This window comes from Podarcis pityusensis, assembly GCF_964106645.2.
Source record: "Podarcis pityusensis genome assembly, chromosome: 14".
Classification (NCBI taxonomy): domain Eukaryota; kingdom Metazoa; phylum Chordata; class Lepidosauria; order Squamata; family Lacertidae; genus Podarcis; species Podarcis pityusensis.
Window position 1 is genome coordinate 29,756,606 of NC_138039.1, and position 144,179 is coordinate 29,900,784.

The following is a 144,179-nucleotide window of genomic DNA, read 5'->3' on the forward strand; positions in this document are numbered from 1 at the left end:
TCTCTGGTGGGAGCAAATTCGTTTTCCATGCACTGTGTGAAGGACTTTCCTTTGTCTATCCTGAATTCTCCAAGGTTCATTGGATATACCCAAATTCTAGTATTATTAAAAAACAACCCATCTTGCCACATGGATTTAGGGCTACTGCATCTTGATGGGTTGGGTTTGATGTGCAAAGATCTGTAAGTGCACAGATACCTATTTCTATGCAAAGGGTGGTGCTGGATGACCTCTGGTGTGTCCTTTCTGCTGATATATCATGTTATGAGTGTATTTATGAGTGCGGAGGGGGGAATGTTGTACGTGACTGGCATCTTTATTTCAGCTCATTACCTTCTCACTGGTTCTGGCCTGATCATTTTGCAAAATGTTTATATGCTGGAAATGGCTTCTGCAGTGGTAAAGTGCAGCTGCAGAATGGGATCCTGGCCCCATTTGAAATTAATGGGAGCTTTGCAAACAAGAATTCAAGGTGACCATGGACTTTAATGACTATGTACACCTACAATCTAGGACTGTAGGGGCAGGTAACCCATCACGCTTCCAGGCAAACATAGTTTATAATGAGGCTCTTACAGAATTCCAGTTGGTAATGCTAAGAAATGTATAGATAAAGCAAGCTTCCCCAATTGTGGGCTGGCTTGATAGGATTGGTTTTCCAAAACAACTGGAAGGCACCAGGATGGGGAAAGTTAGTTTAAGACGGTGCTTTTTTCTGGGGGTACGCATATCCCTAAACATTTTGTGAAACTAAGTTTGGCTTCATTGAGGGGAAATATTTCAATATAAGTAGGAAAATGAGTGGGACGCGGTTGGCACTGTTGATTAAACCACAGAGCCTAGGGCTTGCCGATCAGAAGGTTGGTGGTTCTAATCCCTGTGACAGGGTGAGCTCCCGTTGCTCTGTCCTAGCTCCTGCCAACCTAGGAGTTTGAAAGCACGTCAAAGTGCAAGTAGATAAATAGGTACCACTCCGGTGGGAAGGTAAACGGCATTTCTGTGCGCTGTTCTGGTTCACCAGAAGCAGCTTAGTCATGCTGGCCACATGACCTGTACGCCGGCTCCCTCGGCCAATAAAGTGAGACAAGCGCTGCAACCCCAGAGTCAGTCACGACTGGACCTAATGGTCAGGGGTCCCTTTACCTAGGAAAATGAGAGTACCCCTAAACATTTTTTTTTAAGGAAAAAAGGCACTGGTTTAAGGTGTTATTTTTTCCATGAATGGCAGCATTTTTTCAGGTGACCAGGTATGGAGGGCTTGCCAAGATTCTGGTCACCCACAATCCAGATGTCAGCTCTACTGATCCTTGGACAAATTGTTGCTAACTAGTTTACACATCAAGGCTTACTGCTTGATTTCTTTGTACGTAATAAACGTCGATTGTGCGAGTGAATGGGCTCCATTGAAATACCTGGGGAAAGTTCAGAAAAGGGTGACCCAAATGATCAAGGGGGTGGAGCAATTCCCCTATGAAGAAGGATTGCAGAGTTTGGGATCTTTCAGTTTAGAGAAAAGGCAAGCAAGAGGTGGCATGATAGACATTTAAAACTTTATACATGGCATGGAGAAAGTGGATAGAGAATTTCTCATGAAGCGTTTTCCCATGAAATTTTCCCATGAAGCAGAATGTTGGAAGATTCAGGACAGATAAAAGGAAGGACTTCTTCATGCCACCAGCTTGGCTGGCTTGAAAAGAGGATTCGACCAATTAATGGGACGTGGGTGGCACTGTGGGTTAAACCACAGAGCCTAGGGCTTGTCAATCAGAAGGTTGGCGGTTTGAATCCTCGCGGTGGGGTGAGCTCCCATTGCTTGGTCCCTGCTCCTGCCAACCTAGCAGTTCGAAAGCATGTCAAAGTGCAAGTAGATAAATAGGTACCACTCCGGCAGGAAGGTAAACGGCATTTCCGTGCGCTGCTCTGGTTCGCCAGAAGTGGCTTAGTCATGCTGGCCACATGACATGGAAGCTGTACACCGGCTCCCTCAGCCAATAAAGCGAGATGAGCGCCGCAACCCCAGAGTCGGCCATGACTGGACCTAATGGTCAGGGGTCCCTTTATTTTTACCTTTAGCCATGATGTCTGTGTTCCTCCTTCCTTGTAGGAGACAGCAGTGCTTCTGAATACAAGTTGCTGGAAGCTACAGGAGGGGAGAGTGCTCTTGTGCTCAGGTTCCACAAGCGTTTGGTTGGCCGCTGTGAGAATGCGATACTAGGCTAGATGAGTCAATGGTCTGATCCAGAATAGGCTGTTCTTATGTTCTTGTGCTGAATTATGTTTTTTTACTGTTCTTTGGTGGTATTTTTTTACGCCACTTGGGGAGTGTGTACAGAGAGTGGTTTAGAAATACTTTGAAATAAATGTAGTTAAATAATAATGCACATGCTGGCCACAAATTCAGTGGCATTGTGAATGAGCCCTATGCATAGCTACCAACGAACAGATGTAGGGCTTTTGCATTTAGGAAAAAAGTTTTGGACAGTAAGAGCTGTTCAACTGTGGAACAGGTTATGGACTCTCCTTTTTTCTTCTTTTTTTCCAGTTTTGTTTTTTTTTTTTTTTTTTAAAGCAATTTATTAAATTTTACAATAAAAATAAACATGATAAACAATGTAACATTGATCTTAACATATTTTCACATTTTCTTTGGACTTCCTCACATCTCCCGCTCCCATTTTCATCGTTGAAACATTTTGTCAGCAATTTATCATCTTATTTAAATTCTTATATCCCTTCTATATTTCATAATCATATAATTCTCAAAAGGAGCTAAATTTCACAGTCTTACTTATTTTCTTAAAAACTTCTAAATTTAGTGGTGCTCAGTTATTTTGATCTAGCATCTTATTTAGCATTCACTCAAGTTACAATACTTTTGTAAATAGTTCTTAAATTTCTTCCAGTCCTCCTCAATCCTCTCTTCTCCCAGGTCACAGATTCTGCCGGTCATTTCAGCCAGTTCCATGTAGTCTATCAGTTGTATCTGCCATTCTTCCAGTGTGGGTAGATCTTGAGTTTTCCAATGTTTTGCGAGAAGTATCCTTGCTGCTGTTGTTGCATACATAAAAAATGTCTGGTCCTTCTTTGCCACCCCTTGGCCGACAATACCCAAAAGGAAAGCCTCTGGTTTCTTAGTGAAGGTATATTTAAATACCTTTTTCAGTTCATTATAAATCATTTCCCAGAACGCCTTCACTTTAGGGCAAGTCCACCAGAGGTGGAAGAACGTTCCCTCACACTCTTTGCATTTCCAACACTTATTATCAGACAGGTGGTAAATTTTAGCAAGTTTGACTGGGGTCATATACCATCTATAAATCATTTTCATTACATTTTCTTTCAGGGCATTACATGCAGTAAATTTCAATCCATTACTCCACAACCTCTCCCAGTCCTCAAACATGATATTATGCCCAATGTCCTGTGCCCACCTTATCATAGCCGATTTAACCGTTTCGTCTTGTGTATTCCATTTCAACAGCAAGTTATACATCCTTGAAAGTACCTTAATCTTTGGTTCTAACAATTCTGTTTCTAGTTTCGATTTCTCCACCTGGAACCCTAGTTTCTTATCATTTTTAAAAACTTCTTTAATCTGAGCGTAATGTAACCAATCTCGCACTTTGTCTTTCATTTTCTCCAGACTCTGCAATTTCCATTTGTCTCCATCCTTTTCTAACTTTTTTTCCAGTTTTGATGTTTTATTGTTTGTTTTCCATATATATACAACATGTAATCATATTCATTTCCATCAAGCCAATAAAGATATCAATGCTCACAAAAGATACATACAATTTCGACTATGTGTTTTCTACTCAAATAATAATAATAATAATAATAATAATAATAATAATAATAATAAAATTATTTATATCCCACCCTCCCCAGCCGAAGCCGGGCTCAGGGCGGCTAACAACAATAAAACAGTACAAAAGTACAGCATAAACAACACTCTAAAATCATTCATTATAAAATCTATGACTTCCCATCCTCTCCATATTTGGTGGGATGGCCATTTGTCCTGGATGCTTTTGCTGAGATTCCTGCATTGCAGGGGGTTGGACTAGATGACCCTCGGGGTCCCTTCCAACTCCACAATGCTACAATTCTATGATTTGGTGCCTGTGGTTCTCCCCCTTTTCCCTTTTACTCTCAGGAAAATCCTGTGAGGTAGTCCAAACAGCACAGCTATTGGATTTCCTGGCAGCTCATGTCCTAAAAATATATCTTTTAAAATAACTTTAGTGAATAAATAATTCCAAAATGTTTAGATCTTTGCACATGCCTGTGTGGTGTGAAGGTATGTTTGCTCCAGGGGTGATGCACCCTTCATTGGAATGAATTCCCAGGTTAAGCTTGACAGGAGCTTGCACTCTAAAAGCACCATCTGGAGGACTAGAGAGTTAGAACAAAACATCCTGTAGAGATGGCTGGCTAATTACAGATTCTCCTTGAAAATTTATCTCCTTGTCAGTTGGGGACAGGCCACGGAGAAGCCCGAGGAAATTGGAACCGGATGATCTGCAGGAGGCTGGGATGGAAAGCTTATGGTATGAATAAGCAAATGTGCCCAGAAATTAGTTAGTCCATTTTGGACAAGTGGCAATTGGTTAGCCTGAGGTCTCTTGGGTGGTACCAAGGCATGGTAGTCTGCAGAGCAAGCCAGGGGCCATCAGTGGTCCATCACTGCCTAGAAGTGGTGAGCAGAACTTTTATCCTGGGGGTGTTGATGCAGAGCCCTACTAAGTCACATGGTGGCAAATTATCAGCACAGCTAGACATTTATCATTGTCATTCACCCTGCCTCAAAAGTGGGCCAGGCCTGGTTTGGACCCTTCCTCTCATTTTCCAGGAACAGCAGAGTCTCATCCTGACCTCTGCTGTCCAGCCCAGCACTCGCTTCACTTCCTTCTCTGCATCTGGTTCCCAAAATGGTCCTCGTTTTCCATCCTCAGTGGGGTGGTGGAGGCCTCGCGGCCTTGCCCAAACCCACAGCCTCACCCGAGCCATTTTGCTGCATGAGGGCAAAGCAGAAGATGGCATCTCACCCACCCTGTTCCATGTGCAGAAGCTGACTGGACTGCCAGAAGAGTCAGGGGAGAGAGGTCCATGAAGTACAGGGCAGGCAGCAATGGTCACCTACTTGGATGGCTTCAGAAGCGGATTGGACAAGTTCATGGAAGTGAGGGCTACCAATGACTACTAGCCAGCATGGCTATACTCTGCCTCCATGGTCAGAGTCAGCAATGTTTCTGAATGCCAGCTGCTGGAAATCACTAAAGGGGAGAGGGCTCTTGAGTTCGGGTCCTGCTTGCAGGTTTCGCATGGGCATCTGGTTGGCCACTGTGAGAACAGGATGCTGGGCTAGATGGGCCTGATCTGGGTGGGCTCTTCTTAGGTTTGCATATCTGGAGCTGCATCCTCCCTCTGCCTAATGGCAGAGCTGGCCCTGCTCCACCCTCCTGGAAGACTCCAGTGCTACTCAGGGGCCAAAGAGGAAGCTCCTTCCCAGAGTGGCAAAACCTTGCCACACAGGAAGCTGCCTAATACTGACTCAGACACATTGTTCCATCTAGCTCAGTATCATCTACACTGACTGGCAGCAGCTCTCCCAAGTTTCAGGCAGGGGGTCTCTCCCAGCCCTACCTGGAGATACTGGGGGTTAAACCAGCGAGCTTCTGCATGCCAAGCAGATGTTTTACGATTGAGCTAGGGCCCTTGGCTAAGCTGCCTCATACCATGGCCCACCTAGTTCAGTGTTGCTTACACTGACTGGCAGCAGCTCTCCAGCGTTTCAGACAGGGGTCTCTCTCAGCCCCTCCTGGAGATGCTGAGAGTTGAACCTGGGACCTTCTACATGCAAGGCAGATCCTCCTCCTCCAGAAACAGCGCAGAACCAGTATTTCCCGGGGGTGGGGGGAGAGAAAATACAGCGACGACCTGCCCCGCTTCCTCTTCGGGGCGCGCCATTCTCCCCTCTTGGCTCCAGCCCAGCAAAGGCGCAGGCGGGTTGGGCCAAGCAAGCAGCAGCAGCAGCAGCAGCAGCAGCAGCCGCGCTCTGGAGCCGGCGCTGGAGCGGCGGCCGAGAGAGGGAGCGAGAGGGAAGGAAGGAAAGCAGGAGGGAGGGAGCCGAGCAGAGCGGGCGGAGGAAGGAAGGAAGGAGGGAGCGGGCCGGCCATGGCAGCGGTGCGAGCAGCAGCGGCGGCGGCGGCGGCAGGAGGAGCCCGCCGCAGGAGGCGAGGCGGGCGCGGGCAGCCGTCGTTGCGCGCCTGATTGGCCCCCGGAGCCGCCGCCGCCGCTGCTCCCGGGCGGCCGGTTGGGACGCGGAGAGGGCCAAGGAGGAGGATGCAGGGCAAGAAGCCCCGCGGCTCCTCGGGAGAAGGAGGAAGCGGCGGCGGCGGGAGCAACAGCAGCGGGGACGGCGGGGAGCTGCAAGGGGACGAGTCGCAGCGCGCCAAGAAGAGGAAAAAGAAGAGCTCCCCGTGCGTCTCCAACATCCAGATCTTCCTGGTCTCCGAGTGCGCGCTCATGTTGGCGCAGGGCACGGTGGGCGCCTACCTGGTGAGCCAGCGGGGCCGGGGAGCGGGGGGAGCCGGAGAGGGGGTGCGGAAAGTGCGGAGGGGGAAAGTGGGTGCCACCTTCTTTTGGAGAGGAAGAGAGAGGAATCGGGCATGCGGGTGGCATCTTTAGCCCCTCTCCGCTGTAGCGTCAGCCAAGGCTGCGGACGGTATTGAGGGTCTGGGGGCGAGAGGGATAGGGACCCTCGCTCTATCTCTCTCATTCCGACTCCCCCCTCCCGCACCTCTCACTCCGGGTCCCGTGCCAGGTTCGGCAGGATGGAAGGTGATGCGAGGAGGGGCGTGTTTGGTGCAGGTGGCTTGATGGACAGCCAGCAGCCTCGGTTCCCTCCTGGTGCCCAGGCAAGCTGTCCGCGGCGGCTTCCTCCGGGCATCCTGAGCTTCGGTTGGGATGAGCGAGAGAGGGGGGAAGCGTGGCCTCCCCGGCCCGCAGTTAATGGGGGATTCATTCACACACACACACACACACACACACACACACACCCCTGCATTGGGAGCGCCTTCAGTAACTGGCCCTGGCCGCGGTAGTTCCTCCGGAGTAATTCAGTGTGGGGTAGAAAGAATCCCATATTTGCATAGGTGGTATGCAGTATTCTCTTCCTAGAGATGCTGTGGCTGAGGGGTCCATAGGGAATATACATTCCTAATGCTAATAATTGCAATCATCAACTTGAATTAAGCAGAGGCCATTGTGGGTCAACCCCTCCGTGACCTGATTAACTCTACCCCCTCTGGTCTGACACACAGAAGCTGAACCAACAGAGGCAGTGACATCTGTGTATCTAGCTGGCATAGTGATTGACAGCCAGGAAGCCCCTGGTTCAAATGTCGCCTTGGCTAGGAATGCACTCTGCTGCTTTATGATGGCTGTGGCCTCCCCCTTGCCAATTTATAAAGGAGGCAGTTATTGTTCTAGCCTGCCTTACAAGGCTGGCATAAAGGTATCCCAGTTAAGGTACATTCGGACATTTAGCCACAGTTGGGTATGAGTAAACCCTTCTCCCCCAACTACATGCATGCTGCGAAATGAGGCCTAAGAGCACAAAAAACTGCATTAGCTTAAGCCACTTTACCCTTTTCTCCTCTTAATTGTACATTCTAAGTGTGGGTTACCAGCTGACCAGAATGGGGGAAAGATCCTTAACTGTGCCTTGTAATCTGCAGTGATCAGCAGCTTGAAGTTCTCAAGACCATGGAAACGAGCATTTTCACACCAGAGTGCTGTTTAAAGGCACAAGGACTGGGCAAATAAAGAGAATAAAAACTGGCAACCCTAATTGTAAGCTTTGTGGGGCAGGGGATTGGCTTTTTCCTGATCATCCTGTTGACTGATGTAATTGTAGTTGTGAATAATAATAACAATAATTTAATGTACAGCTATATACTGTAGGCTATCATGTGAACATAATTGTCTCCATCCTGCACCTTTTGCTGGCAAAGGGAAAAGGTTATCAGGAGTTGCTAGCAGCAATGGCTATATGCTAAGGACCCTGCTGCATCAGGCCAGAGGCCTTTCTAGTCTAGCATCATGTTCTCATAGCGGCCAACCAGATTCCCAGAAGGGCAGCCCACAAGCAGGACCAAAGCACAGCAGTGCTTTCTCCCCATTTGTGATTCCCAACAACTGGCAATCAGAGGCACACTGCCTCCTACAGTGGAGGCAGAAAATGCGTCAGGGGTGAACCTTGTGAATATGCTGTCCTATGCAAGGCTAACATATGATGCCCTCCCCACAGTCCTCAAGGTGCTGGTTTAAGCCTGGTAAACGAGTGCTGGACTTTGGGAAGGAGGTGTAGGGCTCTGGCAGAGTTCTAGAGCCACACACCTCCTTCCCAAAGTCCGCTAAGTGCTTGCCCAGCTTTGGGAAGGAGGGAGGAGAACTCTAGGACCCTGGCCAGAGCCCTCATGCTTCCTTCCCGAAGCCAGGCAAGTGCTCACTGGGCTTTGAGAAAGCGCCCACCTTGGCTGAGCACTCAGTGCGAGCAAATCGGTGGCACTGTCCTAAAACCACCTCTGGACTGCTGCAGACCCTCGAACATTTCTCTGATGAAAATAGGGACATCCTATTTAATAACAACAGCAACATTTGCACCCCAGCCACTCTGGGTAGCTTCTGACATATATAAAAACTTCCCTATGCATAGTAGCTGTCAGATGTCTTCTAAAGGTTGTATAGTTAACTTATCTCCTTGGCTCAGGGGGTTGCATAACTCCACACCTTCCAACATTTCTCTGATGACAATATGGACATCCTAAGGAAAAGCAGGACATTCCTGGATCAACTCAGAAACCGGGATGGCTTCTGTAAATCTGGGACTGTCCCTGGAAAATAGGGACACTGAGGGGGGGCGTCTGCTGCTGTTGCATTCAGGTCGTGCTAGGGGGCTTCCCATTGGGCCATTTGGTTGCCACTGTGAGAACAGGATGCTGGGCTAGATGGGCCTTTGGCCTGACCCAGCTAGATTCTTCTTACGTTCTTCTCTGATGAGCCAGTGCAGTTCTATTTAGGGCCTGCGTTCAGCCATGAGCTTCTCACCTGAGTCCTTGCCCTGAAGCTGAAAGGGAAACAGGGAGAAGCAAAAGAGGAGAAAGGTTTCTGCAGTCACCTGGCTTGCAAATCTCCAGTGCAGACCACCTTGCAAGCAGGGGGTGGCTATTAGCAAGCTTGGTTTTCTCGTTAAGTGACTCAGCATTTGCTCTGGGGTTGCCAGATGTCTTTCCCTTTGTATGATGGAGTGAGAACAAACACACTTTTTGGGTGGCGGGGGGGGGGTGGGAGATAAAAGGTTGCATTTGGAATCTGAGAGTGCAAGGCAAATGGGTTTGATCGGGGGAGCAGCTGTCCTGCCCTGAGATCAGATGTCAGGGTACCTGAGCCAAGGAAAGCAAATCGGATGAGGGAAGAATGGGATACCGTCTCTCTGTTCCTCCTCTCACTCTGTTTCACCTTGCTGGATCTGAGTGACAGTGTGTCATTCACAAGCACGGGGTGCGTCTCATGTCTGGGTTGTCCTGTGTTTGATACAGGCAAAGGCCACGAGACTGCACATTTGCCGTTGGCTGGTTCTGCCCAATGGGTTTTGTGTGTGTGGGTGTCATTAGGGAGAGGCAGCAAATTCCCTCGGTCGGCTCTTGTGAACAGATGGAAACCGAGCAGCGAAAAGAGTTTGATGTGTGTGCTGTGAAATGCAGGCCTGCGCTGGGTGTTTCAATGTGGCCTTGCATGGAGGCAATATTTCATCTGGAGGTGCCGATAGCTGCAGAGGAATGAAATCCAGGTGCAAGCACATTGAGAGAAGTGCGCCATTGTGAGCTGGCTTGACCATTCTGCTCAAAATGCTGTGGGTTGTAAAATTGCCGGTAAATAGGAAATGGTTCTGGTCCAACTGAGGAACTGTGCTCCGAGCCTTCCCACTCTGCAGTTCTTTCGCTCCCTTAATTGGACTTTTTACGCACCCCCTAATTCAGATCGCTATTTTGGCAGCTGATGTTGAAATCCAAGTTGTTCCATTGCTTTAGAATAGTGTGAGTGGGCTTGCTGTTTCCTTGTTATAAAGTGTGTGTGTGTGTGCATGAGAGAGAGAGAGAGAGAGAGAGAGAGAGAGAGAGAGAGACTGTTCTCTAATTGAAATTGAGAATATCAATGGCAGGAGTTGTACCTCTTCTTTGATCTTGCCATCAATGCCGTGGATTGAACCTATGAGTCCCTTTTTTTTTTTTTTAAATAATGTTTATTAAAATTTTCAAAAATACAGAAAGTAAAAAGTTAAAATACATTCAGAACCTTATTTTCATATATCCACTTTCTGGGACTCCCCCCTTCCCCCACCCCTATCATATTCCTGTTTCATGTTGTTGGCTCCACAAGCTCTCAGTTCTGATTAAAAACTTAATTTGTTTAGACCATTGTTCGAACTTAAAATTTCTACACTCCTCATCAATACCCTTAATAAAAAAAACCAAAAATTTCTTTCCCAGGGCCCACCCCATTTTTATTCCACAATTTCCCTTTTTTTTTTTTTAATAATAAAGACACCCCACATAATAGAAATATCAGAAATAAGAAATAAAAGGTATAATAGATGAAACAAAACCAGTTCAAAAAAAAAGAAATTGACAAGCCTTTGGATTTTAGTTCTCCCCCTCTGTCCCCGGTTTAATTTCCCCCTGACCACCAAACCATGTTATCCGCCTGGAATTCTTACAATCCATAAATCGCCTATTTCCCCCAACTCCTTGCTGGCTTTTTTTTTTTTTTGTTTTTGTTTTTTTCCTTTCATAATTATTTTTTAAAACACTTAGCTTCAGATCTTTAATAAAGCTCCCCCCATTGTTCTTTCCAAATTGTAGTCCAGTTTCCTCTTGTTCCGCTGCTGAAACGTTCTAATTCAGAAGCTTAGTAAGTCTGCAGGGATTATTGTTATTCAGGAACAAAAACTTGCGTTCAGTCCCTTCCTTTCTTCAATAGAAAATTCTATTGTCTCCTTTAGCTGTACACCCTGTAGACAAAATATTATTTCCGTTTTGCAGCTTTCCCAGAAGATAACCAGTTCTGTAAAATTCCAATGGTACTTTTCCACTTACGACCATCTTTGTAATGTCCCGAAACTCCTCTAGGGGGATTGTTGTAACTTTGTTTTCTCTAGTCCAAAAGTCCGATTGTTATCCATGTTTTCGCCATTTTGTATCCAAGTTTTAAAAAGTTGTAGCAAGTTGTAACAAATTTAGCCAGCAAAGTTCTCATAATAAAATCCTCTCTGCTTTCCGACTTTGACAGCTACTTTGACAGCTGTCAAAATCTCCGACTCTTTTCACCAGGCTCTCTCTTCAATCACCCCGGTTCCCAGGGGGGGGGGGGGTTACGTTTCTTCTCCCTCAATTCGTCCTCCAGCACAGTTCTTATAGTTTCCCATCGTGGAATTCTTAATTTTTATCAGCAATACAAATCTTTTTGGACCTTGGTTTCCCCGTCCTTGTCTTGGAAGGTTTACAATAGGGGGGGGGACTGACTTCCTTTTTGGATCCCCCCCCGCTCGTGTCCAAATCGAAAAGAAATTCTTTTTTTCCTCCTTTTAAACCCAGTTTCCAAATTACTCACGGGTTGTTGTTAAAAAGTCCGAATTTTCAATGGAAGAAGTCAGCGCTCTCCGCCGGATGGCATGCGGCTGCGCTCGGCAGGGATAGCAGAGGACTCAAAGCACCACGCTTCTCCCCGGCACCCGATCCGTAGCCTTTAAAAAGGCTCCTTCACGAGTCGGGAGAGCGCTGACGGTGCCAGCCGAGTCTCCATGTCCACGGCCCTCGTGGCCGTGGTTTTTAAGGGTCCCCGCATCGCCGGTGCGGTAGGACCCAGCCCCTGCCGAGCAGGCTCCCTCCGGAGCTCGGAGGGAGTCCGCCATTCGGCGATGGCGCCAACCCGGAAGTCTCTGAACCTATGAGTCCCTGACCCACCCCCAGTCCAGAGCTTCAGAGAAGCTGTGTTGTCGCTTAACATTCAGCTGTTAACATTCACCTTTACCTTGAGAGATTGGAATGCTCTGTGAGCATTCTGTGATATCACAGCAGCACAGACAAGCAACAGCAAAGCCTCGGAGCCTGAGCCTCAGAGCTTGCTTGGAAGGCCTACTTGGACACTGCATGATATAATCCTTCATTTAAAGCATTTGTATTCCATCATGCCCCACATTGACTGAAAGATTCCTACATTGCAGGGGGTTGGACTCGATGACCCTCGTCAGCCTTTCCAGCTCTACAATTCTACGATTCTATGATCCACGCCTAAGGCAGTTTGTTCCAAAAGCATTAAAATCTACCCACCCTCCTTGCCTAGGACAGTATGTGGAGGCTGGTTGTCGAATTACCACTTATGCAGAGTCTCTTTTACTCCAGATGGGCTGTGCAGGAAAGTAAAATAGGCAAATGGGGTGTCTGGTTTTGCACCTTGCTTTTCAAATATCTGCAGATGCCTCCCACTGCTTCACTTTGATTTTGCTGTGGGAGAGCTGGAGCTCAGGGCCAAAGCATTGGCTTTGCCTGCAGAAGGTCAAATACTTCTGCACACAGAAGGCCACAAGCTTCTCTCCAGCATCATTTATTTAAGGACCATAACACGGTCCCAGGTTCAATTCTCTGCATCTCTAGATTGGGCTGGGAATGCCCCCTGCCTGAAACCACTGCTGCCAGTCAGTGTAGGCAGGACTGATTGTGGTTTGACTCAGTATATGACTGTTTCCTGTGCTCTTGTCTCTTATTTCAGCGATCCAATTTCAGGTATCAGGACAGGAGACGACCCCCCGCCCCGCCCCACCTTAAGCCTGCACACTGCAACACAGTGTGGATGCCCTGGAGAGCAATCTGCCCCACATCTGCTCTGCCTTCCCCCCAGAACATTGAGCAAAACAAGACAGGCAATGTGCCTTCGGTGCTTTGCTAGTTTCCCCACCCATGAATACAGCAGCCAATGAAAGTTGTAGGAGGGTGGAGAAATGCACAGTAAAAGGACATTGTGCCTTTTGTTTTATTCACTGTTGCAGGGGAGGGAGGAGGTGAAGTCTGGAGCTGCTGGCTTTGGTGGGGCTCAGCTATGTTCTGGCACTCTGGCCAAAGGATCTTGGAGAAGTGCTATCAGCCGTGGTGGGGACTGCTGGGTTCACCTTTTACAAGGCACCTTCAGGTACTTAGATGTACCCCTGGCATGCAAAGTGTGGCACAGAACAGGTTCAGGATTGGAGGATGATATGGGGTGGCATTCAGTGCCAGTCCTCCTCCTCAGAGTAGATCCATTGACATTAATGGACATTATTAAGTCTACATTCAGACATTGAGGATTTTCACATTTGTTTTTTTACTGGTTATAATGCTGACTCTTCCTTGCTGTGTTATGAAGTGGTGACTTCTTGATTGACAACTCCTAGATTGATTTGACAGCCAATCCCTCTTCTCAGGAACTCTAGGGAATTGTAGCTCCGTGGGAAGAACACGTGGGAAGAACACAGTTCTCAACGCCCTTAACAAACTACAGAATTCTTTAGTGGGAGCCATGATAGTAGCTTTCCTATCTAAACACGCTGAAGTTAATGATGTAATTAATTACATTGGTGGATAGTGGTGACAAATAATGTAGGTTTTAGCAGAACTCAGACTGTGGCAGAATGGAAACAGTGCTGATTGCAATGAAGGCCCCAGATGAACTAACATTTTAAAGCAGTGTCATACCACTTTAACAGTCATGGCTTGTCCCAAAGAATCCTGGGAACTGTAGTTTGTTTAGAGTGCTGAGAATTTTTAAAGGAGATCGTTATTCTCTTCCCAGAGCTACAATTCCTAGCGTACTGTAGCTCTGTGAGGGGGCTCCCCACTGTAGCTCTGTGAGGGGAATTGGGGTCTCCTAAGAACTCTCAGCATCTTAAACAAACTACAGTTCCCAGGATTCTTTGGGGGAGACCGACTGGGAAATTTGGTAGGATAAAGCTTTACATGGATAGTGCAGATGGGTGGGCCTAAGACAGGCATAGGCAAACTTGGCCCTCCAGATGTTTTAGGACTACAACTCCCATCACCCCTAGCTAACAGGACTAGTGGTCAGGGATGATGGGAGTTGTAGTCCCAAAACATCTGGAGGGCCAAGTTTGCCTATGCCTAGTTTAAAGCATCCTTTTTTCCAGCTGTTTTTGTGGACCCCTTGAAAACTGTGAGGGGGGCTTGTCAGACCTAAACATTCCTCCCCTCCCCCCAGCTGTGTCAAAACCACCACCATATTATGAAAGCCACGAACCCAGAATTAGGCAACTGACAAAAAGCAGCTGAAACTGGAAGGTTTCTAGAGAAAAATGAGTAGGCTGAACCAGTGCCATATTGTCATTATTACAACTGATTTATTAATCTCCTTCTAAACTTCTGTTTCAGTGTGATTTGCACGTAAGATAATTAAAAGCAGATAAAACCACAAAAGCCACAAGTAGAAGACTAAAATCCTAAAAGTGGACCTTCATGGAAAAGACCCATTTATCTGCTGGAAAAGCCTTTCAGAACAAAAATGTCTTCAACCGTTTCGAGAAACTGCAGTAGTGGGCACCTGTCAAATCTCAACAGGACTGCTTTTCCACAGAACAGAGTCAGCCACACTAAAAGCCCTGCTCTTCTGTGTTATTGTGGAGAGGGCTTCTGAGATCTTTCAAATTTGCAGGACTCTCCCACAGACGGCGGCAGGTGGTGGATAAGGGATAAGGCGGTTTCTCAAGTTACCTGGTCCTGAGATGTATGGGTACTTCATATGTTAGTACCAATACCAACAGTATTATGAAAATTGTTGGTCCAAGACCAGACAACTTCAATAGCCATTATCAGAAGAAGGGGAAAGATTCCAGTGAGGCCCAAGTACACATATTTTCAATTGTTCTACAGCCTTTCTTTAGACCACCTGAATGGAGCTCATAGGCCACCAGTGGTCAATAGACCACACTTCTGTTACTAGGTCAGGGTTTATAGACCTTTTTAATCAGCCCAGAAACCAAATTGAGGTTGTTGTTGTTGTTTTTGGTTGATCCAGGAGGAGAGACTAACTCTAAACTCCTCGTGTTTTATTATTCTTGGATATCCATATAATACATGGCACGTTCATCCTAACACTAGCAAAGCAGCATTGTATGACAAATGGTATACTGTGGTACCTTGGGTTACATACGCTTCAGGTTCTTCAACTGCTCTGGGAATAGTAGCTCTGCGAGGGAAATAGGGGGACCAGCTAAGTAGAATGATGATGATGATGATGATGCTCATCTGTGACAAAACAGGGGGGGGGGGGAATCTGTCAAGGATTCTTAAACTGTGATTCCTCCATTGCAGCAGGTTGGACCAGATGATCCATAGAGGGCCTTCCATCTCTACAATTCTATGATTCTATATCTCTCAGCACCCTTAACAAACTATAGTTTCCTGATTTTGGGCAAGATGGTGGTGGCAGCCATGACCGTTAAATTGGTATCACGGTGCTTAAAATGTATTCTGCAGATGCCACCTCTATGAGATCTTACCTGTCGCAGACCAAAAGGTATCTAATTATGAAACTGGATGACGTAAGGCATAGGTGATGTAATTTCCAGGGATCATTTTGAATGGGTTTACAAAAAGCATAGTGAAAAATGTAATCCCACTTACTGGGAAAGAAAGCCATGATAAAATACACTGCACTGAATGGATGGTATTTGATGCCTACCAGGTTAAAAATAATTTATAATCTTCAGCATGATATATGTGAGGAACCCAGGAATGGATGTAACAAATACATTCTAGAACTGCACCCAACTAAGGCCTTTTTGACAAGAGATTATAAATATAAGTGGCATGGTTGGGTGTAATGTAGTTTTAAATCCAAAAGAAATGCTCCATTGTTGTTTCCAAAGAATTGTTAATAAGGGGGAATTAGAGCTTGCTATGGCATTATTAATAGCTGTGGGTAATTTGAAAATCTCCCAATGGGCCAAATACAATGCAACGGTATACCAAAAATCCAAAATAAAGGTGTAAAATAAAGGCTGGCAATAAATATATTGAGAGGTGCAGTTACTTTATAAACTTCTGGAACTCAAAAAGTTTCATGTTAGTATTCAACCATAGGTTTTGTTTCCTTTAGAACCATACATTTAAGTCAATTTGAGATGATTTGAAGGGTTTTTTCTTTTCTTTTCTTTGCCATAGGCTGATATTAATTGCTGGTTTGCAGATGTTTCCTTTGTTATTTAGAATAATATTTAATAATGTGGAAATAAAGGGAAATATTGAATCATTGCCATCCATGTATCTAATGGGGATATTTTCCTTCTTTGAAACAGCTTCAATAAACAGGTGCTATGTGCTTTAATTGGGTTTTTGGCTTATTGTTGATTATAATTATTTTTGAATGTTTTAAATCATTTTTTATTGTTTTTACTGATAATTTCATTGTTTATCTCCCCCTTTGTAAGCTGCTTAGGGTTTGTTTGTTTGTTTACAATCAAGCAGCATATAAATTTTGTGAAATAAAATAAATAAATACAGGGGGTGGATTTAACCCCAAATACCCCTATCATGGTGCATATTAGAGCACTGACGTGGTGTTCAACTAAGTTTTACTGAGAGCAGCAAAACCTACTGGAACAATAAGAAACCAAGAAGAAATGAATTTCATTAAGGAATGGGGAAAATTTGTGGAATATCTGGGAAAAAAATGTATACATTTAAGTTCATTAGCAGGATTAATGTAACAGGATTAGCAAGTAGCAAGTAGTAGCTTAGTCATGCCGGGCACATGACCTGTACGCCGGCTCCCTTGGCCAATAAAGCGAGATGAGTGCCGCAACCCCAGAGTCGTCCGCGACTGGACCTAATGGTCAGGGGTCCCTTTACCTTTAAGGGTAATGCTAAAGAAAAATCAGGGAGTAACTAATAAATGGAATAATGTAGGAAATGCAGTATTAAAAATTAACATCATAAGAAAACCACAAAAGGGGTGGAGGGAAGTCAAAACATATATGTTTATCAGGAAGCTATTGGATTTGTATGTCTGTAAAACAAAAAATTCCAAAGTTGAAAAATAAAATTTATATATAAAAAAGAGCAGACAGGTCCATTCAGGTTCATTCATTTCAGTGGATCTACTCTAAGTAAAATTTAGCTTACACCCCCTTGGTTTTTAACTGTTGGGTCCTCAGGACCCACTGCCAGAATGAGGCCTGATTCAAGAGCAGCACCATCACCATACAAACATATGGCAAAAAAAGTAAAATGTGCCCCCCAAAGCATGCTAAAGGCAGATCCCACGTGTGAAAATGTAGATAGCGCTACTATGAAATTAAGAGACCTAAGCTAGCCATTCCCATTGATTTCAATTTCAGTTATTCACCTGAGTAAAGCACAGGTGAATGAATGGCTTTCAGGGCATGTCCATTCCTGGATGTAACCAAAAATAACCAGACAAGACAAGGGCATGGGAAGCATCTGAGAGACGGCTGTAGGAGTAGTTTGGTAACAGTGGAGGGAGAGGCGGGATGTGGCTGCAAAGGTTTCCTGGATGAAGGCATTATCACAGACCCTCCAGGTGTTCCTGTTTTCCAGGGACAGTCCCAGATTTACTGAAGCTGTCCCTGTTTCTGATTTGATTCTGGAATATCCCGCTTTTCCTTAGGACGTCCCTAATTTCATCGGCGAAACGTTGGTGGGTATGGAGTTATGCGAACCCTGAGTCAAGGAGATAAGTAACTATACAACTTTTAGAAGACATCCAAAGACAATCCTGTACAGTGGTACCTCGGGTTATGTACTTAATTCATTCCGGAGGTCCGTTCTTAACCTGAAACTGTTCTTAACCTGAAGCACCACTTTAGCTAATGGGGCCTCCCGCTGCCGCCGCGCAATTTCTGTTCTCATCCTGAAACAAAGTTCTTGACCCGAGGTAATATTTCTGGGTTAGCGGAGTCTGTAACCTGAAGCGTATGTAACCTGAAGCGTATGTAACCCGAGGTACTACTGTACAGGGAAGGTTTTTTAAAAATGTTTTATATGCTGCCCAGAGTGGCTGGGGCAACCCAGTCAGATGGGTTGGGTATAAATAATAAAATCATTGTTGTTGTCATTGTTGTTGAATAGGATGTCCCTATTTTCATCGGAGAAATGTTGGAGGGTAAATTCAATTATGAATCACTTCTCATGATGCGTATCAAACTGATTTACAATATAATGACACGTATGCATGCATGTGTGTATGTGTGTGTGTGTAGAATTAGAAAAACAACAGCTATAAATGTTGAAACACTTCAAACAACAACACATACATAAAGTCAGGTCAGAACCAGGACACACATCAACAGGGATAAATATTTTAGAAGGCTTGTTGAAAGGGGAATATGTTTAGCAGGTACCAGAAAGCCTGCAAAGAAGGCATCTGTCTGATATGCAGTGGGAGGGAGTTCCAAAGGGCAAGTGCCGCCACGCTAAATGCAGCTTGCCAAAGGGATGTCCTTTCTTTATGCTGTGTTGGAACATATGAGAGCATTCAGTCCATGGTGAGCAGCCAGTTGCACGTCGTAACAGGCTGGTCGGGTGATGCAAATGCAGAGTGCTTTAAGAGCTAGCCAGACTTTATCATGCCACTGCTGCTACTTGACACCACCCTCTTCCCTTCTGCAAAACCTATTATTAGGATTATACTGAGCCAGCCAAAACAAGCCCTAGGTGGGGCTCGGGACAACCAGCAAGTATACCTAAGGAATTTATCAGTGAGACCAACTTTGCTGACTCCTTTGTGGGATTTCTTTCAAGCTCATGTTTATGCTACCCACAATGCTGTTACAGAAGAAAAGCACTAAGATGTTTAAAGCCGTACGTTTCTCTTTTATCCCAAAGGCCAGCTTCAGTTTTGTGCTGCTTAAGTAGCATTTTTTTAAAATTGTTTGCCGTTTATAAATCACTTTTAGAAATGTTTTACAATCCAGTTTCAACCCTCCTTGAAACGGGTCAGTTGCAATTTATCACATAACCCACAGAAACATTTTTAGGTTGCCAGGAAGCCAACGGTTACGCCCTTCCCCATTTTTCATTTCTGCAGATTTAGCTTAAATATTTTTTAAATGGATGTCCTGTGGCTGATCATCTGTTGCTGGAGCCTTCTGCCCGAGCCACTGAATGAGTTGCTGGGATGTTATGGAATAGTTGCAGGCATTCTGACTGCTTGCTGGAGAAAGTGTCAGCGCTGGATTGCGTCAGTGGTTCTAAAATTATAGTCTGGGGAACCTTGACATTGCTTTTGTAGCTCATCAGGATCCTAGGAGTGGGCTGGTTTTTCAGAAAGGCACCAGCCACCATACCTTGCAGTAGGTCTGCCCTATGTGCAAAATGTCCTTTTGTGCAACTAAGAATGTACCCCAGTATCCTATGCAATGTGCAAAGGATTTCATGGGAGGGGATACATAGAAAGCTGTCTTATTTTAGGTCTATTGATTTGCCTGTCTGGTTCAGTAGTGTCTCCTCTGACTGCGAGTGACTTCCATTGGAAGCCTTCTCTGTGATTTTGCCCAATCCTCTATGAAAGCCATTCAATCTGGTGGCCATCACTAAGTCCCATTAGAGTGAGTTCCATGCAACTGTTGCATGAAGAGGTCCTTTCTTTTGTCTGTCCTGGATATCTCAACATTCAGCTGGATATCCACGAGTTCTAGTCTTCTGAGAGAGGGAGAAAAACCTTTTTCTATACCCAATTTCTCCCACATCATACCCTTCAGCATTTCTCTGATGAAAATAAGGACATCCTAAGCAAAGGCAGGACATTCTGGGCAGCGGTGTAGCTAGCCGCTTGGGTGCCTGGGGCTGCACGCGTGCACTGCAGCCAGGGGCAGAGCGAGCCACCCATGGGGGCGGGGCAAGCCAAGGCAGGGCGCATTGCATGGAGCCTCTCTGCAGCCTCCCCCTCAGCTGTAGGGCGGCTGAGGCGGTGGGCAGACACAAGCCGCAAGCTGCTCGAAAAAGCAGTGCAGAGCTTGCAGGCAGTCCGCCTGCTACCTCCCCTTCAGGAGAGACGCTTAGGCATGCTGCAGGCCCTGCAGTGGATTAGGCAGATTCATGGCAGAGAGGGCTGTCAAAGGCTACGTTCCCAAGGGCAATTCAAAGTGTTGGTGTTGACCTTTAAAGCCCTAAACGGCCTTGGCCCAGTATACCTGAAGGAGCATCTCCACCCCCATCATTCAGCCTGGACACTGAGGGCCAGCGCTGAGGGCCTTCTGGCAGTTCCCTCACTGCAAGAAGTAAGGTTACAGGGAACCAGGCAGAGGGCCTTCTCGGTAGTGGCACCCGCCTTGTGGAACGCCCTACCATCAGATGACAAGGAGATAAACAACTACCTGACATTTAGAAGACATCTGAAGGCAGGCCTGTTCAGGGAAGTTTTTAATGTGTGACATTTTAATGTATTTTTAATCTTTGTTGGAAGCCGCCCAGGGTGGCTAGGAAACCCAGCCAGATGGGCGGGGTACAAATAAATTATTATTATTATTATTATTACTACTACTACTACTAGCCGTAAAGGCTGTGCTCTGCCTGCAAAGTTGGAGGCAGCAATGCTTCTGGTTCCTGAAAATCGCACGAGGGGAGGGTGCTCCTGCAGTGGTGTAGAAAGGGGCGTTCGGTGGGTACGGGAGTTATTTTTTCAAAAGCACACATCTTTGCCATTTAGTCACTCCCCTCAGTGATGACACCGGGGGCGGCCTGCACCCACAGCACCCCCCTTCCTACGCCACTGATTCTGGGATCAAATCAGAAACCAAGACAGCTCCTGTAAAGCCGGGACTGTCCCTGGAAAACAGGGACACTTGGAGAGTCTGCATGCATAGTTTAATAAACTTTGATCATGTCCCCTCTTACTTGCCTTTTCTCTAAACCAGAGTCCCAAACGCTGCCGCCTTTCTTCATAGCTGGGTGGCTCAACTCCTTGATCCGTCAGGTTGTCCTTTTCTTCCAGAGTTGTCTACACTGGCTGGCAGCTGCTCTCTGAATATTCCAAGTGGAGCCTTTTCCCGCTTGCCTGGAGATACCAGGGACCAAACCTGACTGCTTTGGCATTCGCAGCACGTTTCCTTAGCAGATATAACTATTAATTTATTCATTAGGATAACTTATAGCCAGCCTTTCCAGAAAACACAATAGTGCTCAGCGTGGATAACAGCTCCAACGCCCCCCTCCAAAAAACAAAAAAAAAAAAAACAAAACCCCAGTAGAACAACAATTAAAGCAATTAAAAAGCAAAAAAAGCAAAGCAGAAGCAAGACAGACGATTAAATCATCAGAGCTGGCTCAAAATATAAATAAAAATGCAAGCATGTGGGAAAATGGGCCGTTTGGAAACAGTTGTGTGTAGAATAATTCTGCCTTGCCTTGCAAGCTTTGGAAGAGGAGAGGTGTCCGGCTGGGAGAGAAGGGACATTCCTCTTCTCACCAGTCTATTTGCCATCCTTGGGACCCCCTGAGATACTCACCAAAACCACCTGTAGCCTGGAACTGGATGGGTGCAGCACAGCTGATTGAGGTCTGAAAGGGACACAGCAGCAAGAAGCCTGAGAAAGCTCCACACACACACTCCTGGGCACAAGCCTAGCGGGAGAGACTAAGGGGATGTCAATTTGTTTCAGAAACTCTTCTAGTCATGAGATTTTAGGGGTGATCTGTGAGATTGTTTGGCCCCAGGGAGAGAGCCAGGGGGGAATTGTGGCTGAGAGCCAGGAGGCTGAGCGACATTGAGTGGGAAAGCATGTCAGAGGAAGGAATTTATATCAATATTCGTTAGCAATTCGTATTACGGTATTACTAATTCCCGTAATAACTAATGTGTGCTGTATGCAGGTTAAATTTCTTTCTAGATTATTTATTTGTTTCATGATATGTATATACTGCTTGATTATTATGTTTTTTTTAAAAAAACCACACACTCTCAAAGTGGTTTACAAAAAGAAAACAATGAAACTATCAGATTTGTGTGTGTATGTGTGTGTGTGTATTCTCTTTTTCATCTTTTCTCTCATTTCTCTCTCTTAATTATTTTTTATTAGATATTTTCTTGTGTCACAAAACAAACAATTAAACAAGTAAAAGCACATATAGCCTCTCCTTTTTCTATTCATAGAGTAGTTTTCGCAGCTCGCTTATGTTCGGTGTGAGTAACTATTGTCATAGACATCATGCAGTTGGGGGGGGGGTAAGAGAGGGGAGGGAGGCAGAGAGACGAGGGGGGCAATGTTCTTTCCTTCTATTGCATAGTGTTTGTGTAGGATTTTGTGTTGGCATCACGTAGGTAGGTCCTTTATTTATATATAAATTTTTATTGGCAATTTGTGGCACCTGCCACAGTGCTGGTAATATATAAACAGCCTTTATTTAATTTATTCAGAGCATGTGTCCACTTCCCTGTGCTTCCCCCCTCCCCCCCCCACACCCTCCAAAATAAAATATCCCTGGTAATGTTTTCCAGAACATTCGCCAAGATGGCACAGCAAAGGGGGTGCTTCTGCAGCCTCACAAGGGCTCTCAGCTGCCATTTGACACGTATGAAGGGCTTTGGCTGTGCCGCCTGCACCTGCCTGTGTCCACATCTTCCACTTTGCATAGCTTTTATGCAAATGCAAACCCACGCTGCTTGCTCAGAGGCGGCTGAATGCACCCTGCTATTTTCACGTTCTCGTAATGCTCTGTTTATGTTCTTGTTTGGATCCTGTCTAATTATCCCATAAGCACTTCGAAAATAGAAATTAGGGTGGACTGAAATGGCACCGGCAAAGGCCCCACTCAGCTTGGGAGTTTCACCCTGTCGGGTTTAGTCCAAGTTCAATTCCCTTCATGGTGGTCAGCTTCCCAGCAGACTTGTCAATATAGCGGTACCTCAGGTTACATACGCTTCAGGTTACAGACTCCGCTAACCCAGAAATAGTACCTCGGGTTAAGAACTTTGCTTCAGGATAAGAACAGAAATCGTGCTCCGGTGGCGCAGCAGCAGCAGGAGGCCCTATTAGCTAAAGTGGTGCTTCAGGTTAAGAACAGACCTCCGGAACGAATTAAGTACTTAACCCGAGGTAGCACTGTACTGGCTTTCCCTGGTCACCTCTGGCGAGGAAGAAGGCCCTCCAGGTGATCAGGCCAGGAGGCCCGATAAAGCTTGGTTCATTTAGGCTTCGGCTGACTAAGACTGCACTGCTAACCCTTCTTACCTAGAAGCAACCCCCACAGAATTCTATTGGGTTTACTTCTGAGTAGGCATTGCACTGTAAATCAGTATATTGAGGGCAGGTAGGCGAGATACTTGGTGGGTTTGTAACTCTTCTGGCATTTATATATTTATGTAATTTATTATTTCTTTTAGGCAATTATATATAATAGAATATAAAATTTCTATTCTATTCTATATTGCTTCTTAGGTTATACCATGGGTAGGCAAACTAAGGCCCGGGGGCCAGATCTGGCCCAATCGCCTTCTAAATCCGGCACGTGGACTGTCCAGGAATCAGCATGTTTTTACATGAGTAGAATGTGTGCTTTTATTTAAAATGCATCTCTGGGTTATTTGTGGGGCATAGGAGTTCGTTCATATTTTTTTTCCAAAATATAGTCCGGCCCCCCACAAGGTCTAAGGGACAGTGGACCAGCCCCCTGCTGAAAGAGTTTGCTGACCCCTGGATTACACAGCCAAACCCAGCGCTGTTTTTAAAATATATGGAAACCATACAGGATCAATATGATTTAGGCTGTTTTCCTTTTGTGTACTGCTTTGAAAGTAGGGCCTTAAGCAGCATTATGGAAATTATAAGTTACATAAAGAAATGAGATGAATACAGGAAGAATAGTTGAGCTGAATGTCTTAAAAAGTCTGGGTGACTCATCAGAATCCTCCTTCACCCTGTGCTGAAAAGGCAATGGGGACAGCACCAGTTGAACTTCTCTGGGGCGAGTTACAGAGGTGGGGGTGCCAAAGCAGAAAAGGCCCCGTCCTGAATTTCCTCTCACTTGAGATGGTGCTAGGACCTGCAAAAAGGCATTAGAAAAAGGAGAGGGACAAGTGTTATTGCTTCTAGGCACATCTGGTGTCTTTTTAATATTAAAATAAAGGTCACGAGCTGTGGGGACATAGGCTGCTTTCTGGTCTCTCTGGACACCTTCTAACTGATGTTAGGAAAGCATATATAGAAAACAGCAAATCCATATCTAGGTGCATGGACTTCCATCCTCAACCTTCTCCCTGCAACTACGGGATGAGAAAACTGGTCTACCTTCCAAGGCTGCTGTAGGATTTCTTGGGCACATGTTGAGCGCTTCAACTGCAGGTGCTAAGTGTTCTTATTATGAGGCCTGTCAGACGGTTAGTGGCATTTCAGTTGGTTAGTCCCCTTTTAACCAGTAATCAATTTATCCTTCAATTTAATTATTATTATTTTAAACTGGTCAATTTGCAAATAGCCAAATCCTCAATGATGTTGGTGTTGTGAGAGGTTTGGTGGAGCAGAACAAGCCAAAAAGCTTGGTTTTGAAAAGGAGATGAAACTATGCCCTGCAATTGGATTTCTCTTCTCTGCTTGCCCCCTACCCCACATTTCAATCTTATAAAGCCCCCATCCTTCTTGTTGCATACCTTTTTCCTTCTGTCTAACAGAGAATGTTTGTGCTTAATAATAATAATAATAATAATAATAGTAATAATAATATTTCCCACCCTGAAGCTGATATTGTGGCTTATCTTGAAACAGAATTATTCTTTTTTGCAGCAAGAAGCAAAGCTTTCAGGTCTGACAGCTTCCAGGGTTGCTTTTTTCATTTTTTTTGCAGAGCAAAGAGCCTGATTTAATTTTCTCTCCTCGGTCTTTAGCCTTCGAGAGTGCCAGAGAGCTCCAGTTCAGGCTGACCTAGTTGCAAGGACCCAACATCTGCCAGAGTCAGGGGGTGCTTCAGATAAAAGACTGTCCATCTGGGGGATGTGTTGCTGAAGAAAGCAGTTCCATGCCTGCTTTGGGCTGGCTGTTTAAACCAAGGCCTTTGGAGAAGTTGATTATTGCTCACCAGTCCTGGCTCTGAATGTGGCTGGCTGGGTGAACATAGGAAATTGCATGAATTAGACCCTTGCCACACTTCACTCAGTATTGCTCCCACTGACTGTCAGCAGCTGTCCAGAGTTTAAGACAGGGATTCTTTCTTAGCCCTACCTAGAGATGCTGAGGACTGGACCTGGGGCCACTTATGGTAAAGAGACCACGTGGTGGGAAGGAGACTGGGAAAGAGAAGAGCTGTGGTGTCAAGGAAAAGCATACTAACTGGGAAAGTGAGGGGGAGCTGGGCCAGTTTGGGCTGAAAAACAAGGCCATCTCTATCCTCAGATTTGCAATCTAGAAGACACAGCATAAAAGGAAGAAGGGAGGAAGAGAAGAGCAAGCTCATTCCTCAGTTCAAGTTAGTGTTCTTATAACAGCTAGCTGGGATGGAAAAGGCTTAGGTAGCCTGATGAAATCCTCAGAGACAGTTGAAGGAGCAGAAAGGTAAGATCCTGATGGCACAGCACTGCTTCCCTTCTCTCTCTCTCTTTCTCTCTTGCATCCTGATGGAATGGTTGCAGCTAGGTGACAGCTGAAGGAAAGCCAAAGGCAGCAAAGCCAATGAAACAGCCTTGCTTGCCTTCTCTCCAGCTGCAGCCTGATGAAATTGCATCTATTTGTCGATTATATCCAGCTTCACCCCCTCCCATATTTTGTGTGTGTGTGTGTGTGTGTGTGTGTGTGTTGTCATGCCTGTTTCTCTCAGGCTTGGTTCACACACTGTGTGCCCATCGCACGGGATCCATGTCAGGTGTCAGTTGGGCAGATCAAGGCTCTGTTCTGTACTAAGAAAACCCAGAAAGAAAGAAAGAAAGAAAGAAAGAAAGAAAGAAAGAAAGAAAAAGCACTTTTACACTTTCTGCCTTCCATACATTTAATTTGTGAGATTTCAGCTTGCCAGCCTTTAGCTGCATAAGGTTTAAATCTCACAAATTGAATGTGTGTAAGATCCGATTGTACTGCATTTCCATCTCTGACATTCAGGCTTTCTCCTCTCAATACAAGCTGCAACATCTTAAAACACTGAGGAGAAATGCTGATGGGGAAGCTGTGCTAGTCAGTTACAGCAAACACACAATCCCTTGTGGTAACAGATTTACTGTGGTAAAAGCTTTTGTGGACCAAAGCCGACTATATCATATGCTCGGGGTGTTATTCTCTGTTGGCAGATACTGGGTTTGCTTGCTTGGCTTGGGATTTGATGTAGGTGATCCTCCTGGCTCTCCAGAAAGAACTAAACATGTGTAAAGAATCCTAGGCAGATCTGGCAAGAATCCATCAAGTGGCTGCATTTTAATTTTTTTTAAGATTGCAAGAAGTGTATGCCTCTCTGTCCTGTATTAGACTAGTTTCATCTTAGATCCTGCACCGAATTCAAAAGATCCAGTGGAGTTAAAGTATTTCTAGTTCGAATATTAGAACTTGAGGACATCTGGTGTTGCTGAATGTTGGATAAAGGAAAGCCTGCCTTCATTCTGTGCATAGTTAAACTATGGAACTCGCTTCTGCAGGAGTCAGTGATGACCGCCAACCTGTAAAGGTAAAGGGACCCCTGACCATTAGGTCCAGTTGTGACTGACTCTGGGGTTGCGGCACTCATCTCACTTTATTGGCCGAGGGAGCCGGCATACAGCTTCCAGGTCATGTGGCCAGCATGACTAAGCCACTTCTGGCGAACCAGAGCAGCGCACGGAAACACCATTTACCTTCACGCTGGAGCAGTACCTATTTATCTATTTGCACTCTGACGTGCTTTCAAACTGCTAGGTGGGCAGGAGCAGGGACCGAGCAACGGGAGCTCACCCCGTCACGGGGATTCGAACCACCGACCTTCTGATCAGCAAGTCCTAGGCTCTGTGCTTTAACCCACAGCGCCACCCGCATCCCATGACCGCCAACCTAGATGGCTTTAAAAGAGGATTAGCCATATTCACAGAGTTGAGGGCTATTGATGGCTGCTAGGCATGAGGGTTGTATTGTGCCTCCACATTTGGAGGCATTATACATCTGAATACCAGTTGCTGGAAACCGCAGGAAGGGAGCAGGCTGTTTTGCGTGGGTCCTGTTTTTTGGCTTCCCATTGGGGTGGCTGGTTGGCCAGTGAGAGAACCGGAGGCTGGATAAGATGGGCCTTGTGCCTTGCCCCAGAGTGCCCTTCTTACATTGGTTGGTCTATTAAAACCATCTATGTTCCTTCCTTAGGCTTTTAAAAACTATGTCAGGTGGGTTAATGAATTCCAATTCATCTGCTTCTCAATAAGATGCAGCTTTTGTTCTTACCACCTACATCTCTGTGTGCCTGTGAGATGTGTGGGAGAGAGATTACTTGTGGTGTTTTTAACAGCTTGGCAGGTAAGTGTGTGTGTCAGAGAGAGAGAGAGAGAGAGAGAGAGAGAGAGAGAGAGAGAGAGAGAACTTATATAATGCTTGTAAGTACAAAATTTGGTTCCCAGGAGTTTTAAATCCCAGCACTCTAGGGAGCAAAGGCTCATCTTCAGGAAATATGGAGCAAGTGAGAATGAACTTTTGTTACATCTGGCAATTAAAATGTGTCAGAAGCACTCCGGATGCAAATTGGTGTTGTTTGTTAGCTCCAAAATGGAACCTTAATTTGCCGGGGGATTTATTTTACAAATTATTCGGAACAGAGGAGACTAATCAGGCATCCTGGGGCAGCAGCAGCAGCCTCCTTTCCACGTTGCTTCCTCGTTGCAGCTGAGCGCCTCCTTCCTTGCCCGCATTGTTTATATTTGTTTTTATTAAGGGCATTGTTAACCTGCCCTTCATTAATGGATCCCCAGGCTGGGTTACACCATCATTTTAAAACAATTTAAAATGACAATTGAGACAGTAATCTAGACAAAACAAGGGGCACGCCTGATATAAACTGAAAACAGAAGAGCAAACTCCAGCACAGGAATTGCAGCCACTGCAGGCGAAGTTCCCTGCAGAACTTCTCGGGTGCTCAGATTGGCAGAGGGGCCTCTCAGAAGTTCAGAGGTAGTGACGGCCCAGAAGAAGGCGTTCTCTGTGGCAGGCCTAAGTTGTGGGATTCCTTCCCAACAGGAGTGGGCTTGGTACCTTCAGCATATACCTCAAGGATATATCTCCCTATATGAACTGACCCATACTCTGTGACCATCATCTGAGGTCCTTCTTTGGGTGCCTCCCCCACGAGAGGTCTGCAGGGTGGCCACATGGGAACAGGCCTTTTTAGTGGTGGCTCCCCATTTGTGGAATGGTTTCCCCAGAGAGGCTCACCTGACACCTTTATCACATATATTTAGGTGTCAGGCAAAAACATTTCTCTTCAACCAGGCATTTGGCTGATTAACATTCTATGGCCTTTTAAATGTGTCGGGGGGGGGGGTGTTGTTTTGCTTTTACTTTATTATGTAATTTGTGTTTTCATTTTGTATTTTTACGTTGTGAACCACCCTGTGATCTTCAGATGAAGGGCAGTACACAAATTTAATTAATAATAATGATGATGATACAGCTTTTGCCTTATGCTGAAGACATACCTCTTTACCCTGGCCCTGGACATTCGAGAAAGAAAGAGATTTTAGAACCTGCTCTGTTTTGTATTTTGGTTTAAACTGTTTCAAATGCTGTATTTCATATTGCTGCGACCCACTCCTGGGGAAGGGTGGGTCATAAATCTAATGATAAATCTCTCATTAATTAATAATAAATTACTAATCACCCAGGTTTTAAATGCCACCGAAATATCAGCCTTATCTGTGCCAGGCATGCTTCCAGGAGCAAGTCATTTCATAGTTGCGGTGCCACCACTGAAAAGGCCGTGTCCTGTGTCCCCATCCAACAAATTGATTGGACCTTTGTGAGACGCCCTCGATCAGCCTTTGCCAACCATGTGGCAAACCCTCCTCATTTAATCCCCACAACAATCCTGTGAGGTAAGTTAAGTTAAGAAGGCAATAACTGGCCTAAGCTCATTTAATGAGCTTTGTGGGCAAGTGAGGATTTGAACCCCTCTCTCCCAGGTCCTAGTCCAACACTCTAACCACTGTACCACACTGGCTCTCTGCAAATCTGTCAACTAAGAGTCTGGAGTCTGAGTCTTTCATGGCTTCCCACTTTTCCTGTCTCTTACTTGGTAAATCCCATTTTTGTGTGACAGGCGGATATTTTGGGTGGATGTTGAGGTCAGCAGCTTTTCACCCATCAGGCTGTTTCTGTGGGGATGATGATGAGCACAGTTATCTTTTGACATCGGAAGTCAGTGTTTGTGACAGTAGCAGGGAATATATCACAGTTTCCTTTAACTGGACTGGGGAGGGTGGCGGTGGAGGGGAGATGGGGTCTTCTCACAGAATCAGTGCTCAAAGCTTGTTAAAATGAGAACAAATTTTGGGGGGGTAGGATCCTGAAGCAGATCTCCTAAATACATAATCGCTTTGCAAAACGATAAATGAAAATAGTTCCCTGCTGTATGTTTTTTCAAAAATAGTTGTGATGATGTTTGGATTCAGAGGTGCCTTCTTTTCCTTTTCTGTAAGGAGTTGCATTACAAAACAAACAGTATTTCTGACGTTAGACCCCTGGGAAATGTTTGTTTTTCTAATTATTCTCAACCCCTTTGCACTGCTTTCTGAACTGTATTGCTGCACATCTGTCCTTGCTTGCATCTCTAGAAATGCTGCCAGCAAAAACTTGGCCTGTTGTGCATGGATCTGAGGGCCATTGAACCTCAGGGCTTTTTCACACTTCTATTTACCCCTCTGCTTTCCCCCAAAGAAAACCTGTGATTTGGTGCTGAATCAGGACGAATGGCCATCAGGTTTTCCATGGATTGCGATCTGTTCCAATTTAGCCCCAAAGAGCAGGTTTCCCGGGGGAAAGCAGAGGGGTAAGGGCAAAACCGCTTGAACTCCTGCCTGCAAAGTGTGGGACAAGTGGGAAACTGCTCAGCCCCTTGCTTTCTAGGCACGGAACAAGCAGACATGTGGATGAACCCTCACAGTGGATGCTCCTTGTACCTTCATCCCTCCCCTTGCCTGACTTGCAAGCTATCCCTCCTTCACTCACTCGCAGAAGAAACCGCAAGGCTCTTTGTGTATGAAGTGTTATTCCTGGTGTCCTCTACTTGCCAAGAAGTGCCTCCAAGGAGATATGGAGCAAAGACAAATTCAGGAGTAGGTTGTGTCATGTAAGACAATCCCAGGTGTGCCAAAGTACTAGGAAGGCATTTTGCAGCGATGCTTTCAAGTATGGCTTTTCTGTATTCTTAAATGTCTCACAGAAGGAAGACATTCAAGGCTGTCTCTATCTCTATCTATCTATCATCTATCTATCTATCTATCTATCTATCTATCTATCTATCTATCATCTATCTATCTATCTATCTATCTATCTATCTACCTCTCTCTGTGTGTTGGAGAATAGCGTTGCAAAAATCAGATGAGTGCAAATTCTGGAAGATAACTGTGTTTCCATTCAATGCATTTTTACAGGAATTAGGTGCACCCACATTAGAAATGTGAGCCAGACAAACGTCGTCTTGTTCCCCTCGTTCCATGCACAGCAAGAGTTCTTGCTCACATGTTTCTTATTCTGCACTGCCTGCTGTTTTAAATGGAAACTGTAGTGGCAGAAACACTACTATTACACTAGTGAAAAATGGCTAAGCATTACACCGAACCTCATCATTTTCCAGTGAGGGGTGTATTAGGACTGTATAAGGAAACCACAAACAGGTCAGAATTGGCAGATCCCTTTTTGTCAAGTTCATCTGAAGGAAGGTTTTAATTGCTGCCAAACTACTGGAGGTGAGAAGTCAGGGAAGTGGCCATGGCCCACTGGGAGAATATCTGCTTTCTATGCAGGAGGTCCCAGTTTACATCCATAGCATCTCCAATTAGGAGATAACCCTGCAAAATCCTGGGGAGCTATTGCCAGTCAGTGTAGACAATACTGAACCAGACAGACCAATATTCTGACTTGGTCTAAGGTAGTTCCATATGATGCTATGAGAGCTTTACAACTAACATCCCTGAAATCTTCTAAGGACCTTGAGGAGTCCTAATACCCTTTACCCTGCTTTGCATACAAGAGGTTCCAGATTAAATCCCTGGCTCTTTCAAGGTGACTTACCCTCCAGGAACTTGATGTACACTGGTGGCATGCGGTGAAATTTTTCATAGGGGAACAGATGTGCCGCAAAGAAGGTCCAAAACACAACATTGTGGGAGCAGGCACATTTCACCAAGTTGCGCTGGCCTTGGCACAGTCTTGCAGCCTGACTGCACATGCGCAGATGCATTCTCTAAGCAGGGAAATGTTTTTTTAACTGAGTCCCTCTCCATACTTTCTAACTAAAGTACAGTGGTACCTCGGGTTAAGGACTTAATTCGTTCTGGAGGTCTGTTCTTAACCTGAAGCACCACTTTAGCTAATGGAGCCTCCTGCTGCCACCGCGCTGCTGGAGCACGATTTCTGTTCTCATCCTGAAGCAAAGTTCTTAACCAGACGTACTCTTTCTGGGTTAGTGGAGTCTGTAAGCTGAAGTGTATGTAACCTGAAGCATATGTAACCTGAGGTACCACTGTATAGACACACGGTATGGTCTTTCTGGTCACTTCACACTTCACTTGAATGCTTGAAACTGCACGCTTTTAGTTGCTACAGGGGAAAAAACAAACAAACCTGTGCTGTGTTGCCTTCAGAACAAAAGGAGACACGTTAAACGCAAAGCACCAAACACCACGTGTAGTTATTTTGTCCAACAGACTATTCCTGTTCCTCTGCTCCAGCCGCTCCCGCTGATGACTCATCTGTCGTAAGTGGAAGCCAAAGCAGGGCTGTACAAAATGCATTTGCACGCAGGAAATGAACCAAGGGAACATCTCTCGAACAGAGTATTTATCACGTCAGAGTGATAAATATCATGATATAAACATGAATGTATACGAATGAGTTGGACACACTTTAATACTCTAATTTACCAAGAAGAAGAAGAAGAAGAGTTTGGATTAGATATCCCGCTTTATCACTACCCTAAGGAGTCTCAAAGCGGCTAACATTCTCCTTTCCCTTCCTCTCCCACAACAAACACTCTGTGAGGTGAGTGGGGCTGAGAGGCTTCAGAGAAGTGTGACTAGCCCAAGGTCACCCAGCAGCTGCATGTGGAGGAGTGGGGAAGCAAACCCGGTTCACCAGATTACGAGTCCACCACTCTTAACCACTACACCACGCTGGCTCTCCAGGAACATTTAGGGGACTAGCCTAATTCCCCCAAGTCCACTGACTGCATGCTGCAAGACTGAGCTAGATGGACCAAGAATCTCACGGTTTCCCCTGTTCCTATGTCTCGCCCGTGGCTCAGTGGTGGCACACCTTCTTGGCACACAGAAGGCCTCAGGTTATACCCTCAGCACCTTCAGTTAAAAGAAATAAGGAGCTGGTGCTTATAAAGTCCTCTCTTTCCATGTGACCTGGAGACCCACAGCTGTTCAGAGAAGACAGTGCTGAGCAAGATGTAGAAGTCATTTATATATACACCTCATTGTTTTAATTTTTTTTATATATGTAAAAGCTTTAGCTCTTTATACATGCAAATGTTGTAGAGGCACCCTAGGCTCCTTTGGGAGGGAGGGATATAAACTTGAATAAACAAACATCTGCTATTTGGGGTGTATTATTTTCATTGGATTGTAAATCACTCTGGGGCGGCTAGTGGGAAGCGATTCATAAAGAAATATAGAGGTGCTTATTTTAGTTACTTTGAGGCAAGAGTAGCCAGGGTGGCACCCAGGTGATGTTCTGGACTGCTGTTCCTGTTGGACCAAACTAATGTGGCCAATTGTCAGGGATGATGGGAATTGTACATGACAACATCTGTATGTCACTACATTGGCTTTGTCTGGCTTCAGGAATACAAGAAATTGCTTTGCCCCCTTTAATTTTTCCATACTAAGTAATACAGACGAGTCCAGTAATACTTATTCTCTCTTCTGCCCAGTGATCTTTTAATGTCCTCTCAGCATTCTGATGTTCACTGAGGGCATATCTAAGAGGACAGAGGCTGCCAGAATCTCTTAGAATCCAGCTACAGAGAACATCATCTGCTTTTTGAGGAGGTTCTGATCGCCTCCAGTCCTAACTATTTTTTGCCTTTCTCCTAAGGCTGTCCTTTTTTGTTTTTAAGGTCTATACTATTTGGGGGGGTGTGTGTGTTATAAGTCTTTGGTGTGGATGTTTTTAAAGGCTTGCTGCAGAATATACATTTCTCTCCAGAACAGTTTCTGCATTTGCTCCTTTCAGGAGGAACAATTTTCTGTGTGCCTATTAATCTAATAAAGCTGCTGAAAGAGCTTATCCCCTGTCAGCAAGAGGAGAAAGTTCTGCAACAGAATATGGTGGGTCAGGTGTTAAGTAAGCTGACCCTGAAACTGCATTCCCGCAGCCGTTTACTCCATTTCCCTTGTGTTTCCTTGTCAGTTTCTGCATTGTACTTGAGCTTCCACATGCCATAAAAGCCACTTCCAGAAAACTAATGGAATGTTGTGCATTTTTTGTGCTCATTTCCATTTTATTTGATTCCAGAAATAAAAACCTGTTTGCAGCCCCCTTATGCTGGAAAATCACAGAAGTGACAAAATTCAAAGCACTATAACAACATACAGTTCTTTTCTGCCATTTTCATGGGGAAATCGCAGGGGAACGGAACATGCATGTGTGGAAAGTGTGAGGGAGCTACTATTATTATTGTTGTTGATGTTATATTATTATTATTATTAATAATAATGATGATCATAATAATAATAATAGTAATAATAGTAATAGTAATTATGGGTGGTTTCCAACACATATAAAAACATAATAAAATATCAGACATTAAAAGCTTCCCGATTCAGCATTTCCTTCAGATATTTCCTAAAGTTGTATAGTTATTTATCTCCTTGACATCTGATGGGAGGGAGTTCCACAGGGTGGGCATCAGTACCAAGAAGGCCCTCTGCCTGGTTCCCTGCAACCTCACTTCTCGCAGTGAGGAAACCACCAGAAGGTCCTTGGAGTGTCCAGGCTGAATGCTGGGGGTGGAGATGCTCCTTCAGGTATACAGGGCCAAGGCCATTTAGGGCTTTAAAGGTCAACACCAACACATTGTCCAACAATGTTTGTTGTTGTGTCACACTGGTGTGAATGAAAATGCGAAAGGAACGTTAGAAAACAGGACACAAGCACGCTAAATCTCATTGTCTTTCCTCACAGGTGAGTGTGTTGACCACCTTGGAGCGAAGATTCAACCTGCAGAGTGCCGACGTGGGTGTGATCGCCAGCAGCTTTGAGATTGGGAACTTGGCTCTCATCCTCTTTGTCAGCTATTTTGGTGCCCGGGGCCACCGGCCTCGCTTGATAGGATGCGGAGGGATCGTCATGGCTCTCGGGGCTCTCCTCTCAGCGCTGCCCGAATTCCTGACCCATCAGTACGAATACGAATCCGGGGAGATTCGGTGGGGCGCTGAAGGGAGGGATGTTTGCGTGGTCAATGGCTCTGCCAGCGATGAGGGACCAGACCCGGAGCTTATCTGCAGGAACAGAACCGCCACCAACATGATGTATTTGCTTCTCATTGGAGCTCAAGTCCTCCTAGGGATTGGGGCCACCCCTGTACAGCCTTTAGGAGTTTCCTACATCGACGACCACGTGAGAAGGAAAGACTCTTCCCTTTATATAGGTAAGTGGTGGAGCTTTCCAGAGTATCGTTTCTGGCTGTTTCTTGTCCTCTGTACTAACTTTGTTCTGGGTAGATTTGGAATTGTGCCTTCTTGCTTCTGAATTCTTGTTCGTTGGGTGGGAATTCTCATCATCATTATATTACTACAGTGGTACCTTGGGTTAAGTACTTAATTCGTTCCGGAGGTCTGTTCTTAACCTGAAACTGTTCTTAATCTGAAGCACCACTTTAGCTAATGGGGCCTCCCGCTGCTGCTGTGCCGCCGGAGCACAATTTCTATTCTCATACTGAAGCAAAGTTCTTAACCTGAGGTAATATTTCTGGGTTAGCGGAGTCTGTAACCTGAAGCGTATGTAACCGTATGTAACCCGAGGTACCACTGTATTTGATGGACATCCAATGAAACTTAATGTTGGAGGACTGAGGATCAATAAAAGAATGAACCTCTTCACACGGCGCATAAAATATGGAACTCGGTTCCACAGAAGGCAATGAAGGCCACCAACTTGGATGGCTTTAAGAGATGGTTGAACAGATTTGTGGAGGAGAAGGCTATCTACAGGGACTAGCCATGATGGCCATGCTCTGCCTCCATGTTCAGAGGCAGTAATGCTTCTGGGTTCCAGTTGCTGGAGGCTACAGGAGGAGGAGGTGCTCTTGTTCATGGGCCCATCTTACAAGTTTCCCACAGGTAACTGGGTGGGCCACCATGAGAATGGGGTTCTGGGCCAGAGGGCCCTGATGCAACAGGGCTATTCTTACGTTCTTAAGAATAAACTTCTACAGCACCTTCCTCTTTCCTGATGACTAGTCTAGGTCTCCATTTTCTTTCTTTTTTATAAATTTATTTATTTGGTTTTTCAGATTAAAAATTTACAGTCATGTATCCAACATACAACATAGAAACAAGATTCCAAAGAATCTCCTGGACTCCCCTTTGTGGGTCCTATTGTTAATCATTTCCTCCTGCATCTTTTATAATAATCCACATCTTTTACCTCTCAATTGTATCCAAAATTCACCATTAAACTACAAGTGATATATTCCAATCCTACTAACGATTTTAACTATGTTTACAATGGTTTTTAAGATAAATTATAAATTTTCCCCATTCCTTATTAAAATTTTGGTCTTCCTGATTTCTGATTCTTCCAGTCATTTTAGCCATTTCAGCATAATCCATCAACTTGATCTGCCATTCTTCTCCGGTAGGGACTTTATCTTCTTTCCATCTCTGGGCCAATAACATCTGCGCAACCGTGGTCGCATACATAGTCTTTTCTTAAGTCTCTTTTTTCATTCACCTTCCCCAGGAAATAGTTGTCATTCCTACAGCAGAAACGTGTGTGCCTCTTGGCTCGTTGCTCCGAAAATTAGTTATTTTGGAACACAATGGCAAAATATTTATGATGGGGAAATAATGGCATCTTGAAACCAGATGGATTTTGTGGATATCCATGGGGAGATTAGGGCTGTGCAATGGGTGCTGAGCCATGGAGCTGCTGTCTCAAAGCCCAGAAAACAAGGTGCTGGACTTTGAGAAGGAGGCATGAGGCTCTGTCAGGGTCCTAGAGTCCTCCCTCTCGTTCCTAAAGTCTAGTTAGTACTTTCCCAGCTTTGGGAAGGAGGCGGGAGGGCTCTAGGACCCAGACAGGGCTCTCGTATCGCTTTCCCAAAGCTGGGTACCTCCTTACCTGCCTTTGGAAGGGCATTGAGAGGGTGGTGGGGCAAATTTTGGCCTTGCACAGGGTACCCTAGTATCCAACCCCACCACTGGTGGGTGGATAGGGAAGTTAAGGGTGTGGCAGAGAAAAACGATTATGAATAGCGCCTCTTGCCTCGTCTATTTGATTTTTTTTTGTAATTAGAATGGCAGAAAAGAGATAACCATTCTATTTATTCATGGTTGTTGGCATTAGAGAAAGCTGATGATCTGTTAATAATCCTTTTGGGCTGACAAGTGTAATGAGAGAGTGGTTAATTAGGAAGATATTCTCCTAATGTTTTCTGCAAGTGAAATCTCTAAAGCACCCTTAACTTTTTTATGGATCATTTTTTTTATTGACTTCAAAGTTACCAATTATGGCTTTCTTATCTAGGCAGTAAGGTTCCCTCCTCCCACTTTTCATTGCCTTAAGTCAGTTGCTGGAATATTCAGGTTTAGTTTCTGCCTAGTGGGAAGTAATAGTTTTCTATATACCCTTGGGATCACAAGCCAAGACTTGTAAGTTGTTCTTGTGTAAAATAACAGAGAAAGACACCAACACTTTTCACAGACGCTTGTACCGATGTCATTCAAAAGATTCAGGAGCACCAACCGGACATCATAAGAGGTCAACAATGATTTACAAGGAGCTAAGACAGGGAAGGTTGCTTTGCCTGGCATCTTTCATCAAACTGAAGAATAGGTGGCTGCCTACCTTTAGCGATGAGAAAATCCACCAGTTTCAGTTTCCCTGTTCCTCATGTTTCCAATCTTAACTTTTAGACCCTATTTTCACATCAGTTTGTGATTTCTTTTCAAAAGTCCTCATAAAAAATTGCATTTTAGCATAATTTTCTGTAAATACACACATTTACTGCAGTAGCCACATATTTTGCAAAGTGATCTCCCCTACTATAGCATTTTTTCTATGTTATTTTCAATATATGCATTTCTTTGGACACTTTATGCATTTTGTGCATTTTGTGTACACATTGCTTGAGAACTGCATTGCAGAATTTGGAGGATTACAAAAGATGGCCATGCTTTGGTTACCGTATGGTTTCAGAAAGTGCAAATTAGGTCGGTTTCATTCTCAGTGCAAACTGAGTCTGATTTCTCCCTTATCCCTACTTACAGTACATCCCATTGCTGCCCCAAAGCCACCAATAATGGACAGCAGAAGGGATAAGCCACCTTCACTAAAGGCTGAGCTGGAAAACAGGTGTATGAAACCCTGAACTGCAGTCATGGATGCATACCTGTTAGAAGACCCCTGTGGGAAGGTGGTCAGGGCTGGGGGTCATAGGGTAGAGTGGGCATCTTGAAGGCTGGGCTGCCCTTCTCAGACACTTTATAATAATAATAAATAATAAAATTTTATTTATACCCCGCCTTCCCCGGCCAGAGCCGGGCTCAGGGTGGCTAACACCAATAAAATTACAATAAAACATAATGGGGGGGGACAAACAAACAAACAAACAACCAGTTTATTAAAATATGGGTTAAAATGCAATTTAAAATGCAGCCTCATTTTAATAGTAGCCCATAAATCAAAACTATAAGGGGAGGGAAACATAAGGGTCAGACTGAGTCCAAACCAAAGGCCAGGTGGAACAGTACTGAAAAGGCCCTGGCCCTAGTTGAGAGCAATCTAACCACCTTGTGGCTTGGGACCTCATTGTTATTTGTGGACCTCATTGTTATTTGTGGACCTTAAGGTCCTCCGTGGGGTCTACCTTTGGAAAACAAAGAAGAGAAACCCTTTATGATAGTTTGACATGTTTAGCCTTAAACTTTTCCATCAATGGTGGCTGGGGGCCCATTTGGGATTTGTGGGGCAGAAAGCAAGGGAGCCCAGCAGAGGCTGGAACCAGAGTCAGTGGCAGGCACAGACAGCCAACTTATTCATTCATTCATTCTACTCAGTTAAATCTAGATGCCACCTTTCCCCCAAAAGGAGCCTAGGGTAGCAAACACTCCTGTGATGGAAACAACAACATACAATTAAAAGCAAATGTTATCCCCCTGGAGCATTGTGGATCCAGGAAAAGGGCTCCCACTGTCATTTTCATTTGTGGGAAATGCTTCCTTTCTCACCACTGGCCAAAGTGAACTGGGGTAGTGGAGAAGTTTTTTCTTGGGCTCTGTCTTCCTCCCTCAAAGGCCTCACATAAACCCAGCCTAGCTCCTCATTGTTCAGCCAGCATACACAGCCGTGCCCTTTTCTCTCTTGATCTCCATTGTGACTGCCTGCCAGGAAGGGAAGACTCTGTCAACTAGTCCTTTTTGGTAGCTATGATACCTCTTGTTCCAAAACAAAATGATGACTTGGCAACCCTTGGATTGTTCCCCTATTTCTGCCTTTTAACTTTCTGCACTGCAATCTCACCTTAGGTGAAATATCAGAGACAGAATGCCTCTACTGGCTGGCCTTTGTGGTCCCTCTTATTTGTTTTAAACATTTGACAAAAATTATATACCACTTGATTGTTTACACACACACAGAAAGACCCCAGCACCCTCAAAGCTGTTTACAAGAAGACTAAAACAATGAAATTATCGAGGAGTGAGGGGAACTGTTAAAAACAAGTATTTAAAGGATTCAAAGCATAATTAAGATCAGCAATAAGCTAAAACCAGATTAAGACACATGTCAGTATCCTGCAGTTCTGAATAGGCTTGCCTGAAGAAAAAAGTGGAACAGGCTACTTCAGAAGGTGGTGGATTTCATTGGAGGGTTTTAAACAGAGACTAGATGACCAGGGATTCTTGAGCTGTGATACCTGCATTGCAGGGGGTTGGACTAGATGACCCATGGGTCCCATTCCAACTCTGCAATTCTCTGGTGCTTATCTGATGGGTAAGGAAAAGGAGGTTCCAGCACAGAAAAGTTCTACAACTCCAAAGGTCTAGTTCCTACATTGTGTGGAACAGACTTCCTGATGAGACGGTGTCTTCAGGAGGCCCTCTCCTACAGAGTAACAGGGATGTGTGCAGTGTATAAGGGTGTGATTATCTTTTTGGTCAGAGCTCAGGAACGGCCTGACAGACCGTTTCTCACATTCCATGCCCATTTGCCCACACCCCACACCTGTTGCCATATGTGATGTCAGGTGTGGGTCAAGTAGGAACACGGCAGGGTCAGAAAACAAGACTGAGCTCCCTGTGCATCACCTTTATCACTTCCATCCTATATAATTCCAGGAGTCTGACTAAGGTCTCCATGGGGAACTCGCTGGCACATTGACACCTGCAGGGAACAGGACCTTCGTATCACCTTGTTCCTTCTGTCTGTCTTTCTTTTTTTGGTTTCTTCTTTCCAATGTGTATTTTGTTCCAGGGCTTTCCTGTTTTGCATTGGATGAGTCAAGGGGGTGGGGCAACGTATCTTTGCCTCCTAAACGGCGTTCAGGGCTCCAGCCATCCATTCTATGGTCCATTCTCTCCATTGAATTTTGGCATCTGGGACACAGAACATAGATGGAGGCCATGTTTGCTGAATGGAGAGCTTTATTTCAGAATGCTTTCCTTGCTCACAGTTAAGTACAGACTGGAGCTCCTTCTTCCAGAATTCCCAGAGCATTCTAGAATCCTGGTCTGGGTCAAGGGATGGATCTGCTCAGATATTACAGCCCTCCAAGCAGGATATACCAGTCTCCCCCCCCCCCGCTGTTTTCTCCCCTGCCCCAATTGTCACAACGTTCCAAGGCTATGGTGCATGCTCAGTCCTCATTGGACTGTGGAGTTTTTTGGGGGGGCAGGGGTATTTGGTTACCACATTAAAAAAAATTACTTCTGAAAACTTTGGGTTCCCTTGGGCATGCAGATACCTCCCGCTTGTTACTCCTTGGCCCCATTTTTGTGGCAGTCCTGTCAGCACTCGCCACCTGAGTTTGCTATTAGAAGGATTGATGCCAGGCCCTGTAGAAAGCTCTGTAGTACGTGCTGTAAAGGTTGTGAGACAGCCACAAGAGAGTGTTGCTGTAGCAACTGTTTATAGGAATAGCAGGAAGGAAGGGTGGGGGAGTGCTTTGGAGTCAAACCAAATCCAAATTCCCCCCGCCCTCTCCGAGCTCAGAAGAGGATGTTCAAACTGCCAGCACATTCAGCTTTTCGCAGGCGCCATCCTTTCCGGCTGGTGATGGGCACTGCATCTTCCTTAGCACCAAACGAAAACAAAAGGCTTGAAAACAGAGATTTGACTGCTTGTTTCAAACCGGTATGTGATTCCTCAGCTCTCTGCAGCTGCCAGGTTCCTGGCACTTCTCGTGGATCATTTTGTCTCTTTTCAAGAGCACAAGAAGAGTATGCTGGGTCAGGCCAATAGACCATCTAGTCCAGCATGCTGTTCCCACAGGAGCCAACCAGATGCCCCAAGCAGGACAAAGCACAAGAGCCCTCTCCCCTCCTGGTATTTGGAAGCACTGCTGCCTCCAGCTGTGGAGGCAGAGCACAGCCATTGTGGCTAGTAGCATAGCCCTCAATGCAGGTTGTCAAAGCCCTGTGTTTATTTATTTATTTGTTGTTGTTGTTTAGTCGTTGTGTCCGACTCTTCGTGAGCCCATGGACCAGAGCACACCAGGCACTTCTGTCTTCCACTGCCTCCCGCAGCTCGGTCAAACTCATGCTGGTAGCTTCGAGAACACTGTCCAGCCATCTCGTCCTCTGTCGTCCCCTTCTCCTTGTGCCCTCCATCTTTCCCAACATCAGGGTCTTTTCCAGGGTGTCTTCTCTTCTCATCAGGTGGCCAAAGTATTGGAGCCTCAGCTTCACGATCTGTCCTTCCAGTGAGCACTCAGGGCTTATTTTCTTCAGAATGGATAGGGTTGATCTTCTTGCAGTCCATGGGACTCTCAAGAGTCTCCTCCAGCACCATAATTCAAAAGCATGAATTCTTTGCCGATCAGCCTTCCTTATGGTCCAGCTCTCACTTCCATGCATCACTACTGAGAAAACCATAGCTTTAACTATACGGACCTTTGTTGGCAAGGTGATGTCTCTGCTTTTTAAGATGCTGTCTAGGTTTATTTATTTACATCATACAATTCATATGCAGCTTGATTGTAAAAGAAAAGAAAAAAAGCCCTCAAAGCAGTTTACAGAAAAAATAAAGCAATGAAATTATCAGTAAAAACAATTAAAAACAACTACGTAAAACATCGAAAAATAATAATTTAAACCAACAATAAGGTAAAAACCAGATTGCAGCACAGGTCAGCATTCTCTACATGTCTTGATAGGCTTCTCTAAACAAAAGTATTTTTTAGCAGGTGCCGAAATGAGTACAGTGAAGGCACCTGCCTGGCGTCAATAAGCAGGGAGTTCCAAAGTCTGTGCTGCCGCACTTAAAAGACTAAGGTCTCCCGAGTGCAGAATGGGTATTGTGTGGCACTTGTGACAGTGCCAGTTCCTTAGATTGAAGCGGTCAGGCTGGTGAATGTGGGGCAAGGCGATCTTGCAGGTAAACTGGTCCCCAGCTAGTAAGGGCTTTATGTACCAATGGTAGCCCAGTAGCAACTTGCCAACCAGTGCTGATCTCTGAGTATGGGTGGTATATGCCGGCAAGGCCTCATTCCTGTCAGCAGTCATGCTGCAGCATCCTGCAATAACTGCAGCTTCCAGATCAAGTGCAAGGGGAGTGCCATGCAGAGTGCATTGCAGGAATCCAGTCTTGACATAACCGATGCATGAATTGTGGCCAAGCTGTTCCTGGTCCAATCTTCCCTGGGTTAATAATGTCAGGTGGATGATTTGTACAGTGGTACCTCTGGTTACATACTTAATTCGTTCCGGAGGTCCGTTCTTAACCTGAAACTGTTCTTAACCTGAAGCACCACTTTAGCTAATGGGGCCTCCCACTGCTGCCGTGCTGCCACCACATGATTTCTGTTCTCATCCTGAAGCAAAGTTCTTAACCCGAGGTACTATTTCTGGGTTAACGGAGTCTGTAACCTGAAGCGTATGCAACCTGAGGTAGCACTGTAGTCCAATAAGAGAAGAGGGTGGGTCTCCCTTCCTTTTAATTTCCTGTGTTGATCTGGGGGCTTGTCGACACAACAGATACCGCAGTGTGAAAGGAACATTAGAAAACAGGACAGAAACATTAGCTTTATAGTCAGGAAAACCAACACAATATTCCCCACATTTGAACGTCTCCTTAGTTGGTTACAACCTTATCTATTTTCCATGGAAAGTACTCAACAACATTTGTTACTAATCCCAGACGAGAGTCATTTAGTAAAGTCTTATAGCTTCCATTCCCTGCCTACCCCATACCGCCCCTACAAAGGGATGTACTAGTGAGAAATGAATGAGTTATTAATACTAGCCATCCAGGAACGGTTCCCAGAAGTGCCATATATATTCTTAACAGCAGGTGTTCTGTCCATCTCAGACCGATTCCTCTTAAGATTAAATGGCAAAAAATCAACAAGGATGTTGTGGTATCAGCCGCACCGTCATTGATCCAGGAAAAACCTGAAGCCTTTTAAATCATTGCCCTTCCTCCAGAGTCATTGTTTCTGAATATCCGCTCCTTAGTAGACCGGGCTCAGGTTGCCCACATCTCTGTTTGTGGCAGCATTAACCCAGAAAATTAAATGAAAACATAAATATTGTTGCAGTTCACTTAGAGTCATGGCCGTAATCAATTAATGGAAACACCTTCTATGCTTTGCGGGGGCACTTAAGCGGATGTATTTATTAAATTACAAAGGGGGGGGGGGAGAAAAACGTTCACTGCGGCATCGTCGCTCTGGGTCTCTGGCATATCACAGCAATTGCTCCACTTCATGTCATTTTGCTAATAGCTATCGGAGGTCTGAACACAGCGGGCAAGTCAGGGAGGCAAACGAGAGCAATACACTTGGATCAGCTGCCTGGTTTGCATGAGATTGGTTGAAGCCAGCTGGTCGTAACAGTTTCTGACTAGTCAAATAGACTGCATCATGAGAGGCTGCTGAAAGCTTTGCCCTTTCCAGAATGCAGCAGGTCTGTGTGCTTAATTTCGCAGGACCATCAGAAGCAGTCTTATGTTTATTTTCAAAGTGGTATAGCTATGATCTAAAGTACTAGGCACGTATCGTCTGCTTGGTGCCAAAGTGCAAAGCATCTTGTAAGAGGCACGCAAAAGCCCTGCCTTTCTCTGCGTATCTTCTCCTTTTCTGGGTTCTGTTCATTCCAGGAGCAGAGGAAAGGAGCACCGGATGCGGGGCGTGGGGTTGTTGATTTGTGGTTCCTAAAAGGTAAAGGGACCCCTGACCATTAGGTCCAGTCGTAGGTTGTGGCGCTCATCTCGCTTTACTGGCCGAGGGAGCCAGCGTACAGCTTCCGGGTCATGTGGCCAGCATGACTAAGCCGCTTCTGGCGAACCAGAGCAGCGCACATAAACGCCATTTACCTTCGCGCTGGAGTGGTACCTATTTATCTACTTGCACTTTGACGTGCTTTCGAACTGCTAGGTGGGCAGGAGCAGGGACCGAGCAACGGGAGCTCACCCCCTTGCGGGGATTCGAACCACCGACCTTCTGATCAGCAAGTCCTAGGCTCTGTGGTTTAACCCACAGCACCACCTGTGTCCCTTGTGGTTCCTACTTCCTGCTTTTATTATGTATTTTGTGTTTTTATCTTGTGTTTTTATGTTGCGAACCACCCTGAGATCTACGGATGAAGGAGGGTATATAAATACTGGTCTGTCTAGATCAGTATTGCCTACACTGACTGCCCATTGCACTCCAGGGTTTCGGGGGGGGGGGGGAAACTCCCTCTCCCATCCCTACCTGGAGATGCCATAAGGGACTGAATCCTGAGACTTTCTGCATGCAAAACAGATGCTCTACCCCTGAGCTGTGACCTTCTCCATTTTGCATGATGTTTGCACACCACTGACAGGTCATTCAGTTGCTTTTGTCCTCTAGGACTAAGGGCAGAAGGGGTTTTTTAAGGCTTCCTTTGGAAAAAAGGTTCATTGCAGCAGAGGAAAATGTGGAAGACATTTCAGGCAGCATGGAAACAGAATAAACAGGCATTACAGAATAAATTACAGAGACTGGAACCGCAGAGCTATAAAGGCTTTTCTCCATTGGACGGAAAGGAAGTGCTGCACCTGTTGCTCCACCTACCTTTGCTTCTGGCCCTGCCTACCACTTGCATCCAGCCCCCAGAAAAATGCCTGCAAGGGAATCTGGCCCTCTGCCTCCAAATGGTCCCCCATCCCTGAGGTAGCTGTACAGGTAGCAGAAGTGCTGGCAGAGTCTGCCCCAAAGTAGGGAAGGGTAGACTTTAGGCTTGTAGAATCAGCTTTGCTTGAACCCTGGAATCCATTCACTGTTCTCTCTGCTTTTCCTCTAGCCTTTAAAGGCCTCTGCCCTCCCCACACCCACCCCTCACTCACCACGCTGCCCCAGCAGTAATAATAGCAGAGGAAGAAGTGGGTGTTGCAAGATATTTTCAAGGCCTGTCGGGGAAGATTATTCCGGCTGCCCTCAGCCAAATGAGCAAGACGGAGCTCTGAAGAATTCAGCGATGCCCTTTTCACCTTCCACGGAGAGCTGAGCAATATGCTGAGTGATGCGGGACATAATGTTAGCAGAAAACCACTGCCTTAATCACTAAGTAGCTCGGGCGGCTGGATTATGATTGAATTTGGGGCTCTTCCAGGCTCTCGCTAGTTTCGGGTGGGATTCAGTGCCAGCAGATTCAGGGAGCTTGATGCAGTCAGCCCCTCTTCCCAGGGAATTCTGGGAATTGTTACTCTGGGATGGGAATAATGGTCCCCCAGCAACTCTCAGCACCCTTAACAAACTACCACAATTCTTTGAGGAAAGCCATGACTTTAACACGGTATCCTAGTTCCTTAAAATAACATTACCCAAAAGTGTTATTTGTTCACAGCATAGGTGTTATGTACAGAGTTGAATAGGATCCAAAATGCAGCAGTCTGATTGGTCCTAGAACAATCGGGTCCAGAATGCAGTAGTCTGATTGGTCCACAGGAGCCACCCAATCCAGCTCCAGGTGGAAGTGAACCCGCAACCTGATTGGCCTACAGGAGAATCCCGGAATTAGCCAATCACGTGGGGCCCATTGTGTAAATAATGTATATAAAGCAGACATTCTGGGGGAACTTCCATTCCTCCTCACCGAGTATATTTCACTAGGGCACTGCCTTATACCAAATCAGACCATTGGTTGGTCTAGCTCAGTAGTGCTTATACTGACTGGCAGCAGCTCTCTGGGTTGTCCAGCAGGGAGTGCTTCCCAGCTTTACCTGGAGATGCTGGGGATTGAATTTGGGACGTTTTGCACGCAATGCATATAACTTGGCATGGTCTATAATGACAGGCATTTCAGACAAGAGAAGTCGGGGGTTGAACCCAGGTTCTTCTGTATGCAACACAGATGCTGTACCGCTGAGCAGCACCCTTTCTCCTTCTTTGCCTTGGAAATTGCCTTGCAGCCCAATAACGGGACGCATGAGTTGGCTCTTCTCCCCATTCTCAACAACCACTTCCTGTCCTAAATACAGCCTGTTGCTTCTCCTCTGTTCATGTCGGATGCTGAATAAAAGGCAGGTTCCAGCAGTGGCGATGGCCTCGCCAGAGTGGTGCATGCTCTGGTTATCTCCCACTTGGACTACTGCAATGCGCTGTGTGTGGGGCTACCTTTGAAGGCGACTCAGAAACTAAAACTAATCCAGAATGCGGCAGCTAGACTGGTGACCAGGAGCGGCCACCTGGACCATATGACACCAGTCCTAAAGGATCTACAGTGGCTCCAAGTAAGTCTCCGAGCACAATGCAAAGTGCTGGTGTTGACCATGGTTAGGCAAACTAAGGCCTGGGGGCCGGATCCGGCCCAATCGCCTTCTAAATCTGGCCCGTGGACGATCCAGAAATCAGCATGTTTTTACATAAGTAGAATGTGTCCTTTTACTTAAAATGCATCTCTGGGTTATTTGTGGGGCGTAGGAGTTCGTTCTTTTTTAAATAATAATAAGAAATAGTCTGTCCCCCAAACAAGGTCTGAAGGTCTGAGGGACAGTGGACCAGCCCCCTGCTGAAAAAGTTTGCTGGCCCCCTGGTGTTGACCTTTAAGACCCTAAATGGCCTTAGCCCTGTATACCTGAAGGAGTGTCTCCACCCCCATTGTTCAGCCCAGACATTGAAATCCAGCTTCGGGGGTCTTTGGGCAGTTCCCTCACTGCAAGATGTAAGGTTGCAGGGAACCAGGCAGACAGAGGGCCTTCTCAGTAGTGGCACACACTCCCATCAGATGTCAAGGAGATAAACAACTATCTGACTTTCAGAAGACATCTGAAGGTAGCCCTGTATAGGAAAGTCTTTGCTGTTTTATGGTTTATTGTGTTTTTATATTTTGCTGGAAGCCGCCCAAGATGGCTGGGGCAACCCAGTCAGATGGATGTAATAATAATAGTAATAATAATAATAATAATAATAATAATAATAATAATGTTTTTACTTGAAAATGAGCTGAGCTTTCTCCATAACAGAGAAATTTCCAGGCAAAGTTACATTGAATCTCATGCACAAAGAACATATTAATTATATCCTGAGCAGGGGGTGCACAAAGTCTTATCAGATTTCCAGATAACACTAACGAGAAATCCGTTAGCCTTCAAGGTGCCGCAAGAAATTCTCTCCCTTTGTGTGTTTGCTTTATGAAACTCACAGGGCTACTACCTTTGGATCTGTCGGAGGGATGTTGGGTCTGGGCTGCGTAGATAACAAATATTTTACTACATGTAATCAAGGAGTGCTTTGTAGAAACTTTTGTAGCTTGTTCATAAAGAGCTTGTTGTCACAGCATCTGGTTGCAGACGTAGCAACCCTTTTCACTGTCCTTTGTTCCAGAACAATGGACTTCTTATCCATTCTCTCTCACATACGCACACACACACACCCTCCCACCTGCAAGTTCTTGTGGCTCTGGCGATTTAATAGGATCGTGCTAAGCCTCACCAAACCCAGACGTATCAGCTTGGCTGCCTTCCATAGGCCTTGTAACACAGTGGACTTCTGTTACAACCTTTCCCCTGTTGGATGCCAGCTTGAAGGGTGCCAAATAGAACTCATGTTACAAACATGCCCCCTGGTACAGATGACAAATCCATACTCAAGACTGTATATATTTAAAGTACATAGTAAAGAGATCCCTGACCATTAGGTCCAGTCGTGGCCGACTCTGGGGTTGCAGCGCTCATCTCGCTTTATTGGCCGAGGGAGCCAACGTACAGCTTCCGGGTCATGTGGCCAGCATGACTAAGCTGCTTCTGGCGAACCAGAGCAGCGCATGGAAACGCCGTTTATCTTCCTGCTGGAGCAGTACCTATTTATCTACTTGCACTTTGACGTGCTTTCGAACTGCTAGGTTGGCAGGAGCAGAGACCGAGCAACGGGAGCTCACCCCGTCGCGGGGATTTGAACCGCTGACCTTCTGATTGGCAAGTCCTAGGCTCTGTGGTTTAACCCACAGCGCCACGTGCTTCCCCCAAATAAGAGCCACTGCTTTCAACATGTGGGGGAGATGGGATCTTAGAAGCACCATGCTGGCTGTTCCTGGTTGACCATGATGCCAACCTACGCGTCATGGATTGGCTGGATGCAGAGGAGTGGTGGGAGGCACCAGCTGGGGAACCCCCAGGGGAAGAAGACTCAGAGCCAAGGGATTGGTGGCGGGACGACCGTGAGTGGTTAGAGGGGGAGGCGGTGTCAGAAACAGGGTTTAGTGAGCAGCAGGAGTCTGTGGCAGAGTGCAGTTCAGACTCCGAGGCTGAAACAGAGGCAGGAGAAGAGGAGGGGGTGTAAGAAGCTGCCGAAGAATTCAGGGAGTCTCCCCCTCCTGCTGCATCCAGCTCCCCTCCCCCCTAGTCTCAGAAAATGCACAGAGAAATGAAAAGAGCAGGACATAGATTGGTTGTGCACAGATGCAGTTTGAGACTATGGGGGTGGGACCCTGGACAGGAGGAGCCTTAGACAGCTGAGGGAAGGCAGGGACCTTCAGTCCTCACAACTGTGTCATCGGGCCAAGACCTCCTAGGAAGATTTGCTGAGACCACTAGGCCTGAGCTACATTCCCCCCCTTGAATAGAGTTAACTTCACAGGCATTGATGACTTATTAATTTAGTGCTGACTCTAGCCCCTCTCACACCATGTGGACATTGGTTCCGATCTAATAGGGTTGTTCTAATATTTTGGGATGCGGGTGGCACTGTGGGTTAAACCACAGAGCCTAGGACTTGCTGATCAGAAGGTCGGCGGTTTGAATCCCCGCAACGGGGTGAGCTTCCGTTGCTTGGTCCCTGCTCCTGCCAACCTAGCAGTTTGAAAGCACATCAAAGTGCAAGTAGATAAATAGGTACTGCTCCAGCGGGAAGGTAAACGGCGTTTCTGTACGCTGCTCTGGTTCACCAGAAGCGGCTTAGTCATGCTGGCCACACGCCAGCTCCCTCGGCCAATAAAGCGAGATGAGCGCCGCAACCCCAGAGTCGTCCGCGACTGGACCTAATGGTCAGGGGTCCCTTTACCTTTACCTAATATTTTTAATGATATCTATATATTTGACACCTTGCGATGCTTGATCTCTGTATTTTGATCTCCATCTGACAGGCAATCATTTTTGATGACATTCAAAGGCTCTGGGTCTCCCCCGCCCCTCCACCGGGTTTTCTTTCTTTCTTGATTCATAAGCTTATGACTTCTAATGTTCTCCATTTAAAAACATACCCAGGGCAGTGATAAGCACAGCAGGAACACGAATGATTAATATTAATGTGGATTTTTTTGGAGGAAGGGGGAAGTTATTTAACATAGAAAGTTAATGCAAACAAGCCTCATTTTATGCTTGTGGCTGCTATTTGTAATTAGTGTGTGTTGCAATTACCCTGCAATCAAGACCACCTGGATCTTGTTAGCAGTTGGCTAACTACACGCAGGCTTGTTATTTAATCAGTCTAGGCATCAGAAGAATAAAAACAGTAGGCAGAGGACTCCAAAGAGAGTTATGAGTTTGTGGTTGAGCAATGTGGGAGGTTGATGGACTCTGGGGACCAGGCAGGGTGGGCATTTGTAAATCATTCTTCTTCTTCTTCATAATTCCTTTAAAGTCTATACCACTTTATATTTTTAAAGGGAAAAATCTCAAAGCAGTTTACAGCCTACAATAAAACAATCCAGAATAAAACTTTACTGAAGAAAACCAGGTATAAAGTATACATTCAAAGCAATGTAAGGAACAGGAAACTAAAAATATTATCTTAAAGACTTCAGAATAAAACATTATAAAGGAGGTCAACTACAGGACACGCATTTAGTGCAGCAAAGTTAACCAAAAAAATTAAAAAAGGAAATATTATCGAAGAAATTCAGGTATAAAACACACATTCAAAACAGCGTAATTAGCAAGAGAATAAAATATTACCATAAGCACAGAGCATCTCTGCTGCTGTTGCTGCCAAGCCTGCCAGTGGCTGTTCATGGCAGGTGGCAGCTGTGGAAGCTCAAACTCAATGAGCTGGGTCTGCACACAGAGACAACCAATATTGCCCTTTGTCAGTGGCAAAAGACCAAGATGCTCAACCCCTTATTGGGCAGGGAGGGGGGAGAGCCCAGTTCACTACTGGCACCAATGCAAGGTGTTTGTACAAGGCCCCAAAGGGCTTGAGACCTAAGTCGCTAAAAGAGCACCTTCCTCAATATCAGCCATCTAAGGCCTTACAATTGGAAGGGGAGCCTCAGTTAGTAGTGCCAATCTGGATGTTGCCTGGTATGCCTTGACCCATGCCGGGGCCTTCTTAGTGGTGGCTCCTTGCTTAGAGAATGCCCTCCCTGGGGAGTTGTATCTGACATCCCTCACTGTCAGTGTTCAGGTGGGATTTTAAAACACCCCTGGCCTTTGATAACTGATAATATACCGTTTCTGAAATGTTCCTGTGCCTGTCTACTTTGAAATGTTTTGTTTTGTTTATGGTTTTATTCTTTGCCGCCCTGGGCTTAAGAATGTAAGATCATAAGAAAAGCCCCAGGTCGTACTTGTAGCAGCCGGTGCCATTTGTGTGGCAGAGAAGGAGGCTAATGATTCTCTCCTTCTCGCTTGGCTGGAGGGAACTGAGGACCATACCTAGAGAAACGTGTCTGGGCAGGTTCACCCCTCACAGGGGAGAGCACACGCTTGCCCTGCACGAGGTCACAGGTTTGCTCCTTGACGTCTCCGCTTGCTGGGTTAGATAGTGGGTTCCTGTGCCAGAGACCCTTGAGGGCTCAGGAGCAGATGGAGACGATGGCACTGGGTGAGTGGTTTGGCTCAGTCTAGTTTTGGCTGCGCCTCTGTGCCCACTGGTGGAGGAAGAGGGGGGTGGCAGGAGCGCACCGCCCCTGGCACCACAATCCCGGTGGGGTGCCATCATGGCTGCCCCCTCGCGCTGGGTACCACCCCTTGGGACGTGCGCCAGCCATGCCGCCGCCTGCTGTCCGCCCCCGGTGCCGTAGCATGAAGCTCTGCCACTGTCTGTGCCACGTGCGCAGAATACCCACAGAATGAGGTATCAGAGTGAGGCAGGCATATAGGACAACTCTGCAGGAATGCAGAATGTAGGTTTTTAAAGTTCAAATAATCTAGGCTTCTGGTCCTGAATGTACATTGGCAATATCTGCCGGTGACTCAGAAGCCAAAGAGGGTAAGTATGATTTGTGAGATTTGGGGCCTCACTCGTCCAGTATATCTGAAGGAGCGTCTTCTCCACCCCCATCATTCTACCCAGACACTGAGGTCCAACACTGAGGGCCTTCTGGCAGTTCCCTCACTGCGAGAAGCCAAGTTATAGGGAACCAGCCAGAGGGCCTTCTTGGTAGTGGCACCCACCCCATGGAACGCCCTCCCACCAGATGTCAAATAGAACAACAACTACCAGACTTTTAGAAGACATCTGAAGGCAGCCCTGTTTAGGGAAGCTTTTAATGGCATTACTGTATTTTAATATTTTGTTGGAAGCCACCCAGAGTGGCTGGGGAAACCTAGCCAGATGGACGGGGTATAAATAAATTATTATTATTATTATTATTATTATTATTATTATTATTATTATTACTGCCCTGCTTATGCCCAGTTTTACAAATTGCAGAATAAATCCTGCAGAATGAGAGGGGTTTTGCTTAGGAATGTGCATAATGCAAGGATGGGGAACCTTCAGCCCAGTTTCTGGATGTAGTCCTCCAGGGCTCGCTACCTGGCCCTTGGAACTCTCCCCAGGCCACCCCCACCCCCACTGGTCTGCCTTCACACCTCCAAGCTTTATTTTTGCCTCAGTACAATTCATCCTCGAACTGTGATGGTGCTTCTTCCTTGCTGGAGGAATGATGGAGGCAGATCGGTGCAGGTGTTCACAAAGGCAAATGTCACCATTGTCTGTGGCTCCATCCATCACTGCCATGTGGCCCTTGGATGGTCCCTCACTCCTGGACCAATGTGTATAAGTTGCATAATTCTGATTGTTCTGCAGAGGATTTCGTTAAAAAAAATAAATAGCATGGCATCCACACAGCTCTGAATATGAACCAGCTTCATGATGACTACATGATATCATACCCCAACATTTTTCTGATGAAAATAGGGATGTCCTACTCCATTATTATTATTATTATTATTATTATTATTATTATTACCCTGCCCATCTGAAGAGAAGAAGAGAAGAGTTTGGATTTGATATCCCGCTTTATCACTACCCGAAGGAGTCTCAAAGCAGCTAACCAGTTCCTTTCCCTTCCTCCCCCACAACAAACACTCTGTGAGGTGAGTGGGGCTGAGAGACTTCAGAGAAGTGTGACTAGTCCAAAGTCACCCAGCAGCTGCATGTGGAGGAGCGGGGAAGAGAACCCGGTTCCCCAGATTACGAGTCCACTGCTCTTAACCACTACACCACACTGGCTCAGAGGGTTGTCCTGGCCATTCTGGTCAGTTTCCAACATATAAAAAATATATAACAAAACATTAAAAACCTCCCTACACAGGGCTGCCTTCAGATCTCTTTGAAAGGTTGTACTTATCTCCTTTGCTTGGAAGTTGCATAACTGCATAGTATCCAACATTTCTCTGATGGAAATAGGGACGTCCCAAGGGAAAGCGGTTCATTCCAGATCAAATCAGAAACTGGGACAGCTTCTGTAAATCCAGGACTGTCCTGGAAAATAGAGACACTTGGAGTGTCTGAAAGCAGCTTCATATATGATATGATTCCCCATTTACCCAGAAAACCACCTTACACTGAGTTGGTCCATTGGTCCTCAGTACCAGCTTCCCTGAATGGCAGCAGCAATCCAGGGTTTCAGGCAGGGGGTCTCTCCCAGCCCTTCCTGGAAATGCTAGAATGGAATCACACCTGGGATCTTCTCCATGCCAGGCAGATGCTTTGCCATGAACTATGACCCTTACCCGCTTACCTAATGGTAGAATAGGGCGACTGTATGCACAATAACCCTATTCTCATCATTCTTCATTGGGAAGAATTTCTGTTTCGGTGCAAAGCAAGAGACAGGGGCCTTAGATTTTTATTTTATTTTTTTAAAATCTCCAACACCGCCTTCTATGGAAAGTCCTGAGCTTGTGCAGAACACTTCTTTAAAAGAAAGTCTATAAACCTGCCGCTTTGCGTGCAAAATTAAATAAACCGATAAACTAGGGCAGGGTTATAATCGCCAGCCGAATTTGAGTGCCGCCAAAAGCCTGGGAGTACGAGCCTGTACTATTAAAATAATTTAAATTGTAACTGCAGCTCCACACAGCTTTTAAAATGTTGTATGCTTCAGGAAAGCTCTTGATAAAGGACAGGGAGTGCCTTTGTTCATTTGGAGTAAGTGCTAAACAGAGGAGGCTTGCAAGGGTGCCTCTTGAAAGAGTTTTTCCTTTTTGAAACCCCTCCAGCTGTTTTGGGCTATGACTCCACTCCCTGCCCCTCAGCCAGCAGGACAGTGGTGATGGGAGTTGCAGTGCAATTGCAACTGGAGAACAACAGGATGTGAAATGCTCCAGGAATGGATCCTCTCTCCTTCCTCCTGCCCCCAACTCTTATGTCCTGCTGCTGTGCTAAATAGACAGTAACATGGATCCTGTGGATAATTAGGTACATCTAAACCCATTGATTTCAGAGGTCTTAAGCATACATTAGTCTGCCTGGGATTGGGGCTGCAAGCCTCATGATGCAAAGTCACCTGGCCCCTGGACTTTTTAGCGAGCACTTTTGTCCATGGCTGTTTATTATCGTACTTCCTATTGACTTTCATGTGGACTAGCGCATCTGGACCATTTGAGGTCATCCTGAAATATAAACGTATCCAAGGATATTTGGCTTACTGTGGCAATTCCCTTTAACTTTAAATTTCCATATCCTTTCTTTTCTCCAGTTGTTGTTGACCTTAAAAAAGAGGCCTTTTGTAGCTTACCGTATAATTCATTGAAAGTTTTTTCAAAGTCAGTTTTTTCTATTTTGCATTTAAATATAAGTTTACATACACACACACAACAGCTTTTTTTGGGAGCCGGAACTCACCAGAACTCAGTTCTGGCACCTCTCAGGTGGGCACCATTGCCATTACAAGAGAACCAGGCAGGCGTTCATGGTGTGTTCTGGCACCTCTTTTTCTAGAATGTGTGTGTATATATTCACACACAATATAGATATATATATGGAGAGGCTGTATCTAAGTGATGGAATACTTGTTTTGCATGAAAAAATGGTCTAGGTTCAATCCATGACATCTTCAACTAGGGCTGTGAAAATCTCCTGTCTGAAATCCAGGAGAACATCTGCCAGTCACTGTAGATAGTACTAGACTAGACCCCATGTTCAGACTTGCTACAAGGCAGCTTTCAGAAGAGCCGTAGCTCAAGGGCAAAGCTTTCTGCTTTGCACACATAAGTTCCCATGTTCAATCCCAGCAGCGTCTTCTTTTTTTTTTTTTAAGAATAATTTTTTATTAACCGACCAATCACATCAAATCAAACCAAATTACATAAATTCCAAATTACACAGCCGAATTTTAAATTTTTGTTGGGGGTACCCATATTTCAAGTTCCGAAGGGGATCCAATCACCTTCTTGCTTCTTACTGCTGTTTTAATGTCCACAAATCTAACCTTATGATGTTCACAGTACTATCCAGTCCTTTCTTATTGTTTTTCCACATCTCTTGTTGTTATTTTCATATATTTTTCCTTTCTCTTTGTGACCTCTGATAGTCTCCACAAGCTGGTTAGAACAGTTTGTAATCCTGCGTGGATATTATTTTTTTTATCCAGTAGCCATATCCAGACGTTTTCCATATAACATCACTTCCATACATCAAAACAGTCTTAGCGTCATTAATCTTCACCAATCTGCCTCCTTTCTCAAAATCTCTGAGGAGGTTCACCAGGAATGCAGTCTGAAAACAGGTCCGTTCCTCCTCCCAGCTATAAATCCTTTGGCAAGATGGCGACTCCGAATTAATTGCTGCGCCATTCCAAAAGCTCTTATTGCTTCTCGATCTCCATAAAGCATACTTTTGGTTAAAGTTTATCTCCACACAGACCTTAATCATCCTGCTTGGGTCAGTTCAACCGACGATTCTAATGAGGAGGGGTTCTTGTAAATCACATAGAAGGAAAGTAAAAAAGGTTCCCCCCCCCCCATTCAGTCCCGTTGTCAACATACCCAGCCTTTGGTGTATCTTCATCGTAAAATATTCCTGTTTCTCCAACCCGTCGTCTTCTTTCGCAGAGGTCACTTAAATTAGCAGACTTCACTCCCCTTGTTCACTTGAAATATGTGCATCTGCTTCTTTTGTAATTAATTATTCCAAATTGCTGCAGCTAGTGCGCGATCAGAGACAGTGTCCAGGAGAGCCGAGGTCCACACGGGGGCATTCTGCCTAGGGCCCTCACCCCCTTCTTTCGAATTAGGGGGTGATTTATGGGCACAGCAGGCAAGGGCAGTGTTCCCCATTTCCTTGGGGCAACAAGGGAGGCTGCCTACTCCCATAACAGCCTCTTAATTACCCCGTGTGGGTCGGAGAGGTGGTATTGTCGGCCATCTTCCACTGCGCCCCTAGTGGCCCCATCCCAGCAGCGTCTTCAGGTAGGGCTGGGAGAGATCCCTGGAGAGCTGCTGCCAGTCAGTGTAGATGGACCCATGGTCTGAGGAATGCACGGGATTGGTCTGAAGGTGAAGGGGCAGCATCCTATTGAGCAGTCGCTTTGGCCTGGCTACCAAGGCCAGCCAGAATATGAGGAACAACAACCTCCCATAGATGCTGCAATGCCCTAAGGGTGATCATGAACCTGGTCCTCCACAAGTTACCTAAAAGCTTGGGACAGGCCTGCCTGATGTTTTCAGAGCACAGCTCCAGCCAAACCCAGAGGAGATGGGCCATCTTTTCTCTTCCGCGTCAAGATGAAAATCCTTCTCAGATTAAAATTTAAGCATTAACACTCTTGCAAGGTAATTAGGGAAAAACCTGAGCCATGCTTATAAAATGGGGACGTATATTAATAGCATTCTCATGCCATCTCAGAGGAAAAGGGAGTGAAAGCCAGCCTTTCTTTCCCGACATGCCTTCATTTCCCAATGTTTCAGGGCCACATTGCCTCTTGGGGAACCTTCAGGTGGAGCTCATGTCCACGGTGGGCAGGCGGCAGAAGCATGAGTGGTCAGAGCAGCAGTTGTGACTGTTACCTTTTTACAGAAGTCACACCACACCTCTCTGTTCTCAATCTAGACAAGCAAGGGACATTATCACAGCTCAAGCAGGCCTGCCAGCCAAACAGTAGAACTCAAAAGGGTCATGGAGCAGGTCCAGTGAGAGGTGTGGCCTGGGCAGGGGAGAGTCCAGAGGGGCCATACAGAGATGCCTGGAGGACCAGATTCTCCAGAAGATGTTGGGACCTTCTGCATAGCTCTGCTCTGCCACTGAACCATGGATTCTCCAAAAGAACATCAGACGTTACCGTGCATTGAGTGAGATCGTTGGGCACCATCTACCCTGACTGGGAGTGGCTCTCCAGGGAGCGTTCCCAGTCCTACCTGTAGATGCCGGAATTTGAACCTGGGGCCCTCCGTATGCGCAGCAGGTGCCCTGCCACTGGGCTGAAGACCTTCTCTGAAGGTGAGGACCATGACATACAAACAGAATAGGAGTCATGGAATGTGGCATCCATACCTTGTTTTCTGGTATCTCTTTCATGGCTCCTGCAGCCATTAAAACCTGCAGAAGACCAAAGGAGAGGCTGACTCTGTTGGTGATCTAACCTATTTACAAGTCTAGCTACAGTCGATGTGGCTATTTTATTTTAAAATCAATGCACTGTCAAGGCAGCAAAGCCTGTTGAGCATTTCATCTGTGTTTTTTTATACAGGGTTGGTGTTGTTTTTTTTAAAAAAGAATCAATGCTGAGATCCAGCTCAGCAGCGGAAACCTCATGCAATTATTGAGTGCAGTGGTGCTCATTGTCATGTTATTGATTCCTTTTCATTCACTAGCCTGAGCCCCCTTCCTGGGCAGCTGAGTCAGCTTCACAAAGTGTCCAGGAGTGAGGAGGAGAGCCTTTTGCAGAGATATGGTATGTGGGTGATTTCATCGTTGGAACTGAAATTGGGATGATTTAGGCTGCGTTCAAATGGCAGTGTATTCCCTTTCCTTGATGTTTCTCTAACTGGTGATTTCTGCATTAGTTTTTAGCTGTCGCATGTCATAGAAGCCACTTCCAGATAACAAACAGAATATAGTTCATGCTCATTTCTGTGTTATTTGATTCCAGAAAAAAATTAACATTGCAGCCCACTTAACCTGGAAAATGATGGAAGTAAAGTGATGGGCTCTGGGATGGCATATCGCCAAATAGTTGTTTCCTGCTGGTGTCATGAGAGAACATAAGCAAGCATGGGCAGAATAATAGTAATGTTATCCAATGACATTTGTTGTGGCACACTACACCACATATGATGGTATATGGGTGAAAAAGCCACAGGTCTGCAATGCAAGAGGTATTGTGGTGTGAAAGGGACATTAAAAAAATGGGTTCCAAGTGCTCGCATCATAATCAGGGAAACAAATGTGATATTCTCTATGTCCAAATGCACCCCATTTTTTTAAAAAAACATTATTTATGATTTCCAGTTAAATACATTTCAATAGTTTTACAGTCATTCTAACATTTCAAAACTCAGCTTCCTTCCTCCTCTTTCTGTGGTTCCTTAAATTTATTTATTTATTACATTTCCTTCATGTTCCAAATTAATTTAACTTATTCTTTTATTAATCTACTTTAAATGTATGCTCTTATAAAACTGCAGGTTATTACAATAATCCTGCCAATGTCCTTATTTGTTTACAGTTTGTTTGTAAATATTCAATAAACCATTTCCATTCTTTTATAAAAAGTTTGTTATCTTGATTTCTTATTTTTCCGGTAAGTTTTGCCATTTCTGCATATTCCATAAGTTTTTGTATCCGTTCTTCTTTTGTCGGGACTTCTTTCCATTTTGGGGCAAATGCACCCCAAATCTAAGTACCTTCCCAACTCCAGATTCCTCGTTACGTGTCTACCCATCTTACATATGATTTTATCCTGTACGTTTGTTTGTTTGTTTAAACAACTTTGTGGATTTTATGTATATTTTGATAATTATATCAGACTTTTGTTCAGAGACTTAACCCACTGAAATTGATTGACCCAAATTAGGCAAATCCATTGAAAGATCTCCTCTGAATATGACTAGCATTGGATACAAGCTATTGCGTTTACTGCTGTAAAGTCTGCTTTTAATTGCTGCTTGTTTCTTTATTTGATTCCATTTTCTCAATTGCTTCCCATAAAACATCTCAAAGCAATTTTGCCATAAAAAATACCAGCAGTAATATAGAAAGGTTTCTGAGAAGGAAATGTGGCCCTTTCGACTGATCAAGGTTCCCCACCCCCTGCTGCATAGGCTGAATTTCAATGGTAGAGCAGCTCCTTTACTTGTAGAAAATCCAAGGGTCACTATCCAGCATCTCCAGGTAAAGCTGGTCAAGATCTCCATTCTGGAACCCTAAAGAGCTGCTGCCAGTCAGTGTGGGCCAGAAGTAAACAGCATGGATCCCTCTATATGTTCTGGACTCCCACTCCTATCAGCCCTAGACATCATGGCCATGGACCAAGGGTGAGGTGAGAGGTAGTCCACAATATCTGGAGAGCACTAGGTTGGCTACCCCTGGAGCAGGCAAGTACTGTAGTGAGCTTGACAAACCAATGGTTCTACTCATCTGTAAAGCAGTTTCCTCTCTTCCTTTGGGTGGCTCAAAAAGAGGATTGGACAAATTCATGGAGGATGAAGCTATTGGTGGTCACTAGCCATGAAGCCAATGTTCCTACTTTCACAGTAGGAGGCAGTAATGCTTCTTGAATACTAGTTGCTGGAAACCACAGATGGAGGGAGTGCTCTTGCATTCAAGATTTTGCTAGTGGGCTGCTCATTGGGGGATTTGGTTGGCCACAGTGAGACGAGGGCTCTTTTTAGGTTTGGCTACAATATCTCTCTGTCTCTCTCTCTCTGTGGGTCAAGCTAAGCAATGATAGAAGCATATTCTGGAGCAGGTGAGAGCTTCGCAGAGATGCCTAGTCCGGGAGTCCCGTTTGAGAGACTATTTGTTGGAAGCTGTGTGTTTTGAGTACAGGACTTGCTGCACCATGGAAGCCTTTCTGGAGCTGGTTTTTCTCCTCTGTTTTGTTTGGAGCTGCAGGAATAGACTCCTGAAAAATTGAACAATCTTAATTGCATTTTGCACTACACATTATTCCCTAGAGGGGAACATTCCACTTCAAAAGAAGCTCACTTCATTTGCACTCCCAGCCTGCTTCTCACTCTCTCAACTGAGACAGGACTGAAGCAGCACTTCAGTTTATCTGCACCTGCCTTTGCCAACCCAATGGCCTTCAGAGATATTGGACTGCAACTCCCATGCAAGATGACAGGAGTTGTAGTCCTAAGCATCTGGAGGGAACCGGGCTGGCAAAGACTGACCTACATACCAAGCTCTGAGGGCACTCTGCGTTGGAGAAGTTACTCGCAGGTCAAGGCTAACAAGCAATCCTTTGTTAATCCTTGCAGCCTGTCTTAATTTCAGCTGAACTCTCTCTTCTGCCTGCTTTTCCACCTTTAGCCTGATCAGCTGCTTGGCTGCTGCTAATTCCAGTTCAGTCATGTGTTGGCCTTTGGGAAACAATGTCAGACTTGCCTTACTAGGTCAGGTGAAGGAGGTCTCTCTAGTCCTGCATGGTAGCTTCAGTGGCCAGCCATATACCTGGCTCCAGGAGTCAGAACCATCAGGTGCCTGTTTGGGACCTTCAGGGGCCCACTGACAAAGTGGGGAGGTTCCTTCTCCCTGCTTCCATTGGCCCTGCAGACTCTTTCTGAGCATCACATACTCTGGCCTTTGCTACTGGCCACATGAACTCTGGCCACTTGGAGGCTGTCTCCTGGAAGAACATCATGGCAAGGGAGAGACCGGCCTGGCTCCATCCATCAGCCAGTGAAGGAGCACCTTCTCCAATGCTCTCTTTCCTCTGCCCTCCCCATTCATCTTTCCTTTCATGCTATGCTTATTAGATTTCAGGTAGGGATGGCCTTACCTTTCGTTGGAAGCGCAGCATTCAAAAACTTTTGGCAGTTCATGAGTGTTAAATGATAACTTTCTGTTTCTCCCGTACAAACACCTGTACACTCAGGAACACAGTGAGGCAAGTGGGTCTGTCTGTCTATTTTTCTCTCTCTCCTAGCCCATTGAAATAAAGAATAAACCCACTGCAGCCCAATCATTTTTGTGAAGTGTCGTTGTCTGCTGCTGCAATGAGGTTCCAATTAAGATGAGCAGGAGATGGATGGCTAAAACTCAGTGTGAATCACCTTTAGAAAGTACCATTGATAACTGTGTTTCCTTTTAAGTGCTTTCTGTATAAAGAAGGAAGCGCCTTGAATATAGAGCATTCATGTAGTTAGGGGTGTATATGAGAGAGAGAGAGAGAGAGAGAGAGAGAGAGAGAGAGAGAGAGAGAGAGACTGACTATATGTTCTGTGCAAGCAAATGGATGTGATTTTCTACCATAGGCCCAGCTTTTGGGGTGACCTTTCAAAGGCATACATTTACAGCATGTGTGCAAGTGTTTTGCATGAATTCTTCTTGCCATCTTAATAAGAATATGTGCTTTAAAGAGGTAAAGCATTTCACCTCCTGTGTCTCTGCCAAAAGGGCCTTCAAGGTGACTTGCAGCTGAAAAACATATGCATGAGACAATCACAGCTGCAAAATAGCAAAAAGATCCTATTATATCTGTCAAGGGTGGTTAGTTTCATAATTTGGAATTTGGAAGGTGTTTTGCTTGTATGTGCAGTTTTAATCTTATATAATCCCAGATTTCTAGTTTGGAAGAATTATTTGCTAACAAAATATATTTTGGGAGGTAAGGAATCTTCACCTGGGTCAAATCAACCGGCAGTCCATAGAATCATTCAACATCTGTTTCAATGATGCCTCATGGAATCATGTATCCACATCACCCTGCACAGCTTCTGCTAAAAAGTTCCATGGAAAGTTTTGTCCTAGGGTTGCCATATTTCAAAAAGTGAAAATCTGGACACAAAAGTTTTTGAGCAAAAAAAGAAGACATTTTGGAGCTATTTTTAAGGGAAATCTGCAAAAGCAACACTGCCGACATGGATTGCCATACATCCAGATTTTCCCAGACACTGCTTCTGACTGCAATATTCTGGGCATGTCAGGGAAATTCCAGATGTGTGGCAACCCCATTTTATCCTCATCCTCACCCCAGATACTGCAAAATGGTTGAAGCCAATCCTTGTTGTTGAAGGTGACTGCAGAACTGGAGCTGAAGATCAGGCTTTATAATCCTTTCATTTGCGTTCCACATCTCAGCTTGTTTCCCTTGACCCCATGAACTGAATATGAACCACTGATAACTTGCCCACCTTCAACCCACCTAGAGTTCCATTGCTTGGTTTAAAGCTGGATTGTGATAGAATCCCAGGACGTGGAAAGTGACAAATATTTTTGGAGGGTGGTGGGATGCGGACAGGGAAATGGAACAGAGTATCCTGGAAGGGAGCGTGGCTAACTCGACTTCTGAACAGGATCATTCCACATTGCAATATTTTGTTGGAGGTCTTGTAGTTGATTGCCCATGTCGGGCTCTTGAGTGCCTACCAGGTCCCCCACCCATTTGGAGAGCCAGTGTGGTGTAGTGGTTAAAGTGTTGCACTAGGTCCTGGGAGACCAGGGTTCAAATCCCCACTTAAAAGGCAATACAAATTTAATAGCATAAGAAGAGCCTGCTGGATCAAGCCAATGGCCCATCTGGTCCAGCATCCTGTGGCAGACCAAATGCCTGCGGGACACCGGCAAGCAGGATTTGTGCGCATGAGCCCTCTCCCATCCTTTGGTTACCAGCAACTGGCTTTCAGAGACATTGCTGCCTCTATCTGTGGATAGCCACCATGGCTAGAAGCCTTCAGTGGTCCCCTCCTCCATTAATTTCAGCTCCCTTGTTGGGTTGGGGCTCCTGTTCCCCTAAGATAAACTGCAAGATCCCCAGACATTTGGAACGGTGCCGATAGGAAAGGAAGTGTCCTTGAGATCACGAAGCGTGTTGCATTGGTGCCAGACAGATTTCAGCTTTGCACTTCTCCAGGAAATGCCAAGCTGCTCGTGCCCTCCTTTGTCCACCGATGAAAGGCTTTCTGTCATCAGCTTAGGAGTTCAACATCGGCTCCTTGTGCACAGCTGAGAGGCTCAGTGGGACACTTTCCTCTTTTCTGTTGCCAGCCGTTTCCCTGCTGTGATCTGGTTAACGGTATTCAATCTACGGTGTAAGGCTGCCGGCAAGGGATCTGAGGACTTTGGACTTATTTTGGATGCCCAGTTAAAGTTGCCAGATATCGAAAAAAGATTGAGAGACCTCTAGAAATGTCAGCTACATATTTTGGGGTGTGTGGGGCTTGGACAACAGTCTCTCAGTGAGCCCCCGCACACACACACACACTTGAACAATTCCACCTCTTTGCCAATCCTTGCCACTGTCTATTCATTAAAAAAATATGCATTCATATTGATTTGTGCTCTTGATGGTATCAGGTAGGTTGTATGTGATCCTGCATTCAATGCTGTTTGCACCTGCAACATTTCAGGAAGAATATATTACTTTTTCCATAATTTTTATTTAATTTTCTGCTTTACATTTTAGAATATCCATTTAAACATCCTTAAAATATCAGTGGCTTCCCTTCTTTTCTTTCCATGGTTCATTTTGCGTAACATAAGTCCCTGCATATTTTATATAAACTAACCATTCAGTATTCCATTATTACATTCCTCAAAACTTATTTATACTGTTGAATTTATCTTAATGCTGCCAGCATTTTCAAATCTACACAATTTCCCCCCGTATATTCAATATCCAGTCTTCTTTAAATGTGTGTAGTTGGGACTTCGCTCATTTTCCAGGAAGAATATATTATTTAGTTTCCAATCAGTGCCTGTTCCATATCTTCCTGCTGAGATTCTGTAACTTTTCAGTTTTACTGGAGGCTTGAGAGCCTTTAGCCTTTAGCCACCCCCATTACAGGCCTCATTTTTTGGAGTTTAGATACTTCCACATGAGAGGTCTGATTTAGAATTGATCCAGGAATCTCAGATGATTTCCTTGTTGGACCAATAAGGAACTGTGCATCCTGAGTCCCAAGTCCACAGCTCTCCAGTTGCCTGCCGGCTATCAGTATTTTGCAAGAGGGATTCAGCCAAATACAGAAATCTAGGTTTGTACAAATTGACCTTTTGCACTTAGGAAAGCAATGGGGAAATGCAAAGAAACATGCGGCGTGAACAAGTGATTAACATGAAGACAGGTATGCAGCCTAAAAGCAAATTAGAATGAATCATCACTGCAAGAAAACAGACTCTCCAAGTGTTCCTATTTTCCAGGGACAGTCCCAGAATTACAGAAGCTATCTCGGTTTCTGATTTGATCCCAGAATGTCCCGCTTTTCCTTAGGACATCCCTGTTTTCATTGGAGAAATGTTGGAGGATATGGAGTTATGTGACCCCCAAGCCCATGAGATAAGTAACTATACAACCTTTAGAAGACATCTGAAGGCAGCCCTGTTTAGGGAAGTTTTTTAATGTTTAATGCTTTACAGTGGTACCTTGGTTCTCGAACAGCTTAGTTGTCGAACAAATCGGCTTCTGAATGCCGCAAACCCGAAAGTAAGTGTTCCAGTTTTTGAACATTTTTCAGAAGTCGAACGTCTGATGTGGCTTCTGCTTGAGTGCAGGAAGCTCCTGCAGCCAATCAGAAGCCGTGCCTTGCTTTTTGAATGGTTTTGGGAATCAAATGGACTTCTGGAATGGATTAAGTTTGAAAACCAAGGTACTGTACCACTGTACAGTATTATGTTTTTATATATGTTGGAAGCCACCCAGAGTGGCAGGGACAACCCTGTCAGATGGGTGAATTATAAACATTATTATTATTATTATTTATTGAATAAGACATTCCTATTTTCATCAGAGAAATGTTAGAGGGTTTGAGATAACTGCCCCATAAACAAATCCAAATGAATGCTCAGTGAAAACCAGATGTAATCTAACTCTACACAAGCTCTGCTCTGAACAAATTAGGAAGACCCCACGGTGCAAACACAAATTCTTCTCCACAGTTGCTTCTGAGCCTCAGAGCTCATTTGCCAGGGTCATGAGCGTGAACAGATTGAGTGGTCCGTCAAACCACTAGGGCCATTTCAAATGGCGACAGTCCTTCATAGAGATGTGTGTGTGTGGATGTTTAAAACAGACTGATGGCTTTATATTCCAAACTTCAGGGTTGTGGGAGGGAAAGGAACTTTTAATCCTATGTGTAAAATTGCATCCTGAGCGAATGGCAAAATTTCTGTACAGACGGAGTTCCCAAAAGAACATTTATCTCAGTGGTGCAGCTGGGTTGGTTTTAGACCTTGGATTTAATGGCTTTATTTCGGTGGGGGTGGCGGGGGGGGAGGGTGCTGCCATTTGGGACGGTCATGTGTATTGCTCCAGTGGTGAAGCAGACAATGAACATTTCATCTTCTCACTGCCCTGAAACCCCACTACCGAACTGCTGTTCCATGGCTTGCAATGACTTACTACATTCCTTATTTGATCGAGAAATAACCAGGCAAAAAGTACTTTTCCAATGCTTAAAGAAAAGAAAAGAAAAGAAAAGAAAAGAAAAGAAAAGAAAAGAAAAGAAAAGTACTCTGAGCATGTGCAGTTTCTCATTTTAAAAACTCTGACAGTAATACCATCGTGACTACAGGAATCAAAGAGTGTCTGCTTTGGCTGTCTTGATGTGAAACGCTTAGGACTGGGGATGGAGGGAAAAAATGATTCAGTTCATATTTAAAGTCAAATTCAAATGTGCACTTTCTGAGGCAAGATGTGACGCAAAACTGCTATCCCTTGAAATTCTCACTTTTCCGAATTTTGCAATGCAGTTGGTATTAGGAAGGTGCCTTTACTGTACTGTTCTCAGTGCCTGCTAAAAACTTATTTCTTTAGGAAAGCCTATCCAGTCCTGTAATTTTATTGTATATATTTGTTTCTTGAGCATCTATAGCTTGATAATTTTGCTATTATCAGTCTTTAAAGTCTGTTCTTACTGCTTTTTAAAATGAATATTTTATACCACTGAGTATTTTTGAATGGAGATGTATATATTGATGGGGGAGAAGGTTATCAATGGCTTCTAGCCCTGATGGCTTTGTTCTGTCTCCACAGTCAAAGGCAGTAAGTTCTTCTGAATAGCAGTTGCTGAAAGTCACAGGAGCAGAGAATGCTCTTGTACTTGAATCCTGCTTGCAGGTTTCCCACAAGCGATCTGCTTGGCCCCTGTGAGAACAGGATGCTTGATCCTGTCAATCCTGCTTTTGTGTTCTCAGAGCTTACGAAATAAATGGAATAGATAAAAATGTACCATGTATGTGGCTACCCAACCCCTATACAGTTGTACCTTGGAAGTCAAACGGAATCTGTTCCGGAAGTCCATTCGACTTCCAAAATGTTTGGAAACCCAAGCGCAGCTTCTGATTGGCTGCAGGAAGCTCCTGCAGCCAATCAGAAGCTGCGGAAGCCCCATCAGATGTTTGAGTTTCAAAAATAGTTCGCAAACCACAACAGTCCCTTCTGAGTTTGCAGCAATTGGGAGCCAAGACATTCCAGAATTAAACTGTTTGAAAACCAAGGGCTGGCTCTCTCTCTCTCTCTCTCTCTCTCTCTGTGTGTGTGTGTGTGTGTGTGCATGAAAGGATGCTGAGACCATCTTTAGCTCTGGTGGACTCTGGTTTGCATCCCAGATGCTGATCTGAGACTTGTTTGCCAGCATCCCCATCATCTTATGTCCTCTAAATGGTCATCTGGGGGCCTCTGGACCATAGCCAGTATTCGAAATTTGCCAGGTGGATTTTGCACCTGGCTATCGGCCACTTGCAACCAAGTGAAGATGTCTGGGTATCCGGATGGCACCTGACGTCTCCACCTTCTGGAGGTACATGCGTAGGGATCATTGGATCTTGCCTGTTTTCACACACTAGCAACACATCCTGTAGAATTCTACCCGTTATATTTTATCTGCGCAATCAGAATGAATTTCAGGAACCAAAAAGTCGTATTGAAAAATATGACTTTCGAGCCATCTGGCCCCAAAATGGCAACTAGGCATTTCATTTTGGCGACTGCAACCCTGGATTAAGGAGCCATTTGACACCTAGCATTTATATCTGAGTTTCTAACACTGCCGTAGACCTGAAGTCCAGGCCTAGCTGTACCAAGTGATTTAACTTGTCCTCTTTCATAGCTGTAAGAGAAAAGGGTTCGTTTGCCCAGCTTATAATACAGTTTTCCTCTACAGTCACAGAGAGATAGGAGACCTTGCTTTGCCACTTGTGCAAAACTCATTTCTTCTCTGGAGCGAAAGAAGAACGCTTGACTTTTCCATGATTGGGGCGATCAATTAGCAGAAGTCAACCAAAAGGAAAATCTTCTCCATGTTTCCTTTATCATGCAGGAAGGTTGAGTGGGCAATGAATCACCGCCTTGAACATAAAGCTGTCTCTCCCCTTTCAGGAACTCTGATTTCTATCCAAACTATGACAAGCAAGGCAGCTGTTCCTTGCTTGTCAAGTGCAAATCTGTAGACTTTATAAATAGAAGCAGGCAGTGTTTCTCTCCAACATCTAATGGTTGGAATCTCAGCCGTGGAAACGTCCCAGTTGCTGGAGTGATGGAGGTCAGCATACCGGTTTGGATGCTTCACTGAGCAGTTCGCATCCTGACATCGAGGCGTGCATCAGTAAACTGCAAACTGGATGAGGCCTTGGGACCTTGGATGGGTTAGTCCCGTGGCAGGTGGCATCGTAAATTTGCTCCCTTCAAGTCCCCAGCTAGAAACTGATATGGGAAATGTGAGAATTGTAAATGTTGTGAGGAGTTGGGTAGTTTGCAGTTCTGAAATGCTTTAAATATGAGGGTTACTGGCCCTCTAACTGCTAAGTAATACTGCTTCAGTGCTAAGTAATTTGGCTTTAACTGACTCTCTAACCCTAGTACGCTTTGCAAAAATAATTTCTGGGTTCGCTAACATAACAACTGTCAATATTACTTGGATGTCTGCATGATCCAAAACCTGATTTTAGTATCCTGGTTTATCCTGGTGAACAATTGTGGAGATCTCCAAAGCTTATGCTCTGTTTCTGAAATGTTTGGGTTGGTCCTAAGAAAAGGTTCCATCCAACTGTAGGTTTATTTGGGGGTTTTTCCGGAGGGGCTAACTCATCTGCTTCCTTCTTTTTCTTTATGTGACGTTGCACACATGAACACCATGCATTTAAAGCACTATGGTATCACTTTAAACAGTCATGGCTTCCTGCAAAGAATTATGGGAGCTATAGTCTGTTAAGGGTGCTGGGAGTTGTCAGAAGACCAACACACACACACACACTGCTGCCGCTGCTGCCACCACCACATCCCCTTCATAGTGCTGCAATTTCAGAGTGGTTTAACACTCAATCTCTCTTCCCGGGGAACCCTGGGAAATGTAGCTCTGGGAAGGAAGCACCAGAGTTCCCAGAATTCTTTGGGAGAAACCATGACTGTTTAAAGTGGCACCATAGTGCTTTAAATGTGTAGTGTGACTGGGGCCTTTTATCTTCATAAGTCCACTTTCTCCATGATAGCCTGGCCAACTTCACTACTAGGGAACCTCACAGGTAATTTTTTTGCCCCTGCTCCTCCTGATCCATATTGCAAAGAAAAAGATGGGAGGCAGGGAAGGAAGAGAGATTTATTGCCTTTGCTGGAGATGAGCATGGACTGCTGTTTCCTACCCAGGGAAGAAGTGTTCCTTTTCCTTTTATTAGGTTTTATTTATAGACCCCAAAACAAAAGCAAATTATTGAAGTATTAAAGTGAAAAAGAAGTGATAAATACTACCACTGGGCACATAACTCATGGTTCTTGGGCTTAATGCAATACAAAGCTTACCTGATTCGCCTCTGCAGCCTTGGGAATATTTAGATTCCTCTTAAAAGAATTCCATGCAGCAGCAAGTCCCAACTGCACCACTGAGGGATAGGGAGGTGAGAGGGTGAGGAATATGGGGTGTTCCTTTTCTGCTGTTATGCCTTATTTGTTGTTTTCATTTTCAGCTTTGTAAAATTATATGAAATCCAATAAAAAAAGGAAAAGTCCCTTGGATTATATCTGACTTGGATCAATGTGCTGTTTTTAATGACTCATACCATCCCCAGTTTGGCTGCTGTATCCGGCGGGGATAAGAGGATTTCATGATATCTGCTCACCTGCGAAATTCTTAACACCGTTGACAGGGAGAGTGGGGATGATTTCTCATGCATTTAGAAGGGTAAATAAATATGGTTCCATATTGTTAGGCCAGATGCATATCTAGAAGGGTTCCTGGCAGTAGACGGTTTTGAAATCCACTGATACAGTTCATGAAAGCTAATAAGAGTGAGGGAAGGTTGTTTTTCCGCCCATCTGACTCCCTCTCTCATTCATACCAATTCCCAGCTATTGCAACTTGAAAAGCCATCAGCAAAACAGAACAGGTTCTTGAGATTTGAGAGGAAAGAAGCTTATATAAAGCGGGAAGGGTTGTGGCTCAAGGATAATGTGCCTGCTTTGCATTCTGAAAGTCCCAGGTTCAATGCCCAACATTATTCATATGGTTGTTGTTTATTTACAGCATTTTCAGCCCTCTCTTCAGCCCAAAAGGCTCCCATACGGTGCCTGCCAATAGGCTTTTAAAAAATCATGACGCACAAGGGGAAAGGGATGGGGGGAAGAGGGGGGGAAGCAAACTTTGGGGGCCAATTCTTAAACGGTGATTCTTATAACGACCGTAGAAACAGCCCAGGGGTATGAGGTGCCCCATGAAGCTGGTCTTTTAGCCTCACTTCCCATCTTCCCCGCTGAGGAAACCTGATAGAGTGGCTATCTGCAAACCTGGAGAGCCAATCCAATTTGGTGTAGTGCAGGGTGCTTGCGGAGGAAGCCGGTGGCCATTCAGAGGTTTTTTGACTCTGGATCCCATCACCCCTGACTGTTGGCCATGCTGCGGGGGGCTGATGGGAGTTGGAGTCCAATAGCATCTGGAGGACCACAGGTTAATCACCCCTGAGCTAGATGGGTCAATAGTCATACTTCTTAGTATGGCAGCCTCTTACGTTTCCAGTTCTTCCTTGGAAGTTTATTAGGGGGTCTTCAGTGTAGGGACCTGTAACGATGAAAGCCCTTTGGTAAAAGGCAGCTGGCACAACCATTCCTGAAATGTGAAGTCACACAAGACTACTGGGTGGAAGATTCAGGACAGACAAAGGAAAGTACCTATTCAGTGCAGAGTTGAACTGTAGGATTCGGTCCCACAAGAGACTGTGATAGTCACTGGCTTGGATGGCTTCAAAAGAGAATTAGACAAATTCATGGGGGAGAAAGCTATCAGATGCAGGAGGGGAGACTGATGTTGTGCTCAGCTCCTGCTTGCAGGCTTCCCGTTGTGGCAATGTGAGAACAGGATACTCCCCTAGATGGGGCCCCCTTTGGCCTGATCCATTGGGGCTCTTCTTATGTTCTTATGCATATGCTCTAGGTTCGATAATTCTGTTTATACCAGGCAACAGTAACTCTGCTGTTGAGGCTCAACATCTCTGGACAGAAAACTCCTACCCGAAACTGAGAACCACTGTCAGTCAGTGAGCTGGATGGATCAGTGGTCCAATTCAGTATAAGGCAGTTTCCTATTTAAAGGGGGACTAGGATCTTATTTTGTTTTTAAGGAAAGTGCCATTGTGCATGAATAAACCACTAGTTATGCATGCAGAAGGTCCCAGGTTCAGTCCCTGGCATCCCCAGGTAGGGCTAGGAAAGACGACCTGTCTGAAACCCCCCAAGAGCAGCTGCCAACCCGTGTTGTCAATGCTGAGCTAGTTAGACCATTGGTGTAGCTGAGGATAAGGCAGCCACCTCTGTTCCTGCTGTGCCGCCTTATGCTGTTGGAGAGGATTTTGCTGGCCTTTCTTGTGTAAAAATGATGCTGTGGTATGTTTTGCAGACAGAGCCATCAGGAGGGAAAGGGAGGGGAGAAATCAAAGTATATTGTTTCTGACATTATTTGCTTTTCCCCGGCAGTTCTCAGCTTTTGACATTTCTCTGGTCCTCCTTGTTTTCTCATCATCCACTGACCCGGAGTTTCATGGCTGCACAGCTCAAAGGCTGTCATTAACTTCAAATTTTGTGGTCAGTTGAGTTATCATTCTGGCTGTAGGTCACTGAATCAAGTGTGTTCAGCCTGCCCCACTCCTAAGCCTCCTTCCTCTCTTATAAACCCACTACAGGCAGAGTCTTGTGCAGGCGAAATCATGAATAATATTTGAAGAAACACCAGCAAGACCTTAATTAGGAAAATGACTAGAGTGTGCAAGAGGAAAATGTCACCTTTCTGCAACTTTTATGCCTCCTATTATTTTATTTATTTCTTACATTTATTTATATCTCAGCTTTCCTCCAAGGAGCTCAAATTTGTCCTCCCAGCAACTGCGTGAAGTAGCTTAGGCTAAGAGACTGTGATTGGCCTGTGAGTTTTATGGCTGTTTGGGGATTTGAATCCTGGTCTTACAGGCCTGGTCCAACACTCAAACCACTGCATCACTCTTAACTGGCTCTCTGTCTTTGCCCTGTCAGGAGTAGAGGGCATTTGAAGTGTGCTAAGAGGGAGCTTGGATGAGCTTTTGGCCTGAACCAGAAGCCAGACTCTTCTCAAGGCATAAGAAGGGAGGAGGCCTGGAAAAAAATCTGCAGTTCAGATGCTAGTACTAGTTAAGGAAAGAGGCAGAGGTTACTGACAGAGCCCATACTCTGCAGGCATAAGATTTGCAGCATTTCCAGATCAAGCTGGGGTTGGGGGTGGGGGAGAGGAAACCCTGGAGAGCACTTGCTCTGCATACTCAGGAATGTCCCAAGTTCAAGTCCCAGCACCTCTTCAAAGGGAGCCCCTTCTTCTGTTCCAAGAATGCAAAATTCGCTGCAGCATTTTCTTGAGTAGCCCAAGGGTGCCGCGACCTCCTGAAGGTCACTTGGCCTATTGAAAGCAAAGCCGGGAGACAGATGGTGGAAAGTAAACATTCCTCCGGCCCCCATAGGAAGGCTGAGCAAATAAGTGGTTGGAGAGCTCTTTGGTCTTCTGGGTGCTTGTTGCATCCCTGTGAGGCAGTTGCCGCAGCAACAGCCGGGTGTTAAATCGCCAGAGTATCATAGCAATCGTTGACTTCCCCAAGCATGTTTGCAACTATTGTTCCGTGACATTTCAGAGCAGCATCCCACCAGCTGCTTTGTCGTTTTAGAAATCAGCAGGCTGTCCTGAAGGACGGCACGGCTCAAATGTTCTGCCTTCCAGGAGAGCCCTTGCCATGGAACGCACCTGCCCTGGGACCCCAAACACTTCAGGAAAGGCAACACGGAGAGTTCTATAGCTCCTTCAAGAGCAACAATATTTCTATGGCACATAAAATGTCTGTGGACCAGAGTCCGGTTGCATCTGATGAATTAAGTTTTATCCTCCCTTTGGGAATATACAGACACTTGAGTGCAGGGTGGCAGCAAAGTATACCATGGAGTCAAATTGCAATGAATTGCAAAAATAAAACTACGCCCTGTGATAATTCAGATGAAATTTAGATGTCAGGTATTGCAGCACAGTGACCATTCACAAATGTTTTTGTGATCTTGGCATTGTCTACCTGCAACAGAGGATTCTGGGGGTGTGCAGAATGGAGATTGGTATCTGCAGGTAGATTTCAGGGCAATTTTCAGTCGATAGGCAGAGTTTTGGGGAAAGAGTGTTTTTTTCTAAATTAGTTTGCTGAAATGAAGAAAGCTGGTGGTTTGTGGAACCAGGAGTGGATCTGTGTGTGCGAGGGCTCTATGAGATCGGTTCTGAGCCTAAAAACCATTTCCTGGCTGAGTATCTGCTCAGAGGCACCCTGAGCCATAATACTAAGTGTAGCCATTTTGATCTGGCTCTGGTTGGTGGATCCATCAAGCCTGAAATCTGCTGACCTCTGTCCTAAGGCAGACTCAATTCATGGCGGTTTCTGGCCAGAGCTGTTGGGCTCCACTGTCACTTGATATAAACAGAATGTGGGACCTAGAGCATGGCCAGAAGAACTTGAAACTAGGCCTCCTGGATCAGCTCAGTGGCCCATTTAGTTCAGCATCCTGTTCTCACAGAAGCCAACCAGATGTCTGCAAGCTAGGCCTGATAGCCACCTCCATGAGTTTGTCTCTGCCTCTTTTAAAACCATCCAAATTGCTGACCGTCACTGCCTTTTGTGGAAATGAACTCCATAGTTTAACTGCACTGTGTGAAGACAGTAATCCCTTCGGTTGGTCCTGAAACTTCCACTCATGTGACTGCACATTTCGGCAATGGTGTGTCAAAGTGCATTCTGTCATGTAGAGGAAAAAAGAGATAGAAAGAGAAAGTGTGAAACCCAGGCTCCTTCTGGCCTGACTATTAGCCCTTGACAGAAGGGATAACAGAACCAGTTTAAACCAGCTGCACTCAGCTTCTCAGAAGGAATAACCCAAACAGTCATGAACATCTTGCCTGCTTCTTTCACACAAAGAAGAAGCCTCCAGAACCCTATTGAATTAATTAGAATAGGAAAGATCTCTGCACATCAGATCAATACTTTCTGTACTAAGAAATGCAAACTGACACATTCATCATTACCAACCTGTACATTCAGGAACCTCTAATAAACTTCCAGGGATGGCAACATAGGAAGATGCCTCAGTATCAATGATGAGCATCTAACTCAGGGGTGCTTAAGATGCTGTTGGACTCCAGCTCCCATCAGCCACAGCCAGCATGGCCAATAGCTAGGGGAGATGGGATATGGAGTCCAACAACATCTGGATGTCCATAGGCTTCACTCCACTGTTCTCCACTAAATGGGTTTGGCTTTCCAGGTTTCAGGCAAGGGGGTCTCTCACAACCCTACCTGGAGATGGCGGGGTTTGAACCTGGGACCTTCTGTATGCAAAGCAGATGCTCTACCAGTGAGCTATAGCCTTTTCTTGAGCAACAGAAAGGAAGTTTCCTTATGGAGGAGGAGGAGGAGGAGGAGGAGGAGGAGGAGGAGGAGGGAGGGGTAAGATGTTTCTAAAGCTTGAGAAAACAGAATATGCTGGGCCACCCATTCGCATGGGGAGCTACACTGTTAGAGACTATTTAAAAGATAATTGCTGGAATGCCAAAGGCAAATAATGATGATGATGATGATGATTTATTTGTATCCCACCCTCCCCAGCCGAGGCCAAGCTCAGAGCAGCTAACATCATAAAAACAACACAATAAACATGAGAACAGACATCAATTAATTAAAATACATCTTAAAATTAATTCAGACAAGTTAAAATCCAGGCAGGTGGCAATTATCAGGGTGGAATGGAGAGTGGTTTATAATCTTTAAAAGTACATTCACCAATTTTTTTAAAGAACAGTTGCAAAGTGCTTCCCAAACTTCCTATTTGATCTGAATTTAAATAGAATAAGGAACAGAAGAAACTACCTTATACAAGGTTCAGATCATTGATCTGTCTAGCCTAGTATTGTCAACAGTGACTGGCCATGGCTCTTCACTCTTCCAGACAGGAATCTTTCCAATCTGAAGATGCTGAGGGTGGAGTCTGGCGCCCCCTTTTCCCTGCAGTGAATTTGTTTGGTTACTGAGCTGTACTTTTTGGAATGCAGTTTTCTTTCTTGCAGTGGGAGAAAGTGAACAAGGATCTGGCAGCTTGCTGGTTAAACCAAAGCAATGTTTTAAGACCTGTTCTATTCTCACTGAGAAAGGAGTTCAGTGTGCGACTCACACCAGGATAGGCATTTTTCTGGAAGGGGGCTGTCCAACCTTTACACCTGAGTGGTTGTTCAGGGATCTTCTCCCTCTCTTTTGCTGATGTTTCTGCAGTGCAAGAAATCCCGCAGACAGCCGCTTATGGGCAATGGTGTAAAGTACATAGCCCATCTGAAGGGAGCAAAGAGCGACCTCAGTGGAGAGATTATTTTTAGAAGCTGCTAATTCCACTTCCACCATTCGTGGTGCTATTTTTAAAAGCAACTGTGTCACAGAGTCCCTTGAGTTTGTGTGAAAGATGGACAATGTCTCCAGCACTGGACAGAGAGAGCCAACTGCAATTCAGAAGCTAAACTGCTTATTTTAGCTGCCTATGATTCAGCATAGTTTGGGTGTTATTTCCATGAATTGGTGGACGTCATTCTTGGGAGAAATAGGGTTTATTCACTATCCGCTGCGGCCAAAGCTAACATAATTAATTATGCAATTACTTGCCAATGCATTTAGGTAGGAAAACTGCTATCATGACTTCCACACACAAAAATACCTTTTGCACCCCTAACAAACTACCATTCCCAGGATTCTTGGGGGAAGCGTTGACTGTTAAAGTAGCATAGGTAAAGGGACCCCTGACCATTAGGTCCAGTCGCGGACGACTCTGGGGTTGCGGCGCTCATCTCGCTTTATTAGCCGAGGGAGCCGGCGTACAGCTTCTGGGTCATGTGGCCAGCATGACTAAGCCGCTTCTGGCGAACCAGACCAGCGCACAAAAACACCTTTTACCTCCCCGCCAGAGTGGTACCTATTTATCTACTTGCACTTTGACGTGATTTCGAACTGCTAGGTTGGCAGGAGCTGGGACCGGGCAACTGAAACTCACCCCGTGGCGGGGATTCGAACCACCGACCTTCTGATCGGCAAGCCCTAGGCTCTGTGGTTTAACCCACAGCGCCACCCACGTCCCTAAAGTAGCATAGTAGTGCTTTAAATGTATGGTCCAAATGAGGCCTGAGCCCAGTGTTTAGGCAGAGAGAGTTCTTTCCTGTTTCCTCCTTCTCAGTCCTTTCAACTAGAGATGCTGGGGATTCCTGCATGCAGAAGCTTTATCGGGTGCATTTGAACGTTCAGAATGAAAGTTGAGTATTGCAGAAGTCCTTGCCGAAGCCCAGTAGGGTAGACCAGTGCCATTGTCCCTATATTGCGGGGCAGGTAGTGACAGAGATTGAGGCTGACAGGGAGTGTAACTTGCTTAAGGCTACCTATTGAAATTGCAGCGGTGGTGAGATTTGAACTGGCAGCTTCCGACATCACAACCTCATTCTCTTTGACGCTGCATGACACCAGCAGAGCCAATGTGCTTCTCGTGAGTTTCCAGAGGAAGGTTCGGGGAGGGAGAGATCACAAACTGCTTTTGCGTTTGATTACGGTAATCTGAGACAGATGAAAGTGTCGGCCTGAGCTAATTGGCCCTTTCCCCATTTAATCCCGGCGCATTGCAGGCTCTTGAAGGCAGATGGTTTTGCTCTTTCCCTCCTGCGCATGTGATGAGCGACTCCTTTGCTTGTGCTTTGTCGAGCCTGCAGCAAATTACTTTTAGAGCTTCAGAATTCCCTCCAGAGAGAAACACAAGAGCATTTTCACAAAGGTCTCCTGAGTTACTTAATGGATTGCATGAAGTGCTATTAAGCACCACAAAAGAATTGAATCAGAGCTCAAAGTCGGTTTGTGTAGAAGCTGACATGCTTCCCTGGACACTTCATCCTCCCATCCCTTTTCCTCCTGAGGAGTGAACGCTGCTGGTTTATCCTTCATAGATATTGCAGTGAGAGTCGCAACAGTGATGGTTGGTGCCAATTGGGACTATTGCTTATTGGGGCATAAGGCAGAGAGGGCAACAGTAGGTGGCGCCAGAGCCAATGGCAAGCAGTTCCAGCTAATCCTAGTTTTGCCCCCATCCTCCTCCCTGCTGAGTTTTGCAAGGGCAACACTTGAGATGAAGGAGGAGGCAGCTGACAGCCAGTGCCACCCTCTGGACTGCTCATAAGTAAGAAGACAAGCAGGTGGACACTAGATGTGGGCAGACTGAGGTTCATGGGCCAGTGCTGCATTTATCTGAATGGACCAGCCTCTTTACTGATCTTAATTTACAACCAGACAGAGGTGACAGCTCAATGGTAGAGCATCTACTTTGCATGCAGAAGGTTCCAGGTTCACTCCCAGGTAGAGATGGGAATGTCCCCAGTCAGTGAAGCCCAGTAGATGCTTCACTTGTGGCCACCCACAAGCATGGCCAATGGTTAGGATGATGGGAGTGTGAGTCCAACAACATAGGAAGGGCGCTATGGGTTCCCCATTCCTGATGGAGGAGGCAATTGTGGGAATATAATAACAATAACACAATAACAATAATAATTTATTTGTACCCCGCCCATCTGGCTGGGTTTCCCCAGCCACTCTGTGCAGCTTCCAACAAAGATTAAAAATACATTAAAATGTCACACATTAAAAACTTCCCTGAACAGGGCTGCCTTCAGATGTCTTCTAAATGTCAGATAGTTGTTTATCTCTTTGACATCTGATGGAAGGGCGTTCCACAGGGCGGGCGCCACTACCGAGAAGGCCCTCTGCCTGGTTTCCTGTAGCTTTGCTTCTTGCAATGAGGGAACCGCCAGAAGGCCCTCAGCGCTGGACCTCAGCGTCCAGGCAGAATGATGGGGGTGGAGACACTCCTTCAGGTATACTGGACCGAGGCCATTTAAGGCTTTAAAGGTCAACACCAACACTTTGAATTGTGTTTGGAAACGTACTGGGAGCCAGTGTAGGTAATGTGGTCTCAACGACCGCCCCCAGTCACCGGTCTAGCTGCCGCATTCTGGGAAGAAGAACTGAAGAACATAGGAGCCTGCCCATCTAGTCCAGCATCCTGTTCTCACAGTGGCCAACCAGATGCCTCAAGGAAACCTGCACTCAGGACCCGGGCCACAAGAGTACTTCCCCCTGCTGTAATTTCCAGAAACTGGTATTCCCTCCAGCTACGGAAGCAGAGCATAGCCATAATGGCTAGTAGGCATGGATAGCCTTATCCTCCATGAATCCATCCAACCTTTCCTTACATCCACCCAAGTTGTTGACATCATTATGTCCTGTGGCAGTGAGTTCCATGGATCTGTGTGATCTTCCTAGAGGAATCTGCCTTGCTGCAGCAGGGCTAGAAAAGAGAGTGCTGGTCTGGATGGACCTTTGGTTTCCGACCCGGCAAGGTAGTCTTTCCCATTCTCATGAGCTTGGATTTGTGGCTGGCCCAGAGATATCACAACCTGTATTGGCACAACACCTGCAGTACCTGAAATCTTTTTTTATCTTGCGCTTGCTGCAGTTGCAACAAGCTGGTGCACGATTGCCGGGGAGGGGGGGGCCTGGCGCTTTGCCCAAGTAATTAAGTTGACGGGAAGGAGCAACGCGTGCTGTGCTTCTGCCACGCAGCCGCCTATTGTCTGTGTGACAATGGAGCATCTCAGGACCTGTGGGTTAATTATCTTTTCCGGGACCTAAATAATGGATAATGGTGCTCAGGGCTTTGGCGTGTTAGCCTGTAATCAGTTTATTAGGAGGCAGATGAAGACGACACAGCGGGATGGTATTATTCCCGGTGAAGGCCCTGGAAATTAAATTGCATGGCATTTATGCATAATTTGCCAGTACAACAATCTCTTAAAATCCTGCCTTTTTGCCCATTTGTTTGTCTCATTTTTTTTCCTTTTTTTTTTTTAAAAAGATTATTTTAAAGCTGCTTGCTAAGAGAAAAGATAATTGGAAGGCACTGGCAGCTATGTTTTAGCAGCCAGCATGCCTGAAACATGTTGCCATATAAATAGCTGTCAAATTCACCCTCTGTTTATTTGCGTAGCTCTCTTTACATTTTTATTCCACCTTTGGTTCCCAGTTTGGAGGCCCCTGAAGGAGCAGACAATGGCAATATTTATATAAATAAAAGAGAGGAGGATAGAAGAGGACACAATGCCTTTTCAACTCACACTGGAAATATTGGATTTTATTAAATGCTCACCAACAACAACATCCTTTCACAGTAAACAGAAGAACAGCGGGAAGCCAATGCGAATTTGGCCGATTATAAAGCTGTACCGTTCAGATGTCCAGAAGAACAAGAAAATGTTTGGATGCTTCTTAAAACCTTCCATAGAACTAGGGAGGGGGGAGAATTTCGATTCAGTTCACCTTTAAAGGTGAATCTGCCTAAAGCACGCCACTTTCTTCATGCCTCGTTGCCTTTTCTCTAAATTGTAAAGTCCCAAACACTGCAACCTTTCTTCTTGGGGGACTTGTTCCATCCCCTTGATTATTTTGGTTGCCCAAAACCTTTCCTGACTCTACAATTTGAAGCTTGAAAAGGGCTGTTAACCCCCAAGCTTCTCAGGGTGAAACATAGGGATCGACTGTCAGAGACCTTGCTGAGGAGAACGGCATTGAGGAAGAATGGTGGGAACCACCCCCTCCCCCTGATCCTGAATCTTCCCAGGAGCAGGAGGAAAGTATAGATTTGGAAGAGTGGTTTGCAGAGGGGCATAGTTCAGGAGGCAGAAGCTGGGAAATACTGGATGGGGAACAGCTAGGTGAAGAAACACTGGAAGAGAGAGGGTTAACAGATTCACAGTTGGACAGCATTCCTCAAAGTCTCGAAGAGCTCAGAAAGTCTCAGAACAGAAAGCACAGAGGTTACAAACTCAGATTACAAAACGTAGAGGTGATGTAGATTAATAGGGATGGAAGGAGGTGTATCCTTAATTGGGAGCACCGCCATTTCTCTCACTGTGATTATTAAAATTGCTAACTGGTAAGATGTTTCTTTCTTTGATCTTCTTATCTACTGCCACGGTGGGGAGGAAGCCGATTCCCCGAAGCCTGACATCTACTTTGGTTTCCAACCCTCTTGGCCCCATGGGCATATTCGGGGCCTCTCCAGATATCCTTTTATTATTATTATTATCATGCATTCATGATGATTTGCTATCAGGGTGGTCACACGAGTTCCTGCTTTCATTACTGCTTGTTCCTGAGAAAGGTCTGCTTCATTTCAGTCAGCACAGGCTGCCATCAGCTTCCAACATCATACCATTTGCGCTGGGTGGGGCTGATGGACATTGTGATCCAAAACATCTGGAGCACACAGGTTTGGTGAGGGCTGGGTGGCTGCCTTGATCAGTACACCCGATTTTGCGTCCAGCTTTTGGTTACTGTTGCTGTGAAAACATGGCAGAAGCGAAAAACCCCAAGTCCTGCCAAGGCAGAGTCTGCTCTTGATTTATTCGCCTTCTCGACGTAGCCATGAGAGTAAAGGGAATGTTAAAGTAACCCTGACAGATGTTTAAAAAGCCTGCAGCTGTTAATTAATGAGAGGCAATGCCAGGATGACTTGCTTTAATGTTCTCCTTTTATTCTGGTGGGGATCAAAGCAGTTCCAGCCAGGCACTTGTACCAAGTGGGGTGATGGAGTCTGACAGCGCCAGCATCTTGGCAGGGCGGGGGGGGGGGGGGAGCAGAGAGATAAGAGTCAGGGAGGAGGAAGGGAAGGTTTTTTTTTATTTAATTTTTTAAATAACCATGTTTTTGTAATCGCCGCAGCAGCGCACCCATGAATAATGGAGAGCAGGTTTCACCTGGCAAGTGAGATTTTGCAGCAGACGGGAACCGCTTCAGCCAGCCAGGAGGCAGGGGCTGTGTGTACCTTTTCGTATTAGATTTCGCTGTCAGGCTTACTAAAAGCCACCCGCCCACATGCCTGGAGAGACTCAGAGTTGCCTCCAAACAGACTCATGTAGACGTAGGAAAGACTCTCCTCTTGAACCCTTGAGGGCTGCTTCCCAAAGTCAGTGTAGTCCACAGAGTCTCAAACTGTGGACCGTGTAGTTTTTCAGAAAGGTTGTGGATCAATCAAGAGAATGTTCCTGTGGCCTTGCACTTGTACATCATGACTAAGAGCTGCCTATGGGAACAAAAGAACATTGAAATTCTGCCTTATCCCGAGTCAAACCACTGGTTCATCCAGAACACAATTGCCTACACTGACTGGCAGCAGCTCTCCAGGGTTTCAGAGAGGGATATCTCCCATCCCTAGCTGGGACCTTCTACATGAAAGACAGAATGCTCTGCCACTGAACTGTGGCCCTTCTCCTTGATACAGAAATCCCAGAAACCTAGGAAGTTGTCTTACAGCAGGTTAGACCACTAGTCCGTCTAGAGCAACATTTGTATACACTGACTGGCAGCAGCTTTCCAGGGTTTCAGACAGGGGTCTCTTCCAGCCCTGCCTTGAGATGCTAGGAATTGAAACCTGGGACCTTTTGCATGCAAAGACTTGCTGGTGCTCTCTTGAGTTGAAATGCAGGGCCAGGTTTACAGCCCTGCTAATATCTGGCCTGTTAGTTACTGCCTCTCTGTTCTCACTAGAGATTTAAAAGGCCATTGGTTGGCCATGGATCATTAGCTAACTCCCCGTTGCCTCGGCTAAAGGTTTCTTCTTTAGAAATGAATTATGTATTCTGCTGAATTGTTGCTGAGCTCGCATATACGTAAGGGACGCGGGTGGCACTGTGTGTTAAACCACAGAGCCTAGGACTCGTCGATCAGAAGGTCGGCAGTTCGAATCCCCGCGACGGGGTGAGCTCCCATTGCTTGGTCACTGCTCCTGCCAATCTAGCAGTTCGAAAGCACGTCGAAAGTGCAAGTAGATAAATAGGTACCGCTCCAGCGGGAAGGTAAACGGTGTTTCCGTGCACTGCTCTGGTTCACCAGAAGCGGCTTAGTCCTGCTGGCCACATGACCTGGAAGCTGTACACCGGCTCCCTCAGCCAATAAAGCGAGATGAGCGCCGCAACCCCAGAGTCGGCCACAACTGGACCTAATGGTCAGGGGTCCCTTTACCCTTTCCTCACATATACGTAATCCATTCAAAGCACACAGCTTCCCTCGAGGAATCCTGGGAACCGTAGTTTGTTAAGGGTGACAGGAACTGTCGCTCTGTGGAGGGGAACTACAGTTCCCATGGTTATTTGTGGGAAGCCAAGTACTTTGAATGGATGGCAACCTCAGCAGGAGAGCACACTTTGAAGGCAGAGGGCCCCAGGTCCGATTCCTGGCAACTGTTAAAATGACTTTGGAATGACCCTGGGAGATACGAGGCAATCCAATGGGGTATGCATGAGACAGAGCTGTAGTGGTTGCAGAGGTTGCAATGGCTCAAAGACCATTCTCCTCACCCTTTGTGTTGACTGGAGCCAATCGGAGTGAAAGAAGGTGAGTCAGCCATTGAGGATTGGCTGCTAGTCTCACTCTGGAGAAGGTGCTCAGGAAGAACAGTGAGGAGGAGTTGTTCTGTATGCTCCAAAGCTAAGCATTAAACCACTCCTCACTGGAGCACTGCAAATAATTTACCCACACCTGTGCACCAAAAATAGTAGCTCTAGCTGAAAGGCAACACATGGAGATTGGCACTGATCATTGCCATGCGCCCGTAATTATTATTAGTGTATAATTAACAGATTATTATGTGATTTTAGGTGGCTGTATTATCTTAAATGTGGGCCCGGCTATGAGGGGTGTGGCTGTGACTATCATGAAGGGATCCTGAATTTGCCACTACCCTATTGGTGTGTGTTCACAGATCAGGCAAATTCATGTGTTCAGGCAGATTCGAGGTTTGGCTTTCTCAGCAGTCAACATCCCTTCCATTGGCCTGATTGAGTAGCACCCTTTTTACGTTCTTAGGGGAGGAAGAAAGCTTGCACTCCACATGCAGAGAACAGGTCTAGGGTGTGACAAAGGAGCGGTGGACTCAGTGGGGTAGTGTGGGGGGGTCATGGGGCCAGTTGCCCCAGACACAAAGTTGTTTGTTGTTGTTGTTTAGTCGTTTAGTCATGTCCAACTCTTCGTGACCCCATGGACCAGAGCACGCCAGGCACTCCTGTCTTGCACCGCCTCCAGCAGTTTAGTCAAACTCATGCTGGTAGCTTTGAGAACACTATCCAGCCATCTCGTCCTCTGTCATCCCCTTCTCCTTGTGCCCTCCATCTTTCCCAACATCAGGGTCTTTTCCAGGGAGTCTTCTCTTCTCATGAGGTGGCCAAAGTACTGGAGTCTAAGCTTCAGGATCAATAGAAAAAGGGACACGACAAGGTTGCCCAATCTCCCCATTGCTTTTTATATCGGTCCTGGAGGTCCTGCTGAATATGATTAGAAGGGACCAGTTGGTTAAAGGTATACAAGTCGGAGCTAAACAGTACAAGTTGAGAGCATTTGCAGATGACTTAGTATTGACGTTACAGGAGCCAGAATCTAGTACTAAAAGGGTTTTGGAACTGATTCAAGAATTTGGTCAGGTTGCAGGATTTAAACTGAATAAGTCAAAAACAAAGGTCTTAGAGAAAAAGTTAACTACGATGGAGAGAGAGAGGTTTCAGAATGAGACAGGTTTAACAGTGGTTAAGAAAGTGAAATACCTGGGGATTAACATGACAGCTAAAAATGGGAATCTATTTAAAGACAATTATGAAAAATGTTGGGCTGAAGTGAAAAAAGATTTAGAAATTTGGTCAAATTTGAAGCTTTCACTGCTAGGCCGTATTGCTGCGATAAAAATGAATGTATTGCCTAGAATGTTGTTTTTGTTTCAAACATTGCAAGTTTTGGACAAAATGGATTGCTTCAAGAAGTGGCAGAGAGATATTTCTAGATTTGTCTGGCAGGGCAAGAAGCCCAGAATAAAATTTAAAATATTAACGGACGCAAAGGAAAGAGGTGGATTTGCCCTGCCAGACCTTAAACTTTATTATGAATCAGCAGCTTTTTGCTGGCTGAAAGAATGGCTGCTTCTTGAAAACACAGACATTTTGGACTTAGAAGGTTTCAATAATGTATTTGGATGGCATGCATATTTGTGGTATGACAAAGTCAAAGCACATAAAGCATTTAAGAATCATATTGTCAGGAAAGCATTGTTTAATGTCTGGATAAGATATAAGGATTTATTGGAAAATAAAACCCCAAGGTGGTTGTCACCGATGGAAGCGAAAGCACTGAAAAAGCTCAATATGGAGGCCAAATGGCCGAAATATTGGGAAATTCTGGAACAAGAGGGAAACAGATTGAAACTGCAGAGTTTTGAGAAACTAAAAAACAAAGTGCGAGATTGGCTTCATTATTATCAGATAATGGAGGCATATAATTCGGACAAGAAAATTGGCTTCCAGGTGGAAAAATCAAAATTAGAAACAGAACTGTTAGAACCCAAAACAAAGACTTTATCAAAGATGTATAACTTGCTGTTGAAATGGAATACTCAAGATGAAACAGTGAAATCTGCTATGATTAAATGGGCACAAGACGTTGGACATAACATAATGATGGCTGACTGGGAACAGTTATGGGCCACAGGTATGAAGTTTACGGCATGCAATGCCTTAAGAGAGAATATTATGAAAATGATATACAGGTGGTACATGACGCCAGTCAAGCTTGCAAAAATCTATCATTCACCCGATAATAAATGTTGGAAATGTAAAGAAACTGAAGGTACATTCTTTCACCTTTGGTGGACGTGCCCAAGGATTAAGGCTTTCTGGGAGATGATCTATAATGAATTGAAAAAGGTATTTAAATATACCTTCTTGAAGAAACCAGAGGCCTTTCTCCTGGGCATAGTCGGCCAATTGGTGTTAAAGAAGGATAGAACTTTCTTTATGTATGCCACAACAGCAGCAAGAATATTTATTGCAAAGTATTGGAAGACACAAGATCTACCCACTCTGGAAGAATGGCAGATGAAGGTGATGGACTACATGGAATTGGCGGGAATGACGGGCAGGATCCGAGACCAGGGAGAAGAGTCGGTGGAAGAAGATTGGAAGAAATTTAAAGACTATTTACAGAAATATTGTAAAATTAATGAATGTTAGATGATGCTAGAATGAAATTAAGTGGTTCTAGTAGCAATGTCATAAAGGTGTATGTAAAAATGGGGTTAATAGGTGAGAATCTAAAGTTATAAAATATTAAGTTAAAGGACTAAGATATAAACAAAGAGGGAAAGGAATTGCTGAATTAATCAATTGAACTGGAATACAAAAAAGGGAGGTGAGAGGAGGTCAGAGAAGCAAGGAAATGAAATGTAAGATACGGAAGGATTAATTTGCTTTTAAGTGTTTATTTTTTATTTTTTTTCTGTACTTTGTATTTTGTATGTTTTTTCTCTTTTTATATATATATATTTTTCCTTGTTTCCTTTCTCTTTAATTATGTAATTTTTTTGTTTTTGAAATTTTAATAAATATCATTTTTTTAAAAAAATAAGCTTCAGGATCTGTCCTTCCAGTGTGCACTCAGGGCTGATTTCCTTAAGAATGGATAGGTTTGATCTTCTTGCAATCCATGGGACTCTCAAGAGTCTCCTCCAGCACCATAATTCAAAAGCGTGCAACTGTTGTTAGGGGTGCAAAATTTCAACATTTGGTGCTGCCTCAGAACAGTTGCATGCTTCCGTCGGATTGAAAACGGCTTCTCCATGCGAACCAGGAATTGACCTCTTGAGGCAACAGAACAACTTTTCTTTTCTTGTGTCTGCGGCTGTGGTCTCCTGGGTGACATGGACACCATTAGGCAGTTGAACGTCCACGCATGCTCTGTCCATTTTCCTCTCTCCCACCCCACTCCAAGCCGCACATGTAGGCACCTCGGTTAAATATATCCCAGTAATCTCTCTGTGGGGGAGACACACCCCTTTACTATCAGCCAGCCACAGCGGGGAAATGTGGGGCAAGCAGGCTTTTGAGATTAACGTGGGCTTTAAAGAGGCAGCCGGTCGTGTTGGCTGGACGAAGGCAATCACATTTTTTCTGAGGTTGAAAAAGCAGTCTGCAAGAGGAACAATCTGCTACGGAGATGCCCGCCCCTCCCCCCAGCTTCTGTTCTGGTTAAACAGGTTTGCATACCCTCCAACATTTCTCCGATAGAGACATCCCATTCCATAATGATGATTTTACTATTTATACCCCACACATCTTACTGGGTTGCCCCAGCCACTCTGGGCAGCTTCCAACAAATATAAAGACATAATAAAACATTAAACTCTTTTTTAGGGGTGGGGGGCTCAGAGTATTTAACCCATGTTGGAAAATTGTGCTTTGTTTAGTTAATATCCTTTCTCTTTTCAAAAAAGGAAAAGGAAAAGAAACCCACTGTCTTCTTTCCATGCTTAGTGCTTTAGCATACAGCATACTCTAGTGGTGAAATCTCAGACTGGAGGAAGCGAGAAATAAAAGGAAAAAACACCCCAGTACTCTCTCAGATGTTTAGACTCATAGAACCGTTGAGTTTAGTCTGGTCACGTACAAACTTTGCTTTTGGTTCAGTTTCTGGAGGGCAATCTTTGCAGTTCTGTTAGCAGACTTGTCGGAAGGGAAAGTGCCTTGAGGCATTTTTTTAAATCGGAAGGAGAACAAAGAGAACCTGTCCGACTTCAGCCAGAAATCGGGGATTTAGTCCCGCTGGTCCCATGCTGTGGATTTATCTTCCAACAGAGGTTCAGCCGGCATCCGTCACGTCCAACGCCATACATTTAAAGCACTTCAACAGACATGGAGGATCCTGGGAACTGTGGTTTGCTAAGGGTGCTGGGAATTGTAGCTCTCTCGGCTCAGCACCCCATAGCAAACTGCAGTTCCCAGCATGATTTGAAAGTGGCCATGACTGTGAAAGTGGCATAAGACTGTTTTGCTTAGTTATTATTATTGTTATTGCAAATAATTGCATCCCATCTTTTTCTCCAAGGAGCTTAAGGTGGCATGCATGGGTCTCCACCATTCTCATTAAATTGCTACAACAACCCTGTGAGGTAGGGCAAGCTGAAAGGCAGTGATTAGTGGAACGGTCTCCCCTACCTAAGAAAACCATCAAGTCAGGAGAAGACTTGCATAGAGCTCTTCTCCCATGAGCAGCTAGCTTTCTGTGTGAAGGGAATGCTTTGGTCGGGAGGAAACTTCAATCACCAGAGAACTTTTCTTCCCTCACTGTTCCCCAGCGGCAACTCAGAATGCTACAACCCATCCTTGTATCGAGCACCTCACTGAGGACTAGATCCTTGTTCCAGGACGCACCTCTCACTGTGTTTTTCTGTGTTCCCTACAGGGATCTTGTTTACAATGCTTGTGTTCGGACCAGCCTGTGGATTTATCTTGGGTTCCTTCTGTACCAAAATCTATGTGGACGCCGTCTTCATCGACACAAGTAAGGAGGCACTTAGTTGCAGGTGATGGGCCCGTGCATGGCAGGGTGAGCGGGGGACCACTTGCATTTTGGAAGGTGTAGAATGGCTGGCTTGCATAACTGCAAAACAAAAAACAAGAAAACTTGCAAGCATTTTAGGCACATTGAGCAAGGATTGTAGCTCAGGGTGGCTCACAAATTTCGCATGCAGAAGGTTCAATCCCCAGCATCTCCAGGCGGCGCTGGAAATCCTTCCTGAAATCCTGGAGAGCTGCTTCTGGTCAGTGTAGGAAATACTGGGTTAGATGGAGCAGCGGTTTGACTCCATATAAGGCACCATCTTATGTTGGGGAAGAGCCATTGCTTTGCATGCAGAAGGTCCTGGGTTCAACGAGAGGTGGACCTCTGACAGCATCTCCAGGAAGGGCTAGGAGAGAGCCCTGCCTGAAATCCTGGAGAGCCGCTGCCAGTCAGTGTAGGCAATAGCAGGTTGGGCAGACAAGGGTTGGCAAAGGTCAGCTTTTTACCTAAAGCATGTACTCAACCACTGAGCTGTGCTTTCCCCCTGAAAATAACTTAAGACCCCAGTCCCCATTTTTGGCAGAGGGGGGAAAGTGTTGATTTATTTATTTTATAACAATTTTTATTAATTTTCCAATTATAATCCAATGATAGCCTCATTATAACAATGCCAGTTTAAAATACAATTACTGATATCAATCATTCAAATATCAAATTATATAATTTAGATAAGGTGACCCCCACATGCTAGAACTGATGATTCTGATGATTTTCTTTATTTCTGCTTTCCAAAATCTTACTGACATTCCAGTCATAATAATAATCCCTTATACAACAGCTGCAATATTTATAACTTCTATTCGTGTTGACACGTTAAATAATTTATAAGATGACAAGCGAAGATCTCATACTATATCATTGTTCTTCCTGCGTGTGACATTTATTCTGTCCGTATCGCTTCTTCCCGTCCTTGTAAATTGTTATGCCTATCTTTTGCTACTATCCGTCATACCTTGAGCGGAGCTGATATCCCAATATGTTCCAAAAATTTCTTCCTCACTCAGTCACTCAACTTTAACAATAGCTGCAAAACTCACTGTGTTGATTTAAGCCACAGCATATGAATCTGCGGACGCGGGTGGCACTGTGGGTTAAACCACAAAGCCTAGGACTTGCCGATCAGAAGGTCAGCGGTTTGAATCCCTGCGACGGGGTGAGCTCCCGTTGCTCGGTCCCTGCTCCTGCCAACCTAGCAGTTTGAAAGCATGTCGAGTGCAAGTAGATAAATAGGTACCACTCTGGCGGGAAGGTAAACGGCGTTTCCATGTGCTGCTCTGGTTCGCCAGAAGCAGCTTAGTCATGCTGGCCACATGACCCGGAAGCTGTACGCCGGCTCCCTTGGCCAATAAAGCGAGATGAACGCCGCAACCCCAGAGTCGGTCACGACTGGACCTAATGGTCAGGGGTCCCTTTACCATTACCTTTTATATGAATCTGCACAATAGCATTGGTTCATTCCAGGTCAAGGGAAGCACTGGGCTATTCTCTATTCTGCCTTGGTCAGACCCCACCTAGAGTCCTATCCCCAGTTCTGGGTGCCACAATTTCAGGAGGGTATTGACAAGGTGGAACATGTGCAGAGGAGGGAGTTGGGTATGATTAGCCTGAATAAGAGGAGACTGAGAAAAGATGTGATAGCCATCTTCAACTATCTCAAAGACTGTCACATGAAGGATGGAGCAAGCTTGTTTTCATCTGCTCTGGAGGGGAGAACTCGAATGAATGTATTCAAATGACAGAAAAGAGATTCATGGAAACCATCAGGGAGAGCTTTCTGACATTAAGAGCTGTTCCAACAGTGAAACAAAGTCCTTTGAGAGGCTGTGAACTCTCCTTCCTTGGAGGCTTTTAAGCAGAAGTTGGATGGTCACCTGTCATGGATGCTTTAGCTGAGATTCCCACATCACAAGGGGTTGAACTAGACAGCTGTTGGGCTCCCTTCCAACTCTACAGTTCTATCATTCTTCAGGGTTTCAAGCGGGAGTTTTTCCGAGCCCTACCTGGAGATGTTGAGCATTGACCCTGGGGCCTTCTGCACACCAAGCAAATGCTCTTCCGCTGAGTAAAAAGATGCTCTCACATGGGGATAGACCACAACTCCCCTCAGCCAGAATGGCCGCTGGTCAAAGATAATGCATGGTGACAACAAAAACTGGAAGGCACCACATTCACTACCCTCCCAAACTGGGAGTAAGAGGCTAAGGTGGGCTGTCAAGAAGCAGTGGCGAAGGAAGGCTCTCTGGTACCCGGAGCAGGGTGTCAAGGGGAGGGGCAAACCGCCCAGTGGCGCATGAATGGTGCCAATACGGACGGTGCATCCGTGGCACTGATACCAATGACACATGCGTGGTGCCGATACCAACTGCGCCACTGGAGCGCCCATATGGACAGCGTTCGAGCGGCGTCCATATGGACAGTGCTCAAGCGGCACCCATAACAATGGCGCACACGCACCCACAGCCGCCCTACAGTGAGTGTAGCTCTTGGCCGGCTGCCATTTTGTCAAACCCCTCCCTCAGGGTGACAACCAGGGCGGACCAACCCCCCATCCCCTTCCTACGCCCCCTGTCTAGAAGATATCCCTCCTCCTCTAAGAGGAGAGTTGGCTGTGGGAATAGGGCCACAGCCTCACTTCTGGAAGAGTCTATCTGTGGCTGCCAGCCGTGAGGACTATGCTCTGCCTCCATTTCTGAATCCCAGTTGGTGGAAACCTCAGGAGGGGTGTGGGCTCTTGTGCTCAGGTCCTGCTTGCAGGTTTTCCTTTGGGGGCATCCAGTTCTCAGGCGTTCAGCCTACACTCGAGTAGGACTCTGGCAGAGACACATGCCTGACTGGCATGTTCTCTCCCTCCTGGTCTTTCGTTCGGGAGCTTCAGAAGCTTTCTTCAGCCCGAGCATCACAGCAACCGATGCCAACCAACACCGGCACACTTAGGGATCCGCAGAGTTTGCGCATCATGCGTGACAGACCTCAGCAACTCAGCATTTTGGCTAATCTACTTTATTTACATATAAACATACACGGAGCACTACAACATGGCTCCCTCTCTCTCTAGCATCAGACAGCAAAGAGAAAAAATAACAAAGGACAATAGTCCCACTTCACGGAACACAGTAACACAAACATCCTGTCTTCGTCACTTCCCACTCTGTGGAGTCAAAACATACACCGTCATGTGATAGACATAAATCCCATGACTGCAATCATGGAGCAGGAATTCTAACACCGGTTGGCCACTGTGAGAACAGGATGCTAGGTTTAGATGGGCTATACCCCGATCCCGCAGGGCTCTTCTTATGTGCTCACAGTGCAGTTCTGGGAGGCTTGCCAAAAATAAACAATTTAAAAATATCAGTTGCTTTTGCTGCTTATTCTGGAGCAGCTGATGCAGCTGCGAACAACTTGCAATTTATTTTCTTTTTTAAAGGAGACCCCTGTGGCCAGCAGAGGGAGCTGTAAAGTAACTGTTTCTCCATCCCCACCTGGTTTCCTCATCCTTTCATCCTTCCTTGCCTCATCCTTTCATCCTTCCTTGCCTCGCTTTGCTGCCTCGTTTTAAATGGCATTTCTGAAGTTTCCATAGATGTCTAGACACACCCCAGCTTGCTGTGACTGTAATAACCATAAACCCCACCCCTTGTGCCTGGAATTTATTTTCTTTTTTTTTAAAAAACCTCCAATGTGATTGCTAATATATTAGCAATATATATTGCTAATCACGTTAATGGAAGGTGTAGTTAGCACCCCACCACCACTACCATGTGTAAGTTTTCTTACTGGCATAACAGCTGGTGTGGCTCAATGGCTAAGACAAGGGAAGAGGGCCACTTTCCTTCATGGGGAACAATCTGGGGGGCCACAGGTGGGCTGGGCCAAAGGCAAAAGTGGGAGGAGCAACGAATCAAGGCTACATTCCAGCCACACAAAAGGCAGCGGTTATACACCCTGCTGCCCAGAAGCATTGCCGCAATTCACAGACACATTCCAGCCACATTCCAGTTGCATTTCAAATTGTAAGCTCCTTGCAGCAAGGACCTGCCTCCTCGTTTTCCCTCTGGTCTTTGTTTTATCTTGCACCACCAAGGCACTCGGCACTTTGCCAGCAGGGAAGCCCTCAGCTCAAGTCATTCTTTCCTCCTGGAGTAGGAGAATTATAATACTGGCCTACTTTGCAAGGTCCTTGTAAAGATTGCGGCATATGCAACATAGACTCCAGGGTGCTACTCAGATGCGGCCATAGCATTTCTGTCCTCGAGTTGTGGTGTACAATTCTAGGCTCCTAGAAACATAGGAAGGTGACTTCTCTTGAGCCAGACCACTGGTTCCTCTAGCTCAGTACTGTCTGCACTACTTGGCAGTGGCTCTCCAGATTTTCAGACCCAGAGACTTTTTCAGCCCTACCTGGAGATGCTAAGGATTGAACTGTCAGGAGTTCAGCCTACACACGAGTAGGACCCTGGTAGAGACACATGCCCAACTGGCATGTTCCCTCCTTCCTGGATGATCGCTCGGGAGCTTCAAAAGCTTTCTTCTGCCCGAACATCACAGCGACCGATGCCAACAGACACCGGCACACTTAGGGATCCACAGAGTTTGCGCATCATGTGTAACACACCTCAGCAACTCAGCATTTTGGCTAATCTACTTTATTTACATATAAACACACACAGAGCACTGCAACATGGCTCCCTCTCTCTCTCGCATCAGACAGCAAAGAGAATGAACAAAGGACAGTAGTTCCACTTCACGGAACACAGTAACACAAACATCCTGTCTCCGTCACTTCCCACTTTGTGGAGTCAAAATATACACCGTCATGTGATAGACAAAAATCCCATGACTGCAATCATGGAGGAGGAATTCGAATATGAACTTGGGGCCTTCTGCATGCAAAACATGTGAGCTATGGCATTTCCCTCAAATGTCATAATAAGATACCAGTCCTCAGGGCTCTGAAGAATCATAGAATCAGGGAATTGTAGAGCTGGAAGGAACTCTGAGGATCATCTAGTCCAGCCCCTGCAATGCAGGAATATGCAGCTGTTCCTTACAAGGATCGAACCTGCAACCTTGGCGTTTTCAGTACCGTGCTCCAACCAGCTGAGCTATTGGAAGAAAAAACTGATTAAAACAGAGGCGTAGGAAGCTGCCTTATACCTAGTCAGACCATTGGTTCATTAGCTCACTGTTTCCCAAACTTGGGTCTCCAGCTGTCTTCGGACTACAATTCCCATCATCCCTGTCTTGCTAGCTACGGATAATGGGAGTTGTAGTCCAAAACAGCTGGAGACCCAATATTGCTCAATATTGTCTATAGAGACTGGCAGTGTCTGTCCTGGGCTTCAGACAGGGAATATTCCAAACACTACCTATAGAATTATAGAACTGTAGAGTTGGAAGGGACCCCAAGGGTCATCTAGTCCAACCCCCTGCAATGCAGGAATCTCATTTTTAAAAAATAAATATTTTATTGGTTTTTACAAAAAAAATCAAAATAATAAAAAGAAACAACTTTTACTATATCCATATTTGAGACCCTCTGAATCTCACGACTTCCCCCTCCCCTGCATGAGTCCTTAAATAATTTTTCTAAAACTACGTTCTCCACAGTTTTCATCTCTCTAAATTATCCATATTTACCGTTTCTTTACAAGTCTTTTTTTTAATAATATAAATTTTATTAGTATTTTCCACACAACAACAACACAAAAAATATCGAAAAATAACAATACACAAAACACAAAAACCAACATTCAAAAAACAAAAAAATCCATATCTTACAAGTTAATAATATAAACACTAAAAAGAAAAACAAACATTGACTTCCACCAATCCAACAAGTCATTTTTAAAGTCCAGCTAATATTTTTATTTGTTTACAATGGTCACCAAAGTTCCCCCATTCTTTCTTAAAGTCATTATCTCCTTGATTCCTGAGTCTCCCGGTCACTTTTGCCATTTCCACACAGTCCAGAAGTATGGCTTGCCATTCTTCCTTGGTCGGAACTGTTGGTTCTTTCCATCTTTGGGCTAGTAGCATCCTTGCAGCTGTTGTCTCATACAAAAACAGTCTTTTCTGGTCTTTTGGGTGCAGGACTCTCAATTAAAGCATCCATGCCAGGTGGCCATCTGCAGATGCCAAAGACTTAGCCTGATGCCTTCTGCATGCAGAGCAAGTGTTTTTCCCACAGAGCTTGGGCTGGTGCTCCATGAGTGGTGGCTGAGGTTTGGGGTAGCCCCAGGTCCCCTTGTGTGGGGTAGACCACCCCCATGACACACCCCTTCAGTCCCTGGTGGGGTTTCCTTCTTATCTCCCGCCATGATCCTCAACAGCCTTGTCTTTCTGTCCTTTGCAGGTAAGCTGGACATCACCCCCGATGACCCCAGGTGGATTGGCGCATGGTGGGCGGGCTTCTTGCTCTGCGGTGCCTTACTTTTCTTCTCGTCTCTCCCGATGTTTGGATTCCCACAGTCCCTGACCCGCCGGCCAGAGCTCTTGGCAGAGGTCGAGCAGGCCATGCTGCCAGACAGGGACTACGAGAGGCCAAAGCCCAGCAACGGGGTCCTCCCGCGAAACACCTTGGAAGCCCCAGATGACGTCTCCTGCTTCCAGCAGCTGAGAGGTGACACTATCCCCTCGTAGCTCGCCTGGCGTCTGCGGGAGGCGACAGGTCAATGACTGGTTAGATCAGAAGTGGGGGATCCTGAGGGCCGTGAACCTTCCAGGGGCCACATGGCCATGGTGCGTGGGGCCAGAGGCCAGTGGGTGGAGCCATTAATGCAGACTTTACATTTAAGCAGTAGGCTAGTTTCTGCATGTCCTTCTCTGACCTCTCTATCCAGGAAAGCAAGGGCAGGATTGAGAGGTCAGGAGGGCTGCGTTTGCCCCCCAGGCTGGTGGTTCCCCAGTCCTGAATTTGAGCCACTGCCTCCTGTGGGAGTGAGTTCCATAGTTTAACAATGTGCTATATGAAGTCCTTCGTTGCATATTTCTTGAATCAGTGGGCAAACACTGAGCATTTTGGCCGCTGAATTTCCCTCCCACATCCTCCACTGCACTAGGGACGCAGGTGGCGCTGTGGTCTAAACCACTAAGCCTCTTGGGCTTCCTGATCAGAAGGTCGGCAGTTTGAATCCCTGCGATGGAATGAGCTCCCGTTGCTCTGTCCCAGCTCCTGCCAACCTAGCAGTTCAAAAGCACACCAGTGCAAATAGATAAATAGGTACCGCTGTGGCGGGAAGGTAAATGGCTTTTCCGTGCGCTCTGGTTTCAGTCACGGTGTCCCGTTGCGCCAGAAGTGGTTTAGTCATGCTGGCCACATGACCCGGAAAGCTGTCTGTGGACAAATGCCTGAAAAGCGAGATGAGTGCTACACCCCATAGTTGCCTTTGACTGGACTTAAGCATCCCAGGGTCCTTTATCTTTCTTACTTTACTGCACTAGAGGGCAGGAGACTAGCTCAAAAGGAAGAGACACAAAGCAGGCTGCCTGGCAGATGCACACGCAAGAAAGACAGGCAAAGAAGCACTTTTTTCACACAGCACGTAGTTAAAACTATGGAACTCCCACAGGAGGCAGTGATGGACACCAACTAGGATGGCCTTCAAAGAGGGTTGGACAAATTCATGGAGGAGAAGGCTGTGTTCATCCTCCACTGTTGGAGACAGCAGTGCTTCTGAATACCAGTAGGGAGACTTGCTGATGCCCTCAAGTCCTACTTGGGGGCTTCCTAGAGGCATCTGGATAGCCACCTTGAGAACAGGATGCTGGAATAGACGGACTCCTGATGTGATGCAGCAGCCAAGTTCTCAGCTCTGCCCAGTTACCACCCCTCAATATCTGCCACCTGTCTCACTCTGCTTTATGGTAGAGCCAACCATGACTGCAGATTTAAGTGGACTGCAGACTGCAGATGACTGCAGATTTAAGCCCTGTGGTACAGCAGGGCTTTTTAAAAAAATGGAGCTCAGATAACCCCTGCTCAGATTGAAAACTGAGATTCCCTAGAGGAACCCAGACTTCCTTTTGCCCTGCAATTTACAGGAATAAGTCCACACTTAAAAAGTCCATGCCCATCTGTTGTCGTTTTTGTCCTGGCACTTTCCGTGGGAAATTCACTGCCAAATTGGAGCAAATGGCAATCCACTGAAAATCCATTTGCTGCAATTCAGTGGTAGGATGTGGGTTTCCTTGGGGAAAATGCTGTGACCAAAAAAGAAAAGAAAAAAAAGAAAAAAGGTCTGTAAGCTTGCAGTCATTAGGAGCTTTGCTGGAAGAGACAGTGAGATGAAGAACCATAAAGAAATATCAGGAATGCATATTAAAGCAGTTTGAGGTTTGAGGCCAGCTCAAAGCATAAGGGGGTTCTAGGAGACCCCCGTCCTCTGCTGGTGGGCCCTGCTGGGGAACTAGAGATAAGCAGTCACTGTAACATCTGCACCCTGAGCAGCCCCAGAGGGCCAAGCCTACTCTCCAGGATTTCCCAGCAATGCCCTGATAGAGTGTTGCTTGGGATGTGGGTGGCTCTGTGGTCTGAGCCTCTTGGGCTTGCCGATCGGAAGGTCGGCAGTTCAAATCCACGTGACGGGGTGAGCTCCCGTTGCTCTGTCCCAGCTCCTGCCAACCAACCTAGCAGTTTGAAAACACTCCAGTGCAAGTAGATAAATAGGTACCACTGTGGCGGGAAGGTAAACAGCATTTCCGTGCACTCTGGATTCCGTCACGGTGTCCCGTTGTGCCAGAAGCGGTTTAGTCTTGCTGGCCACATGACCCGGAAAGCTGTCTGTGGACAAATGCCAGCTCCGTTGGCCTGAAAGCGAGATGAGCGCCACAACCCCATAGTCGCCTTTGACTGGACTTAACCATCCAGGGGTCCTTTACCTTAGCCTTTACCTTTTTACCATGTTAATTTCCAGCAATACCCTGATACAGTTGGAGTGTTGTGGGGGCCCTGAATGACAGAGCCAGGCCAGGGGGGAAAGACATTTTGGGGGAGGGGATGGCATTAATTTTGGGCCCTATTGATGCCTGGGGGGTCCCAGCACAGGCCCACTGTTACTATGTGCCAGCATTGGCCCTGCTGAGTCTAATGAGATGGGTGGAGGGGAACAGTGAGCTTTGAGCTTCCAAGCAGTGAGGTTAGTGTAAAATCTATGATGGGGCAAAAAAAGATTCCTTTGAAGCACAGATGCAGATGGAGAAATCAAAGGAAGCGGCTGCTCCTTGATGTTGGGCTTATCTTGATGACATAACAGCCAGTGTCTTCCACCCCCCCCCAAAAAAAAAAAAATTGGTTGGCTAGAACTAGACAAGCAAAAGCTCCCTGGTGATGTCTTGCTGGGCTGCACCATTTCTGACTGCAGGGAGGGTCAAATATCTGAATGTTTCTCTGCAATAAAAACCTAGTGTCTATACATCCTAAACCAGTGTGGTATGGGGCAGGTGAGTCTAAAAACCTTCCTTGCTAGGGGGCTGTTTTGCCCATAGTCACGTCTTGCCACCAGTTCTTGCTCCTGCATTATAAAACTTTGAGCATCTAAAGGAAGAGACAGCAGTCAACCCAGGAGGATATGACAATTGTTTTTCAGACCCAAGAAACAGAAAGCAGAGTGAGAGAGGATGGGATTTGCAAAACGCAGACAGGCCCCACTGAGGCTTCAGCTGCACTTCAGAGAGATAATTTTTCAAACGTCCTGATTTTTCACATGTAGGATTCGCAGAGGAGTTAGTTGCCAGGTATCAAGGCGAGGCGAGGTTCTTCGCAGAACCTCGGCGCACTCCATCTTGCTCAAGCGGGGTTATCTCTGGAATAATTAAAATACTCACCCAAGCAGAACAGGCTCTGCCTGATTCATTAGCTTAAGAAACGCTTTGCAACCAAAGTCTTTCTCGCCTTCTTAGAAACAAAGAGAAACTCCTGCATGAGCTTTGCAGGGGGAGAGTTGGGGCTTAGAGAAGGTTAATTGAAAATGAAAATGGGAATTTCACATACTCACATACGCAGAATGGAGTAATACCGGATGCAACTCTTGACATATTCAACAAAGGGATGATTGGATCTGTCAAATTCAGTTTCTCTTTTTTTCAGTCTTAGTTTCAGGTCTCCACATTTCCAGATCCAGCTATCACCCAGCCCTACTGTTTGCCTCTACTTAGTTCCATCCTTATTTCATAATATAGCAGTACAGTATATCATGATGCTTAGCTGGTAATACCGTATTTTTCGCTCCATAAGAAGAACTCCCCCCCCCCCAAAGCTAAGGGGAAATGTCTGTGCGTCTTATGGAGCGAATGTGTGGTCCCTGGAGCTAAATTGCTGGAGTGCGGCACGCTCCTGAGCCGTTCTTTGGGGCTGGCGGGGGAAACTACGGGTGCTGGCAGAGCAGCCAGGGCTTCCCCCTCCAGCCCCGACAAGCTCTTTTTAAGCCGCACGCAGCCTCCCTGGTTGGGAGAGGCCAGGAGAGGCTGCGCGCAGCTATCCCATAAGCCAGGACAGCCAGTGGGGTCGCAGTGATCCCGCTGGCTGTCCTGGCTTCTTGTTTAGCCTCGCGCAGCCTCCCCGGCCGGGAGAGGCTGTACACCGCTATCCCATAAGCCAGGACAGCAAGCGGGATCCCTGTGCAGCGATCCCGCTTGCTGTCCTGGCTTCTGGGATTCAGAATATTTTTTTTTCTTGTTTTCCTCTTCCAAAAACTAGGTGCGTCTTATGGTCTGGTGTGCCTTATAGAGCGAAGAATACGGTATGTTGCGATGTTGAAAACCAGATATTGTCCAGCCCTAATGCCAGCCAGTATTAACTGTAGATTCACCCTTTCTGGGGGGAATCCAGGAAGTCTTAGCCTGCCAGTTTGCCCTGACATAGCTCAGTTGGTGGAGCATGGTACTCTTAATCTCAGGTTCATAGGTTTGAGCCCCATGTTGGGCAAAAGATTTCTGCAGGGGATGGGACCAGATGATCTTCGTGGTCCCTTCCAACTCTATAATTCTGTGATTTTGCATGGCCATTTCTCCCCAAACCATGTCCACCTGTCAATCAGCTGACATAACTGGCAAGAGTTCATTTCTCAGCTCGCTAGGCCCACCAGTTCCTCACAGATAGTTCAGTCCTGCTTCGTGAGTGCCTTCCCTGAGGGGGATGTGCCAACAGAGGAGACCTCTCCCTGCCACCCCTGTGGTTCAACTCACCTGTCATCATGGCATCAGATGACTGGCAAGTGAGTGGCCCTGCCCACATTGGCCCATAGAATGAGGTAAGGAATAAAGATCAGACCCACTGGGCCAGACCTCTGCAGCACACACACACACACACAAAACCTGCTGCCAGCAACCCATTGGGGTACCTCAGTTAACTTCTTAGAAATAAGCCCCAGTTTGGAAGCATCAAGAGATAACCCTGTTTGCCTCCATTGGATAGATGACCTGTCACTGATTTTTAGAGCAATGTTTCCCAGGCTTGGGTCTCCAGCTGTTTTTGGACTACAACTCCCATCATCCCTAGCTAGCAGGACCAGTGGTCAGGGATGATGGGAGTTGTTGTCCAAAAACAGCTAGAGACCCAAGTTTGGGAAAGATTGCTTTAGAGAAAGGCAAGTACCCCTTACCCAGAAACCCAGTAGTTAGTGCAACATTTGGGGCAGAACCAAAGCCTCAAATCTAAACACCCAGATGTTTAGTGCTACTCATACAGTAATTGATTTCCTGTGTAATATGCTCTGTAGCCCCTAGATGGCCCCATGAGCCTCAAAGCAGTCCAGGTATGGTTGGATGGCAATGGTATTCTTAGGGAACTCATGTCTGCTTGTGTCGATTTTTCTGTTGAACATCCCCAAAGGGGCTAGCCAAGCCAACGCTGCATAAAGCCATTAGGCTAAATCAATACAAAGTCGTAAGAATAAAGATAAGAATCTTACAAAGAATCTGATTCAAAGTCGGAATAAAGAATGCACAGAATGGGAAATGCCTCGACTTTAGAAAAGGTGCCCTGTGGCAAGTCAAGCCATTGCCTGATTGTGGAGGGAGAAGGCAGACATCATGGGTGCCTGCTTTGCGGAAGGCTGAGCTACTGGTTCTTGGAGTCATAGTTTAAAAACAAAGAAAACATAGTACAGTCATATCTTGGGTTGAAGTAGCTTCGGGATAAGTATTTTCGGGTTGCGTGCTGCTGCGACCCAGAAGTAACAGAGAATGTTACTTCCGGGTTTTGCCACTCACACATGCGCAGTCAAAATGGTGTCACGCGCATGCACAGAAGTGGCAAATCGCGACCCGCAGATGCGGGTTGCATTCGCTTCTGGATACGAATGGGGCTCTGGAACGGATCCTGTTCGCATCCAGAGGTACCACTGTACTTCCCACAAGCCTGAAGTCTGTCCAACCCTGGCCTTGAGTGCATTTCCATGAGAGCATAGGAACACCAGAAGACCTCCTTGTCATCTAGTCCAGCACCCTGTTCTCAAACTGGCCACCCAAATGCTAACGGGAAATCTGCAAGGAGGGCCCAAGCACAAGAGCATGCTCCCTGCCTGCAGTTTCCAGCCACATGTATTCAGAAGCATGACTGCCTCTGACCATGGACAGAGGATGTTAACTATAGACCTGTGGCTTGGGGAAGCCAACCACGTGTGCCGAGGCTCAGTCACATGGATCTAGCAACATAAGACCCATGTTACTGAGCCCCGCCAATGTGGTTGGGTCACGTGGAGTGTCCTCCCAGCCACATGGGAGCTGCTTACAGACAACCAGCTGCCCCACAGCTGGGAAAATGTCTTTAGGCAGCCTTCCCTAACCTGGCATCCTCTAAATGTTTTGGACCACAACTCCAATTATCTCTGTTCAGCAAGGTCATTGCGAGCCAAGATGCCTAGAAGCTGGGGAAGCCCTTCTTGAGGGCATCTGGGGAAGCTTAGAAGTTGGCCCCCTTTCTGAAGACCCCTTTCCTCTCTTTTCTCTTCTTCAGTGATCCCTAAAGTAACCAAGCACTTGCTCTCCAATCCGGTCTTCACCTGCATTGTCCTTGCTGCGTGCATGGAGATCGCCGTGGTTGCTGGCTTTGCGGCTTTCCTGGGGAAATACCTGGAGCAGCAATTCAATCTCACAACGTCGTCCGCCAACCAGTTATTGGGTGAGTAGCCAGAGCAGGCCGTCGGTTGGGCCATAGTTCTTTTCGGGGTATATTATGGGGTGCCAGATGCTGTGCTGCTTACTCCCATGCCCACATGCACCCCTTGCCTTTGCCATCCCAGGCTTGTAGCAAAAGCTTGGCAGCTCACAAGTCATGCAGGACCAGTCTCATGGCCTTCATAGATGGTTGATACTCGCATAACCCTTCTCACTCTGGTATGAATACAGTGGTACCTTGGTCCTCAAACTTAATCCGTTCCAGAAGTCTGTTCCAAAACCAAAGCATTCCAAAACCAAGGCGTGCGTTCCCATAGAAAGTAATGCAAAATGGATTAATCTATTCCAGACTTTTAAAAACAACCCCTAAAACAGCAATTTAACATGAATTTTACTATCTGACGAGACCATGGATCCATAAATTGAAAGCAATAATCAATGTACTGTACTATAAAATAAATAAGACAGCATTGTATATGATAAAAATTAGAATTATTTTTTTCCTTACCTGCACTGATGACAGTCATTGTTTGGATGGGGGGCCTTTATCCATTTCCTCAGTCACACAATCAATCCATCAGTAACTGAACTGGGTTCCACACAGTCACAAAAACAAATTAACAGAAAAAGCCTCAAAAACAAAAACGCAAAATAAAGAGCAAAAACAAAAGCACCAGACTTAATCCGTTCTGGAAGTCTGTTTGACTTCCAAAATGTTCAAAAACCAAGGCGCAGCTTCTGATTGGTGGAGGCACCCCGGAAACAATAGCCGACAGCTGCATCGGACGTTCGGCTTCCAAAAAACATTTAAAAACCGAAACACTTACTTCCAGGTTTTCGGTGTTTGGGAACCAAGGCATTTGAGTACCAAGGCATTTGAAAACCAAGGTACCACTGTACTCAAGTTTGGAACGTAGGTGATTCTCTCTGAGTCAAGAGGACTGTGAAAAATTAAATAAATTGTATGTGTAATGGAATGGGATAGCTTGACCCCAGTTGCTTATGCTCTGTTGTCTTGGCATCTGGACTACTACAATGCAGTGTACATGGGGCTGCCCTTGAAGATGGTCCAGACGCTGCTGTTATTGCAGAATGGGGCTGCTAGGCTGGTCAGCAAGGCAGCTTGTTGGGACCATGTGCTACCAGTCCTGAAAGCTCTGTGCTGGTTGCCTGTCAGTTACGAGTCCTAATTCAACTGGGGCTGCCTGGTTGGTATTGACCCATGACAGGGCCTTTTCAGTGGTGGTTCCCCGCTTGTGGAATGCCCTCTCTTGGTGAGGTGCACTTGTCTTCCTCATTGCTGACTTTCAGGAAGAATAGTGGGAAATTTCTGTCATTTGGTGGCTGGAAAACACTTCCTGGCAACTTCTCACTGTTTGAGAAGATGTTTTTAACTGTTTTGGACTATTTTAAACAACTTTTTAAAATGTTCTTTAAAAGAAGTAGTTTTATTATTGATGTGTTTGGCACCCTGGGCTCCTTCAGGAGAAAGAGTGGAGTATAAACTGAATGAATAGGTAAATAAATAAAACAGCTGCCCCTTCAAATATACTCCAAACAGCCTTGCGAGGAAGGCTGTGCTTAGGGGCTGCCCCCATTTCATCCCACCAGCTCTTTGGCTGAGCAGGGATTTGAAGCAGTCCAACCCCATCCTTTCCAAAACATTCTTCCACACCAACTCTCATAGTAAGCTATGCTTTTTGTGTTCCTTTTTATTCATATGCAAATACATATGCAGATTAAATTAATTGACCCAAACTCATGTCATTTATCAACTCTGGTTTCTTTAATCAGGTGCTAGCCTTTCAGTTTTGTGCCAAAGGAACCCAACCTCTGAAACAAGAAATTGTCAAAGCCTGAGACCTACATAAATTAAGCACATGAGACCAAATGGCGAGGTTGCTCTCACTTTGCTTAATGTACCCTGCAATTTTTAATATTTTTTCCTCCACAATTCATCCACACTCTTAGCCCTGGAAATGCTGTTCAGCAACCCGTCTGACTACAGAGCTTTCAGCAAGTCTTGCTGCCAGTTTTTCAAGCATATCTCTGAAAAGTGTAAGGTCTGGGATCTTGCTGTTTTTTTTAAAAAAGACAACCAAGGATCTCACAAAACTGACCTCTGAGTTCTGCATTTTGCAACTTTTCGGCACTTTCATGGAATTATGCCATTCCCCACAATGTGAAAACCAAGGAAAACCAATTCCCTGCAACCTGCAATGGTTATGAACACTTTGCAGAGAGCCAGTGTGTTGTAGTGGTTAGAGTGTCAGACCAGAACCTGGGAGAACAGGGTTCAAATCCCTATTCAGACTAATCTACCTCACAGGGTTGTTGTGTGCATAAAATTGAAGGAGGGGGAGAACCATGTATGTCACCTTGAGCAACTTGGAGGAGAGCCAGAATAGAAATGTCATAATAATAATATTGGGGGGGGGGGGAATTCTTTAGGTTTCGAAAGCTGTGGAGGAGCCTACAAAAAAGCCATTCCACCCTCTCAGTTGCTGCAGTGTTACTCAGCACTACTCACATAATCTCAGTCCTATCATCCAATCCTTAAGGCAGGGGTCAGCAAACATTTTCATCAAGGGGCCGGTCCGCTGCTTCTCAGACCTTGTGGGGGGACGGTCTATACCGTAGATTCCAGCGTATTAGGCAAATGGGCGTATAAGATGACCCCCCAACTTTTGCTGTTCAATTTTAGAGTTTTAGAGTTATAGAGTTTGAGCGCCGCCAGGGGCAGAGCACGCCCCCCTCCGCTGCCTCTGCTGTCGCAGCAGCAGCAGCCCGAGGCAAGGCGGGCAGGCGGGCAGGTGGGTGAGCGCTGCGCTCAGAAGGACTTTCCGCGTCCCCTTCTGTGGGGAGGGAGGAGGAGCAACGGCAGAAGGGGCGCCTCTGCTCACCGGCTCCTTCTCCTCCTTCCCAACACATATACCCGGCGTATAAGACGACCCCCGACTTTTGGGGTGATTTTCCAGGGATAAAAAGTAGTCTTGTACAGTATTTTGAAAAATATAAATGCCCTGCAAGCCGGTCCCACAGCTGCCTCTGGACCTGGAAGAGGAACGCTCTCTGCTGATGAGCAACAGCCACTCCATCGGCCTGTCCTTGCGGAGCTGCCAGGCGGGGTGCACCACATGCTGCGGCCCGTCGGCAGGCGCGCCAAACTCCGGCTGTAGCCCCGCGACACACCCGTCACACTGCCCATGGCACGGCCCAGACCCACCGCCCACCTGCCAGCCTCTCCGTCCATGGCCGGGTTTACCTCAGCCGGGTTTACCTCACCGCACCAGGTTTACCTCAGCCGCGGGCTTTGGATTGGCTGCAGGAACTTCCTGCAACCAATCCGAAGCTGTGCCAGCGTCACCGCCTGCCCAGAGCCATCCGCAGCTTTGGATTGGCTGCAGTAGCTTCCTGCAGCCAATCTGAAGCCACGCCAGTGTCACTGCCCACCCAGAAGCCATGCCAGCACCGCGGAAGTCAGTCCCATGCGGTGAGGCGTCCGCAGCACGCGGGGACTGACCAAGCGGGCGGCAGGGTCCATGGGCCAGATTTATGAGTCTGGGGGGGGCACATCTGGCCCCTGGGCCTTAGTTTGCTGACCCCTTCCTTAAGGTCTAGAAACTTGGTTTTTTATTTTCAAAAGAACTTAAAATTATATATATATATTTCCCTACATTTCTGACCCACCTTCTTCTCCAGGAGCTCATGGTCCCCACCCTCCCCATTTAATCCCCACACATCTGACACTCTAACCACAACACCACATTGTCTCTCTAATAATATAAAGTATATATATATAAATACAGTGGTACCTTGGTTGTTGAACTTAATCTGTTCTGAGAGTCTGTTCGATTCCCGGAATGGTTCGAAAACCAAGGCGCAGCTTCCGATAGGCTGCAGGAGCTTCCTGCCGCCAGTCAGAAGTCGCGTAAGCTGTGTCGGACGTTTGGCTTCCAAAAAATGTTTGCAGACCAGAACACTCACTTCCAGGTTTGCGGCATTCGGGAGCCAGTTTATTCGACAACTAAGCCGTTTGACAACCAAGGTACCACTGTAAGTGCTTTGTTTTTGTTTTTTTAAGGGTTCCTAATGTTTCAGGAAGTAGGTCTTCCCCACCTGCATGCACAGGGACTGAGGCAAATTGAAATGGAAGCTATGAACCCCTTTTTCTCTTTGTGCAGGTATGACAGCTATTCCCTGTGCATGTCTGGGCATCTTCCTGGGCGGCCTCCTGGTCAAGAAGCTGAGCCTGTCTGCTCTCGGAGCCATCCGTATGGCTATGCTGGTGAACCTGGTGTCCACGGGCTGCTACGTCTCATTCCTGTTCCTGGGTTGTGACACAGGACCGGTGGCCGGGGTCACTGTTCCCTATGGAAACAAGTGAGTATGACCCGTGAAGCGGACTTTGAGCCAGAAACGCTCCTGGGATTTATTCCTCCATGGCCAACCCGCTGCCCATCAGAATTTTCAGATTACCAGATGGATAAGGCCCTGTGATTGGTCCGGATGTTAAAAAGTCCCACCGACCTGGAAAGAAGGGCTGCATCCAGTAGGTCAGGTTGTGACTGAGCTGCTCCTTGAGGATGAGAGGAAGGGTCCCAGCCTTGGTGGCCAGCATCTTTAAGAGCAGAATCTCTGCTGGAATTCTTTCATTTGGCCATCTTAACTACAGAGGTCTAATCCAGTGGGGTGGGGTTTCCTTCAGCAATCCTGAAGGTATGGTGTTATGTACTGAGCTGAATTCTAGAACAATAGGATCCAGAATGCAGCAGCCTGATTGGTCCGCAGGAGCCACGCAATCCAGCTCCAGGTGGAAGTGAATCAGCGACCTGATTGGCCTGAAGGAGCAGCCAATCAGGTTTCTGGAGGAGGTGAATCCACAACCTGATTGGCCTACAGGAGCAGCCCGGAATGAGCCAATCACGCAGGGCCCATCGTGTAAATAATGTATATATATATATAGCTAGACGTTTTGGGGAAAGTTTCATTCATTGCTGAATAAAAGCTGAATAAAAAGCATGAAATTCACACTCAACTCTGGGTATATTTCATATAGTTAGGAAGCCTAGATGCATGTAGGGTTGGCTTTGGGCTGGCTTCCAACAGAGACTTTAGCTGCTCCTGGATTTCCCAGCATGCACCTGTCCCATTTAAGAGACAAGATGGCTGCTGATGTAGACCTTGGTAATATGGTGCCCTGTGCGAGTCCAATGTTTGACACACACACACAGCCAGCCCTTGTGCCCCAAAGCCAGGCTTTGGAAAGGAGGCATGAGGAATCTAGAGCCTTCCCTACTCCTTCCCAAAGCTGGGTTTTGGACCCTGTCAGAGCCCTCACACCAGCCGGAAGGCACTTGCTTGGCCTCTGCATTCTGTGAGGGGGAACCAGTCAACCTGCCCTAAATCTGCCTCTGACTGATCAGTATGACTATAACCTTTGGGACCTTAAGCTCCTTCTGTTCTCTTTGTTGTCTTCCATGCAGTCAGTAGCCAAGGAAGAGTCTGAGACCATAATACCATGGTGTCATAGCATGCACAATGATGATTCCCCCAAAGAGTCCTGGGAAGTGTAGTTTGTGAAGGGGACTGAGTGTTGTGAAGAGACCCTTATTTCCTGCCACACACACACCCCGAGCTACAGTTTCCAGAGTGGTTTAACAATCAGTCCCTCTTCATGGGGAATTCTGCAAATTGCAGCTCTGGGAGGGGAATAGGGGTCTTGGCACGCTTAACAAACTACACCTCACAGGATCCTTTTCAGGGAGGGGCCTTAAAAGTGAGACCTTTTTCCAGCTGAAACTCACCTGAACTCAGTTCCACCACCTCTCAGGTAGGCACCATGGTGAGTTTCTCATGTCTTTCTCTAGAAAAATAGCACTGCTTAAAATTATGGTGTGAATATGGCCTGGGTGTAACTTTTGGGGAGAAAAGGTTCACTAGGAAAGAAATGCTTTGGAGTCACGCTGCCTTCTGACCAACTGCTGCCCTCCCCTTACCCCCCACCCACTTTCTTCCAGATCAGGACCATCGTCCATCCTGGCACCATATTCCGCCTGCAATAACAACTGTAAATGCCAAACTGATTCCTTCACTCCGGTCTGTGGGGCAGACGGGATCACGTACTTATCTGCCTGTTTTGCTGGATGCAGTACCATGGTAATCCATATTTCTTTCATGGAATGATTGGATTTCTTACCTGCCTTTCACGGGGGTGCGGATTGCAGCATTCGGTTACAAAAAAACAAAACAAAATGCATTTGGGGCGCTGTGCAAGATCACCCCCCCAAAAAGTGCTCTTTTCAGGGTGTAATTATGGCACCCAAAATAGCCGTCGTGCTCTCAGACAAAAAAAGTGGGATGTCCCGGTTTTATCAGGACACTTGAGGGGTATGTATGTCTTTGTGCTCTGGCGATGCTGGTTACATATGCTTCAGGTTACAGACTCCGCTAACCCAGAAATATTGCTTCAGGTTAAGAACTTTGCTTCAGGATGAGAACAGAAATCGTGCTCCGGCGGCGCGGCGGCAGCAGGAGGCCCCATTAGCTAAAGTGGTGCTTCAGGTTAAGAACAGTTTCAGGTTAAGTACGGACCTCCGGAACGAATTAAGTACTTAACCCGCGGTACCACTGTATACAAATGTAAAATTGACATTCATAGCTCCACCTGTTTATACTCTTGCCCCGCCTATCGCTTGCACAAAGCCCTGCCCAGAAAGGAATGTGGCCCTCACTCCCCGCTCTTGCCTTAAACAAAATGGACGGAGCCTCATCAATAATAATAATAATAATAATAATAATAATAATAATAATAATTTATTATTTGTACCCCGCCCATCTGGCTGGGTTTCCCCAGCCACTCTGGGCGGCTTCCATAGAAACCAAAAATACACTAAAATATCACAGATTAAAAACTTCCCTGAACAGGGCTGCCTTAAGATGTCTTCTGAATGTCAGGTAGTTGTTTATCTCTTTGACATCTGATGGGAGGGCGTTCCACAGGGCGGGTGCCACTACCGAGAAGGCCCTCTGCCTGGTTCCCTGTAGCTTTGCTTCTCCCAATGAGGGAACCGCCAGAAGGCCCTCGGCGCTGGACCTCAGCGTCCGGGCAGAACGATGGGGGTGGAGATGCTCATCTAGTGGCCCAACCCTGCAAACAAAGAGAGGGAGAATGGAGCCAACAGAGAGGTGCTGGTGAACATCAGTGGCATGAGCAGGTGGGAAATTCTCCTTTGCCAAAAGCGCCAGGCAAGGCCCTCAGGATGGAGGGGAGCAGGTGGCCGTGGAAGAGCTTGCTAGCCATTGCTGGCAAAGGGAGCCTGTTCTTCTTCCGGAGGCTCATTGTGCCCAGATATAATTGCTTCCTCAGCTGCATCCCCTTCATCCTCCTTCCCACCCCAAACCCCTTTCATATCCTCTCTCAACGTTTCTCTGGAGAGAGGGAGAGAGACAATGACAGGTTGTGAATTCAGCAAATCTCTAAAAGCTTGACAAAGAGAATAATTTCTCTTTGTTCTCCAAAGCCTGATATTTTGATAGAAAGAAGATGACTGATGTGTGTGAACAAGGCAGTGTTGATATCTAAGGACTAAGAAGTGTGTGTGTGTGTGTGTGTGTGTGTGTGTGTGTGTAGACCTAGATATTTCAATAACTTAACAGTTCAAGGCGAGTCAGTTAGAAAAAATCCTCCTAGCAGGAAATAAAGCGATTCTGTATCTCCCAGCATCCTCAGGGAGCAACAGCCATGATTGCGACACATTCAGAAAATGTTGTTCAGTTCTTCTGGGGATCTTACTAAATGCACGCACAAAAAGCGGAAGAAAAGCACAGCAGATTTTCTGTGCAGCTGAACGCTCACAGATCCAATTATCCCCATTCTCCTCTGCTCCTCCTTTATCACACCACGCCATTGTGTGGCATTTTCCTGGGCCACTGATATCATCAAAAGCCTTCCTCACTCTTTCCTTCGGCAAGCACGCATCAGAGAGCCAGAGTCCCTCTTCAGACACACCAGTGGGGAACCACAGCATTGTCACTTTTTGGCAGTGTTTGGACAGACACCTCTTTTGTTGTTGTTGTTGTTGCATGAATAATAGCCGCGGGGAGCTTGCCTCTAGCCACTACACTGCTCTTGGGGCCAGAAAAGTGAAAGCATGGTGGAGGAGGGCCACATGCAAACTTTCTAGAAAAGCAGAAGATTGTAAGCTTCAAGGCACAGCGGAGAAAGGCATATTGGAGCCAGCCACCTTCCCAGAATAACTAGAAAGACTTTAAAAAAAGAGGAAGCAAAGACTTTGTGTTGTCTTTTATGCCTTCCTACATAATAGAGGCTTATTAGTTCGCTCTGAGGGCAGATGGGAACCTCTCCACTCAGACAGAGGCATAGCTGGAGGGGCACGCTGGGTGCTACACCTCAGGGGCCACCCCCATGGGTGGCTCGCCCACCCTCCAGGTGCCCAAGCTGCTAGCTATGCCCCTGTACTTGGGACCCCCAAAGCTCTGCTATGTGTACTGCCACAACCTGTCAGACAAGGGTTTTGAATAGCAAAAGATGCACCAGTTCTCTTAAGGCAGCCTTACCTAACCCTCAATTATTATTATTAGTAGTAGTAGTAGTAGTAGTGGTAGTATTTAACTATATGCTGACCCTCCAGCAAATTAAAACATTGAGCACAGGAAAACACCCAACATTTAAAACTTGCCTATACAGGGCTCCCTTCAGGTGTCTTCTAAAGGTTATATGGTTACTCATCTCCTTGACCTCTGATAGGAGGGCATTCCACAGGGCGGGTGCCACTACCGAGAAAGCCCTCTGCCTGGTTCCCTGTAAACTCACTTCTCACAGTGAGGGAACCACCAGAGGGTAGCAACACGAGAACAGGCCTTTTTGTGGTGGCTCCTCATGTGTAGAATGCTCTCCCTAGGGAGGCTGGCTTGGTGCCTTCATTACACATCTTTAGGCACCAGGCAAAAACATTTCTCTTCTCCCAGGCCTTTGGCTAATTATGCCATCTACGGCCTTTTAAACTGTGGGGGGAGGTTATTTATTTTCTTTTTGTTGCTAGGGTATGAATTTTTCTGTTTTAATACTGTACACTTCCCTGTGATCCTCAGAAATTTAATAAATAATAAGAATGGGGGGGCTGAAGAAGATGAGCAGGGGACCAGGAGTGATATCTGTGTGCCACATAAGCCCTTCGTGATATTTGCAACTGGCTGGGAGATCAAAGGGAATACAGCCACTTTCTTCCCTTTCTGACTGCATGTTGATAAAGCTTATCTTGCCTGTCTCTGGCTTTCAGCCCCTGAACAAATCTCCTGTAAACCTGAGGCTGTCTGTTCCCCTTCTAAGGTGTGTGTGTGTGTGTGTGTGTGTGAGAGAGAGAGAGAGAGAGAGAGAGAGAGAGAAAGAGAGAGAGAGAGAGAGAGGGAGGGAGAGAGACAGACAGAGGGAAGCACCTCTGTTATTATCCCTGCTGCTGCTGATTCCTGACTTTCTGCAAGAGACAGAGTTAACATCACAAACCAGTATCTTTTGCCTCTTCATTGTTCTGAGGTTCTGAAATGAGGCTGCAAAGGGCTGGGCAAATTTACTCTTTTTAATGCACTCTGGCATAATTAGAAGCAGTGGGTGAAAAGTGGGGGGGGGGGGAGTAAATCAGAAAGTAATTAGAAGCTTTAATTTGAAAATGGTTTAGCCTAATGCAGGGACACAGCGTCTTCCTTTTATCCCTGTACTCACGAGGGGTCTCAACCCATGGTAATTTTCTTTTCTTTTTTTAATGGTAATTTTCTCACAGTCGTGCTTATTTGAAAGACTTGAAAGAGCCAAAGGGAGAACCACAAAGGGGAAAGGAATGGCACACCACTAGAGCAAAGATGGCCGTATTCTGTCCCTTGGCTCTCTTCAGACTGGCAGATGCAGGAGGGGTGTGTGTGTGTGTGTGTGTGTGTGTGTGTGTGTGTGTGTACCTCCCATTTTCCTGCCTCTTGTTTGACTTTTACAGCCAATATTGCAGTGGCAGAGTTGACACTCAGGCCCATTGTGATCCTCGCAGGAGTGCAGAATCTCTTTATGGACACAGTCGCAGAATTTTGCTTTTTAATAATGATATCGAAACCCAGGACCATAGTGCAAAAGGTTGAAAAAGGAATACTTCAGTTATACAACCCCCAAGCCATCCAAAAGAAGCTCTGTATAGATTTTTTTTTTTTTAATGTTTAATGTAGGGCTGCCATACATCTGAGTTTTCCTGGACATATCAGGGATTTGTCCATTTGAAATAGAGTCTGGGTGGAATTTCCAAAAATTGCGATGTATGGCAATGATCTTTTTGGGGAGATTTTTCAAAAAGAACAAAACAGCTCAACAACCAAAAAGACCTCATGGTATGGAAATCCTAGTTTATTTTATTTCATTTTCAAATTTTTTTATTGATTTTCCAAAAATTTTAAAACAAACAAACATAAATCTTAACTGTAATTAATCCAATCTTCATAACATTGTTAGGTGACTTCCTCTAATCCCCCTGGCTGAATTTCAATGTATATCATTGTAACAGTTTTCCAAAACCAAATTTCTCATAAAATTAACTTAATCACTTAATATCATTCTTTCTTTTCATTTTAACTTTAAACATTTTATTCTCTAACATCACCTATTTAAATCCTAAGCCTATCTGGTATTTGCAAGTTTTTCCAATTAAGTTATCTTAGCATATTTAACTAAATAGTCTTTAAATTTCATCCATTCCTTCTGGTACTCCTCCTCCTTCTGTGATCGTGGACTCTTCCAGTCAGGTCAGCTAGCTCCAAAAAGTCCATCATATTCATCTGCCATTCCTCCACTGTTGGGACTTCTTGTGTTTTCCTTGGCAATCCTGGTTTAATGTTCTATTGTGTTTTTATGTATGTTGGAAGCTACCTAGAGTGGCTGGAGCAACCCAGTCAAACGGATGAGATACAAATAGTAAAATTGTTGTTATTGTTAAATATGACATCCCTATTTTCATTGAAGAAATGTTGAAGGGTATGTGATGGTGTGTTGGCAGTGCCTCTCAGAAGCCAGAGTATAGTTAAATACAGTTTGCAAGCAGGCTACAGGTTCCCTCTTGCCTTTCCATGGCTCCCAAACTGGAATGAGTGTCATGTCCACACCCTGTAGCGGAAAATCCGCTGCTCTGTGTTTTGCCAGCTGAGCCTCCTTAGCTGGGCTTTCTCTTCCAGAACCTCACGGGTTGCACGTGCCTCGGTCTGGTCCCGGCGGAGAATGCCACGGTCGTTCCTGGGAAGTGCCCAACCCCAGGATGCCAAGAAGCCTTTCTGACATTCCTCTGTGTGATATGTGTCTGCAGCATGATCGGAGCCATGGCTCAGACGCCCTCCGTCATCATCCTCATCAGGTGAGAGCCTTCGAGCATTTGGGGACTGTGGTGACAGAAAAGGGGGCCGCTGGAGCTGAAGCAGAGCTGGATCAGAAAGTGTGGCCAGCTGAAGGCCGCATCCGTACCATACATTTAAAGAGCTGTGGTGCTTTAAACAGCCATGGCTTCCCCCTAAGAATCATGGGAGCTATAGTTTGCTGCGCGTGCTGAGGGTTGTTAGGAGGCCCTTATTCCCCTCAGAGAGCTACAATTCCCAGAGTTCAATGTGAAGATTGATAATTAAACCATTCAGGGAATTGTACCTCTGTGAGGGGAATAAAGGTAGAGGGATCTCTGACCATTAGGTCCAGTTGCAGACTACTCTGGGGTTGTGGCGCTCATCTCGCTTTATTGGCCGAGGGAGCCGGCGTACAGCTTCCGGGTCATGTGGCCAGCATGACTAAGCCGCTTCTGGCGAACCAGAGCAGCGCACGGAAATGCTGTTTACCTTCCCGCTGGAGCGGTACCTATTTATCTACTTGCACTTTTTTGGCATGCTTTTGAACTGCTAGGTTGGCAGGAGCTGGGACCGAGCAACAGGAGCTCACTCTGTCACGGGGATTTGAACCGCCAACCCTCTGATCGGCAAGTTCTAGGCTCTGTGGTTTAACCCACAGTGCCACCCGTGTCCCTATGAGGGGAATAGGGGCGTCCTAACAACTCTCAGGAGCCTTAACAGAACCCAGGATCCAGAATTCTTAAGAATTAAGCCATGACTGACTGAGGTGTTATGATAGCACTTCAAATGCAGGGGGCTCTGGTTATATCTGGATATCCTACTCCCCAGTTTGAAGCTGTATCAAAACTTAGCATCCCTTTCATGGCTCACAGCGGAGACTATTCCGCTGGGGAAACTGGTGCACAGCCCTCCCAAGGAGAATGTCAATAATTTTTTTTAAGCCCTCAAATCTCAAAGCCACACACTCTTTCCTGTGTCTGTTCTCAGCACATTTTATACTTCTGTTTGATGTTAGAGAAAGCTCTGCAAACATCTCTGTCAATCTTCCATTCTCTGGCCAATCAGCTGTCTGCACCACTCAGCCAATCCCAATCCAAACATGTAACTATGGGAAAGAGGTTCCTCATCAAAGCAGAAAGCTAGGTGACTGATGAGGCCGCCAGAAACTCAGCTCCTGTAGGAAGGCAATTATTCTTACTCTTGTCATGAGACCTGTCTAGCACAGCTGCTATAGCAGATACGAGAAGAGCCAGGACTGCTTCATAAACAGCCCAGGATGCTGGAAGAGGTGGACCTCTGACCTGATCCATCAAACTCGTCTTAAGTTTTTATGTTCACACTTTTGACCCAAGGCCAATAGATTATTATTTTTTATCACCTCTCCCTGCACATTCACACTGCCTGTCCTCCTTGCAACATTCTAACTTTTTTTTTTTTTTAATCCTTCTTCCTTTCAAAAATTCAGTACCTACAGGTGCTGGGAGCAGGTGGGGGGGTGCAGAAAACAGGATGGTCCTTTTTGTGGCCTTTCTGGAGGCTTCCAAGACTGACCACTGTTGGAAGCAAGTCACTGGACTAGAGGGCCCAATCTAAAGGGTTCCTGTAATATCCAGCATATAAAACATGTGGATTCCTTACGTGATGGTTCACAAGGGGTTGTGATTTCCAGGCGGTGGATGGGAAAGTCCGTAACACTGCTAGATTTCTTAACTTACCAGGCAGCTGCAACTTTTTTCTAATCTCAAGGCACCTAGAAGTGGAGTGGTAGGGAACGGAGCACATTAATGATTTAATTTCTGAAGATGGGACCTTCTTGGTTGACGGAAAAATATAACTGAGGTAGTGGTGTGCATGTACATTAATTAAAGCCTGGAGCAAGGAACCATTTTTATACACACAAACATATTGTATATCCATATATCTTGTTTGCTTGAATTTCTCCTGTACAGAACAGTGAGCCCAGAGCTGAAGTCTTACGCTTTGGGAGTTCTCTTCCTTCTCCTCCGATTGTTGGGTAAGTAAAACTTAAGCTTTCTTTTCGTCTTTTCTCTTGCTGCTCTGCTGCTTTAGGCAATGACTTCAGCAAGAGCAAAGACTAGACCAGGCCAGCACCATGGAGAGCTCAAGGGGGAGACTCCATAAGAACAGAGCTCAGATGTTGCTTCAGCGAGGACTAGAACATCTTGCAGAGGAGGAGCCAAAAGTTACTGGTCTTTCAGCAGAACTGATAGAAAGATCTGGATGTTCCATTTCTCTCCTGTGTAGCTTGATGGAATGGGCTGCTGTAGATGGCAGTTAAGAGAGCTCTTCTAGCAGACCTGATGAAGATGCTAAGGATGTTCTAGGGACCCCAGCAGATATAACGATATATCTTCTGAGATGCTGCTTTGTGGTTTTCCATAGGCATCTGGTTGGCCACTGTGAGAACAAGATGATGGAGTGTTAGCCTGATTCAGCATGGCTTTTCTTGCTTTCTTTTCTTATATATAAATTTTGTTCATTTAGTTTTCAAATGTTTACATACTTTACCAGCAACAGTATGTTTAATTTATCCATTGACTTCCCATCCCCCCATTATGTTCTATGTTTATCCTTTAATGCTACATATTTTAACTTATTACATTCCATATATACATCCTAAATTATTAGCCTTGATGTCTTTCTACTGTTCTACTGTTGCTCATATTTCAAATCCTCCTTGTATTTTCAACCAATTATAATAGTTCTTTAGATATTCTACAAAGGGTTTCCAATCCTCATAGAATGTTTCATCATTTTGGTCTCTTAATTTTTGCTCCTAGCTTGGCTAGTTCCGCATACTCCATCATTTTAATAAGCCATTCTTCCTTCATTGGAACCTCATCCTTTTTCCATTTTTGAGCATACAATGCGTAAATAAATTAACCAACTTTTTCAGTATATTTGTTCTGTCACCCTAAGAGAGAAGCTTCAGGTTTCTTGGAGAACATCATCTTAAACATCTTCTTTATCTCATTATAAATTATTTCCCAGTAGTCCTTCACTTTTTTGCAAGTCCACCACACATGGAAAAAAATATCCCTTCTGTCATTTTCTCACATTCTTATCTTCTGCTTTCACAGGTTTTATCCCACCTCCCCTGATCTTTGGAGCGGGGATTGATTCCACGTGCCTGTTCTGGAGCACATTCTGTGGAGAGCAAGGAGCATGTGCTCTGTATGACAACGTTGTCTACAGGTACCTGTACGTGAGCATCGCAATAACCCTGAAATCGTTGGCGTTCATCCTGTACACCACCACTTGGCAGTGCTTAAGGAAGAACTATAAGAAATATATCAAAAACCATGAAGGTGGACTAAGCACTACTGAGTTCTTTGCCTCCACTTTGACCCTGGACAACCTAGGCCGGGACCCCATTGGCCAGAATCCATCACATAGGACAAAATTTATCTATAACCTTGAAGACCACGAGTGGTGTGAGAACATGGAGTCTGTTTTATAGTGATTATGAGGGTGGATTGCTAACCCAAAGTTCCTTTTTAAAGTTAAAAAAAAAAGATAGATAAGATATATGGAAAAAAATGTAATATAATATACAAGGATCTTTTGCAAAATGGCAGCCACCACTATATCTCAAAATCTACTGTGATGTTCCAGAACACTCTCATACATAGTTAGACTGACAGAGGAGGGAACTCTGTCCTTTTCTGAGAAGCAGGGCTAGACAAGGTTCAAGAAAACAGGAACATTCTTAAAATTTGGCATCAGAAATGGAGGTGTGGAGCTGTACCAAACATGTTGGCTGGTGGTGACATTATGGATGGGCAAAGCTCACATCATTTTGGGATCCAGAGTTTCAGTAGAGAGCTGTCTGCCCTTTGGCGTAAAGACAAAGAGAAAGAAAGAAGGAAAGAATGGAAGAAAGAAAAGCCTTTTTTCCAGAATAAGCGCCATTTGAGTCTCAAGTACCGCTGGGGGTAACCTTTGCAATAAGAGCTAAAAGGATGCAAACTTGGCTGCTGTTTAGTCCCAGCATTCTCCTCTTACCGTCTTTGTCTTTGTCATCAAAGAGGGAGCCACATCGGAGTTCCTCAGCTGATCCAACTTCACCATCACAAAAACCACAATCCCAGAAGACATATCTAGGCAGCTGTTGAAATGCCCCAAGCCAGCCCATAACGCATCACCACTCAAAATACACCAGCATCATTCAGTTGACATCTCTCCATTTGGTATTGGGGGTAGGGTTTGAACCTGGCTGTGCCAGAATAAGGTGGGAAGGGGGGCGTTGGATGATCCATGCCGAACGTGCTGTAAGCTGGCCATTTTCCAACCTGGGATCCCTCCAGATGCATTGTACTACGACTCCCATCCGTCCCAGGAAGCAACAGCTTGGGCTGATGGGAATTCCAGTGCAAAACATCCGGAGAGCACCCAGCTGAGGAAGGCTGCTGGAACTTTTTTAAAAAGTACATACAGATGAAGAAGACGTTTAAGGGTGAAGAGAGATGTTACAGTTTAAAAGTGGCAGAGGTGACATGCTTGCCCTTCCTGTATACCACTGTGCATTTTTGTATTCTGTCATAAGCTCTGGGAAAAAACTCCCATATTTTCAGTGCAATTTGGGTTGAGCCAGGTGAAAAGTTGGAACGTGGTTGGGCTGGCCTTGGTTGAGGGTAGCGCCTCTCCCCACTGCAAATGTTCATCCATTTGTACAAGATTTGTGATTTTTGTTGGCTTTTTTGGTAGGGGTATGGTGAATGAATATATATATATATATATATATATATATATATATATATACACACACACACACACACACACAGTGGTACCTCTGGTTACAAACTTAATTTGTTCCGGAGGTCTGTTCTTAACCTGAAACTGTTCTTAACCTGAGATACCACTTTAGCTAAGGGGGCCTGCCGCGCTGCCGGAGCACGATTTCTGTTCTCATCCTGAGGCAAAGTTCTTAACCCAAGGTACTACTTCTGGGTTAGCGGAGTCTGTAACCCAAAGTGTTTGTAAACCGAGGTGTTTGTAACCCAAGGTACCACTGTATAGTGAGAATATATATATATATATATATGGGTGGTGGGTTTGTTTGTTTGTTTGTTTGTTTGTTTGTTTGTTTTTAAATACAAATCCTGATACTCAAGGGCAAATTACTCACCTCCATATGGGAAGCATTTTGTTTATCCACTTAGGGCCAAGGGGAAATGCCTGCCATTTTGTCCCCTCTCTTCATTTGTGAGGAAATAGTGTAGTAAGTGAGCAATGAAATCAAACCGTTTCAGAGACACCTTCCTTTTGCAACATTTATCTCATCTGTCTCTTAAACCTGTAAAGACCTCTCTTTCTCTGCGGTGACAAGCAAGACAGGAAGAGAGGGAGGGAGGGAGACTGATGGCTACCAGCCACCATGAATTTGTCCCAGAATGCCTGCTGCAGCACTGGGAAATTTTGGCAGACAACTGGGTTTCACCTGTGAGAATTCTCTTGGTTCAACCCTTTGCCTAAGGTGACACTGTTTCTCTGCACGTGTGCAGCTCAAAGGGCAACCACCCTTTTTCTACCTATGGCACCTTTCCCCAAACTAGCTGGCTGGGGCTGATGGGAGTTGCAGTCCAAAAACACCTGCAGGCCACTAGCTTGGGGAAAACTACAGTGCCTCTCTCACCAATGTGGAACAGCCGTTCCTTGGTCACTGCTAGGTGACCTGTTTTTATTGAGCATTCATCCTGATTTGTTTGTTGGGTGATTAGATTACGTTGGCTATTTAATCAGCATTCATTGTGATCTGCTCGGAGGGAGGTGGCCTTGCCTCAAAGTAAGTATTAGCCCACACTTTCTAGTGCATTTCTCCCCCCCACACACACACACACTTTTACCATTGCAAAAAGGCTGATTTGGGGAGAGAGGGAACAGATTGTGGTGCAAAAGTGACCTGAATTTGCCGGCCTGTATTTAAATCCCACCCTCAAATACAGTGACAGCCCAGGAGTGCCCAAAATCACACTGCAAGGAAGAGAACCATTATGAGTGCCCCCAGGATGTGATGTGCATCTCTTTGCTCTACTTGCACCAAACTTGCCGTTGTACACACATCACACACTTCTATGCATTTTAGGCCTATGTTAAATTTCTTCCTTATTCCAAAAGCAGAAGTGTGTGTATGTGTGTTTTTAAACAACAACCATCCCCTGCTCCTTCTTTTTTAAACTCTCTATGAATATTTTCCAATACATTTTAGTCTTCCTCTCTTCTGGATGCCCCATGACTCTTAACTGCAATAGAGAATTTCCCAATGTAGAAGAGGCCAGAAAAATACATATCTGTACCAGTAGTGAAGAAAGAAAGCATCACAAAAGATTCTTTTGGGACCAGAGTAGTTTAACCCTTGGCCTGGGGGGGGGGGTAATCTCCCCCCTCAAGTGAAGTTATCATGGGTGGGGTCCCATCACCAACTCTGACAGTAGCATATATAGAGAGAAAATTATTGGAGGCAAATTACCCTCTGATGATCAAATCAATCTACTGATGAGCAAGATGGTGGCCAATAACACCCACAAATCATCAGAGGACAGGGGGCTGTGCAACTGTGTGAGAGAAAGAATGTGGGCTGGCCACAGCCAGCTTTGGCCACACTCACCACTGGCATGAGGTCCACAGCGGGGTGGCCAAACATGAATGTGACCCTACACAACAGCCACTCCTGGTGTAGAAATACAGCAGAGGCTAAAACAGGTGCAGGGTCTATTATTATTATTATTATTATTATTATTAGTCATTGTTTATCTCTTCTTCAGTACTTGTAAATCCAAATTGATTAAAACTAATATATTTAATATATTTAATACAGTCCCAGCAAGCACAGCCAGAGTCAGGGATGTTGGGAGTTGTAGTTCAGTACCATCTGCAGGGCCAAAGTTCCCCCACACCTATTATCCAACAGCAAACCTGGCCTTGCCATGTGTTGCAGGTTCAACAAGGAGTCACGGCCAGTCCAGGTTCTCTGATCCGTCTGCATGATACATTCTTTTGGTCTCATTCACACTTCAGATACCTTCCAAAAAGGAGTATAAGAGCCTAACTGTGCCCCTTATGCTTTGCCATTTCATACCCCAGGTATTTGCAGGGGACCAGTTTTTCATCCAGCACGCAACTCTGCCATTGCATTTCACTTGAGGGTTCCACTAAAAGGGCATTGCAGTCAGATCCCAATAAAATTGACTTGCAGGAGGGTGGGGCGTTATTTCAGTAATTCCCTACCCTGCAGGCTGAAGAGATATAACCTTTCTCCTACTTAAGGTCTCTTCCGCCATGCTTCATCCTTGATCTGTTGAAAATGTAGGTCCAACAGGGGAGCTACGGCACTAATTTGAACGTTAACTTAATTTTGCCTACTGCCATATGCGGGGAAACAAGAAACGTGGGTCATCGTCCCCCGCAAAAGGTTGGCCTGTTCCAGTGTTGAAATTGAATATTGCTTGAAATGCAGAATGTGGCTTTTCTTAGCATAGTCTTCATCAACCTGGTGCCCTCCAGATGTGTTGGACTACTGCCTGGCTGTGCTGGCTTGAAGTTCTAGTCCAAAAAATCAGGGGAGGGGCACCAGGTTGGAGAAATCTGCCTTCGTGAATAGTGCCAGCACCCCATCTCTGGCATCCTGGGTTTGGTTGCTCTGGAGTTTCCAGACAACTGGGTTTTTCTTGTTTGGACCATGGAGAAATCTGGAGAACACAAATGAGGTTGGAAAGTCCCCTTCCCAGAAAAGTGAAACAGAAGCAGAGCCCTGAAATCTGATCTGCTGCTTCCCCCAAGAGGGCTACAAACGTGATCTTGTGTCTTCCTGAGATATTTGTGAGCAATTCTTCCACTTGGACCACCTCTTGGCTGGTACTCTGTTTAAAATGTATTCTTATTCATCCCTTTTGTGTGTTCCTCCAAGTTGCTCAAGGCAACATTCATGGAGTACTCCCACCCAAATATCACCACGAACCAAGGCAGGGTGAGATCCAGGGACTTGCACTAGAATTTGAACCCAGATCTCCCCACTCCCAGGCCAGCACTATTTACTTAGGACCACAGCCTAACTTAGGGACAATATTGGCAAGTTCTCTCTCTCTGCATGGTGGCAGTCAGACAGTTTTATTAGTTGAAGATCAAAGGCTATAGAAAAGATGATGAATCTGTCTTCTTCACTATACAGCTTTGGGGGGATGCTAAAAACACACCTCTTCAACCTGGTCTTTGCCACCTGAGATGTGTGTTTTCAGAGCCCACCTTATTTCCGAAACAAGACAGAAGTAAGCGATAAAAGGATTCCCAGAATGAAAATTAGCAACAGTTTGTACATACTTTGTTTTAGCATTTTATGAGCTGCCAGGTAAAGTAGGGATATCCTATACAAAATGATACATCTGCTGGAGTCTCACCGCAATAGGAAAGATCTTATCTGCTCTCATTCCTATCCAGCATCTCTTTCAAAATTCTATGGAAAATGTTCAGGCTGCTTTATGGACCGAGATTGTCCATAGCACCATCCAATGTATACCAATTTTTGTTGTTGTTTGTTGTGATGTTGTTTATAATGGAAAGACAAAAAGCATATATACCCATTTCCAGCCATGTCTTGTGCAGGAAAAAGAAAAATCCATGCATCTTGAGTGCCGTTACGAAACGGCCGTAAGCAATAAGAAAAGTATCAGGTATAGCCAGCAAAGCTAGAGCAAATAATTTACTAAGAACAGGTTTGATTGTAACAATTTTTTCCCATCTGAAAGAGGAAATAATCATTTTCAAAAAGTTTCCTCAAAACTTCTCATCACATTGTTCAGCGCCATGCAGATATTTCATGAGGACTAGGGTATTGAAAAAAATGTAGGAGCCAGTCTTGGGGGCAGTCACTGGCTCCTTGGTGCATGCAGCAGGGGAAACGCACAACATGCGGTTATGGGCCCAGAATCCAGCTTTCATCAGTAGAAGAGCAAGTTTCTAGTTCACATGGGACATGCGTGGGGAATGCTGACAGCAATCTCTGAAGTGGACAAGGTGACTGACCCAAAGTTCCTAGCTTCAGGGATAGTAGGGTAGCTTATGTGTTGTCAGAGGACAATCCTCCGTTTGAAGGTGTCTTCCATTTGAAGGGCTGTCCAGTCTAAGTGTGGTTTAAAGACAAACAAGCATAAGAAGGAGAGAGGGAGGCCTTGACGTTGCCCATTGGTGATTAGGAGCACCTACATCAGACCAAGCAGGTACATATGGGTCACCTATCACAGTTTTGTTCCCCTCCAGGATGAAATGTATTGTAGTTCAAATGATAGTGAATAATCGTAAATTAGCATCTATGCATAAGAATTAGCCCATGCAAAGTCGATGCAATCCGTTTCCTCTTTATTCTTTGGGAGGGGGGGGTTGCATAAGTGGCCGCCCAGCTCAAGAGCCAACAGAACTCCTTGCCTTCCCCACTCCCAAGCCAAACCGAATTATGAAAAATATAGGGAATGGCAGAAGATGACAGGAAAAAAATACTAGGCATTGTGCAAATTTGCATAATTTATGCAGTTTGCAGAACTGGGAGTTTGGTCAGCACCGAATCTGTATTTCCTTGGTGCACAAGTTCAGCTTTTAAAAGAATCTGCAGCAGGGTCCATGCAGCCACGATTATACCCTGTCTAATTCTTGAGGGGCACTTAAGGGGTGAGCCACCTGGAGCTTCAAGACTCTCAATTCCTGGCATTGGGGCCTCTCTCAAAAAGCAAAGGCAGGCAGAATCCTTATAAACCCCAGGTTCTTTTTTTGGGGGGGGGGGGGACATGTGTCTGAAAACGACCTGATCCAATTCTGAATCCAAGCAGGAAAACAAATATGATCTTGTTTCCAGAAGCGCAACATACCAGTTGCAGTTAATACCAAGTTTCAGGAGATCACAAGTGAGGAGAGGGCTGTTGTGTCTGTGGCCTCCTTGTGGGTTTTCCTCCCAGGTTGTGCACTGTGAGAACAGGATGCTGAACTAGATTAGGCCATTGGCCTAATCCAGCAAGAGGGGTCTTCTTAGACTCCTGGGGTGGGGGAGAGAGGCAGATTTAGTACATAGAAAACTGCCTTATCCTGAGCCAGACCATTGGTCCATCCAAGCTCAGGATTTGAGTACCGTTTTCTGGGAATCACAAGTGTGGAGAGGGCTTCCCACGAGCACCTGGCTATCCACAGTGAGATCAGGATGCTAGACTAGGTGGGCCTTTGACCTGATTCAAAGGGTGATGAGTCAATGCAAGTTGTGAAATCTGCAGTGGCAATTCCTTTGGCGATGGAATGGTGGGTATTGGATGGCAGAGTCCCTTTTTATCCAGAATCCACATAGAATTGTACAGTTGGAAAGGACCCTGAGAACCATCCAGTCCAACTCCCTGCAGTGCAGGAAAATGCAGCTGTCCCGTTCGGGGATCGAACTTGCAACCTTGGCATTTATCAGCACCACGCTCTAACCTACTGACCTATAAATCACATGTAAAGGCACTTCCAAATGCAGTGATTCCTCCCACCCACCTTGCTGCCCACCCGCCCAAGACTAGCATTAATACCCAGCCTCCTTCCTCAGCGTTTCCTTTCTGGGGCCTAAAACTGATCCCTTTTGACGCTTAGTTGCCCCTGTCCCCCCATTTCAGTTGGACAGCATGCTGATGCTTTTGGATCGATCATGCCCCCAAAGGAGGGTTTGTTCCAAAGATACTAATGATAATCTTTTTTGTGAGGTTTCTTTTGTTGTTGTTGCCTTGGCTGGTTTATCATTTGGGTGGGTGGGGGAGTTCTAGCAGGACTTCAGAAATTTAATACGTTAATCCTTTTTTTTTCTTTTTTTGGAGGGGAAAGAGATTTATTTTAAAAAACGAGAAAGATCTCGCTGTACGTCTGATCGAAAGGGAGAAAAACGGGAAAGAGAAGCGTCGTGCTCAGTATATTTTGAGTACCGCATTCTGTATTTTTGCAAGCTTATATTTTCCAGATGAGTTTAGAAACATGTGATGATGTGAAATAACGTACTGTAAGTTTGCTGTAAATGATATTAAAAGCACTATTTTCATTCATCACTGGTGTCCTCGGGTGAGCTATTCTTTATTTGCATTTTTTATTAATGTTCAACATTAGCATAACAGTTATAATCAAAAGAAATAAACAAGGGAAAAGACAATAGAAATTACAAGTGTGCCAAAAAACAAGGATTACTTTTGAGAGCCAGAACAAAATGGAAAGCAAAACCTTCTGGGCAAAAGAAGAAAGTGATAGGATAGGATTCATGAAGCTATATAAAACTAAATATAGATGGTTTTACCAAAAGGAAATATGGTCATTTGGTGGATGTCTTGTACATTCAGGTTGGGTTTGAAATTTTAGAAAAAGCCCTCAAGATGCCTCAGATTAATCCTTTTTTATTGTTCCTTTGCTGGGCTTGGGGGGGGCATGTGAGGGGGGCGAGTCAATTTCTCTTGCACATAGGAGCCAACTCCTACGGGCCAAGGGGTCTTCAGCCCCCCCCCCCCCCAAATATCTGATGGGCATTGCCATTCAAGTGGGGGGGGTGTCATGTGATTGATTATGTGGGGCGGGACTTACCACCCCACCCCCAATATTTTATTCAAGTTGGCACCCCTGCTCTTGCAGATCCGATTTCCAAATTTTACACCACTCACAATGCACAGTTTCTATTTTGGTCATTGCTAAAAGAAACAAGACCAAGTTTTTATGAGTGACCTGATTCATATCTTCAGGAAACATAGAAAGCAAAGTGAAGCCATGAAATAAGCTGACAGACAGAAAGTTGGATGAGTAAGTGGCCATATCTGTACACTGCTCACTTGATGTTTACAACATCAAACGACAACTGCACATATCTACCCTCAGGATCATTTAAATGAATTTTTGCTCTCGGTGGATTGTATGGCAAAAGTTGGTTTTGTATCTAACATGAAATTGTATTCTGAAGTACAGCTGAAAATCAGTAACATGGAAGGACATTAGCAATAGAACCAGATTATAGAATAAGGAAAGAGGAATTGATCAAACCAATCAGAGTTGTTGTGTGAGATAGTTGGAGAAAAATTGCCTAAGACAGCCACAGCCACCCATCACCCCTGAGCACTGACTGTGTTGGCTGGGGCTGATGGGAATTGTAGTCCAAAATACCTAGAGAGCATCACATGGGCTATCCTTACCCTAAGGAGATGATCACTAACTGCTGAAAGGGTTACAATCCTGTTCCCACTTACTTGGAAGTAAGTTCCACTGAATTCAAGGGGACCTTTGAGTAGACATGTATAGGTTTGGGCAGGGAAGCACAGCCAATATATATATAAAAAAAACCCCAGCTTCTGTGTTTCATCCAAATGTCAGTGATTTGAAAGGCTCCCACACTAGAAATAAACAGATTATGCATCCCATAGCACCTCTTCTAAAGTTGGAATTCCTAGCTTCACTTGTTCATTCACAATAATGGTCACCTAGTGTTTACCACTTCACTTTGTTTTAAAAGGTTGCTTAGGAGATTTCCTGTTAACATGTTCCATGTCACTTTGCTGTTTTATATCATTGCATAAGAGGATCACCGTGCATGTATCTCTGGAGTTGTTTGGTTCTAATGCAGAGAAATCCCTGACAGTGACCAGAAACATTATTCCAGAACTTCCATACAGGAATATTCCCACCAAAGGCAAAAGTATAAATCAACCTGTGCCCACCTTTTCCAACAACACTGGCTACCGTGTAGGTGCACTAGGCAAAAGCCTCAAAGAAGGATGTAGCACCTCCTGAGAATATTATATTGTGCTTATTTTGATTTGTAACATAGAGCAGGGTTGACCCTACCATTAGACAGAGTGAGGCAGATGCCAGGAGTGTAGGCAGCAAAGTTGAGGTCTTGGAGAACAAAGCTGCATGTATAATATACCAGCCAAGCTATCAGATGTGGAGGTTGCTGTCCCTTCGCCAGTGCTGAAATAAGACCCAGTTTCCAGTTCCTTTTGTCACTGGTACCTAGAGCTGAGGGAGTGGTAAAGAAAGTTAAGAGGCCGCACAACCACCTTCATCCAAAACGTAAGAGAAACATCATTCATCAGCCAAGGATTCTGGAAGACATGTTGAAGTTTGGTTCCATGAGTCTCTGTAACATGGTGCTTTGTTTCCCACCACCTTGAATTCACCTAAGAGCAAACAAAACTGGGAAATGGCAGCACAGCACATTCTCTTGCCTTCAAAGGGAGGCAGCAGAACAATCTTATCTAATTATTGTTCTCTCTGCCCTCTGTAGTTGAAGACGGGGAAAGGGAACGCAGTTGCCAGCTTCACTGCAACATTTCTGCTTTGAAGGAAAGGGAACCATCTCCCCAGAGAGTTTTAAACAACTATTTGTTTCCAAAAAGAAAGCCACCCCTCCTTTATTTCCCCTAGAGAAAGAAGAGTTTGATCGTTTACAAAAACCTATATTTAACAAAGCAGCTTATTGTCTACCTTGTTGCAGCCTTCACTGAAAACCAATAGATTCTTACCTATCTATGCTGGATCTCAGGGAACAGACAATATAATGCATTCCCTACAATTACACACAATTCCAGCCTGCTCTACCCTCCCCCCCCCCCGCTGCCAAAAAAAAAAAACCCACTTGGGTATTGCTTGTATTCCTATTCCTAAGATCCACACCCCCAGATTCCTTTAACAGAATACCCTTAAGCTCGGAGGGGCAGATGATGGCCACACCTCCCCTCCCCCATCATAAGGTCAAACAATGCCTAACCGCAACCCTAACAAAGTTGTGATGATTGCTACGAGGTAGGCGAAAACCAAATGACCTGTGCCAATTTGCCAAGTGGAAAAATTCCTACCAGGCCCCTCAACAGCGACCAACCAAGGTCCATAGCAAGACCAATGACTAAAACCTGCAAAATAGGGAGGGAGGGAGGGAGGGAGATTGAAGAAGCAAGTCAAAGAGGAAGCCCTCCGGCTCGCGCCTCTGCTTTGCGGCCGGGATCCCCCGGGCAATGCGGGAATACGTCCCCCACCCCCAGAGGAGAGTGGGTGGCCACGCGGTCCACTGCAACTCCTCCCCACGGGGAAGTGGAGCGGATTTCTGAAATACAAATATATGGGAATGTATGACGGCTCACATCAGCATATTTTATCCAACTGTTGCAGCAGAGGAGGGCCATAGCTCAATGGTAAAGCATTCGCCTTGCTTGCAGAAGGTCCTGAGTTCAATCCCCAGCATCTCCAGTTGGAGCTAGGAGAGATTCCTGTCTGAAACCATGGCGGGCCACTGCCAGTCAGTGTAGACAATACTGAGCAAGGTGGCCCAATGGTATAAGGCAGTTTCATATACTTCTATAACCATTAAAGAGCCTTGGCCTTGTATACCTGAAGGAGCGTCTCCACCCCCATCACCGAGGGCCTTCTGGTGGATCCCTCGCTGCTAGAAGTGAGGTTACAGGGAACCAGGCAGAGGGCCTTCCTGGTGGTGGCGCCTGCCCTGTGGAATGCCTCCCATCAGATGTCAAGGCAATAAACAACTATTTTACTTTTAAAAGCCAACTGAAGGTGGCCCTGTTTAGGGAAGTTTTTAACGTCTGATGCTGTATTGTTTTTAATATTCTGCGGGAAGCCACCCAGAGTGGCTGGGGAAACCCAGCCAGATGGGTGGGGTATAAATAATAAATTATTATAATATTATTATTGAGTACACCCCCCTACCCCCAAGATTAAATAGGAAGCTTCTCTCACTTTTCTTTCCCGGTTTTGCTGTTTTGCATCAAAGTCAAGCCATGAAAGCTCAGCCTTTATTACAGAGCATATGGCATCACTTCCAGAGTTCGCTGCCCGTAGCCAGCAGTGATCATTCTGGGCCGGAAGCCGTGCTGTGTCATCCCAGGGGCTGCCGTCATGAATCATTCTGCTTAATAAGCAATTGGTTGGAGGCTGTGTGTTGATGGAGGCGCCTTGCTGATGCCCCCTCCAGCCAAGCAGTGACTGACTACCTTGCTGGGGGGCAAATGGAGCTGCTTCGTGGATAGCGACATAGCTGCTACCATCCGTGGTTGAGCATTCAATGAGACCTGAAGACTGCGGAGGAGCCAACTGCCTCCAATCCCCACTGCTAAATGCCCTCTTGCTACATACAGGCATGAGATATCTGATGCCCATCCACACTAGCAAAAAGGCTCTTTTGTTGGACGTCACCTGCAGGGATAAATTCTATACACCTGTTAAGTTAGAAATTTTGTCTGAAAATAACAGCCTTTGGTCCAGAAGCCCTTTCTCCAGAGCTGGCTTAGTTAGAAAGGGTTTAGAATAGCAGGAACAAACTGATCAAGGGGGTGGAGCAAGTTCCTGATGAGGAAAGGCTGCATGATTTGGGACTTTTTAGGTTAGAGAAAAGGCAAGTTAAAAGGTGGCATGATAGAAATGTATGAAATTATGCACAGCATGGAGAAAAGGGACAGAGAAAATGTTTTCTCACCCCTCACATTACACTAGAACTCACGTACACCCAGTGAAGCTGGAAGATTTAGGACATACAGAAGAATGCATTCATGCAACACCACACCCTCTGCAAATGAAATAAAAGGGAGTCCTTCTTCATGCGGCGCATCATTAAACTGTGGAACTCACTGCCACAGGATAGCCTCAAAAGAGGATTGAACAAGCAAGCATGGTTGATGATGCTGGGTCTGGTGGGAGTTGCAGTCTGAAGCCGATGGAGGACAGAAACACTGACCTGGCTCTGGTGGAGCAAAATTCCATGTGTTGTTTTATTTTATTATTAATTGTATACCCCATCCTTCCTCCCAAAGGAGCCCGGGGCAGCAGTCAACAAGTGATCAAACAAAGAAGCATCTTTCAAACAATCCAAATGCAGGCTGGGAAAGAGCATTAATTAAAAGGTTTCATTGGAAGGTGAATTCAGCAGGCACCATTCCTACATTGTGCAGAATGGACTACCTGATAAGATAGTATCTGTAGTGAGGTGGGGTGATGTTATGTACTGAGTTGAATAAGATCCAAAATGCAGCAGTCTGATTGGTCCTAGAACAATAGGATTCAGAATGCAGCAGTCTGATTGGTCCTAGAACAATAGGATCCAGAATGCAGCAGTCTGATTGATCTACAGGAGCCACCCAATCCACCTCCAGGTGGAAGTGAATCTGCAACCTGATTGGCCTACAGGAGAATCCTGGAATTAGCCAATCACGTGGGGCCCATTGTGTAAATAATGTATATAAAGCAGACATTCTGGGGGAAATTCCATTCCTCCTCACCACTATGAGCTGAATAAAGACCATGAAATCCACTCTCGACTCCCAGTATATTTCAGGTGATTTTTCACATATGGACAAATGGGGGGGGGGGGTTTTCCTGAAAGGAGGAAAGGAGACAATGTAGTTCCCTTTGACCGGTTTATCCATCTGCCACACCATCCTAGTTCTTTGAACACAGGAAGCAGCCTTTTATTGAATCAGTTTGTGAGTCCATCTAGCTCAGTCTCCTCTATACTGACCAGCAGCATCTCTCCAGGCTTTCGGACAGGGAACATTCCCATCCCTACCTGGAGACGCTGGGAACAAAACCTGGAATTAAGGGGGTTGAACATGGCGAGGAACCTATGGATTGAATCCCAGCAAAACCACCAGGGTATGACCCTAGCCACGTATGCAGGTGGGCCCACACACTACAACAGAAGCACACTCTGACATCTATGCAGAATGCAGCCTTTTCCTTCCGACAAACGTCTTCTCTAATTAAGTCATCCAAGGCATTTAGAGGCCTTGCCAGCTCCAGTTGGCCCGTTTGGGAGTGCTCCATTCCAAGGATTCTACAGCAGCTTTGTTCAGTCACATGCTATCCTGGCTTTGCTTCACACTAGACTAGAGAAACAGACAGAAGAGGAGTGTCCGTGCCACCTTCCTCCCCATTGTGGGTGCACAAAGGGTTTTGCGCATGACTTCTGATGAGGCCCGGCTGAGGAGAAGATGTGTCCTGAGATGCTCGTGTGTCTCCCTTTCGTTTGAAATAACAACAAACCGCAAACTAGAGGATCATAAAGGAAAGATCTGTTCATTGACGGTCCAGACATTTTGCTGCCTGAGGTGCAGTGCTATTTTTCTAGAAAAAGAAGTGTTGGAACTTACCATGAACACCTCCCTCATTCTCTTATACAGTGGTACCTCAGGTTAAGTACTTAATTCGTTCCGGAGGTCCGTACTTAACCTGAAACTGTTCTTAACCTGAAGCACTACTTTAGCTAATGGGGCCTCCTGCTGCTGCCGCACCGCCGGAGCACAATTTCTGTTCTCATCCTGAAGCAAAGTTCTTAACCTGAAGCACTATTTCTGGGTTTGCAGAGTCTGTAACCTGAAGCTTATGTAACCTGAAATGTATGTAACCTGAGGTACCACTGTAATGGCAACAGTGCCCAGCTGAGAGGAGCCAGAACTGAGTTCTGGTGAGCTCTGACTGAAAAACAAGACCCCGATGGGGTGACATATAAGATGCCTCTCACCACCACTGCATGTACAAAAGCCACAGACAATTTTCAGTGACAGGCAGTGCTGTATTTACGTATAAGCTAAACAAGCTATAGCTTAAGGCCCCCACTCTCTTGGGTCCCCCCAAAAAAACTAAACAAAAAAAACCCCTGGATGTACATTTCCAAAATATAAGATAAAAAACAAAACAAATAAAATGGCTTTAGATACTTATTAGGTCCATAAATTACCATATAGCATATATTCAACACAAAAAACCTTAACAATTTGTTGTTGACAAAGGACAGCTCGACATATAAAGGGCCCCATTACCTTCAGTAGCTTAGGGCAGTGATGGCCAAACTTGGCCCTCCAACTGTTTTAGGACTACAATTCCCATCACCCCTGAGCACTGGTCCTGTTAGCTAGGGATGATGGGAGTTGTAGTCCCAAAACAGCTGGAAGGCCAAGTTTGGCCATCACTGGCTTAGGGCCTCATCAAACCTAAATCTGGCCCTGGTGATAGGGTTGTCAAAGTTTGAAGAGCAAAAAAAGAGGACACATTTGCCGACTTCTACTTTTAACTATGAATCACTCTACTCATGAAAAGAGGACATCTGGCAACTCTAAGATTCAATCCCTTTTCCCGGGGAACTCTGAATTGCAGCTCTGGGAGTGGAGTGGGAGAACTCCTCACAACTCCCAGCATCCTTAACAAGCCACAGTTCCCATTATTGTTTCAGGGGAGCCACAAAGGCTTAAAGTTCAATAATAGTGCTTTAAATGTATAGTGCAGATGGGACCTTATCCGCATTTATTTTTTTATCGCCATGCTTTCTAGGCACAGTTATGCCCTTTCCCGGTCCATGCCTGAGTGCCCTTTTAATTTGCCCCACTGCTTTCCCCAGGAAAACCCACTCTTTAACGTTGAATTAGAGCAAACAGCAATTCAGGTTTTCTGCAGGTTGTCATTTGCTCCAATTCAGCAGTAAAGAGCAGGTTTTGTGGGGAAAGTGGGAAGGCGAAAAAATAAGGGGGACGAAGCACTCAAACGCCAATCTGGAAATCCTGAATCTGTGCCTAGAAGTGCCTTGAATGGTAAGTTTGGACAAGCCCTAAGACTGCATTCATATGACAGTTTATTCCAGTTCCCCAGTGTTTCCCTACCTGTTAACAGTTAGTTAGTTCCCCACTCTGTTCGAATTTTCACATGAATAAAAGCCACTTCTGGAAAACTCGTGGAATATAGTACATGTTCAACGCTCATTTCTGTGTTATTTTATTGTGGGGGGTGGGGGAGAAAAAGAAATCTGTTTGCAGTTCCCTTGACCCAGATAATTGAGGGAGTAAAGTGACAGAATTTGGGGCATTATACTGGCATACAGTTCCTTCCTGCCATTTTGACTGAGGAATCAAACACACATGTGCAGAATGGCTGGGGGAGTTGCGCCATTGTCCAATGGCATTCCTTGCTGGGCCACACTGTGCCCACTGGTGGAAATGAAATTTAGTGAGACGCTCCAGTACAGTGGTACCTCGGGATAAGTACTTAATTCGTTCCAGAGGTCTCTTCTTAACCTGAAACTGTTCTTAACCTGAAGCGCCACTTTAGCTAGTGGGGCCTCCTGCTGCCACCGTGCTGCCGGAGCATGATTTCTGTTCTCATCCTGAAGCAAAGTTCTTAACCTGAAGCACTATTTCTGGGTTAGCGGAGTCTGTAACATGAACCATTTGTAACCTGAAGTGTATGTAACCTGAGGTACCACTGTATATCAGTCAGAAAGACTCTGTTCCATTACACGACAGGTACTACCGCAGTGTGAAAGGAACATTAGAAAATGGGACAGAAAGCTAGCATTATAATCGGGGAAACTGACACAGTCCCCTCCCGCCCAATGCACCCTGTAGCTCTTTAAAGTGGTATGATAGTGCTTTAAATGGGCAGTGCAAACAAGGCCTGGGTAAGTATCTCTCTCTCTGGGCAACTGCTACTGATAGTAATTAGATCTGAACATCTAATTCGTGGCAAAGAGGAAGGCGGGGAGGAAGTGGGACAGCTTGACCCACCAGCAGTGGGTGTTTGCAACACCCACCAGTCGCCCCAACCTTTATATTACCTGCTGATTAATTTGCCAGGGAAGCTGTTGCTTCAGAACACACACACACACACACACACACACACACACACACACACACATAACCCTGTTCATATTCCTCTGCACTGAGTGATCTCTCCACAAAGAGAGTCTCCAATGCGCAGATTTATGTGCAATTAAGCCTGGAATAAATGTTTTGCAAATGGAAGCCTTCCCTCTTGAACGGAAAGAGCCACGACATGCCTCTGAAGGGTAATTTGGTCTTGTTTCCCCACCCCCACCCCACTTTATCGAGCTGATCTCTCCACAAGCATAACATGCCCTGTCTCGGCTGTGACACGTTTGAATTAGAGGTTTCTGAGGGCAGGCAGCGCGACCGGCTTGCTTGCCCACTTCACTGTTTGAACAACCAGGCACCTTTGGGGACAAAGAAGAATGTTACACGAAAAGACTGAGCCGCTTCATCTTAGTCTCTCTCTTGCCACACACACACACACACACACAGAGAGAGAGAGAGAGAGAGAGAGAGAGAGAGAGAGAGAGACTCCTGCCCTTCAAAAGGGTGTTGTGTTTGAGGAGGACGTGAAGGTGAAGAGGGCTGAGTGAGGCAGCGCTCCTCCTCAATCCCATTTGCAGGATTTTGACAGACATGAGCCCCTACAGAGGCCGCCATCAGCTTAACAATAATGATGCTTGGCAACTCAAATTGCGCCTTTCAAGTCTTCAAGTATCAAAGTACTTTGCATTACAGACCTGATGGCTTTAGAAGAGGCTTGGACAAATTCATGGGGGACAAGGCCATCAATGGCTTGGCTGGTTAGAGCGTGGTGCTGATAATGCCAAGGTTGCAGGCTCGATTCCCCATATAGGACAGCTGCATATGCCTGCACTGCAGGGTGTGGACACCCTCCCAATTCTACAATTCTATGGTTCTAATGGCTACTAGATATGAGGGAGGTAGGGCTGGGAGAGAAAGAGTCCTGTCTGAGATCCTGGAGAGCCACTGTCAGTCCAGGTAGACAATACTGAGCTAGATGGACCTGGATACTGACAACAGGGAAACACTGGCCTGCGAATGCTCTAAATGGAGAACAGCCTTTACCAAAGGTGTCATGGACTCTGAAGATGCTCAAACTCAGGAAGAAACATTTGGCAAACCCTCAACGTGATCAACTCCTGCCCGGAAACCTTTGTCCCCACTGTGGAAGGACGTGTGGATCTAGAACTGGCCTCCACAGTCATTTACGGACTCACTGCTAAGACTGTGTTTATGAAAGACTTGGCTTGGCTACAAGGGATCACCAAAGAAAAAGATGGTCTGACTCCATGTAAGACAGTTTCCTCTGTTCCTAGAACTTGGGTGGCGCAGCAGTGTAGGGACTTGGCTACATGCTGAAGAGTGGTGGGAGGTGCCAGCTAGGGAACCTGCAAGGGAAACCCCAAGGGAAGAAGGCTCAGAGCCAGGGGGTTGGTGTGTCAGAACTCCGTTCGACCAAACCTTTGAAATCGCCTCCGACATGTTTAATGACCTTGAGCCATTGATAAGGCTCCAAGGCACATACTTCAATCAGCAGAGTTCTCAGCACAGGGAAGGATGAGACAGTATGAGCTACATTGTAAATACCGTATTTTTCGCCCCATAGGACGCACCGGCCCATAGGACGCATCAAGTTTTTTGGGGGGGGGAATAAAGAAAAAAAAATTTATTCCCCCCCCCGGCACTTGTGGGGCCGGCAGCGGGGAGAAGCGCTCTTCTCCCCGCAGTCCGCCTTCAGATCAGGTCCGGGGACAGCAGGAAGACGCGCTGCATCTCCCAGCTGTCCCCGGAGCTTGCGGGGCTGGCGGCGGGGTCTCCCTGCCGTCAGCCTCCAAACCACTTCGGGAGACAGTGGGATGGCGGCATTCCACGTCCCTCTGTCCCCCGACCTTGTGGGGCTGGCGCTGGGGCTCTCCTGAAGCCTGGAGAGTGAGAGGGGTCGGTGCGCACTGACCCCTCTCGCTCTCCAGGCTTCAGTGAAAGCCTGCATTCGCCCCATAGGACGCACACACATTTCCCCTTCATTTTTGGAGGGGAAAAAGTGCGTCCTATAGGGCGAAAAATACGGTAGTTTTATTTTCTAGCTACGCAGAACAGAAAAGACATCCTCTCTCTATGGAAGCAGAGAGCAACTGAAACAAAGGAACAAAGGAACAAAGGAAACAGGAAACCACTAACGTCACATCCCGTCTCCTTTCCCGTGAGACTCCATAGTATGGAATCCCAGGAATGTAAACAGAGTCCTGTGACTCCACGCAGCTACACAGTGATAAGAACAGAAACTAGCATGGTGATGGGACGGTGATGAGTGGTCAGAGGGAGAAGAGGGAGCAGGCTGGGAGGAGGAAGTGTCAGAAACTGGAGAGGTAACAGGGTTTAGTGAGCAGGAAGAGGCTGGGGCAGAGGGCAGTCCAGAATCAGAGGCAGAAGTGGAGCTTGGAGACGAGAGGAGAGGTAGAGATGAAGGGGCAGAGATAAAGCAGGCTGCTGAAGAAGCCAGGGTGTCTCCCTGACCTGCTGCGACCAGCTCTCCTCCCTCCTGGCCTCCCAGAACCAGAAGTGGTATGAAGAATGAGGAGCAAAAATAGGCATGGCGAGAGGGTGTCAGATTGCTTGGGAAGGAGCCGGTGGACAAGGTACTGGGACGAGTTGCTCTGCTCACTAGGCCTGGCCTCCTGAGTCAACCTTCTTTTCTTGACTAAAGAGTTAACTTCACAGGTGCTGTGTGATTTATTGCTGACCTCCTGGCGCCCGCTCCTGACAAGCAGATAGACAAGGAGGGTGGCCCTGTGTCCCGTTCTACAGATGACGATCCTCCATTTTGCAGGCCTGTCAGAATAAGTATCCTTTATCTCCGGCCTGTCCATGCCAGGTCTGGTTTAAACAGTGTGCAGATCTCTCTGGGTTTGACTGTGAAATTCAGGGGAAGCTTGATGTCCATTGAGGGCACTACATAAAGCAGGATCAGACTGACATGCTTATTTATTTTACTGAATATATGATTGCCTTTATATCACACCTTCCCTCCAAGGAGCAGGTGGTATAAATGTTTCTTCCCCCTACCCATCTTATCCTCACAACAAATCTGTGTGGAAGGTGGGTCGGGCTAAGGTCACCCAGTGAACTTCATGGCCAGGCAACTTCACTGGCCTCTGGGGTTGCAATCCAACTAACCACTAGGCCAAATTGGCTCTTTCGTGCATGTGTGAATGAGGCTGATACATCATTCATATCATCTCTGTCCAATGGAGTCAGTTCAGACACTGAGCTGCCAGTCAAAAAGCATACAACTATTGTGTGGAGAAATCAAAGAGTGCCCCCAAAAAGTTTGCATTTCAACCCCACATCAATCCCAAAGAGTCGTTTCCATCCCACCGTTCCTCACGACGGCTGCACCACACAGGCTTCCAAACCTAATTAAGCTTGACGTTATCACTGTTTCTATCACATTACGCCCCCCCATTTCTTGTGTCTCGGCTGTGCAGAGCGCCAAGTCAACAGCGCATCTTTTAAAGAGAAACAACAGATTTCGGTTCAATTAAAAATTCATTAAAATGCAAATCAGCTCGCAATTCTCCCCTCCCCTACCTCAGCGTGGCATTTTTAATCACTGATGGGAGCAAGAGGCAAACTCATAGCACCAAGGAAACAGTGAGGGGATGGCTTCTCCTTCTTTCCATCGACAGACAAAATGCTAAATAAATCTTTGAAATACAGATTAATCTTTTGCCTTTCCTCAAGCTGCCTTTGCTTTTGCAGCTGATTACAGCTAAGATTGCCAACTTCTCTACCAGTCTCTGTGCTCTTGTGTCTTTAGCTTCAGCTTTGCCCACAGATATTAGATGATCATCATGCTGGACAAGGTTTGCCTCCTGGTGTCTTTAGGCACATCCACACTATACATTCAAAGCACATTCAATGCACATGTAAAGCACATGACTTCTCCCAAAGGATCCTGGGAACTGTAGTTTGCTAAGAGTGCTGGGGATTGTAGAGTGGGGGGGAGTTTCTTGGGGGGAAGTCATATGCTTTAAGTATGAATTGGGTGTGCTATAAATGAAGGGTGGTATCTGCCTCATAGATCAATCAGCTGTTACAAACAGAGAAAGAGACCAGGCCAGGTGCTGGGGTTTTTTCCTGATCTGTTGACAACCCAAGTTCAAACATGTTTTTCTCCACAAATCACCAAGAAAGACTCTTGCTTGATTTCCTCTTTGCATTTCTATTGCTTTTTTTAAATTATAAGTTTAAAAAACAGCTTAAGCATTTCTTAGCTATCTTAGCATATAATAGAGTTGTAAGGGTGTCATCACACCTGAAATATACTCAGAGTCGCAAAGTGATTTCATGCTCTTTATTCAGCTCATAGTGGTGAGGAGGAATGAATGAAAGTCCCCTCAAAGTATCTGCTTTATATACATTATTTACACAATGGGCTGCACATGATTGGCTAATTCTGGAATTCTACTGTAAGCCAATCAGGTTGTGGATTCACTTATATCTGGAGCATGATTGGGTGGTTCCTGCCAACCAATCATACCGCTGCATTGTTCTAGGACCAATCAGACTGCTGCATTCTGAATCCTATTGTTCTAGGACCAATCAGACTGCTGCAATTTGGATCCTATTGTTCTAGGACCAATCAGACTGCTGCAGTTTGGATCCTATTCAACTCAGTACATAACAACACCCTTATTGAGAATCCCTGCCGGAAGGAGAAAACGAGGTGCAAAGAGCCAGAAGACCATTATTGAGACTCACAGTTCCTCTAAAACAAAGAATCGGCAGAGAGCCAACGCCATCTGCCCTGGCTCAGAAACAGAGCGGGTTGAGGAAACCGAGAAAATGGAGCAAATAGAACAAACAGTGAGTAACAATGTTGGGGGAACCTCACCCCCCCCTTAAGGAGGATGTCAATGACCCGACCCCCCTCCTCCCAGAAAAAGCTAATCAGTCCAAGAGGGCAAGAGCAGGAGCAGGAGGGATTCCTCCCACTCCTAACGCTGACCCACCCATGCCTCTAGAACAAGATATCAGAGGAGCCTGCTTTCAACCAATTCGGGATACGCACCCCTACCAAGAGATTTGCATGTTGTCTGCAGTCACTATGGTTCTGGTTCTCCAAAGACTGGATGAAATCCTCACTAGAATAGTTAACATTGAGAAACAATTGGATACTAGTTCCTCCCCTTTAAATGCCCAAGGGCTTAAAAGGATGATAAGAAATGACTCTGTTAATAACTCACCAACTCAAACTATGGATGAAGTGAGGTCCTGTCAAGTCTTGCAAACAAACCAGATAATGCTTGAGATTCACCGATACACTCATAGGTGGATGAACCGCAGACAAATTACTATGTCCTTGTCTCAGCTCCTGAATTACCATTACCGAAATGTAGATCTAGAAAATTTCCACTTCCTGCCTACCTTGAGAAACACCATGCGCCTATTTATGACCTTTAGGTCATTAACCCTCCCATCTCGACTCATGGAGATAAAGGATACCCTATGGTGGTTCCATTCTCTCCGCCCAGTGAGGGTATTTAAGGACGAAACTAGGAGGCAATTGGTCCCCTGCATAGAGTCAAAGCTAATGCGAATAAAGGAAACCAAGCTCAACACTAGAAATACTAATTGCCCGAAGGAAGAAAAGAACTTTGTAAGCCTAGAATTACAAGACCTGAAGAAGAGGCTAATGAGTATAAAGACTGAGATTTCTACCCAAAATATAAGGACAGTCAGTGGCGTAGCGTGGGTTGTCAGCACCCGGGGCAAGGCAAGTAATTTGCGCCCCCTAACCCGTGGATTTGCGCCCCCTAACCCATGGATTTGTGCCCCCTAACCCTAACCCCCAGATGTTGCGCCTGGTGCGGCCGGCCCCCCTGCACCCCCCACGCTACGCCACTGAGGACAGTAGAGCCTAGAGCACAATATTTAAAGACGTCCAACAGCTCTTTATCCCATAGAAAGACATCAGTGCAACTCCCTGTTACCTTTTCAAACGACACCAAATTAGATGAGGAATTTGGCGCCTCCGACATTTCTATGGCTACAACACCTAAAGAACTCTATGTTGCTGTCAATCTGGAGATATCCAGCACCAAATCTACATCTGGACCTTTGCCTAATGTTCCAAAAACTTATCAGAATGATCAGCCTTCTCTACTGTATTCCTGGTGAGACAGGATGGACAGATCTTCCGAATTCGAATCTGGCTCTTTGTTGGCCAGTGATCCACATTTTATAACACATATCTCATTAATACTTCCACAGCCACAGATAGAACAAACAATCCTCCAATTAACCCAGGAGGGAGAGTGGGATTGACAGTTAATGAAACACCATGGGACTGTCCCCCCCGCTTGGGGTGCGGTTGGTTGGGTTTTATCTTCTAGGGATACTTACCCTATCAGACCTCCACCTCTTTCCCATACCATTTTGACCCTGGCCCAAGGATGACTTGTTATTGAGGGGATGTTACCCATCTATTGCGGAGGCTAGTATGGGATCTGGGATTTCCACAATTGAAGGGCTAGGGAGGAATGGCGGTGGGGCTAGATATCTCTATCGGCGAAGGGTTTCGAGATGCAGTGATCCTCGAACCCCTTCCAATCTGCGCCCCATCCCAAGGGATGAGGGTAGGAAGAGCAAGGATTACACACCTCCGTCATTGGTGCTGTGCAATGCCAGGTCCATAGGCAACAAAACCGCCACCGTGCGTGACTTTTTTGTCTCGCAGGGGATTGACCTGGCTTGCGTGACGGAGACCTGGGTACGGGAAGGCGAAGTAGTCTCCCTACATGAGATAACACCCCCAGGTTTCTCTGTCCTCCATCAATCGCGGACTGTGGGTCAGGGGGGAGGAGTAGCGTTGTTATTCCGGGAGGATTGCTCTTTCAGAGCTCTGCCATCACCGGCGATCTCCGGCATTGAATGTGTTGGTCTCGTGTGGGGCACCAAGGAGAGCTTGGCTGTCTGGCTGGTGTACCAACCACCCAGCACATCTGCAGCCACTCTGTCAGACCTGCTGGAGGTGGTGGCGGGCTGGGCCTTGGAGTTCCCAAACCTACTGGTTTTGGGAGACTTCAACGTCCATGCCGTTCCCTCCTCACAGGCTCTGGACCTAGTGACTTCCATGGCAACACTAGGGCTCTCCCAGTTTGTTGTGGGCCCCACTCATCAAGCAGGCCACACGCTGGATCTGATCTTTGGGGCTGGCATAGATGTGATCATGCTCCCCGCTGTGGAAGTGCCATGGTCTGATCACTACGCTCTGAAAGCCAAGATTGACTTCCCGCTCCTCCCCGGCTCGGGTGGCAAACCTATTTGGGCTCGTCCGCGAAAACTGATGGATCCTGATAGATTCCGACAAGCCTTGCGGAACCCTGCTCCTCCTGGCGACTCATTAGATGACCTTGTTGAGGACTGGAATAACCGGCTCTTGGCAGCCAATGATGAGATTGCGCCTAAGCGCCCTCTGTGACCCCGTCGAAACCGGGCCCCTTGGTTTACTGAGGAGCTCCGGAAAATGAAGCGGGATCTCAGACGGCTAGAGCGAGTATGGCGACGGACTCGTGACGGAGCCCCAAGAACATCTTATAGGACGCTTATGAAAGCCTATGAGATGGCTATGAAAGCTGCTAAGAAATCTTACTTTGCAGCTTCCATTGCATCCTCTAGCTCTCGCCCAGCACAACTTTTTAGAATAATTAGGTCAATAACGTCCTTAGGAGGTCAACCAAATTTAAGCACAAATTCGACCCACAGCTGTGAGGCATTCGCAAGCTTTTTTACGGAGAAAGTCCTGTTGCTCCGCCGTGACCTCCCTGCCAATTTAGATACAGTGACTGAACTGGAGGCCCCTCGACTGACTTCAGGTCCAGTGTTGGACCATTTCGATCGGATACTCCCTACTAATGTGGATAGATTCCTCCAAGTTGGTAGGCCCACCACCTGCCTCCTTGATCCGTGCCCGTCTTGGCTGATTAGGGAGTGTCCAGATGTTGTGCGGACCCCCCTGGTTGAAATTATCAATTTGTCCCTTGACACGGGGACATTCCCAGGGGAACTGAAGGAAGCAGTGGTGTGTCCACTCTTAAAGAAAACTTCATTAGATCCCTTAGACCTATCCAATTACCGCCCAGTTTCAAATCTTCCATACCTGGGTAAGGTAATTGAGAGAGCGGTTGCTGAACAGCTTGGTAGGTTTCTGGAGGAAACATCGGCATTAGATCCATTTGAGTCCGGTTTCCGTCCTGGTTTTGGGACGGAGACGGCTCTGGTTGCCCTAACAGATGATCTCCGTAGACAACTGGATCGAGGCGAGTCAGGACTGCTGATCCTTTTAGATTTGTCAGCAGCCTTTGACATGGTCGATCATGATCTTCTGGACCACTGCCTCGCAGACGTGGGGATACAGGACATAGCCCGTAACTGGTTGTGCTCTTTTATCTCTGGTCGGGGACAGAGGGTGGCACTAGGGAGGGAAATGTCGTCATGCCACTCCTTGGTGTGTGGAGTGCCGCAGGGCGCAATTCTCTCCCCGATGCTTTTTAACATCTTTATGCGCCCCCTTGCCCAGATTATCCGGAGCTTTGGGCTGGGCTGTCACCAATATGCTGATGACACTCAGCTCTATCTGCTGATGGATGGCCACACCGACTCGGCCCCGAACACACTGACCAGATGCTTGGAAGGTGTGGCTGGATGGTTTCGTGGGAGCCGATTGAAACTAAATCCTTCGAAGACAGAGGTCCTATGGCTAGGTTGGGATGGCATGGGGATGAGGAACCAACTCCCTTCTCTTGCGGGGGCCCAATTAGTGCCATTGCCTTCCATTAAGAGTTTGGGTGTAATCCTTGACGCCTCCCTTTCCATGGAGGCGCAAGTTACAGCAACAGCCAAGGCGACATTTTTCCACCTTTGCCACATCAAGCAGTTGGTCCCTTACCTTTCCCGCCCTGACCTGGCCACAGTGATCCATGCGACGGTCATCTCCAGGCTTGACTACTGTAATTCGCTCTACGCGGGGCTGCCCTTGAAGCTGTCCCAGAAACTCCAGCGGGTACAGAATGCTGCAGCGAGGCTCCTCACGGGGTCTCTGCCATGGGAGCATATTCACCCAGGGCTTTTCAAGCTGCACTGGCTCCCGGTGGAGTACAGGGTCAGATTTAAGGTGCTGCTTTTGACCTTTAAAACCCTTCATGGCCTAGGACCCTCGTACCTACGGGACCGTCTCTCTTGGTATGCCCCACGGAGAGCCTCAAGGTCCATAAATAACAACACCCTAGTGGTCCCAGGCCCTAAGGAAGTTAGATTGGCTTCAACCAGAAGCCAATTTTATGAACTAACTAACTAAATAAATCTAGTCAATTTAGCTTCAGAAACATAATACACAGTGCACACCTAAAAGTGCAAGAATTGCCTTGTTGGGATTATTCCATTTTCAGTTGCAAGCAACCAATTCCTCTAGAAATCCCACAATTGAATGCTGTTTATCCCTACTGTAATGGGCAGAGGTAACATGGAGTGGGAGACCTAGACTGGCAGTTTTTTGGTGTTGTTTGGAGACGAGAAGAGAATTCTGGACCTCTGAATGGGTCAGGCAATCAGATGCCCAAAGTTTCCATGGAAGAGAAGATGAACAGGTGTCTGTTCATCCTACATGAACATTTTGCGTCTTCCATATTTTACTGTGTGTATGCATTGCATGTCAGAGAAAACCTCTGCAGTCTCTGAAGTAATAACAGCTCCGGAAAGGTAACTAAATGTTCATCAGAGCATGTGCTGATTTTAATGTGCTCTGGAGTTGCACAAAAGGATTTTCCTTCAACTTATCTGTGTAAATCTCATCACTGCCGCGAGTTCATTAGGTGTCCTTAATTGCCACAGAAAATGTTCAGCATGTATGTTAAAGGCAACTTAATTGCGAGCTAATTGACTAGTGAGAGTTATTACGTTACATGGCAATTGAACTTTTTGGTACATGAAAGAAGAATAAAGAATTTATTGGGCCTGCCAGAAACAGAGATAACTCTTTTGACTTTCACCACAGGCCTGAACTGAAAGTAACAAATGATTGTGGTGGTAGTTTTAGAAAATCCAAATATACATGGGGCCCAACAGATCAGGGCTTTAAGGTAGGGGCTGTGATTCAAAGGGCCTGGGGTCCAGCAATCTATCCCAGGTGTCTGTGGGAGACAGCTTTGGTTACTTACTAGTAAGCTGCATGAACCTCTGCATATACAGTAGTATCTCAGGTTACAGATGCTTCAGACTACAGACACTTCAGGTTACAGACTTTGTTAACCCAGAAATAGTACCTCGGGTTAAGGACTTTGCTTCAGGATGAGAACAGAAATCTCACGATGGCGGCGTGACAGCAGCAGGAGGCCCAAACAGCTAAAGTGGTACCTCAGGTTAAGAACAGTTTCAGGTTAAGAACGGACCTCCAGAATGAATTAAGTTCTTAACCCGAGGTACCACTGTACTCAGAAGTGTGCAGAGGTGAAAGAGAGTCTTATTCAATGCACCATATGAGAGATGAAGGTAAAATGAGATTGCATTTGTAGCCATTTCAAGACTTTTTCTTTTTACTGGTATAAGTAATTTCAGGCTCAATAATACTAAGGCCACTTACAGACTGTTATTATTTAGCAGGTGAAAATTCAGGTTGTGAATGCCAGATTCTAGATCTGGGAATCCTTGCACATACATATACACCCCCCCTAAAAGTGACCTCTGCTTTTGAAGTCAGTTTGCTGCCTTACAGAGTGCCAGGGAATTCAAATATAATAAGCTACATCGTGTTTCAAAATTGCATCAGAATGGCCTTGTTTTCTCCTGGGAAAATGTTGTGTCAATTAACTGACATCTGCAGACATTCATTGCTGTCTTTTCACACGAGTGCCTGAGGTTAGAATCAGACTTCCAGGGTGAGACTGTCTGAGCATCCCCACCTTCCTTGTCCTGATGTGATCTGAGAGAGGAAAGGCACATTTCCTGGGATTAAACCAGCAGATGGGCCAGTTTGTGTGGGTGTACAGCTGCTACTTATATCAGAATGACTGGGGAAAGGAAGGTATTCATGGATTAAATAATTTATTTCTCCTTTTCTTTTTTTGCAGGTGGTAGGTCCGCTGTGGTTATATGCCTGAACACTTTCCTATGGGGGGAAATCCCCAAAACTGATATTCTCAAACTGTGGTCCATAAACTGCTTTCGGGTGGTCCACAGAAAGGTTACAGAGCAGCTGAGGATATCTGTACTTGACCCTGCACATGATTTCCGCCCCCCCACCGCCGCCACCTGATATTGGAGATCAAGACTGGGGGTGGAGGGGGGGTTAAGGGCTGTGTCTCAGTGGTGCAGCATCTGTTTGGCATGCAGAAGGTTGAACCCCCAGCATCTCCAGGTAGGGCAGGGTCTGAAAAACCTGATTTGGAAATGTCGCAAACTGAATTTAAGATTGGAGAAATGTGGAACTGAAACAGACAGCCCCATCCATTCCCGCTTGCAGCAGAAGGCAATGCCACAACCCTCACCTCACTGAAATACCGTAAATTCCGCCTTCCTAAAGTGGAGGTGGGATGCAGGTGGTGCTGTGGGTTAAACCACAGAGCCTAGGACTTGCCGATCAGAAGGTTGGCGGTTTGAATCCCTGCGACGGGGTGAGCTCCCGTTGCTTGGTCCCTGCTCCTGCCAACCTAGCAGTTTGAAAGCACATCAAGTGCAAGTAGATAAATAGGGACCGCTCTGGCGGGAAGGTAAACGGCGTTTCCGTGTGCTGCTCTGGTTTGCCAGAAACGGCTTAGTCGTGCTGGCCACATGACCTGGAAGCTGTACGCCGGCTGCCTCGGCCAATAAAGCGAGATGAGTGCCACAACCCCAGAGTCAGCCATGACTGGACCTAATGGTCAGAGGTCCCTTTACCTTTTTAAACTGGAGGTGCCCAGTAATAGCACCCATGCCATAATCACCCTGGTCTAGTGCCAGACAAATGAACAGCAGTGCCAATGCATTTGCATCTAATTCTGGACTACAGGTGGCTGGAACCCCCTTTCCCCTCTACTTTCCTAATTTTGTCTGTGTTTTAGCTAATTGTGAAACGAGGCAAATCCACCTTATCTGTCTGGACAAGAAGTGCCAAGAAAGATGGGGGAGGCTTCGTATTTTGAACCAGTTGGGATCTTTTCACATGCAAATATATCTGTGTAAGGAAAGGTTTCAATTCATGAAGGCAGGAACTCTGAGCAAAAAGCCAAACAAAAAAACAAACAGAATTTCAAGAGTGGGGAGATGAGAAAAAATTGTTGCCATTTTAGAGCAAACATTGTGCTCCAGAAAATGCAAGGTTCATACAACCAAGGGCCATTTATGCATTCATGTTGATTTGTGCTCATTGTGGCATTGGGACAGTTATCACAATCCCGCTTTCAATACTGTTTCAGGGGTAAAGGTTTAGGGGCAAAAGTACTGCCTGGTTTCCAGTAAGTGAATGTCCCATAACTCCCTGCTGAATTCCTGTACTTTTTCATATTCCGAACGATCCAGGTCCTGCTTTTGCTGTGCTCTGTGGGGCAAGAGTGCTCTTCCAGATGGCAGCAACGCAGCAACATCACAGAACCATTGCAAAACAACTAATAAATGTGTGGCCACCCCAATAGAATTCCACCACTAAATGCACTGCTATTGCATCAATGGCGCGATGCAGAATAGACACACATAAAAATAAAAACCTTTGGCTATCCAAAGAGGAGCATCCTATTTTGCAACATGCTACACTGGGAGAAAGAAGGGAAAACAGGTGATTATTGTCATTGTGCATTCATCCCAAATGGAAGTCAATTGGCTGTTTATACAGCCTGCTTAATTTCTCCTTTTCTCCAACGAAAGGAAAATTGGTGCATTTTCTAAAATAAGCGGGTTACCCCCCCCCCTTTCATTTGTAATTCTCTCCTAGTGCCTGAGAAGTAGACTCTTATTCCCTACTGATTGATTCTTATCTTTTTTTGTATAATTCAATTTTGTTCTATCTTTTTGTGCAAGGTTCATCCTAGATGATGCGATGGCTGTTGGTTCCCAATTCCCGACAGTGGATATGTTAGGAGAATTGGAGGCTGCCTTTGACTGCATCAGATTTTGTAACCACGTAACTCAGTATTGTTCACACTGACAGGCAGCAGCTTGTAGTTTCTTTTTTTCCCTTTCCTTTAGCTACAGGCTAAAGAACAGGACCTTCCCTACCAATCATACATGGCTGATTCTGAGGGAGGAACATATGTATTTTCATACAGGTATATATGTTGTTGTAGGTATCTGTGTGCTGAGTGTAAGCCAGAGTGTATATGCACATATGTATAACAATACATAGAATATTATGTGTATAATAACACATAGAATAATGCATATAATATGCTAGAATTGTTCATATTTTTAATACAACTGTGAAATCGGGGTGTATGGGTGTGTGGAATCTGTGCAGATTAACTTGACCTTGAGATCTATAGACAAGGGAGTTGTATAGACAAGGGAAAGAAAAAACATTTAAGATAGAAGAGTACATCAGAAATAGTAATATGCCATATTTAAAAGAAGAACAAAGGAACATCCTTAACTCCCAGATAACAATGCA

General features: G+C 45.8%; 1 protein-coding gene across 1 annotated transcript; it reads left to right on the forward strand.

Moving 5' to 3' along the window:
* The first annotated feature begins 6,244 nt into the window (after positions 1-6,244).
* SLCO3A1 (solute carrier organic anion transporter family member 3A1) lies at positions 6,245-114,520 on the forward strand. The gene is made up of 10 exons (XM_080982140.1): positions 6,245-6,561; positions 34,406-34,871; positions 86,271-86,369; positions 92,785-93,051; positions 99,385-99,549; positions 103,730-103,928; positions 105,566-105,704; positions 110,772-110,947; positions 112,877-112,941; positions 114,029-114,520. The coding sequence occupies exons 1-10, from the start codon at positions 6,346-6,348 to the stop codon at positions 114,406-114,408; spliced, it is 2,172 nt and encodes a 723-aa protein (XP_080838266.1). The 5' UTR covers positions 6,245-6,345; the 3' UTR covers positions 114,409-114,520.
* Positions 114,521-144,179: the final 29,659 nt, after the last annotated feature.

Coding starts and splice junctions, on each gene's coding strand:
- SLCO3A1 (XM_080982140.1), top strand. CDS start 6,346: ATGCAGGGCAAGAAGCCCCGCGGCTCCTCGGGAGAAGGAGGAAGCGGC. Junction 99,550..103,729: donor GTCCGCCAACCAGTTATTGG/GTGAGTAGCCAG, acceptor CTCTTTGTGCAG/GTATGACAGCTATTCCCTGT. Junction 103,929..105,565: donor ACTGTTCCCTATGGAAACAA/GTGAGTATGACC, acceptor ACTTTCTTCCAG/ATCAGGACCATCGTCCATCC.